At 46.9% G+C, this 144,179-nt stretch overlaps 2 protein-coding genes across 2 annotated transcripts in view; one reads left to right on the plus strand and one right to left on the minus strand.

Annotated features, from left to right (window-relative positions):
- Positions 1–59,576: 59,576 nt before the first annotated feature.
- GYS2 (glycogen synthase 2) lies at positions 59,577–116,082 on the plus strand. The gene is made up of 16 exons (XM_075602932.1): positions 59,577–59,974; positions 66,599–66,780; positions 68,717–68,908; positions 70,087–70,272; positions 75,445–75,589; positions 77,217–77,334; positions 80,459–80,579; positions 85,755–85,861; positions 85,947–86,006; positions 90,839–90,917; positions 93,880–93,993; positions 105,695–105,821; positions 107,121–107,216; positions 109,559–109,722; positions 111,546–111,626; positions 115,317–116,082. The coding sequence occupies exons 1-16, from the start codon at positions 59,854–59,856 to the stop codon at positions 115,545–115,547; spliced, it is 2,124 nt and encodes a 707-aa protein (XP_075459047.1). The 5' UTR covers positions 59,577–59,853; the 3' UTR covers positions 115,548–116,082.
- Positions 116,083–135,119: 19,037 nt separating this feature from the next.
- Positions 135,120–144,179, minus strand: part of SPX (spexin hormone) — a 9,583-nt gene continuing 523 nt past the window's right edge. Inside the window, exons 2-6 of the mRNA XM_075599051.1 lie at positions 140,352–140,432; positions 140,202–140,259; positions 139,085–139,147; positions 137,780–137,866; positions 135,120–135,565 (exon numbers count right to left, since the gene is read on the minus strand). Of these exons, the coding sequence (XP_075455166.1) occupies positions 135,507–135,565; positions 137,780–137,866; positions 139,085–139,147; positions 140,202–140,259; positions 140,352–140,432 (348 nt within the window). The 3' untranslated portion in view covers positions 135,120–135,506. The remainder of the gene's footprint in view (positions 135,566–137,779; positions 137,867–139,084; positions 139,148–140,201; positions 140,260–140,351; positions 140,433–144,179) is intronic.

Below are 144,179 nucleotides of genomic sequence, written 5' to 3' on the forward strand. Positions count from 1 at the left end.
AAATGAGGCTGTAATTAGTGTGTGTGCTGAACCCCACCCCCTCTGTTGAAGTGTATGCTGTGATGAGATATTAATTGCAGCTGCTTTAACACAATGGTAGATGAGCTAAGTAGTCATCTGCAGTGTTTAAGTTATGAAAACAATGACATAACATATGATACGTGTGCCTCATTATGCTGTCTGTATATGACATAAAGCAAAAATGGACCTTTTCTTAAGCAACTATAGATGTGTTAGTGCCAGTGATGTTTGTAGGCCGTTACATGCAATTTCTTTGATGCATGCTTAAAATAGGCAGTAATGTCATGTTTGTCGGAGTAAAATCAATAAAATACACAATAATATGATACATATTTCTGTTCTGTACCTGTAGCTACTAATAATTTCTCATGAACATGTGTTACACGTGTACTACCCTGTTGTTCCCCATCTTCGCCCACCATCAATTGCTTCCACTGCAGCTATGCATTTTGGGAATTCACATGTAAATGAGCACGCAATGGCACGTGCTATATTAGTTACTGCTTTTAGTAGGACTACTACATATATGTCTATTTTGAGATATATATATACAGAATCAGACATATACATATATAGATGCAGGTATGCTTATATTGTGAAGACAGTATAAAAAGCAGTGTAACTATGCAAAATAACTGTAAGCAACGACACGCCTAGTACAGTAATATTTATCACCTGCTGGAAATTGTGACGGATAAATTCCAATGTCACGGTCACCAGCCAAGCCTTCCACGACGACGGTAAGTAATTTTGGCCGAAGCAGCTCCTCCAATGGAGTCAATATGAGACGTTGTGGTGTGGGCCCACCTCCAGTGCCAGTAGCATGCACGCGTTGGTCTTGTATTTTCTTTTTCAATTTGGACCTAATATCATCAAATCTTTTCCGACAATGATACTTGTCCCTGACACGATTCCCACAGGCATTGACACCAATGACTATTGTGTCCCACATTTCTTTTTTGCTTGCTGCACTTGTCCGCCCTTGAAAAACATATAAAAGATATGAGGTAAATGAATAATAATATAAGCACCAGTTTCCTACACTGCTAGCTGTTCCAAGTGATAGCAAACATGCTGTTTTATGTGTAATATGTGCAGCACATGAGCATTCACTACTAAACCTATACATGTAAGCAAGCTTGCATTCATATTGTATGCAGTTATGGCAAATTGACCGCCTGTGTTTATTTGTCCTTGTAAGGCATGATAAAAAGCTGTGTTTCCACACTAATGAACATAGAAAGATATTGTGTACCCATATTTGCATATGAACAAAACTCAGATGACCTAGGATCACATGTATTTGAATAATAAATGTAAAGTTACACTTACCTACTAAATGTCCATATATACTGTCATAGTGCTCCAGAATGCCAGTGACAAGAGCCCTATTTTCCTGGTCATTGAAGCGAGGATTACGTGGCTTCTCCACACGTTTTTTCCGAGCAGGTTTAGGGTCAGAGCTTGGCTGGTGCTGACTGGACTCTCCTTCTTCCAATGGAAGAGCCTCCAAAAGCTGGCCACCAGCAAGCACGCCACCACCATCCACCCCATCAGCAACTGCGCCACCAGCAGCACTCCCAGCACCAGCACTCCCACTCCTAGCACCAGCACTCCCACTCCTAGCACCAGCACTCACACTCCTAGCACCAGCACTCACACTCCTAGCACCAGCACTCACACTCCTAGCACCAGCACTCCCACTCCCAGCAACAGCACTCCCACTCCCAGCAACAGCACTCCCACTCCCAGCAACAGCACTCCCACTCCCAGCAACAGCACTCCCATTCCCAGCAACAGCACTCCCATTCCCAGCAACAGCACTCCCATTCCCAGCAACAGCACTCCCACTCCCAGCAACAGCACTCCCACTCCCAGCAACACCACTCGGTGCACCAGCAACATCACTCCCCTGAACAGTACGTTCACTCCGACGCGTACTCCCACGAGTAGCACTCCCACTCCCACCAGCATCACTCTTCCCACGCTTTGCGGGCATACTTCCAGCACTCACAAAAAACAGACAAGAAATGTACAGGCAATCACACGACCCACTTCCACATATAAAACAAGACAAAGATGTAAACAAAACAACAATGGACAAAGCTCACCCAATACACAACAAGTCTCTCAGTCAATATGCAAATGTTCAATCGTCCAGCTCTGTGCGTCTCTCTCTCTCTCTCACTCCCAACAACACAGAGAATGATTAGCAGTACACGTTGCCTTTAAATATGGCGCGCAATCAAAAACATGCTTGTTTCGCCTGATTCAGCAAGATTTGTGATTGTGCAACCTAACAGCACCCCGCCACGCACGCCGATACACCTGTGTGTGATCGGCTCATCATCGTGAGAGTGGGCGGATTTGTTTTCGGGTTGATTTTGAATGTATTCGGCACTTACTGCATACGGAGAGGGAAAAACGCCAATAACATGACTAATCGATAAGCTTGCCGATTTCACATAATCGTCGCTTACTGCATGAGGCCCATAGTATCTTCCTGCACTATGCCATCTTTTTAACTGTTATAGGAATGCCAGATGTGTGAGTACTGCGGTTGTCTCAAGAGGCTAAATATTTCCTAGTGCATGTTATCACGTAAAAAATCTATTTTACCAGCCCAACAATTAATCCTTAACCTGTCCGGACTTTACATAAAAGCCCGAAGAATTGCATGAGTATTCCACAGCGAAGCACCATTTCTCTTCCATCCTCTGCAGCAGGGATATCCTGAAAAACTTGCCTGTTGGTGGCCCTTGAGGACTAAACTTGGCCAGTCGTTGACTGTGCTGAAGCAGGGATATCCTTAAAAACGGAGTTGTTGTTGGGGTGATGTCCAGCACCAAGATTGAATAAATATTGATTTTAATTTTGTCCGTGGCTGAGTTCCTACGCATGCAGTGACCGCCGAGATTTCTTCTATTTTGCCTATTCTCCTTCCTCGGTGTTTTTTTTAGAGGTGTTGCCAGTATATAGGGGTGGGGAAGGCAGGAGTCTGCACACCAGAGACTTTAATGTGTGGCTGAGGAAGTGGTGTGAAGAGGAGGGATTTGTATTTATTGAACACAGCTGTTCTGGTTGCAGGGATACGGATCGATATAAAAGAGATGCTTTGCATCCATCTCGGGAGGTAACCAGGACAGTCACCGAGCAGTTCAGGTGCTTTATTAACAAGTATTTAAACTAGCGAAATGAGTCAGGATAAATCCAACTGCCCCCCCCCCCCCCCTGCAAGAGGTAGCGATTGGGTGGGATATTAAACAGGACACCTATCCAGGGGAAGAGAAGTCAGCTTCAATAGGAAAAATATCAATGCAAGGTGGTGTACCCGGGACGCAGGAAGGATTAGGAAAAGCAGTAACAAAAACCTCCGGGCAGTGTGTACAAATGCTCGTAGTTTGGGAAATAAAATTGCAGAACTAATTACAATAATGACAAGGGACCACTTGGCTATTGTAGCGATTACTCAGACATGGTACAATAAAAAAAATCAGAACTGGGACATAGCTATACCAGGTTACACAAGGACAGGCTAGGAAGGGAGGGAGGAGTTGCGCTTTATGTGAAAACAAACATTAAAGCAGCAGACGAAGCTGCTGTTTTTTTTATTCTAGTTTGTTTTTTCCCCCTTTAATATGTGCATCAATACAATCCACACAATGATACGTAATTAGTCAAAGTTGCCGATCAATCTGTTCTCCTGTGATCGATCAGTAAAGATTTGGCTCGGGTTCACTAAAGGGCTGTCGGTGCAGCAGAAGAGGACCAAAGATGCAAAGTTCTGTGGGGAAGATCATGTGACCAGGCAGTCACTAGATACAATTGGTGCACTGCTAGAGAGGCAGGGTTCAAAATGGGGTTTGCCATTAAAGGAAGGGGATGTGACTTTGTAAATGGTTGCTATAGAAACAGAAAATGCATGTTAAATTATAATACATAAAAAATGTAATTCAGAGTTGTTTTAAAAACAAATGCTACAAGTATTTTGTCATAGTACAGAACTGATGTATTAAAAAAACCCACACATGTAGGATATTGCTTGGTCTGCAGCTTTAAGGCGACTTTTGTACAAGCTACTGGGGGAAAACTGAGGCACTTTGGGTAACCCTACAAACTGGTAAGAAGGTTTAGGAGGGTCTACAGACCCGCAGGACAAGAGGAGGAATTGGATAGCGTATTAATAGAAGGCACCATCAAGATGGCAATTAAAGGAGAGGTAATCATTGGGAGACTGTCGCAGGTTAATGCAGAAGCCGGGACCCGCTGGATTCCATGCCAGGCGTGTCTCCAGGCAATTGGTGAGACAGCCAACTCATAATAAAGCAATATCGGATGTGTGTGGTTTAGTATAAAGACAGAGGTGGAGTCATCATACCATACAAAAACAAAGGTTTGGGATTTTAGGAGGGCTGACTTTCCACATATGGAAGCTAAACACACAAGAGTCAAGATAAATGCAACCTGGAATGCCCCAACTCTATGGGAACAAGAGTAACAAACAGGAATAGTGGTGGGTGCTGCAAGCAGAAAAAACCTAGTCAGGGTAACTGCATGTAGAACAGAGGGGAAGCTGAGCCACCAAAAGAAATGCAATCATTTATAAAAAGTTCATTGTATTGACTGATGTCAGTAACAAACCATCCGACGTTTTGGTATACAAACTGATGAAGGTGTTTATACACCGAAGCGTCGGATGGTTTGTGACTGTAATCAGTCAATTAAATGAACTTTTTATAAATTATTGCATTTCTTATGGTGTGCTCAGCTTCCCTTCTGTTTCCAGATATGGAACCTTTTTTAAGGGATTCTTTGTCAGAGTGGGGGATATTTATTTGGCAGGGGGGGGTATTTATTTGGCAGGGTGGGGGTATTTATTTGGCAGGGTGGGGGATATTTATTTGGCAGGGTGAGGGTATTTATTTTTGCAGGGCGAGGGTATTTATTTGGCAGGGTGGGGGTATTTATTTTTGCAGGGTGAGGGTATTTATTTTTGCAGGGTGGGGGTATTCCAGTGAAATGCAGGAGCTGTGGAAAAAACTAGAAGATGCAATGCTAAGGGCAACAGATCTGTGTGTCAGGCAGCTTAGTAAAAATATAAGGAATATAAAAAAGCTGGTGTGGTTTTCTAAGAAGGTGGCAGGTATTGTAAAGGCTAAAAAGACAGCTTTTAGAAAATAGTCAGACTCAGGGGGAGGAGGAACTATATCAGGCAGGAGGAGGCTAAGCAAATAATCACATGTGCAAAGGCACAAGCAGAAGGGACAATCGCTCAGTCAGTAAAGAAGGGGACAACACGTTTGTAGGTATATACAGTAAGTGAAAGGAGAAACATGAAAGGAGGAATAATAAGACTAAAGACAGAAGGGAATAGACTTGTTGTGGGAGATAAAGGTATAGCAGACCACCTTAATAATTATGTTTGCTCAGTCTTCACAGCGGAAGGTGAAGGAGAGGGACTGCAGTCAGGTTACAAGAATATACATGAAAGGAGTCGGACACACATCCATTTACAGAGGAGAAAGTCCAACTGGAACTTTAAAAACTGAAAGTGGACAAGTCAGTGGGGCCAGATGGGGACACATCCAAGGATATCGAAAGAGTTTAGGAGTGTACAGGCAACACCATTACGGTCACTATTATTAAGTGTTGTTCCAGATAACTGAAGCAAGCATAGTCCCACTTCACAAAAGTGGAAGAAAGGAAGTGTCAGGTAACTACAGGCCAGTGAGTCTGACGCCTGCAGTGGGGAAAATCTAATTTTTGTTTTTACTGGGTGACTAAGGTAATAAATAGGTCAGGTGGAGCAGTGGATGTAGCTTACCTCGATTTGTGTAAGGTCTTTGTCACTGTCCCACATAGAAGACTGGCAAACACGTTGCAATACTTGGGATTGGACTTTGGGGCCAGATCCAGAGATCTCCATTAGGCTATTTCTTATAACATTAAACATTAAATTATCGTTACGATAATCCTAACACCTATCCACGAAAGACAATAACATAACAAAAACCTATAAAATAGTGTATCAATACATTTCTATGGGCATTACATATACTGATATGCAAATTCGGTGCTAATGAACGGTTAGCCGAACATCGCAGAACAATGAAACTCCGTTAATGTTAGCGTAGGGAACTAACGTTACGATAAATAGGTCACACCAAAAATGCCGTTAACCACAGACAATGATTAGCCTCACGTTATTTCTGTGAATTGCCTATAATAGCACAGGCATGTCTAAAGTGGTACCCAAATATAATATATTAGCACTTTCCATTCACATAGTTATGTGTCAGAGCACGATATATATTATGAATAATATAGTCACGAGCCGTTAAACACATCAACAGATGCATCTGATAAAGTGTAATTTAGTTCATGTTATAAACTGACATTTTTTGGGTTGCTTAAAGTGAAATGACAATATGTTTGTAAAATTTTCCATGATATAGTACAGGCATACCCCGCATTAACGTACGCAATGGGACCGGAGCATGTATGTAAAGTGAAAATGTACTTAAAGTGAAGCACTACCTTTTCCCCACTTATCGATGCATGTACTGTACTGCAATCGTCATATATGTGCATAACTGATGTAAATAACGCATGTGTAACAGGCTCTATAGTCTCCCTGCTTGCGCACAGCTTCGGTACAGGTAGGGAGCCGGTATTGCTGTTCAGGACGTGATGACAGGCACATGCGTGAGCTGCTGTTTGCCTATTGGGCGGTATGTACTTACTCGCGAGTGTACTTAATGCGGGGTATGCCTGTATGTTATATATTGTTCACTTACTAAGCTATGTTTGTAGAATTACATCACAGATATTTATTAGAATAATTACAAAGAAATAACGGAACATATAAGAAAATACATGTCACATGGACATCTGCAGAGAACATGCAACAAAAAGGTCGGCTCGTCATCTCTTTCTTCAAAGACAGGGACCAATCCGGGGCAGGATTTCCATGGGAGACCCGTCGGTCAGCTGGTTCCTGTCTGCGTCAAATTCTATGTTTCTATCAAACACAAAAAAGATATACTGTAGATAAACCCATAAATAGATAAAAATGTTTTTGTGATTTAGCAAAATACCCACGTTTCTGAAACATATATAAAATAGCCCCCTCTCTCCAACCATACCTGTGAACATAAGTTATATCTTTCTTGTTTAACGAAGAAATAGTTTTCTGGGCCATCTTAGTACATTTGTGACACAAAACAAATCTTATAATCAGGTACACATGCAAAGCATTTTATTATTGGGCCAGCTGTAGGGTAATAATTTCTTCACGTTATATGCAAAGCAAAACAACTTTAAAGACAGATATGTTCCTTTTTAGTAAGGTAGATTTGCTGTTTTTGTTGAATAATGTCAATACATTTCGTATGTCTGTGTGAGTTGTATTATAATAACAATTTTAACGGTTATAACAGGATATCAGCATGCTGCAGCGTGATGTTATTATAGAATGTTACAGCCCACATACTGTACTATCATGTGTTATTACAAGTTATTCTTCTTAACCAGGAAAAGGTCAGCTGTCTGTGTATACATACATCATATACATTTGTTCTAGCATTGAGCAATAATACCAATGCTTTCTAGGTATTTAAATAGCAAGCTCTTTGGAAATTAATTTCCCTATCATGATTTGACGTTTTAAATGTAATTTTCTATTTAATTAGTCCCTAAAGGTTCCCTGTGGGCGGAAGACTCTCCTTAAAGCAGCATTCCAAGCTGCCGTTTTTTATTTTATTTTTTTCCCTTTAATACAACCCACACAATGATAAGTGATTAGCTAAGTTGCCGATCGATCCGTTCTCCTGTTATAGATCGGCAAAGACTCGGCTCGGGAGTTCAATAAATGTCTGTCAGTGCAGCAGAAGAGAACCAAAGATGCAAAGTTCTGTGGGGAAGATCATGTGACCAGGCAGTCACTAGATACAATTGGTGCACTGATAGGTAGAGGGCGGGCTCAAAAAGGGGTGTACCAGAGCCTGTTTCAGAATAGGAAGGGGATGTGACTGTAAATGGTTGCTATAGAAACAAAAAATGCTTGTTACATTATAATACATAAAAAATTAAATTCAGAGTTGTTTAAAAAAAGTGCTACAAGTATTTTCTCATATTACAGAACTGATTTATTAAAAAACACACACATGTAGGATGTTGCTTCATCTGCAGCTTTAAGTAGCCTGGAATGTAACCTTTGCCAGTGGTAACAACTGCACGTTTTATGCGAGGGAAATGTCCCTGGAAGTTTGTTTTGCTTTTTTTTTAGCTGTTGAGCTCTATTTTCTGGGGAGGTCCTATCTTGCACGTGTCATGTCTTTTATTACATACATGGGTTACATGTCCTTAGTCCTAAAGGCCCCCGTGTAAATTGTGCGGGATTTTAGGTTTGTTTACCTGTTTTTCTTTAAATCCTACATAAAGGGACATGATAGCATTTCCTATTTGTTTCTATTTGCTGGAAATACAAATAATATTTTTTGAAGACATTAGCATGTATTTAATGTTTAATTGTATAATGTCTCATTGTTGTGGTTGGATAATTAGGGGTTGCTGTCTTTACTTAAATACATTTAGTGGGAATGCTTGGTGTGTTTGAGGTGCCTCTGTTGTGCCTTAAATAAACATTGACATATTTTAGACTCTCGATTGTAAGTGTAGCGTGTGCCACACAAATGTGTTATATAAATGCAAACTCCGTACTACCCACACGGGATATATGCTTTGTTTCTTTGTAAAGCAGAATCATATCACCTTTTCTTCTGCGCCGGTGACTCTCTCCTAGACCTCGTTGAGCTCCCACTGTCCAAGGATAGCAACAACCGCAACTGCAGCACCACCAGTTAGGTACTCAACAAGCGAAGCCTTCACCAGGGCCGGCAAAGAGGGTCCAGCGAAAGTGACATCATCGCAGGAGCACGATGCCCCCACCTAGAGTGGAGAGTCGGTGTTGCAGTAGAAAATGCTATATGATTATTCTTTACGTAAGAAGTATGGCGTTTGCATATACTGAATATAATACATTTGCGTTGCACATACTACACTTAGAGGATCTTTTTTGCGATGCTTGTTTTCTTTCTTGTGTAACGGGTTTTCCCCCACCCACTCGCAGATAATACTGTGGAGGTGTAGGAACATGCAAGGTTACGCAGGTGTGGTGCATTACCTGTTGGCTCACAGGAGGGCTGAGCTTCCGCCACGGGGAACCTGGGGTACATACATCTTATATATCTCTAGGTGCAACGCCTCCACCTGGGAGGGATCCCAACGGAGTGGGAGGAGGCCCTCACAGGAAACAACCACACAAATCGAACAAATATAAAACAGGACTGGCTTTACTGCATAACCAACTATATCTACATACATCAACACAACCGTCCTGCGCCACGGCGGACGCTAACCACTCTGGGCGTCACGGCGGACGCTACCACCTCTGGCGTCACGGCGGACGCTAATCACACTAGGCGTCACGGCGGACGCTACCACCTCAGGCGTCACGGCGGACGCTAATCACACTAGGCGTCACGGCGGACGCTACCACCTCAGGCGTCACGGCGGACGCTAATCTCCCATAGAGTGATCCCACCCTGTGTCCAGTAACCCCCACCCAAATGTCTCGCACCCCCAAAGTCAAATACCACTGTGCATGTGTATGTGTGACTGCGCAGCCACTATGTCTGGTGATAGGCCTGGTTGGTGCACGTGAGTTGCAGGTTACCTGCCCGGGCTCCAGCCACGGGTACCGCGATATCACCGGAGATCCGCCCGATCCGACGTTGTCCTCCACACCGCGTTGGGTGAATTCCAGCGCGGATAATATCACCTTAGTCCCAGGGTCTTTGATGGTGTTCTGAGCCCAGAACCCACCTCGCAGTGCCGCACGGCTGTAGCACTGTGTCCCTGACTAAGCTACCAATAAATGGGTCAGTGTCCCTATCTAGGGCCTGTCCCTATACTCCACAAGCTATAAGGTGGCTCAGGACCTAACTGGGGGCCTGGGGGCTGCTGGCCTAATGCAGAGGGTCACTGACCCCTGCATCCACCTCTTACCCCTAGCTGGTCGGGATCCTGACTGCCTGCGTGACTCAAAACCCCGCGAAATGTATCTAACTGGGAGCAGGGGAACCTGGCCTTCCGATTGGCTCCCTAGCGTCACGTGTCCCTGCCCCTGTGCACCCTGGGGGCTGTCCTTCCCGCCTTGCGTGTGCGCGAGCTGTTGGAGCCTCTCGCGCTAGCTGGCCTCCTGCGCATGCGCGAGCTGACTGTCAATGGCGGCGCCCTGCTCCGCTAGCCGCCGGGACCCTAACAACGCGACCGCGGCCTCGGCAACCGGCCCGATCGCGTCCCCGGCAACCGGCCCGCTCGCGTCCCCGGCAACCGGCCCGCTCGCGTCCCCGGCAACCGGCCCAACCGCTTCCCTAGCAACCAGCCGCAACTACACCACGCGCGGCAACGGGGAAGGAGGGGGTGAGTGCGCGAGGGGGACATGGCTACATCCTCCCCCTGGTGAAAAACCCCAACGACCTCGCTTGGGATAAATAACTCAAACCGTACAGAAATTATATAATGAAAATGCAGTAACTATATAACTTAGCACAGGTAACTCTAAACGAGATTGCATAATTCGTTGAGCATCACAATCACAGACTGTATCTTACTCTGAGAACACTGCTGAGCCTCATAATGGGGTGCCCCCATCTGATCATAGGTTACCCGAGTTGGAGGGTACCTGACCCTTTGGCTCCTACGGAGTTGTTCTTCAGCAACTCCCTCTGGGGAGTAATAAGTACAGTCCTGAGGCTCAGCCTCTTCCCTTGAGGGGAGAAATGTCTCTGAACAGTCTCTGTTAGGCACAAAGCACGGGCTCTGTGGATCCAAAGGCTGGCCTGTTGGTGCCACCTTAGTAGGCATTGGCCTACGGGGCCCCTTACCCGTAGCTCCTTCGGGAGATGCCCCTCCTGCGGGATGGTCCCTTTGAGAGGGTCCTTCCATAGGGTCTTCCGGAGTGTCAGAGTGGGTCTCGTTATTTACAGTCTCTTGACCCACCTCTGATAGATCGGACTCACCGTTGAGCGGTGTGGCCTGTATTTCTTCTTCTTCGTCTCCCACTTGGGGGATAGGGAGAAGGTGATTACGATGCCAAACCTTTACCCGGCCGTCTGTGTCTTTGATGCGATAGACCGGGAGGCCGGGCATCTGTGACTCTACCTCATATACGCCATCTCTCCACCGGTCGGCCAGTTTATGTTTTCCGGGGACTCCCAAATTATGAAGTAACACAGCGTCCCCAGGACGTAACTCTCGATACTTGACTTTGTTGTCGTATCGTCTCTTATTGCCAGCATTCAGTTTAGCTGTAGACTTCTCAGCCTGTTGGTAAGCTTGCTGCAAACTGTCCTTTAGCCGTTGCACATACTTGAAATGGGTAGCATTGTGTATCCCATCCGTTGAGACTCGAAGACGCACATCTACTGGAAGTCTGGCCTCCCGCCCAAACATGAGGAAGTACGGGGAGAACCCCGTGGACTCATGGCGAGTACAGTTATACGCGTGTACCAACGTTTCTACATGACGACTCCATTCTGCTTTCTGCGTTCCCTTCAGAGTTCCAAGCATGTCCAACAGGGTCCTGTTGAATCGTTCAGGTAAAGCATCTCGTTCGGGGTGGTACGGAGTCGTCCGGGATTTGGCGACGTTCAGCATTTTAAGTAATTCTCGGATCAGAGTACTCTCAAAATCTCGCCCTTGGTCGGAGTGGAGTCGGTTTGGAAGACCGTAATGAACGAAGAACTTTTCCCATAGAACTTTCGCGACCGTGATAGCCTTCTGGTCTTTTGTGGGGAAGGCCTGGGCATATCGGGTGTAATGGTCCGTGATGACCAGCACGTTACCGATACCTCGGCTATCCGGTTCGATACATAAAAAGTCCATACACACCAAGTCCATTGGACCAGAACTCTTCAGATGGGCCATGGGAGCTGCTCTGGTAGGCAACGTCTTGCGTTGAACGCACCGGGCACAACGGCGGCAGTGTTGTTCCACCACTTCCCGCATCTTGGGCCAGAAGAACCGGTCTCGGACTAGCCCAAAAGTCTTCTCTACACCGAGATGCCCGTGTTCATCGTGTAGGGACTTCAACACCAGGTATTGTAAGTTCTTAGGTAGGACTAGTTGTCTCCTATCCGGGTGGTTGTGGTATTGCACCACCCGATAGAGTAAGCCATTGTCTATTTCAAATTTGTCCCATTCTCGCATGAGCAAGGCCACCAAGTCATTGGGCGCACGTTTTAGAAGGGCTGGGTTCCTCTTTTCAACGGCGTGCCAGATGATACTAGCGACCGGATCTCGAATTTGGTAGTCTACCAGATCTTTCCACCGGAACACCTTGTCATGCGTGAGGGTGCATCCCTTTTGGGTCGCAGTAGGCGGCGGGGACAGCCTGCGACTGGCATCCCAAGGAGTCGGCCACTCGTAACTCGGAGAAGGCCACTTGGTCATTAACTATGGCTGCAGTTTTACACATAGCCCGCACTCCGGGACCGGGAAGTTCTTCCCATTCCTCGTCATCGGGGGTAGCGAGTAGTCCTGGCCTTCGGGAGAGGGCGTCCGCCCCAATATTCAATGGCCCCGGCTTATACTTCAAGGAGAAGCGGTAGTTACTGAGGGCGGCCTGCCATCTGTGGCCGGCTGCATCTAATTTGGCCGACGTATTGATGTACGTGAGGGGATTGTTATCCGTCCTTACCTCGAAGGTGACACCGTACAAGTAATCGTGGAGCTTCTCGGTGATCGCCCACTTGAGAGCCAGAAACTCCAACTTGTGGACGGGATATCTCTGCTCACTGGGTGTCAGACTGCGGCTGACGTAGGCTACAGGCCAAAGACCTACGGGGTGCTTCTGTTGCAGGACAGCACCCAGTCCATTAAGACTGGCATCCACATGCAGGACATACGGTTGTTCTGGGTCAGCATATGCAAGCACTGGTGCTTCAGTCAGACTTTTCTTCAAGTTCAGGAAGGCCCATTCACACTCCGGCGTCCACTTATCGCCAAACGGTTGACGGGCCGACGTGGCCTTTCTCCCAGTATCTTTGGGGTATATCTTCAGCAATTTATTCAGGGGTTTAGCTCGACTAGAGTACCCTTCCACGAACCGACGGTAATACCCACAGAAACCGAGGAAGGACCGCAGTTCCGTGACATTATCGGGACGCGGCCAGTTCACCACAGCTTCTACCTTGGCTGGATCAGTAGCAATCCCCTGGGCAGACACGATGTGTCCCACGTAGGTCACCGAGGTGTGACAAAACCTACACTTGTCGAGTGATAGCTTCAACCCTTCATGGCCAAGACGATCTATCACCTTCAACAGCCTCTCCTCGTGTTCCTCTAAGGTCTTCCCGAAGACAATGATGTCGTCCAGGTAAACCAGACACTCCCGGGGAATCATGTCTCCGATAGTCTTTTCCATCAACCTTTGGAACGTAGCAGGCGCCCCACATATACCTTGGGGCATACGGGTGAATTGATAGAATCCCAGGGGGCAGACGAAAGCCGTTTTCTCCTGGTCTTCCGGCGTCATGGGCACCTGATAGTACCCTGATCGGAGGTCAAGCACGCTAAACCAGTGACTCCCATTCAGCGCATTCAGGATCTCTTCAATGCGCGGAAGGTTGTATTGATCCGGTATCGTGCGATTGTTCAGTGTTCGGTAGTCGATACACAGTCGTACGGACCCGTTCTTTTTCCGCACCACCACTATGGGCGACGCGTAAGGTCCCCGTGATCCCGTCACAATCCCAGCGGTTTCCATATCTTGTATGGCGTTCCTCACATCGTCCACATCCCGAGGGGCAAGGCGACGAGAACGTTCCCGGAACGGAGTGGCATCGCTCATCCGAATGGTATGTTGGGCACTGCGGCTGCACCCCACATCCATCTCGCTCGTGGAGAACACATATCGTCGTTGCAGCAACTGGGTGGTCAACCGCTCTTTCCACTCTGTGGACAGCGTCGACTCGCCGAAATTGAAGTCCAGATCGACTATCCGCTCGTGCGCGGCCGCCGCCTTCACCTGAGGCGTGGCTCCCACCGGGCTGACCGGATATATGCATCCCAACTTCTGGTCAACATCAAACTCCATCGGAAAGGGGGAGAGATTCTGCACATACACGTGGGTTCGAATAGGGATCTTAGCCGTCCATTCCCTCACTTCGGGTAGTACTCTATACCCTCGCTGAACCTCTTCTTCTTCAGGCTCACTCTCCAGCGAGAACAGTTGGTCGTTCTGGTCTCGGTCAGGATAACAACACCAGACGGCCATCTTTTGCACTCCCCCTGGTAATATGGTTGTCAGTCCTCGTTGACGATTGTAGAGGTCCCCATGACGCTCCAAGGCATATACCCGATGGCACTCCTCTCGTAAGACGGGGTCTAGGAGCGAATCGGCCAGCGGCAGCTCGTTGGTCTCTTTCAAGTAAGCTCGGATTATAGCTTGCACTATGTCCGCATTGGTTCCCAAGATGATGGGGTATTTGCAATGGTCGTGGGGCTCCGGGCATACCATGGCCGCTACCTGCATAGGGTGCTTCTTGCCGGTGTTCAGTTGGAGTATGTCCAGCTGGACCCTTGCAATCCCATCGATGGGGTAGTCTTCATTACTCAATCCCCTAACCTTCATATGTTCGGCCGGCCTCAGAGGGCAGTGTTGAAGGTGCTGGTCATAGAACGTGCAATATATTATGGTCACTTGTGACCCGGTGTCCAATAGAGCCGAGGCGTATATCCCTTCTATTACCACGGGTACGATGGCCGCGGGGCCCACTTGACTGCAAGCTTCACCGGGTGAGGCGTCCTCACTGGGGCCAGCGTCAGCAGGGGAATCCCTGAGGGGTGTTCACAGCAGGCTCGACGGTCTGGGCGCGGCACACCATCGATCGGGCTGTGCTTCTTCTGTCGGGAGGTTTTTCTTCCGGTGGGTCCTCCTTCTCCGGACAATAGTACGAGATGTGGCCCTTCTTCCCGCAGTTGTAGCAAGATACCTCACGGCGGTCCGGACGACCCTTATACGTGGATGAGGACCGCTCAGAACTATGACTTTCCCGAACAGACGACTTGAGGGTCGCTTCCCCCTCTGGTGTGGCAGGTTTCTTACTCTTTGGGGCCAAGGGGACCACAGGGTCATTCTTGGGGGTAGTTTTGGGTTTCTTTGATTCATGGAAATGGCGCTGCACTTCATGGTCTCTTATGTAATCCATTAGTTCCCCGTATTTAGGGGATACTGCCGCGACCGGGGCGGCCCGCATCATTATAGCTATGTTGTGGTCAGGCAACGACCCCTTGAGTAGCTGTTTGAACCGGTATCGGTCCGCTTTGGCCGCGGAAATGATATGCTTGTCCAGGAGGGTGCCCAGGGACAGCTGTAGGTCACAAACGAAGGCAGATAAATCTTGTCCTTCACGTTGTCGTAGGGCTTTGAATTGGGCCAGTAGCTCATCTTCGTCGTCTTTTCTGGCAAAGGATTTAATTAGCATTTCCACTAGTTCCTGGGCAGTAACTTCTCCTTCTACGCTCCGGTGCGCCCGCACTAACCGAGCGGCGGGGCCTCGAAGGCACTCGACCAGTCTTTGTCTCTTGCTGGCTTCGGAACACGACCACTCCTCTATGATTTGAAGCGTATGGTCCCTCCATGCCTCGATCCCCTCTTCTCCCGTGGGCGTCGGCAGAATCCCAGAGAAGGCCTTGAGTTTCCGGTAGTTCTGTGCTTGCGTCGAAATGGTTACAGCTTCTACTAGTTGGGAGGCTATCGTGTTCACGTCAAGATTCCCACTAAGGGCCTGACTACTGCTCCCAGTTCCTACGCTAGACATGGTTGGGGTCCTGCCAGGCCGTTGATCAGGGTTGGGTGGGATGAGCGGGCTCCCTGCCCAGCTGGCGATACCTCCTAATCCGCTTGGGGTGAAAGAGACCCTAGGGGGGTCTACCCGGTGAGGCGTACTGGTCACTCGTTGGCTCGGGTGTAATCCAGTACTAGTGGACGCTTCTTCAGGAGATTGAGAGTCAGCGTAGATCATGCGGCAGTCCTCTGCGGAGGGCCCGGGTAGGTTTAATACATGGGGGGCCGTTTCGAAGCATATGTCACTCATGGTGAACAGGAGACAGGTGATCCCCCGGCCAGCAACATCCAGCTTATAGTCTATCACCCGGGCGGTGGCCAACCCCGGGCAACTTCTTACTTGCGTGCGCACTGTAGATAAGTCTGTATCCAGTGCTACCCCGGTCACTGCAACCGCACGTCTTGGGGATACTTGGTGCGCTAAGGCCCAGGCATGGACATCCTGCGGTGACGGCACAGACATGATAAAAATATGAATCGGGCAATTTTAGAAAAAAAATTGAACAGGGCACCCCAGGACTTGATCTCAGCAGCGCCTCCAAATGTAACAGGTTTTCCCCCACCCACTCGCAGATAATACTGTGGAGGTGTAGGAACATGCAAGGTTACGCAGGTGTGGTGCATTACCTGTTGGCTCACAGGAGGGCTGAGCTTCCGCCACGGGGAACCTGGGGTACATACATCTTATACATCTCTAGGTGCAACGCCTCCACCTGGGAGGGATCCAAATGGAGTGGGAGGAGGCCCTCACAGGAAACAACCACACAAAGCGAACGAATGTAAAACAGGACTGGCTTTACTGCATAACCAACTATATCTACATACATCAACACAACCGTCCTGCGCCACGGCGGACGCTAACCACTCTGGGCGTCACGGCGGATGCTACCACCTCTGGCGTCACGGCGGACGCTAATCACACTAGGCGTCACGGCGGACGCTACCACCTCAGGCGTCACGGCGGACGCTAATCACACTAGGCGTCACGGCGGACGCTACCACCTCAGGCGTCACGGCGGACGCTAATCTCCCATAGAGTGATCCCACCCTGTGTCCAGTAACCCCCACCCAAATGTCTCGCACCCCCAAAGTCAAATACCACTGTGCATGTGTATGTGTGACTGCGCAGCCACTATGTCTGGTGATAGGCCTGGTTGGTGCACGTGAGTTGCAGGTTACCTGCCCGGGCTCCAGCCACGGGTACCGCGATATCACCGGAGATCCGCCCGATCCGACGTTGTCCTCCACACCGCGTTGGGTGAATTACAGGGTGGATAATATCACCTTAGTCCCAGGGTCTTTGATGGTGTTCTGAGCCCAGAACCCACCTCGCAGTGCCGCACGGCTGTAGCACTGTGTTCCTGACTAAGCTACCAATAAATGGGTCAGTGTCCCTATCTAGGGCCTGTCCCTATACTCCACAAGCTATAAGGTGGCTCAGGACCTAACTGGGGGCCTGGGGGCTGCTGGCCTAATGCAGAGGGTCACTGACCCCTGCATCCACCTCTTACCCCTAGCTGGTCCGGATCCTGACTGCCTGCGTGACTCAAAACCCCGCGAAATGTATCTAACTGGGAGCAGGGGAACCTGGCCTTCCGATTGGCTCTCTAGCGTCACGTGTCCCTGCCCCTGTGCACCCTGGGGGCTGTCCTTCCCGCCTTGCGTGTGCGCGAGCTGTTGGAGCCTCTCGCGCTAGCTGGCCTCCTGCGCATGCGCGAGCTGACTGTCAATGGCGGCGCCCTGCTCCGCTAGCCGCCGGGACCCTAACAACGCGATCGCGGCCTCGGCAACCGGCCCGATCGCGTCCCCGGCAACCGGCCCGCTCGCGTCCCCGGCAACCGGCCCGACCGCTTCCCTAGCAACCAGCCGCAACTACACCACGCGCGGCAACGGGGAAGGAGGGGGTGAGTGCGCGAGGGGGACCTGGCTACACTTGCATATATCGCTGTGAGAGCGATCACCTCCACGGATGCAGCACAGGGACAGTTTCTTTTGTTGAATATTATTGAGCGACTTTTTAGGTTCAATAAGGACGTTCTTTATTCTCTAAGTAATGAATTTCACGCTCAACAACATTTATAGCTGACTTTTTCTATGATTAGCACATCAAGCGCACCCATTTTTGAATGCTATATATGTATTGGTAACTAGTACATGAACATGCTTTAGTGTACGCATATTTATATGTGTATTCTTTTTAAGTGTTTTATAAAAAATGTTTTAGCTTAGGCAGAAGCAGAAATGGCATTTCTGCTTTTGAGAAACGCCTGTGTGGCCGAAACATTAAGTCTATTGGCAATAAATTAGTTTATTGAGCAAATCCGTGGAGCCCTGATTTTCTTCTTTCGTTATACCCTGGATTGACACAGAGAATCCTGAACTGGGAGCACCGGTAGTTGTATCCCCTTTTTAATTTTGATATATTAGTTTGCAGCATTTATTATTTTTCTATTTAGCCTAGGCAGAACCACACCTTGAAGTCAGCATGAGCACGTAACATTGGCTATAGACATACAGAGCATTAGAAAAAGATACATAGTTATACCTAAGTTAATCATGAGCAGCTTATCGTCATTTAATCTTCGACACTTTTTATAAATTCATAGTCTCTGCTCTTTTCAGATAGGGTTTAGACCTGCTCTACTAGAGTGTTAGCTCAGTGGCTTACCTTTGATCTCAGGGTCTTCTCTCTTCATGGGTTCAGGCCTGGGCTGTAGCGGAGTGGATACGTGCAGAATAGAAAGGGTGCCAGGAATTTTTAAATTAGTGGTGGTCTTTGCTGTTGGTTCAGCATACCGGGCATTCCACCATAGAACAGATGTCAGCAGTAATCAGGATAGATTTTCAATGAACATGGCATCCACCTAGAACAGTAGCTTTTCCCCCTCCAGACAGAAGTTCCATGTAGTCAATGTAGAATTAGGAACTCACGCCTTTCATTGAACGTGGCGTTTGGATTCACCACCCCCCTCGCAAGAGTAGCCTCTCTTGGTCTCAATTCAAGTACCCTACATTTCAGGAAAGTCATCCCTGTCTGTTCCAACAAGAAGGAACACTGTCCCCTTTCTTCCTTAAAGAGATCCCCTATGCAGGGAACTCCTATGCGGTCCCTCTCCCCCTGGATAGTCAAGCTGGAACCGCTCATCCCAAGGGGTCTGGTCCCCCTGAGTAGAACTATGGACTCAGCCCCTTGGGGTAGGACTAGGACTCAATCTAATTAAGAGGGATCCCTATTTGTATACAGGAGGAGTGGCCATGAGTCTGCCCCCTATTATCTGGGCAGATCTTGCTGTAACAAGGGCCTCATCCTGTCAGGTGATCTAACTGCTCACCTACAGATATGTGCCTGGAAGTGGCAACATAAAAGTAACAAAGGGGAAACTATTTCACCTGCCCAGCCTGGTGACTAGTTAACCCTGGCACTGCCTGCAGCTTTACCAGGGCTGCATGCGGGCAGCGGGAAAGAATCTAGCAGGGTGCTACAGAGAGAAAGCCCTGGACCTGTAGGGGGAGGGCGGAGAGATGTCAGGCATGGGGGGGGGAGGGGGTTAAGAGAGGTAGGGGGAGGGATCCTACGATTGCGGTGAAGGTTGGCGGTGGAGAGACATGGATGCGCGGAGCTGCAGGAGGAGGCAAGGTGGCATGGGCCCGAGTGGCTGCTTGCTCATGTATATGGCAGTGAGTGAGGGATTTTGGCCAGAGCGCTCGTCCGACAGCGCAGAAGTAAAGCGGCAGAAGCAGGCAGCGGCGAATGGTAGAGAGGGGTGGATTTTATTTAGTGTTTTTCGATCCACCATGGATCGGGTAGTCCCTTGGTCACGTGGATCAGTCTCGGAATGGGTGCCTTGTTTTTGCCGAATTATGCTTGGCAGTCTGGATTGGTAAACCCGCCGGCGGGTTTTTTTCCGTGGCGTCCGCGGTTTGGATTTGATAGTCAGTACGGATTGAGCACGAGGATGAATTTATTAAATCCGCGCGGATTGAGTGTGCGGGTGAATTTTGGATTATGTTCAAGTGAGGGGTGTTTTTTTCTGGGGTAAATTTTGCTTTGATTGAGGGCGAGGATGAATTTTTGGTCCGAATCTGCATGGATTGGACGTAAGGGTGAATATTTGGTTGAAAGTCCACGCAGTTCAAGACTTGGACAAACCCGTCGACAAATTTCGCTCTGCAGATTGGATTTTGTATGACTGGTTTGTGAGGTTCCCGGAGGCGGATTTTGACGGTTTTAGACATCTCTAGAAGCAGGGCGGCCCCAGCGGCGGTGCAGGCCTAAGAGGAGGATTGGTGGGCCTGGGGCAGGGAGAGAGGTAAGGGGCGAGATGTTTCGAGCCTTGGGAGAGTTCTTCCTCCAGTGGGGCCGTAGAGGAGAGCAAGGAGAGGGTGAAGAGAGTGTAGGGTGGGAGGGGGTCAAGCGGTGGTTACATAGTTACATAGTAGATGAAGTTGAAAAAAGACATGCTCCATCAAGTTCAACCTATGCTAAATTTAGACGACAGATACTTTACCCTATATCCGTACTTACAGTATATTGATCCAGAATAGAGCAAACACAAAACCCCAGAGTCATATCATCCAATGATATCTCATAAGGGGGAAATAAAGTCCTTCCTGACTCCAAGAATTGGCAATCAGATTACTCCCTGGCAGAATAAGGGATAGTTTGGGGCTGGGGCTCCTTATGTGGGGGGGGGGGTGTCATCTCCATTAGTGGGGGGTCTTTACCGGTGGTGGTGGGACCCCGGGTGCTAGGAGGGGCAGCAGATGGAGGCATAGTGTGGGGGATTGGGGTGTAGGGTTAGCAGTTGGGTGAAGGAGAGGTTAGTAGGGTGGCTGTAGTGGTGGCACCAGCGGGGAACCTGAAAATGGTGTTGCGGAAACGAAGGACAAGAGGAAGGAAGAAGGGGTGCAGGATGCTAGTTTTAGGGATGCTTACTTTTGGTTAGCGGGCCCGCTGGGGATACACCTATCAGTGAGGTGAAAAAGAGGTTATGGAAGGATGATTTTTCCTAAATACGAAGCGCACTTGTTTAGTGTAGCTTTTTGCATGGCATTTTTTGGGCACCACAAAAAAGGTGTGACGTAGAGTGGGATGCCGGGTCAGTGCGGTTTAGGATCAGGAGGTCAAAACCAGACCAGGCAGGTAAAGGGAAATGGGTTCACCTGGAGGGGATAGCAGGCAGCGTGATCTGTCTGGTAAGGCAAGTGGGGGAGTACGGGCAGCGTAGGCCCCAGGGGGGTGCCCCTTCCTTTTTGATACATGAGGACGGGACTGCTGGGTCACGTTTCCAGTTTGTAAGGATTCTGAAGAAATGTGTGAAGCTGGTGGGTTTTGGGGACTTGATAATCAAGTCCCTCTCTTTAAGAATTGGGGTGGCATCTAAAGCCGCGAGGTTGGGCGTAGGGGAGGCAGCTATTAAAGAGTTGGGCAGATGGTCAAGGGGGCAATTTAAGGGTTATGTGTTTTGTTCAGGTCAAGCCCCGCTGGAGGTCTGGCTGTGCGGGGATTCCTATGTGCGCTGGGCAGGGAAACGACCGGAGCGTAGGCCAGGAGGAAGGCAGATGGGGATAAGGGCAGACTTTGCCATGTTGAGTGTTGGCAGGAGGGAAATGTGTTGGGACCAACTGTTTCTCGAGTTATTGCGTATGGACAGGGGTAGGACCCCTCCTGATATAATTTTGCTACATGTAGGGCGGATCAATTTGGCATCGGTCCAATCATTAGTTTTAATGAGGAAACCCTTAATGAAGGAACGATTTCCTGATTTTAGTGTGGCAACACGCGCTGGAAAAGGCAGTGAGGCTGGTGGTGGCTCGCAAGGCGAGTTTAAGGCTCGTTAAATGACCTTGCCGGTGGCAGAAGTAATGTTACTCTGGGACGGGGACTCAGTCAGTATTGGTTCCTGGAGAGAGGTCTCAGACCTTGCAAGTATTTAGTTGGGGAAGGTGATACCATTCCTGGCTGTTGTGGCTGGAATGGTGGTGACCTTCCATATGGAATTTCGGGGAAGGCTCAGTTGGTGTGCTTGTGACCTACCGATGGGGGTTCTGTGCCATTCAGACTAGGGTTCTGAATGCCTAGATGAGCACGAGCTGATTGTATCCCTTGAGCTTCGGTAGATGTGGACGGTGCAATCTGGCTGAGTCCCTGCATTATGCAGCGTTGGATATGGCTTTCGGCAGACACCGAGGACCACCTGTACATGTATTGCTTCCTCTCCTGACAAACCGACCTCGTTTACAGTTTTGCTGCGTCTTCATAACGATGTAAATGACAGGCACAGTAATATGGTCCGTTACCTTTATTTTATTCTCGGCTGTATTACATTTCACAGTGAAATCAAAGCACAAGCTGCAGAACATGATCACATTATTACCTTACACTGCTGCTTGTTTTGCTGAGTAACTGAAGTCATCATCACTCAGCTACAGTACACAATGCGTCTTATATAGAACCAAATGTAAAACAATGTATGGATGCTTACAATGGGCAGCCTTCCTAGGACCAACATTTATTGACCACAGTGACATGTTTTAGTTGGTAAATCTTGGTGATTGATGCCTTATTTGCCAAAAACTAACACCTACGTATAAGTATGTTTAAGTATTTTTTTAGTAATCATTGTTTTAGTTTAAACAGGAAGCCCCCCTCTCTCCAAAATCCAAGGCAGAGGTGCCGGTGCACTACAGATACAATGAGCAAAGCTGGAACGTAATGACCAAAAGTGTTATTGATGTTTAAAAAACATGAATAGCAGTACTGACACTAACGCGTTTCACACATAAGTGCTTTATCAAAGACCGTGTGAAATGCGTTGGTGTGTCACTATTATTTGCTCATTACATTCCAGCTTTGCTCATCGTATCGACAGTGCTCCGGCAACTCCGCCTTGGATTTGTTCTCTTACAATGTGGGGGGAACTAAAATTTTGTTTTAGATGTAAAACAGTATTGCCTAAAGCCTCCTGAATTACCATGTTTTAATACTACTGCTGTTACAGAGTAATAAAAGTAACAGTCTAATGTATTGCTGCTGGCAAATTACAATGATCCTGTCCTGAAGAAAGTGAAGATAAGCTTTCGAGCGAGAGTGACATCCTACAAAGCATTTCGCTACTGGGGCAGGACAGATAAACATTACAATGCACAGAATGCACAGGTGAACTTTCAGGCTGTGTAGCAGATATCTCTTTATGTACATGACTAATGCCAAGACAAAGGCACCTTTGTTTCTAGACAATTGCCTCCCACGCACCCTCGAAGGAGAGCGAGCGTATTTTATTGTTCTACCATTGGGAAATGCGAATAGATGCAACATACTTTTATTAAAAACACAACATTAAAAAAAAAAACACATCAACCTAGGTAAAAATAATAAAACATGTTCAATCAAAAAATGGTAAGTGTGCTCATGTCAAGTGTAGCATATTACAATATTACAATAGAGAGCAGACACAACCTTTTTGCATTTCAATGATGGTTGTGTTTTGCTCACAACAAGGTTGCCTCAGCCATATTGTACCTTTGCATTCAATTGAAAACAGTACAATTTAATTAAAAAAAATGTTAGCAGAAATAATAATAAAAAAAGAAAGGAAAACATTCAGCAGTTTTCGCTGGCCTCCTCCCCACACAGGGGCCCCTGGCTTTCTTTCAGTTTAAGCAGGTATGGGAGAAGCATGCTGGCGGTTATTGGGACGCTCTTTGCGATGGGATTGCTGTGCTCCCGCTTTCCAAAGCGAAGTCCAAATGGGTTAAAGTTAAACTTGCTCCTTGTAAAACGAAGTCTGCAGGAGATCTGACTCTCCCTCTTACTCTCCTGAACAAAGTAGCAGAGATTAGCGGGCTTGGGCCAGTTTGAGGCGTCAGCATTTTGGAGAACCTGGTAAGAATTTCTCTTATCCTGGATCTGACTGTCTGGATAGTCTGCATCTAGAGTGGATAAAAAGAAAAGAATGTAGCTATTAGAAACCTTGTTAATATTACAAACATATTCTAATGTTTTCTATATACTGTATGCAGAGACGGGCGAATTGTTTTTTTTTGCGAATTTGGATCTGCAGCGGATCGGCCGGTTCCGTTGGTCCGCGGATCAATGTCAAAAAGGGCGACTCGCGTGTTGTGGATTTTTACATTATTATTACCCATACACCCCGCGCATTCCGCAACCCGCGGGCGGATTTGTAGAGTTCAATCTGCGGATTCAGCAATCTGTGATACTTAAGAATACGCCAACGGATCGCTGAACCCGCGGATTGCGTTCTACAAATCCGTCCACGGCTGTATTCAATGGCGGTTTTTGTTGAATCCGTGCAGATGGACGCCACCCAAATCCATTTGTGGATTTTTTGCACCGTGAAACGGATTTTGGGGGTAACATAAGCGAAAATCCGGGAAACAGATTGGGCGTATTCATTCATCTCTAACTGTATGAAGAATGCGACATTTACGCTTTCGACAAAAATAAAGAACTTTGCGTTTTTTCTGCGCTTAATATTTGCGCTTTTATAGTAAAATAGCTGGTTTGGTTTTGAAACTCAAACATGGAGAAACATTGAAATATATCATGAGAAATACATTTGTGAAATATAAAAGCCTTACTGTAAAAAGCCGATTCTCAAATATTGCAGACTATACAACTCATACAGTACTGTTTCATGAATAAGCAGACGTAGAACGGAAGTCCCTATCAGACAGTAATTACATCCAGTTCTCCACCAAAGGTCTCGAAATGATTTGTATTTTTACACTATAGCATTATTCATTTTAGCCTCATTACATATTTCAATGTGAAATTCTCCTGTAGTCTTTGGTTTTGAAGAAATATTGATGTAAAAACATTTTCATTGCAGTGAACCTCAAAAATAGTTGCTGTCTTCTAATGACTAACTTAAAAATAAGACCTCATCCCACCAGCTTTGCCATCGATGGTACCATGTTAGCCTGTAGAGAAGACCAGTGGTGCTCAACTCCAGTCCTCCAGACCCCCTAACAGGTCAGGTTTTAAGGATATCTCAGCTTCAGCACAGGTGGCTCATTCAGTGGCTCCGTCTTCGACTGCATCACCTGTGCTGAAGCTGAGATATCCTTAAAACTGGCTCATTCAGTGGCTCCGTCTTCGACTGCATCACCTGTGCTGAAGCTGAGATATCCTTAAAACCTGGCCTGTTGGGAGGTCTTAAGGACTTGAGTTGAGCACCACTGGAATTGACGAATAAACGTAGGGTAGACATGATGTATTTAATGCTAACCTGTGGTTAAAACGAGTGCAAGCTCTATGGATCACAAAGGATCCTTCGACAGGCACCTAAAAAAAAAAGATCTAGTAATCCTTTTGTTCCTGGACAAATGCAGATTTAATACAGACTGTGGTCACTTGTGAGTTTTTCGTGCATGTAATGCACTATTAACATTATTAGACATTATTTTAAATATTTAGACATTAAATTGTATTGTGACGATATAATAATATGCTAATCTGAGATGTATTATATTCCTGCATTGAATAGTAAACTTTACATGTGATAGTCATTCTTTACCCTTTTAGAGTTTTTAAAACCTCACAACCTGGAGAAAATGGACATTTTTGCTGATCCATCAAACCATATCGCAGCCTGCCACATATCGTATGTGCATTACCATATCGCAGCCTGCCACATATCGTATGTGCATTACCATATCGCAGCCTGCCACATACAGTATGTGCATTACCATATCGCAGCCTGCCACATACCGTATGTGCATTACCATATCGCAGCCTGCCACATACCGTAAGTGCATTACCATATCGCAGCCTGCCACATACAGTATGTGCATTACCATATCGCAGCCTGCCACATACAGTATGTGCATTACCATATCGCAGCCTGCCACATACCGTATGTGCATTACCATATCGCAGCCTGCCACATATCATATGTGCATTACCATATCGCAGCCTGCCACATATCGTATGTGCATTACCATATCGCAGCCTGCCACATATCGTATGTGCATTACCATATCGCAGCCTGCCACATATCGTATGTGCATTACCATATCGCAGCCTGCCACATATCGTATGTGCATTACCATATCGCTGCCTGCCACATACCGTATGTGCATTACCATATCGCAGCCTGCCACATACAGTATGTGCATTACCATATCGCAGCCTGCCACATACCGTATGTGCATTACCATATCGCAGCCTGCCACATATCGTATGTGCATTACCATATCGCAGCCTGCCACATACCGTATGTGCATTACCATATCGCAGCCTGCCACATACAGTATGTGCATTACCATATCGCAGCCTGCCACATACAGTATGTGCATTACCATATCGCAGCCTGCCACATACAGTATGTGCATTACCATATCGCAGCCTGCCACATATCGTATGTGCATTACCATATCGCAGCCTGCCACATACCGTATGTGCATTACCATATCGCAGCCTGCCACATACCGTACGTGCATTACCATATCGCAGCCTGCCACATACAGTATGTGCATTACCATATCGCAGCCTGCCACATACAGTATGTGCATTACCATATCGCAGCCTGCCACATATCGTACACTGGCGACACACTTTATTCGAGCTCGGCTAGTCCCACGAATTCGGGTATACCCGGGTGTATTGAGGTTTGTGACTGTTTTCTGCCCGAGTGCATTGAGGTATTTTCTAGGCAGGGATTGAAGCATTTTATTCCCGCTGGCTGCAATACTGCACAGTATATATATATATACTGCATTACAATTCATGAATTTATGCCATCTGGTAGACACGCGAAGCATTGCAGCCTATTAAATCCTAATCATTATCATTTAACAGATCAGCCGCCCGTCAGCCAGGCATGAACCCAGGCTGGGAAGGCAAACGCAACGGGGCTTGTCAGAGGTGAGGAGCGGCGCATTCCAGGTATCTGCCAGGTACATACTGGGTATTTGCTCGAATAAAGTGTGTCGGTGCAGTATGTGCATTACCATATCGCAGCCTGCCACATATCGTATGTGCATTACCATATCGCAGCCTGCCACATACAGTAAGTGCATTACCATATCGCAGCCTGCCACATATCGTATGTGCATTACCATATCGCAGCCTGCCACATACAGTAAGTGCATTACCATATCGCAGCCTGCCACATACAGTATGTGCATTACCATATCGCAGCCTGCCACATACCGTATGTGCATTACCATATCGCAGCCTGCCACATACCGTATGTGCATTACCATATCGCAGCCTGCCACATACCGTATGTGCATTACCATATCGCAGCCTGCCACATACCGTATGTGCATTACCATATCGCAGCCTGCCACATACCGTATGTGCATTACCATATCGCAGCCTGCCACATACCGTATGTGCATTACCATATCGCAGCCTGCCACATACAGTATGTGCATTACCATATCACAGCCTGCCACATACAGTATGTGCATTACCATATCGCAGCCTGCCACATATCGTATGTGCATTACCATATCGCAGCCTGCCACATACAGTATGTGCATTACCATATCGCAGCCTGCCACATACCGTATGTGCATTACCATATCGCAGCCTGCCACATACAGTAAGTGCATTACCATATCGCAACCTGCCACATACCGTATGTGCATTACCATATCGCAGCCTGCCACATACAGTATGTGCATTACCATATCGCAGCCTGCCACATACCGTATGTGCATTACCATATCGCAGCCTGCCACATACAGTAAGTGCATTACCATATCGCAACCTGCCACATACCGTATGTGCATTACCATATCGCAGCCTGCCACATATCGTATGTGCATTACCATATCGCAGCCTGCCACATACCGTATGTGCATTACCATATCGCAGCCTGCCACATACCGTATGTGCATTACCATATCGCAGCCTGCCACATACCGTATGTGCATTACCATATCGCAGCCTGCCACATACAGTAAGTGCATTACCATATCGCAACCTGCCACATACCGTATGTGCATTACCATATCGCAGCCTGCCACATATCGTATGTGCATTACCATATCGCAGCCTGCCACATACCGTATGTGCATTACCATATCGCAGCCTGCCACATACCGTATGTGCATTACCATATCGCAGCCTGCCACATATCGTATGTGCATTACCATATCGCAGCCTGCCACATACAGTATGTGCATTACCATATCGCAGCCTGCCACATACCGTATGTGCATTACCATATCGCAGCCTGCCACATATCGTATGTGCATTACCATATCGCAGCTTGCCACATACAGTATGTGCATTACCATATCGCAGCCTGCCACATACAGTATGTGCATTACCATATCGCAGCCTGCCACATACCGTATGTGCATTACCACATCGCAGCCTGCCACATACCGTATGTGCATTACCATATCGCAGCCTGCCACATATCGTATGTGCATTACCATATCGCAGCCTGCCACATATCGTATGTGCATTACCATATCGCAGCCTGCCACATACCGTATGTGCATTACCATATCGCAGCCTGCCACATACCGTATGTGCATTACCATATCGCAGCCTGCCACATACCGTATGTGCATTACCATATCGCAGCCTGCCACATACAGTATGTGCATTACCATATCGCAGCCTGCCACATACAGTATGTGCATTACCATATCGCAGCCTGCCACATACCGTATGTGCATTACCATATCGCAGCCTGCCACATACAGTATGTGCATTACCATATCGCAGCCTGCCACATATCGTATGTGCATTACCATATCGCAGCCTGCCACATACCGTATGTGCATTACCATATCGCAGCCTGCCACATACCGTATGTGCATTACCATATCGCAGCCTGCCACATACCGTATGTGCATTACCATATCGCAGCCTGCCACATACAGTATGTGCATTACCATATCGCAGCCTGCCACATACCGTATGTGCATTACCATATCGCAGCCTGCCACATACCGTATGTGCATTACCATATCGCAGCCTGCCACATACCATATGTGCATTACCATATCGCAGCCTGCCACATACAGTATGTGCATTACCATATCGTAGCCTGCCACATACAGTATGTGCATTACCATATCGCAGCCTGCCACATATCGTATGTGCATTACCATATCGCAGCCTGCCACATACAGTATGTGCATTACCATATCGCAGCCTGCCACATACCGTATGTGCATTACCAAATCGCAGCCTGCCACATACCGTATGTGCATTACCATATCGCAGCCTGCCACATACAGTATGTGCATTACCATATCGCAGCCTGCCACATATCGTATGTGCATTACCATATCGCAGCCTGCCACATATCGTATGTGCATTACCATATCGCAGCCTGCCACATACAGTATGTGCATTACCATATCGCAGCCTGCCACATACCGTATGTGCATTACCATATCGCAGCCTGCCACATATCGTATGTGCCTTACCATATCGCAGCCTGCCACATACAGTATGTGCATTACCATATCGCAGCCTGCCACATACCGTATGTGCATTACCATATCGCAGCCTGCCACATACAGTATGTGCATTACCATATCGCAGCCTGCCACATACCGTAAGTGCATTACCATATCGCAGCCTGCCACATACCGTATGTGCATTACCATATCGCAGCCTGCCACATACCGTAAGTGCATTACCATATCGCAGCCTGCCACATACCGTATGTGCATTACCATATCGCAGCCTGCCACATATCGTATGTGCATTACCATATCGCAGCCTGCCACATACAGTATGTGCATTACCATATCGCAGCCTGCCACATACAGTATGTGCATTACCATATCGCAGCCTGCCACATACCGTATGTGCATTACCATATCGCAGCCTGCCACATACCGTATGTGCATTACCATATCGCAGCCTGCCACATATCGTATGTGCATTACCATATCGCAGCCTGCCACATACCGTATGTGCATTACCATATCGCAGCCTGCCACATATCGTATGTGCATTACCATATCGCAGCCTGCCACATACAGTATGTGCATTACCATATCGCAGCCTGCCACATACAGTATGTGCATTACCATATCGCAGCCTGCCACATACCGTATGTGCATTACCATATCGCAGCCTGGCACATATCGTATGTGCATTACCATATCGCAGCCTGCCACATACCGTATGTGCATTACCATATCGCAGCCTGCCACATATCGTATGTGCATTACCATATCGCAGCCTGCCACATACCGTATGTGCATTACCATATCGCAGCCTGCCACATATCGTATGTGCATTACCATATCGCAGCCTGCCACATACAGTATGTGCATTACCATATCGCAGCCTGCCACATACAGTATGTGCATTACCATATCGCAGCCTGCCACATACCGTATGTGCATTACCATATCGCAGCCTGCCACATATCGTATGTGCATTACCATATCGCAGCCTGCCACATACCATATGTGCATTACCATATCGCAGCCTGCCACATACCATATGTGCATTACCATATCGCAGCCTGCCACATACCGTATGTGCATTACCATATCGCAGCCTGCCACATACAGTATGTGCATTACCATATCGCAGCCTGCCACATATCGTATGTGCATTACCATATCGCAGCCTGCCACATACCGTATGTGCATTACCATATCGCAGCCTGCCACATACCGTATGTGCATTAGCATGCACGTTCCAAATGTCTTTTATTTATATAAATGTTTTACCAAGAAGTGATACATTGAGAGTTACCTCTAGTTTTCAAGTATGTCTTGGGCACAGAGATATGATGACAAGTACATGGTTACAAATACATGGTTACATTAAGTGATCAGGGTCATACATTATGTATAAAGACATTTCATGAACAGTTACAGATAATATATGTTATAGGCGTATGATGATGTTACATGTCTAAGTGCTTTCATTTTATAAATGTTGTTGCTAAGGGTAGCTGGACCTTCAGTAACATTTTAGTACTTCCTGTACACTGCTCGACTGTCCTTTTGTAAGATTAAATTGTACAGATAGGGATTAATACACAATTTATTACATGCCGGATGTGCAGCCTCATGCCATAGTTGGTATGTTAAACAATAAAGCATGTATTTCTGCGCTCCAACTCAGTATCTCAGCTTATTTGTGATGATGATGATGAGGAGGATGATGAAGGGCACGTTGATGTTAGGATAATGAAGGAGAAGTGACCTTGTGGTTAAGCAACTCTGATAAGTTGAAGACTTACAGCAGTGTAACCTACTGTATTCACTCTATTTACAGTACTTGTGCCTCACCAAAGAAACCCAGAAAGGTCTTTGGGTTCGGTGTCATATACAGTATCACCACCCTGGTGAAGGTCCCAAAGTGGACCGACAATTGGTCCCTAACTTCAATAAAGTAACCTTAGGTGTGCTGCATCTATTCTTCTGCACCTGTGGTTCGAGTGATGTATGATTTTATATACTATATATATATATATAAATAAAGAATAGACGATACCGTTCTGTGGCTAACGAAATGCTTTTATTCTTGCGAGCTTTCGAGATATACTGATCTCTTCTTCCGGCGATGTTACAATGATTGAAGCTAAAAAGGGTGTTAAAACTTAAAATCAGTGCATACAGGAATGTGATCTGTGATGGAAGACAATCCCTCACCCATGCAGTTTTATGGCTAGTTTCTTCTTTTTTGATTAAAGCTCGGCTAACATGGTACTGATACCTCTGCATCAATATATATATCTATATATATCTATATATTATATATATATAAATATCAATATATATATAAATATCAATATATATATATATATATGTTACACCTAAGGTTACTATATTGAAGTCATGAACCAATTTTCGGTCCACTATGGGACTGTCACCAGGGTGGTGATATATGACACCGAACCCAAAGACCTTTCTGTTATATAGTTAGAAGGGTCTGGAGAATGCAAAAACAAGCAAAATAAACCTCCGCAAACGTCCATGACAAATCCACAGCACTTGCTGTTCTTCAGTAGAATATAGAGTTGAATCCATCTGACACTCAGAAAATATATAAAACCGGGCGAGGTTTCAGACTTACATAGTCCTTTATCAGGTGCCTGGACGTTGCAGGTGCGAAAGATTGCCCGGTTTGATTTTTTTCCTGTGTGTCGGATGGATTAAAGTTGTTTCTATATTCTCATATATATATATATTTATATATGAGCCCAGAGACAGGGGTCTCACGTGGTAGTGGGTAGAGCTCTTTCTGGGCGCACACCATCCAAGTTTCGGCTCCCAACGGAGCTCCATAGGGAGCGGAAACATTGAGAATAAATATTCACCTGTTACATATTGGATGTGTGTGTGTGTGTGTGTGTGTGTGTGTGTGTGTGTGTGTGTGTGTGTGTGTGTGTGTGTGTGTGTGTGTGTGTGTGTGTGTGTGTGTGTGTGTGTGTGTGTGTGTGTGTGTGTGTGTGTGTGTGTGTATATATATATATATACACACACACACATATATACACATACACGATATGACACTAAAATTAAAGAAATTGTTTTGAAGCTTTGGTGTGCTAAATTTTCACCATACTGTAACTATTACTTTTGTTTAGTAGGTGTTTTGTTTTCTAAGAACAATTATACCAACAGATATGTCAATAAGAAATGGCTATGCACATGATGAAAATTTATAAAATAAAGAAAAAGGTATTTTACACCTTACCTGGAAGTTCCTCAAGTCCTGTGCTTGCTTGGTTCCCATCGAAAAGGTTTCCAAAAGTGCCATTTTGGTAAATAGCCAACGTGATTAATAAAAATAGCAATAACCTAGTCATGTCCTAACTCTATAGAAAGAGACGAGACAATAAATATAATAGTAATAAGCAATATTCTATCATTGTATGTGTGTGTGTGTGTGTGTGTGTGTGTGTGTGAGGCTAATGTACTTTCATGGAGAATGGGATGGGTTCCTCATATGAAATGTATCTAAACACATTTCTGGATTAATAAAGGGGAAGAATTGCAGGCTAATACTACATTTTGGGTCTGGATAAATGCAGTATTGTTACTTGTGGTCAAAGTGAGAGTATTTATGATTATAGACACTCATTCTTACTCCGTTATGGAGACTCCTCTTTCTCAAGGTTTGTGCAATATTTATACTTAATTGCAAAGTGGGGCTAACTCTTTTTTTAAATAAAAATCCTCCTTAGATTTAAAACATAAGTGAAAATATAGGTTTGTAATTTTAGAACTATCAAATGAGGCGTACACTATAGATACTACCATCACACAGGAGTATTTTTGCAGGTATGTTTCTTCCCCCACTAGCACTTCTTACAATATTATAACGTGCATAGGTATTGTATAAATTAGGTTAGCTTCTCAAAAGTGAAGTCTTTATAATCAATGCATTTGACTGTAGTTAAAAAGGTAAGAAAAATGTCTTACATCCAGTGGACCGCTGAGAAGTTACATTCCACCTGTACCTTTCCTTAGATCCAAAGTTTTTCTAACACAATTTTATGAGATGAGAACCATGTTCTAGGGCAGGGCTGAGTAACTCCAGTCCTCAGGGGCCACCAACAGGTAAGGTTTTAAGGATATCCCTGCTTTTCACAGGTAGCTAAATCAGTGGCACAGTCGAAGACTGCACCATCTGTGCTGAAGCAAGGATATCCTGAAAACCTGACCTGTTGGTGGCCCTTGAGGACTGGAGTTGCCCACCCTTGATATAGTGCATAATAACAAATTGCAAATTGCACTGTTTTAAGAGAAACATCGCTGGTCCTACATTTAGCATTTAAAGTATGAAATAGCCCAGTTTCCAAAATGAATATAGGCAATTCTCTGATTACCTGATTAATTGATTATACAAAAGCATGAGAACTTATTTTCCCAGCGTGTGTATTGGATGCTCTTTCCGTTTTTATACACCAAAATAAGTTAGCTACAGTGATTTAGTAAACTCCTTGAACGGCAAACGTAAACCTTTGCAAACACTTATAATAGATTTCTGTTTTAAAAAGAAAAAAAAAAAAACACCAAAGGGAAAAATAAAGGTGTGCAACAAGATATCTGCATCATTTTGAAGTGTGTCTTGTTTTCAAAGAAATTCACTATATAAGTTGCAAGTGATGTGCTGAGTAACACACATTTGCACACAATTATTGAAAATTCATTACATTTTTGTGCTCATTTATTTATGAGAAAATTATGTTTCAGCAACACCTGAACTTTGGGTCTACTTATACAAGTAAAACTAAAGCACAAAATGTTTTCTTTTAGAAAAGAAATATAACATTTGCAAAGAACATGTAAATATATTGCCCTTTTCCTAGGTTCTGTAAGTAATTAAATAATTTGTATTGATACTATAAATGTAGCCGTAGTGCTATAAAAATGAACCGTGTCGAAATGATTTTATTTCCCCCAAAAGTATATAGAAATTCTAAGTAACAGATGATTTCAGATGATGTATGTAATTGCACGTGACAAATGCATGCGTTTTCCTTCTGCAAGACAGAGTATAACTCACCTTGGTGCTGCTTGCCTGAGTAGAGCTCTCCTTGGTGCTGCTTGCCTGAGTGGAGCTCTCCTTGGTGCTGCTTGCCTGAGGGTCCTGTGCCTGTGTCTCAGTCTCCCTTATAAGCAGTGCTGCTCCACTCTATATGAGCATGCCAGGCTTGCAAACGCTCCCATGTCGCTGCCTTCGTGGGCTTTTATGAAATTACGTTTTTCATGAATCATGATTTAACAATAATAACAATAATAAAAAGCCCCTTTTGACTGCGACAAAACAAAACGGGAAAAGAAGAGCAAAATGTTAATGTCACTAGTGCCGCCTACTGCTCAATTTGCACAGTGCACTCGCAGGGTGAAGCTGCAATTACTTAATATAATATAATCTAAAAGTGTGACATGTGGAAAGGTAGACCCAAAATTGATCTCCCACATTTATTTTATTATTTCCCATATTTATTTTGTTTTCCAAGAAGAAAAGCACGTGACCATGAAATTATGTTCAATTTTTGCACCACGATTTATTTCATGTTAAACAATATAGTCTGTTAATATATATATATATATATATATATACAGTGGTTGACAAATCACCAAAAAATCTACTCGCCGAACAAAAAAATCTACTCGCCACCTAGTACCACACGTGTGCTGCTTGGGCCAATAGGAGCTCGCCACGATGTTAAATCCACTCGCCTGGGGCGTGCAAATGTATAGGTTTGTCGAACACTGTATATATATATAAAATCATAAACGAATAGACGATACCGTTCTGTGGCTAACGAAATGCTTTTATTTGTGCGCGCTTTCGAGATACACTGATCTCTTCTTCCGGTGGTGTTACAATGAATGAAGCCAAAAAAAGGGTTTTTACTTTAAAACAGTACATATTGGAATGTTATCTGTGATTTAAGCTTATCCCTTCCCCCTGTGCAGTATGCGTTTTATGACTTGAGGTGTTAAATGGTCCCTGAATGTAAGTGATGTGTGTGTGTGTGTGTGTGTATGTAAATATAAATTTGTAAAGCGCCCACAGAGTATGCAGCGCTTTACAAAAGGTGAGTGTGGAGTGGACGTGTATATAGTGGTGTGGGTAGGTGTAGAAATGTAAGAGAATGTTGCATTACTATAAGTGTGTGTAGATACTATGTGGTCCCTATTGGTCTATAGGGATGGAATTACATAGTGTATTTGTATGTGCAGGAGACAGCTGTGTGTGCATTCCTATAGCACAGTATGTATAGACATGGCCTTTAGCACTCATGGGAAGAGGGTTCACTTGTGTCAGTAATGACTCATGAAACTTCGGTCTCGGTTTAGGCCACCGTTAAGTGTTCCGAACAGTTGCATACATTTGTATTCATGCAACCGTCCCTCTTTCGGTGTTCTAAGATTACCTTTGAGTATGGCCACCTTCAGAGCGTTCATTTTATGGCCAGAGTCAGAGAAATGTTCGCTGACAGGACTGTCTTTTGTTCCGCGTCTGATGCTGTGGCGATGCAGGTTCATTCTCTTGTTTAGCCCCTGCCCTGTCTCACCTATGTAGTAGCAGCCCCCTGGGCATTTCATGCACATGATGAGGTACACGACATTGCTGGAGGAACAGGTGAACCTTCCTCTGATTTTGTACTCCAGATTCCTATGTGGTATATGTATTGTGCCCGCTGTGTGGAACATTGCGCAGGTTTTGCATCTTGCGTCCTGGCATGATCTATCCCGCATTCATTTGTACTGTTGGATACCTTACTTCTCACCATCATTTTCTTGAGATTATGAGGTTGTCTGTATGATAATAAGGGTGTTTCAGGGAAGACCTGTTGCAGTCTTTTTCTTCCTGGAGAATGGGTTGTAGTTCCGTGGCGATCTTGCGTAGGGCTTCCAGGTGTGGGTTATATGTGACCACCAAATGTACCCATATATATATACGCATTGCTAAGTAAATTCCAGTATAACTTAGTGCGAGTGGGTCATTATAGGAAAAATGACCCTAATGACTGAGTGAAAGATAATATCTAGACTGTGTACTGTATGTCTAAATGTAAATATATAATGTTGTGGGTCTGGTCTAATACTTATATAGCAGAGTCACCCCTGACTACTATTCTACCCAATGGGCTGGCAGTAAACCCTGGTACTATCAGGTTACCAGTAGTTGGTATGGGGTTTTCCCCCTCACCTTTGGTACTGCACTTGAGTGACAGCAGAGGTGGTACATCCTGTTGTAGCTGGGACAATGGGGTGCCCGCCTTCTGGTTGTACGTAAGGGCAGGACCACCCTAAAGTTAGGAGAGTTTCCTTCCCCACTTGAGGAAGGCAGGTCACACAACTTGGAGCCTGAGATTGGGGCCTTCCCATGTGCTCTTCCCTCCGAGGGAGAGTGCGTGTGGACCATACCTCAGTCTCCACTAGGGAGATGGGGAAGAGCTAGGACGGCTGCTGGTGCCATTGGCCTGAAGTGACGGTCCAGGGACCATCATTCAGTGAGAGCTGAGAGTACTGCATCGGGCAGAAGCCTGCCGTGTAACTGTGCTGTACCAGAGACAATAAACCATCCCTGTTGTTATATACCTCCTGCCTGGTGCGTGACCTTACTGGGGGAGAGGTAATAAGTTCTACCGTGGGAGATCACCTTCAGTTCCTGAAGTCCACGGCAGATGGAGGCGCTGCACTGTTAAGGAGATATGTGGGGTATGAACCCCAGAAGCCTGTTCCTGTGTCCCCACTAACATCGGCGGACGACTCAGCCCTCCTGTTACCAGCGGGTATATGCACCACACACTCTGTAACGGCCCCTGACTGCGATTGGGTGGGGCGAACACCGTTACACTTGGACGCAACAACATTGGACAAGATTCCTCCCTTACAAATCAGTTCAAATTCAACACACTGTCAGTGGATTTATGTGACCTTGTTAAGAGAGATTTGAGACACAGAGCGGTACATCAAACTGCCGTAACCTAAACATGCGGTATTACCGGGAGAAAATAATTGCCTTATTTTATTGTGGAAGACCGTACATATTACTGTGCTGGTCCCTATAGAAGTTTGTTGCTGGTAAAAAGATCGGCCTTACATATAGAAAAACAAAAATACAGATTCTTGCGCTCCTGCAAATCAGGCTAAAATACTGTATAATAATGATCTCATGAGTAAGGTTTATTTAGTTAAACCCTTTGGTCAAAGCGTTATAAGCCTGCAGCCACGTCAAGGCATAACCAGTATGCAGCCACGTCAAGGCATAACCAGTACGCAGCCACATCAAGGCATAACCAAATTTGCAGGAACCAACACTGAATATATGTAATTATTGTCCCATGTACTAGTGAAAAATGTGAGAAAGCCCTGAAGGGGTTGAATAAAGCATATGCTTTTGTGAGTAGTGCAATTAAAAGCTGTCCAAAGCCAGTATCATAGTTATCTTACTATATAGGTATACTATATATGTACACCTTATACTATATGTAGCCCCCTTTCCCCGTGACTAAGGGAAACTATCCGTGCTGCCGTTACCTGTGGCTCACAGGAGGCCTAAGCCTCCGCCACAGGGAGCCTGGGGTGCTCTCGCTCCTCTGATTGCAACACCTCCACCTGGTAGGGATCCTAGTGCAGCAGGATAACCCCTCACAGGAACCAATATAGCCAGTGAATACACACACAGGGTATATATATATATATATATATATATATATTTACTAACACACAATATAACACAGTATAACAGTACCACAGTACAACACAATAATGATAAAGGATATATCCCCCATCGTACTTAGGCACCAATATTGGCACCAATATCCCTGGTGTCCTTCCCCAGTTTCAATCCCACCCAAGTGTAGAAAGTAGCGCTACCCCTGTGGACCGTTGGTGCACTTTACCTCCCTGGGCACTCCTGTACCCAGGTACCGCTGAATGAACAGAAAAGATCCGTCTGATCCCACGATGTGGATTCTCCAGGCATCCTTCCACTCCTTGTGCATCCTTCCACTCCTTGTGCATCCTTCCTCTCCTTGTGCATCCTTCCACTCCTTGTGCATCCTTCCACTCCTTGTGCATCCTTCCACTCCTTGTGCATCCTTCCTCTCCTTGTGCATCCTTCCACTCCTTGTGCATCCTTCCACTCCTTGTGCATCCTTCCTCTCCTTGTGCATCCTTCCACTCCTTGTGCATCCTTCCACTCCTTGTGCATCCTTCCACTCCTTCTGCATCCTTCCACTCCTTCTGCATCCGTCCCACCTCTTGAGGGAGCTCCAGCTGGAGCGTCTCCTTTAATGTTTTTTAGGTGGCTTGTTGTCTGGTCCCAGACGGCAGGCCACAGATCGCCACGTGGCTCTAACGACTGGCGCAGTAACACTACAGAGCACACTAAAGGGTTGTACCCAGGACATACTGTACTTGAAAATGAGAGGTATATCTAAATGTATTTGCTCCACAAAAGTGTGATAAACTGTAGCATGTTGAAACAAACAGATATTGCGCTCATTAATGGTAAATAGGGATTAAGTGATATTGTGATCAAGATAAATACAACCTTGGTATAAGGAAGTTTTGTGCTGCTGCTCTTAGGGGATGGCTCAGCTATCCAGCTAATACAGAAAAAAGAAAAGGAAAACAGCGCAAAAAAACCTCATGGTGTAGTATTATAATAAATTTTATAAAGTAAAAAGGTGATTATTGCACGTACATCAATAAAAGCATATATCAGCAAGACATGTTTTGGACATGTTACCACTCGCGGGAACAGCTCAGTGCAGCCTGGTGTGTATCTGGATCGTCCTCCGGTCCTCAGTATACAGCTCAGCAAGGGGTTGCATGTCTCTTTGGAAATCCTCCCCGTGTGATGTTCTCCGGGCTCCGGCAAGCCGCTTGGCGGGAAACTCAAACCTCCTTGGGGGATCTCCCTGCAGCAGCCGTCAGCTCAGACATGGTATTCTCACAGGCAGTTCCGGATTGTCCGCAATAGCTCTGACGTCATCAGACGGCGCCCGTCTATCACTCGCGTCTCTCCGCATGCAGTGTTAGAAGGAGTGGAAGTCCCATAGACCATATGCAGGAAATATGCAGTAAAATAAGGCCGCAATGGGGTTCAGATAAGGAAAGTAATGGAACGCGCCCTCTCCTACGCGTTTCGTAATAGATACTTCTTCAGGGAAGCATGTGCCTGGGAGTAAAGGCGTTCTAACGATTGTGGATCGGGGACTCTGTTTTTTGTCCTGCTAAAATGTTCTCTTGGAGAAGGAGCGGCACAGTGAGTAAAGACACTGACTGGCACTGAGTTTGAAGCAGGGGAACCTTGGGCAAGTCACTTTATCTCCCTGTGCCTCAGGCACCAACAACATAGATTGTAAGCTCTGCAGGGCAGGGACCTGTGCCTGCAAAATGTCTCTGTAAAGCGCTACATAAAACTAGCAGCGCTATACAAGAACATGCTATTATTATTCTCAAAATAAAAAGATATGTTAAAACATTTCTGTTTTAGTCAAACCATATCTATCCAACTGTGCTTATATGTACCCACGTTCTGCGTGACTGTACTTGATTATATTATGACATTCTTCGCAGGATCATCAAGCAGACAGCCCTTGTCAGAGGTGGCAGATCCCTTGGAGGAAGACCAGAGTGAGAAGGCAGTCACCGTATTCCTCACCGAGGTTCCTCCAGAGGAGTATGCCGTGTCTCCTCCACCTGCTCCAGACGCAGCTCCAGCCACATTCAATCATCTGGCGCTGATGTAGATGCTGCGCCGTAGGTTCCACAGTATCACGGCCCAGCTGTGCAAGATTAAGGCCACTTCCAGGCGCAGGAGCTAGCAGGCCACCTCCACAACCGCATCAGCGTCCATGCCATGTGGCAGCACACACATACCATGCTCAATGGCATGACCCAGATTGCGGCAGCCCTCAATGGGCTAACGTGGGCGATGGAACGGGCTGGTGGGAATCCGACCACCCTCCATTGTGTCTACGCCCAGTGCTTCCAGTGACTCCTTAGCACCATCAGGCATGTCAATGTGGGGGCCAACTCCACTTCCTCCTCCATCCAGTGACTCCCCCACACCACCGACACTGCCAGTGCCAAGGCTGCGGTGTGGCAGACTGCGCACTAGGAGTCCAAGTGAGCTTGTCTGCGCGCATGCCAAGGGGACGCCACATGCACATATCCTATATTCCCTTTCATCATTAAAAACATAGTGTAGTTTATTACAAGAAAATATCAGCTGCATCTGTGGATGTGTTTCTGCCATTAATATGTTCCATCACATATATCTTTGTATGACACGTAATGTATGTATGTATGTATGCTTTACTTATATAGCGCCATTAGTGTACATAGCGCTTCACATACACGTGACAATCATATAAATAACAAATAATACAAATAACAGACCATGGGAATAAGTGCTTCAGTCATAAAAGTAACATTTCGGAAGAGGGGTCCCTGCTCCGAGGAGTGAAAGGGTTAAGTCCTATGCAGTTCAATTATTTGGGTAGCAGTTTAGACCCGCCCTTTTTCCTTGTAGACTATTTACAGAAATAACACCCTGATAACCATGGTCTGGGCGTGAGTAACGGCAGGTTTTGGGGTGACCTAAACATCTGAGCATTACCCCTTCCCATGCGCTAACATGAACGGAGGTCTGACTATCTGCATTGTTAGGTAAACTGCTCATTACCATATGATTTGCATATGAGTTCGCTATACATCTGTTGAAAGTTAGTGATCTGCTATTTTTCAGATGGACGCGAGGACATAGTAATACAGAGCACCTTTGGGGATATCCGATATGACTTAGCATCCCGTTTAGCGGATCGATAGATATTTAACGGACTCCTGTGGATCTGCCCCGATCAGCTGCGTAACGGAGTGTTGTTTTAAGAGGTAAATAAAGGCCGTTAGTGTTTCAGGTAACGTCACGTTATGAGCCCGGACTTAACGGAGCCGTGTGCATCTCGCCTGCAGAATATGACTGCTGACTGCGACCCTGTTTAATCTTTGTCTTTATTTGATATTTAGGATAGCCTGTTGTCTACTCCAAATATTTTTTTAATGTCCTTACTGTATTATAACTTAGCCTTGTATTAGCCTCAACCACCACAAGTCAACAGCCGTTTCCGTGATCAAGTCCTTCCTTACATTCCCACCCTCCGGCTCCAGAGTACGACCTATGGTTCTAGCACTTCTCTTTCCCTGAGATATGCTTCGCTCCTGTAGATACTGTATTGACGTCCTTTAGTCTTTCCTGACACGTTTTATGTGGTCGACAGTGCCCCATTTTTGTAGCTCTTCTCTGAGAAATCTTTAACTTATTAATGTCCTTTTGGATATATGATCTCCAGAACGGAATAAAGTACTCGACATGAGATCCTACAGATACTATTTAAAGTGGCATTGCCCTCGCTATCTCTTTCTGCTGCTAATACCGCTCCCTTGCTGGCTTTCCCCATTGCTTTCCTACTTTTGAGTCAGCAGAAATAGTGGCTCCCATGGACCATGTCTCGGTCCACGATAGTAGTGCATATTATAGTGCCATTCACCTCTCCCTCTACTGCAAATCCGCCATTTACCACAAATCTCTGCTGCTACGCTTCAAACAATGTCATATGCATTCAACTAACCTTAGAATAAGGAGGAGCAGGTTTGCAGGGTTTGAATGTGAAGTCCCCAAACGCAAAAATTTTGCTAAAGATTTAAAAAAAAGTTCCTGCTTTTTTTTAAATTTATTCTATTTAAAAAAAATCCAAAAGCAAAATAATATTCCAACAAAATCAAAACACAAACAATTTTAAGAACTAAAACTCTAGTTAACGAGCCCACCCTGAATAAAGTCACTATTAACTGCATTGTAGAAGCGAATCACTATAGTCAGTGGCGGACACCTTTTTGCCGCCTGTAGGTTCGGGGGTGGCCCTCCTCCGCAGCGTATGACTTCATGTCATCTTGGTACTCCATATTGTGATGGCAACGCTACATCACGGCGGCAAGTGACACCGCGTTGCTATGGCAAAGCAGTGTCGTCTGATGTTCCACTTTGGAAAAGGTAAGACACACAGACACAAATTACCTCGCAAGAAAATGGCCACCCCAAAAAAATTACCGCTCTAGGCCTATAGCTATAGGCTCTATAGCCTTCCCAGCCCTATGGGAAATCTGCCCCTGACTATATTAAGACACCTGAACTAACATTCATTGGTAAATAACCACACCTTCTGCGACTATGCTTATTCATGTAGTAATAAAGGAGGGAGATGGATGTGGGGGTATGGTACCTTTTATTAGTCCAAATAGTTGATCTGTTACAAGCTTTCGAACCTCTCAGGGTTCTTCATCAGCTAACCACCGTTCTTTGCGTATCCTTATTCATTCTCTCTGCTTACCTGAACACGTTTTCTATACTACTTCTCTAACCAACACATCATTCTTCTATTAATTGCAATAATAAGATATTTTTCGCTTCAGGAAAAGACAGACTGGGGTTATGCAGGGCACTGTGCTGAATCTCCGAGGGCATGGAAAGGGAGCAAGACAATTAAACTTTGCTCAACTTCCAAATGAAAGATGTGCATTGTGAAATCTGCCTATAAATCCCTCTGCCCCAGGAATGATTCATGACAATTAGGTATATATTAGGGGACTGTTGGTTTGTATATAGTTTAAAACATTTAACTAAGGACCAGTGGAGAAAATGTATTGGCTAACTAGGCTATCTATATTGTTTAACCCCCAGATGTTTTTTGGTTGGTTCAAAGTCTTTATTTGTATGTTTCATGATGATAAATACACTAGTCGTCTCCCATGCTGATTGCTTATAAAGCAATACGTGAGAAACACACAGAGGGGGAAGAGTTAAAAATAATGTTAAAAGCCATTTCCTTCTGCCTTTAAATAGCCTGAAACGAAAGCCAATTTCCCCGCAGTCATTTCATGCAAAACAATCTTAGCTACTTTGTGAAAGTGACTGGGGGTTGTAGATTTAACCGTAGGCTTCTAAAGTGGTCCTGCTTGTTCTCAGGCAGACATGCCTCGTGTGCGATGTGACAGGGAGGTGCAAGCATCTCCTTTTTGTACCCGCTGTGCTCCCACCTCTCGTGCTGATATGTCTACATCGGGATATTGACAGGAGAAACATTGCTCGCTGCAGTTTGGCTTGTTGGAGAATATATATACAGTAAGTTCTCTCAGCTCCAGCTGTAGTTCCATTCAATTCAGACTCCCCTTGCAGCTTCAGTGTGTTGGTGCACCTCCCCTAAAATCGCTCCTAAGAGGAACTCCCAAGGGAGACCCCTCGAGGCAAGAGAAAAGAAGATGCACACAAGCGCACCAGGGGTTACTAAATACCCAATATAAAGGTGCAACACTTGACACAAAAAAGAAATCCCAACGGGGAGAGTAATAAAATATATTTATTGATTAATAAAACGGTCTGCAGGACCCCACAATGACACAGAAAATTATATCCACATGCGGTAACAACGCTGCTATATTGCTGCTGTGTATGCTCACAGACCAGCACATACACATGAAATAGACATTTAAACCAACAGGTCACCAAATACCCTTCTGACTGTGTTACACCAGACATTAACCGCCCAGCAGAGAAGTGTGATAGGCTGATATGGGGGAGGCTGGTACTCACCGCAGAAGTGCGAGCTGGAGCCGCTCGCTAAGCGCTAAACTATCCGGACCACGCCAGCCGCGGATATCACATCGCAGCCTGAACTTCCTGGTTCCCGGCCTCAGCCAATCAGCAAGCGCGCAGAGTGACCACTATGCGTTTCGCAACAACGTGCTTCGTCAGGTTTACAAGGTTTAAATGTCTATTTCATGTGTATGTGCTGGTTAATTAGGTTACACAGGTATATATACTGTGTCAACCCTACAGTTTTTAGTTGTGCTTCTGATTCCACCTGGAATGTCAAGGGATTGCTGGAGAATTGCTAGCTGATACTTCTCCATCCCCCAACCCTAAGTAAGTGTTACCTTCTTGCCTGTTAATTGTACTATATTGCTGTGCTAACCTTTTTTAAGGAATAAATATATTTTATTATATCTAAGCCTCGTTCAGTTCAACCCAGATATTTGGTGTTCATTATATCTTGTCATAAGCTACCGTGACACTGACCTAGTGCAGGGGCAAAAGACGTCCTTCACATACAACTTACCCTATCTGTGTCCCAGCTCCGACTAACGTGGTCTCAGCGCGCAAAATGTATCTATTCCCTGCTAATACCACGCTATTAGCTGTGCTTGGCCTTTAACTCACAGCCCCCTGAGGCTGCTGGGAACTGTAGTTCCCTTACGAAGCCTGTCCCTTTAATGGCCGCCGCTCTGTGAGTTTCCTGCGCATGCGCATCCTCCCTGAATGGCTGTCGATGACCCCGAACACTCTGCGCATGCACGGCTATTGGTAATGGCGGCGCCCCTTACCGGAAGCTGTCGCGGATCTCCGGCGATCTGTTCACCATCTCGACACTCCGCCGTTCTCCCCGCACTCTCCCCAGAGGTATGGGGGCCCAAGGGGGGGTGGGGGGGGCGCACCTGGCTACATCTGTTATACATGGAAGGAATGTATAGTGTTTGCAGCACAGTAAGGTAAGGTAAGTCTAGTATTGCTCATATTGTGTAAGCCAGGGACATGCAAACTTACCCCCCTTACTTCGCGCGGTAGGGTCGTGTGTTGTCACGTAACCCGCTGCGTCAAATGACGCCGCGTTGCCACGGTCACGCGTCCCGAAGCCGACTGAACCTCAGTAAGTAGAGGTTGCAGAGGCCTCACGCGGTCCCCCAGCATTTAATTTAAATGCCTGGGGGTATAGCGCGGGCCCTCTGCAACCACCCGCGCCCCCCAAAAAAATCTCACGACCCCCAGTTTTCGCACCGCTGGTGTAAGCTATATTGTAAGAGATATTTCTGATAGAATGAGATAGTAATATGTATAACCTTATCAGGATGTGTTAGGTGGAAATGTCAGAAATTAATTTACTGTTTCAATATTCATTACTGTATTTTGTATATATGCAATGTTGGGGACAACATTGGGTTTAGTTAGTAGAGAGAGTAACCCCCCTCCCCCGCCACCCTTCTGATGGGGTTACTAAGGTCGTGCTTATAGCCCTGGCTACGGCGCCGCGACGTCAAAAGAAGTTAATGCAATCCGTTGCGTGCACCTAAAGTGTGCGCCACCGCGGCGGTGCGACGGAGCGGCACAGCGACCAAAATCGCTGACGTCAATGAAAAGTATTTTTTTGGCAACTGCCGCGTGACGTTAGAGGGCACGTGAGCGGTTCAGCCAAACCGCTCATGGCCACGCCCCCACCACACTCCCTGGTCGCCGTCCCTTGTCTCCAACACTATAGGCAGAAATCGCTATGACAGTGGAGACGGATGACGTCACGCAGTCGCGTCGCCGGGACTATAAGCTTATCTTAAAGCACACTAGAAGTTAATAGAGTAGAAGTTGAACGCCACCCAGTGGTGACACAGCATACTGTGTCATCAGAGGTATAAAGAAGAGGAGCATAGGATTCTGGGGGAGAGTTCCAGCATGGCAGCAGAAGCAAAGCTTAAGAGCTTAGAGGTAGGGAAGATGTTCCCCAAAGTATATCTTAGGTCAGGCACCCCCTTTTGTTATGAGGATGTGTGTGTGTTATTGTGCAGGGTGCAGGGGTAACAGATTGCAAAGGTAGGGAATGAGGTATGAGTTGGATGTGTGTGTGTGTTATTGTGCAGGGTGCAGGGGTAACAGGTTGCACAGGTAGGGAAAGAGGTATGAGGATGTGTGTGTTATTGTGCAGGGTGCAGGGGTAACAGGTTGCACAGGTAAGGAAAGAGGTATGAGGATGTGTGTGTGTGTGTGTGTGTGTGTGTGTGTGTGTGTGTGTGTGTGTGTGTGTGTGTGTGTGTGTGTGTGTGTGTGTGTGTGTGTGTGTGTGTGTGTGTGTGTGTGTGTGTTGTTATTGTGCAAGGTGCAGGGGTAACAGGTTGCACAGGTAGGGAATGAGGTATGAGGAGGATGTGTGTGTTATCGTGCAGGGTACAGGGGTAACTGTGTCGATCTCTCTCTCCCCCCCCCCCCCATTCCCTGTGTGTGTCTCTCTCCCCTATTCTCTGTCTCTCTCTCTCCCCCATTCTCTGTCTCTCTCTCCCCCATTCTCTGTCTCTCTCCCCCATTCTCTGTCTCTCTCTCTCCCCCATTCTCTGTCTCTCCCCCCAATTCTCTGGTGTGCCTCTCTCTCTCCCCCATTCTCTGTCTCTCTCTCTCCCATTATCTGTCTCTTTCTCTCCTCTATTCTCTCTCCTCCATTCTCTGTCTCTCCCCTATTCTATGTCTCTCCCCTATTCTCTGTCTCTCTCCTCCTCCCATTCTCTGTGTGTCTCTCTCCCCCATTCTCTGTCTCTCTCTCCCCCATTCTCTGTGTCTCTCTCTCCCCCATTCTCTGTGTCTCTCTCTCCCCCATTCTCTGTGTCTCTCTCTCCCCCATTCTCCCTGTCTCTCTCTCCCCCATTCTTTGTCTCTCTCTCCTCCATTCTTTGTCTCTCTCTCCCCCATTCTCTGTGTCTCTCTCTCTCCCCCATTCTCTCTATCTCTCTCTCCCCCATTCTTTGTCTCTCTCTCCCCCATTCTCTGTGTCTCTCTCTCCCCCATTCTCTGTCTCTCTCTCCCCCATTCTCTATGTCTCTCTCTCCCCTACACTCTCTGTGTCTCTCTACCCCCATGCTTGGTCTCTGTCTACCCATGCTGTACCTCTCTCCCCATGCTGTGCACCTGTTCCTCTCTCCCCATGCTGTGCCTCTCTCCCCATGCTGTACCTCTGTGCCTCTCTCCCCATGCTGTGCCTCTCTCCCCATGCTGTGCCTCTCTCCCCATGCTGTACCCCTGTGCCTCTCTCCCCATGCTGTACCTCTCTCTGCATGCTGTACCCCTGTGCCTCTCTCCCCATGCTGTGCCTCTCTCCCCATGCTGTGCCTCTCTCCCCATGCTGTGTCTCTCTCCCCATGCTGTACCTCTGTGTCTCTCTCCCCATGCTGTGCCTCTCTCCCCATGCTGTGCCTCTCTCCCCATGCTGTGCCTCTCTCCACATGCTGTACCTCTGTGCCTCTCTCCCATGCTATGTCTCTCTCCCCATGCTGTACCTCTGTGCCTCTCTCCCATGCTGTGTCTCTCTCCCCATGCTGTGCCTCTGTGTCTCTCCCCATGCTGTGCCTCTCTCCCCATGCTGTGCCTCTCTCCCCATGCTGTACCTCTGTGTCTCTTTCCCCATGCTGTGCCTCTCTCCCCATGCTGTGCCTCTCTCCCCATGCTGTGCCTCTCTCCCCACGCTGTGCCTCTCTCCCCATGCTGTACCTCTCTCCCCATGCTGTGCCTCTCTCCCCATGCTGTACCTCTGTGTCTCTCTCCCCATGCTGTACCTCTGTGCCTCTCTCCCCATGCTGTGCCTCTCTCCCCATGCTGTACCTCTGTGCCTCTCTCCCCATGCTGGACCTCTCTCCCCATGCTGTGCCTCTCTCCCCATGCTGTGCCTCTGTGTCTCTCTCCCCATGCTGTCCCTGTGTCTCCCCCCCCCCCATGCTGTGTCTCTACCTCTCTTTCCCCCCTCCCATTGTGTGAGTGAGTATGTTTCCCCCCATTCTGGACCATACCTGCATGGGTGGGGGAAGCCATCTTGAGCCCTGGCAGCAGACACCGGAAGTTCTCACTGACACTTCCGGGTCTCACTGCTGGGGCTCCGCTGCTCAGACCCTGCTCTCCTCCATGCATTCTCTGCTCTCTGCTGCCCCCCCTGCTCTGATGGTCAAAACCGGGACAGCCACAAAAAAACGGGACATTTTAAAGAATGTCGGGCAGTCGGAACAGACCTTAAAAAAACGGGACTGTCCCAGCTAAACCGGACATCTGGTCACCCTAACCACCAGGCTCCTCAGTACTGGTATCTCTCCTTATTTTGCTTCTGTGAGGGGGTTTACAAACCAATCACTTGCAAACCAGCAGTACTAACAAAGCTTTGTCAAGCAAGCTGCATAACTGCTGGAAAGTCCCCGGCTCAAAAGACAGGCAGCTAATTAAGGCAGAGGTAGGATGACCATTTGTTCCGGTTTTGCCGGGACAGTCCCAGTTTTTTCTGTCCTGTCCCGGTTTCAGATCCATCCCGGAAATGTCCCGGTTTTTGTCCCTGGTCCCGGTATTGCGGGGCAGCGGCGAGGAGAATGCGACGGCCGGTAAGTATTTTCTATGTGTGTGTATGAATGAATGCATGCTGCCGGGGGGATTGAATGAAGGAGAATGCCGGGGCGGGACTTAGAATGTTGGCCGGCCCGCAGGGGATTGGTCACAGGCATGTCAGAGGAAGCCGGGGGCGGGGCTTCCGCTTTGTGCAGAGCACACATGAGTGTGTTTGTCTTCCCGCTCCTGGCTCCTCTGTCGGCTGCGCGGTGAGTGTTCCCCTTCTGTCCCAGGTCCCAGCCAGGAGGGGGGGGGTAATAGGGGGTGGTAAGGGGGTGCGCCTGCCTTTGTACCACCTACCTTGTACCACCTTGTACCTTTGCCCCCCGGCGCTCCCACCTTTGCCCCCCGGCGCTCCCACCTTTGTTCCCCGGCGCTCCCACCTTTGTCCCCCAGCGCTCCCACCTTTGCTCCCCGGCGCTCCCACCTTTGCCCCCCAGCTCTCCCACCTTTGCCTCTCCTGGTGCTCACTTCCCCCCGTCCCCTTGGTGCGGGAGATGGGCTCGGGGGCGGGCAGTGGTGGCTGCCCTGCACTGGCGGGCAGAGCAGGCGGAGGCAGGGTGTATCAGTGTGTGTGTGTGTGTGTGTGTGTATATCAGTGTGTGTGTATATCACCCTCCCTGTCTCCCTCACCCTCCCTGTCTCCCTCACCCTCCCTGTCTCCCTCACCCTCCCTCTTCCTCCCTGTCTCCCCCTCCCTGTCTCCCTCTACCTCTCTGTCTCCCTCTCTGTCTCCCTCTCCCTCTCTGTCTCCTCTCTGTCTCCCTCTCTGTCTCCCTCTCCCTCTCTGTCTCCCTCTCTCTCCCTGTCTCCCTCTCTCTCCCTGTCTCCCTCTCTCTCCCTCTCCCTCCCTGTCTCCCTCCCTTTCTCCCTCTCCCTCCCTGTCTCCCTCTCCCTCCCTGTCTCCCTCTCCCTCCCTGTCCCCCTCTCCCTCCCTGTCCCCCTCTCCCTCTCTGTCTCTGTCTCCCTCTCTGTTTCCCTCTCTCCTCTCTGTCTCCCTCTCTTCTCCCTCTCCCTCTCTTCTCCTTCTCCCTCTATTCTCCCTCTCTGTCTCCCTCTCTGTCTCCCTCTCTGTCTCCCTCTCTGTCTCCCTCTCCCTCCCTGTCTCCCTCTCCCTCCCTGTCTCCTCACCCTCTATGTCATATCTTAACTGCCGTATACCTACACCGAAGTAACCTATCCTGCTTTCTTCCAGATCTGACTCAAGTTTCACGTGGGAGACATCGGAAGACAGGTAGGGAACACCTCCCCTCCAGTATAGTACCTTGAGGGACTGCGGATCAGGTAAGATCCCAGGTGGGATTGCTGCTTTAGAAATTGTGAAGAGGGGGCATCCTGACACTGGTTAATGGGTACAGAATCATTCACATCTGGCTTTTTTTGTTGTTCGATTAGTGAGGTCACCCGACACACACACACACACACACACACACACACACACACACACACACACACACACACACACACACACACACGTAACAAGGAATAATGGTAGTAAAGTATAAGTGTACTACAATAAATAAACTGTTATGTAAAAAAAAAAAATGTGTCCCGGTTTTTCATTTTCAAAATCGGGTCCCCCTAGGCGGAGGGCTAGCACCTGCAGCCAATCTCAGGGGCTATATAGTCAGGGCATAAGGACTAATTATTAAACAGACTAGGGGAAGTTTGTTACAGCTTGGATCTGGAACTCTGTCCTGTTTTAAATCCTCCACCCTTTCTCTATCTCCCCATTCCTCCTCCTGTGACCTCATTCATCGTACTCTCCAATGTTAGCAATCCTTTCCTGGGTCACAGTTATTGGCCGGACGCCGTGTCCATCATGTACTTCACTCTGTGGCGTGCAACGTAGATAAACTCCCTATATCCACCAGGGGGCAGCGTGTATACATAGCTGTATACACAAAGGGTGCTAAAATTGCATTTGCTTCTATTATTTCGGTAGCAGGAGGAATAATATGGTAAACTAGAGACCTTTGTCAGTTACAAAAATATGTCAATTTAAAATTTGAAGTTTGATCAAACTTTGAACAAAGAAAAATATAAAAAGGAAAACTAATTTTGAACAATCTGACCCGTTTTTCTAGAACTTTTGGCACCAAAAGTTAATATCAAAATTTTTCTGTGTATTTTGAGTTTGGAAGGTTTGATCAAAACAGCAGCAAAGCGATTCTCTGCAGGTATGCACAGCTCTAGTCAAATGGTACTTAGGGTTACCAGGTGTCCAGTATTGAACCGGATGTCCTGTATTTGGACCAGGGCCGCCAACAGAGGGGGACAGAAAGGACAAGCGTCCCGGGCCCACTGACTGTATGGGGCCCGGCGACCGGTGCTGCAATCTGGCCCGACCTCTGGCCAGGCCCGGCTGCCGGTCACGGCCGGGCCCCAGCTCTCCATCAGATGCAGTCTCTTCCTCGCTGTGTCCCCCGCCGAGTTTCCAAGTGTGCCGGCGCGCGCCGGGCCTCTGATGTCGGAAGTAAGCTGGGCCTCAGCTTCCGGTGCATGCTGACGTTGAAGCTCGGCATGGGACTCAGTGAGGAAGAGGCCTGCAGCTGATAGAGAGCCGGGACCCTGGGGCGGCCAAGAGCCGGGCCTGGCCAGCGGTCGTCCCCAACTTTCAGTGCCGGCCGCCGGACCCCTGCAATCACAGGCCCAGCCTGACCATACCCAAGGTAAGTCTACTTTTTTTTATATATATATATGTATTGGGGGTGGGGAGTCTTTTTATATGTATTGAGGGGAGTGGTGGTATTTTTATGTATTGGGGGGTTCTTTTATATGTATTGGTGGGGTGTTTTTTTAATATGTATTGGGGGGGTCTTTTATGTATATTGGGGGTTGGGGTCTTTTATATGTATTGGGGGGAGTGGGGGTCTTTTTTATATTTATTGGGGGGAGTGGGGGTCTTTTTATGTGTATTTTGTGGGGGGGATTGAGTGAGAGTGGGGTAATTGACGGAAGGTGGGGCGAGTGAGAGGAGAGAGGGGGTGAGGGAGGAAGTGAGTGAGGAAAAGAGGGAGTAAGAGTGAGACGGAGGGGAGAGAAATACATGGGAAGAGAAGGGAAATAGAGGGGGCTCGCGAGGTGCAAATGGTGGAGGGCTCGCAATCCCGCCGACACCGGGAGGGGAGTGGGGCCCAGATGTAACTCTAGTCCTGGCCCCCGGGAAATCTGTCTGCGGCCCTCATTTGGACACTGTCCAGTAAAATATTAGAGGTATGTATGTGTCCGTATCACCTCTCTGGACATGTATGTGTCCGTATTACCTCTCTGGACATGTATGTGTCTGGTATTATCTCTCTGGACATGTATGTGTCCTGTATTACCTCTCTGGACATGTATGTGTCTGGTATTACCTCTCTGGACATGTATGTGTCCGGTATTACCTCTCTGGACATGTATGTGTCCGGTATTACCTCTCTGGACATGTATGTGTCCGGTATTACCTCTCTGGACAAAGTGACCTGACCGGCTTGGGGGGCTGCGGTATTCCCCTGAGCAGGGCTGCTGCTAAGGCAGCTTTTTCCATCCTGATTACCTGCATTACCCAGCAGCCAATCAGGAGGGGGTGTCCTAAATGAGACCGTTCTCCAGGTTACTACTTCAGAATGGAATTCTCTATCCCAGTAACAGAAAACAATACTCTGCCATAACAATACTCTGCCATGACAATACTCTGCCATGCTAGCCATGTCACTGTCCCATTAGCGATTAGGAATGGGAAGACGACTAAGAGACTTGTTAAAGGATTTGGGGAAAGTTGGCCACACTTTAAAGAGACAATCCAGGCTGTTCTTTTTCTTCTCTCCATTTGTTAATACCGAATTGAAGCAGGGGGTCTCCTGAGCTGAAGCCTATTCATTTCATACCATGCAGCCTGTGTGATACTGTTGACAATGAGGTTAATATCCAAAGATATTGGTGGCCTTGGAGGACTGGCGTTTCCCGCCCCCGTTCTAAACCCCTCTCTTTCTCTGTTTATAACCCCCAGGCCTATTAATCGCTGAAGGTTAAGCCGGTTACGTACCAGTACTATAGTACTAAAAATACATCAAAAAGCTATATTAAACCCTTCCGAAAACCATATGTTTAATAATTAAAAAAGGACATCCTATAAGCAAAACATATCCACATATACTTATACGTTTTTATATATACTTCTGAATTTGAGAGAACAAAATAATGTATAATAATAATAATAATAATAGTAACAACAAGAGAGCATAACAATCTTTAGGAGAAGGTTATACATGATATAAAACGGAAATAGTCGTATTAGTCCAGTTGCAATAGTGCAGAATAAATGAGTTCTTCAGTATTAGCTGATACCTTATTTATTTGGGCTAACAATTTATGTCATAGGACAAGCTTTCGAGAGTTCTCCTCTCTTCCTCAGGTCAGCAATACTGGTTTACAAAGGAATCAATGGCTAAAACAGAGGTTAGGAGAACAGAAAAAAACACAGCAGAAACGTACTGTAGATAAGGTGGGGTGAGAAAGTGTTGAAGACATTAGAAGGGTAATACAACAGTGACAAGGAACAGCATGGAGGGGAAGGGGATGCTGCGGGGGAGGGAAAGTTGTGGATAAGAACATTGGCAGAGAGGCAGACGGGATACTGTAATTACAAACAATTGTGATAGTGTGTGAGAAACCCCATATCCCCATTAAGTCATTGAGTTCATATGTTTTCGTTCTTGGGTGCGTTTAAACATTCCATTGACGATTTTGATTTTAAATCATTTATGGAACGATCTGGCTGTGAGAAATGATGTCCCAGAGGTGAGCAGAATCTTCCTTCTTCGTGGTGGAGTATAGAATGTCTGTACATTATCCTGCCTGCCTCTCTGCCAACATTCTTACCCACACCTTTCCCCCCCTTCCTCGCTCCATAGCATCCCCTTACCCCTCCATGCTGTTCCTTGTCACCGTTCTATTACCCTTCCAATGTCTTCAAACACCACTTTCTCACCCTACCTTATCTACAGTACAACTCTGTTTTTTTTCTGCTTTCCTAACCTCTGTTTTAGCCATAGATTCCTTTGCTAATCAGTATGTGTATGTGTATGTGTATATAGCAGGGTTTCCCCTGGGCCCTCTTTCCTCTGGGAGTGTGCGGAGGCGACCGAGTCGCCGGTGGCTCCCTTTGCAGGGCGCCGCCATATATAGAGTGATCGCACATGCGCAGAGTAGGCGGCCATCCCAGGGAAGGTACCTGTGGGGACTACAGCCCCCAGCATGCCCAGGGGCAGAGACCATGTGAATCAGCACAGCCAATGGGGCTACAACCTTCCCCCTGCACACAGATAGAGACTATACGTGCACTTGGAGCACACCGGTCGGAGCTGGAACGAGAAGGGGTAGGGTGTGCATGTGCAGGATTCCGTGACCCCTGAACTAGCCAGAGACCCCATAGGCCCCAGCTAGGCCCGACTCCAACATAGATTATGGCTGCGCTAGGACTTGCCCCTAGATAGGAACATTACCCGCTTAGCATCTCAGTTAGGGTACAGTCAGGACGCGGCTGTGGACAGATGCTGCGTCGGTCTGGGACCAGGCCACCATACTGAGAGACACTATCCAAGGTGGGCCCCTCCTTCCAGACACCACCCAACGCGGGTGGCGGACTCGTCGCTGACGCCATGGGACCGAAGGCCTCTATCTACTGCCGGCTTTACCGGGTGTCAAAGCACCCGGCAGGTACAACAAGTGCACCAACTGTACACACATTAGTGGGGCAGCGCTGTCTCACACATTTGGGCGGGAGTTGCTTTTTTTGGACACCGGGGTGGTTGGGTGCCCAAGGACCCCTCAGGACTATGGAGGAAGGACTATATCGCCAGTGTGTGGACACCAGGTTGGGGGTTGTTGGAGGGCGCGGCCGTGCGTGACCTGGTGGGTCGAACTGTGTGTGTATATATATATATATATATATAATGTTCAGTATTCTTTTGCCTGCAGCAAAAATGTTATACGTACCAGCGTGTGTTTTATTGCGGGGGGTTCCTGTAACGGGGTTATCCCACATAGTGGGATCCCATACAGGTGGAGGCGCTACCAAGTGATTACTCAGGTACACCCCAGGCTCCCAGCAGCGGAGGCTCAGGCCTCCTGTAAGCCGCAGGTACAGCAGCACATATGCAGTAGCGCCATATCTCCCAAGGGTGCGTGTGCGTGTGTGTGCGCGCGTGTGTGTGTGTGTGTGTGTGCGTGCGTGTGTGCGTGCGCGCGCGTGTGTGCGTGCGTGTACATTTAGATATCTCTATAGAAGACTAAAGCTAAAGGGGGGAGGGGGGAGGAGTGGAGGAGGGGAGGAGTGGAGGGGGGGAGGGAGTGAGGGGGGGGGAGGGAGTGGAGGGGGGGGAGGAGTGGAGGGAGGGAGTGGAGGGGGAGAGGGAGTGGAGGGGGAGGGAGTGGAGGGGGGAGGGAGGTAGTGGAGGAGGGGGGGTGAAGGGGGGGAGGGAGTGGAGGGAGGAAGGGAGGGGGAGTGGAGGGGGGGGGTGGAGGTGGAGGGAGGGGGGGTTGGAGGTGGAGGGAGGGGGGCTGGAGGGGGAGGGAGTGGAGGGGGGAGGGAGGGGTGGAGGGGAGGGGGAGGGGGAGTGGAGGGGGGGTGGAGGGTGGGGGGGTGGAGGTTGAAGGAGGGGGGGTTGGAGGTGGATGGAGGGGGGGTTGGAGGTGGAGGGAGGGTGGAGGGGGGGTGGGAGGGGGAGGGAGTGGAGGGGGGGGGGAGGGGTGGAGGGGGGAGGGAGGGGGGAGGAGTGGAGGAGGGGGGAGGGAGTGGAGGGGGGAGGGAGTGGAGGGGGGGAGGGAGTGGAGGGGGGGAGTGGAGGGGGGAGGGGGGGAGTGGAGGAGGGGGGTGAAGGGGGTGGTGGAGGGAAGGGGGGTGGAGGGAAGGGGAGGGAGGGGGAGGGGGAGTGGAGGGGGGTGGAGGTGGAGGTAGGGGGGGTTGGAGGTGGAGGGAGGGGGAGGGGGAGGGAGTGGAGGGGGGGTGAAGGTGGGGGGGAAGGAGTGGAGGGGGGAAGGGAGTGGAGGGGGGGTGAAGGTGGAGGGGGGGAGGGAGTGGAGGGGGGTGAAGGTGGGGGGGGGGAAGGGAGTGGAAGGGGAGGAGCATGGGGCATATGTATTGTCATAATTTATGTATCCACGTGCCCCCCTCCCCCCCGTCCGGGCATCTGTTCCCCCGCAGGCTCGGCGGCTGGCCGCCCACCCTGCTTGTTCTGCGATGGCTCAGGCCTCTCCCTTCCCCCCCCCCGTTCCCCGATGTCTCGGCCGCTTCCCCCCCCCCCCGCCTGCCGCTTGGTCCCCCGATGGGTCATCCGGCCAATGGAGGCGCGTGCAGGCGGTGACAGGAAGCGCCATGTGTGGTCCTGGCCTGAGGTGCGAGGTAATGATGCGCTCCCCCGGCCGGCTACTCCGCCGCTTGTTCCTGGGCGGTTGAGGTGGGACGCGCAGGGGTGTTCTGCGGCAGGGGTTTAAGGTGTGAGGCAGGAGGGGTGTGAGGCGCAGGGTGTAAGGTGCAGGGTGTAAGGTGTGAGGCGACATGCCTGCGGGAGGGGTGTGAGGCTCAGGGTGTACTGTCTTACCTGGGCTGCTGCACATCGTGTGGTAGGCCATCTTGGAGAGGAGCACGCGGTGTGTGTGTGACCACACCGGCCAATGAGAGGTGTGCGGGGGCGGGCGGGCCAAGGGAGCCATCTCATTGGCCTGAGGCGGAGTGACGGGCCAAAGGTCCAATGCGATTGCCCCTAGACACAGGGAGACACAGGACAAACAGACACGCATACAACGGTTTGAGAAATATATATATAGATAGATGGGCAATGTAGGAGAATAAGAAAAAAACTGCTCTGTTAACGCAGATTTTATGACATCATCGAATGCCGTAAAGAATATATTAGAACATGAATATAATGGCTTTACTGTGGGACTGTGAGGCATTGTAAACTTAGCCTTTAACAACTAACATGGTTTTAAAATGTATATGTTGTGCCCTGTAAATACACTTAAAGGGAAAAGTAATTAAATATCTATTAAGTGTCATTATCTAGAATGATACTGCTCTCATATTTAATGCAATTCTATTATTCTATTTAATGCCTACATCATTTTAACATCCCTTCAGGGGAGAGTCAATAAAAATGAGTAGAATACATTTTAATTTGATTATACAGTATTCATCACTCTCTTTTAGCAGTACAATAAAATACTTCATATCTTGTTCAATGGGCACAGGTTAAGTATAAAAATGTTATGTAGTTTCCCAGTAAAGGATTACAATGTATACCTGAAGGGGGTGCACTTTCATGGGTGATTTTTGGTTCTTTAAAAAAAAACAAATGCGTTTTTGTTTTTTTACCAAAACTCGATTTGGTTTCTGAGTTTTTGAAACATAATGGTAAAAATTCCAAATAAGCTGCAATAGAGTAAAATAACAATAGGATGCTGGAATACAAAAAAAAAAAGCATACCATCATAAAAAGAATTAGGAAACGTCATAATTTAACTTTGAGGCCCAAAATATTATATGGAGTTACCCCCTCCCCCCCGACCCCCAACCAGTCGATGAGATTTCAATATAAGTTGCAATATGAAGAAGACTTATTACATAGAAGGAGTGCTAGAAAAAGACTATGGTTAAAGATAGATTATTTAATAAGGCATCAAACAAAAAATTCTGGAACAAAAGTTTTAGAGAAGGAGAGTGGGCGGAGCTATTTACACCTACCAAAAGCAACTTTAACCTACGGTACTCATTTTGGTTTGCTGTTTATACATTATACTAAGCAAACACCTGACTCCAGATTTGTACCCCAAATAATGACATGGGGTTACAGGCGTTCATCTTCCTATCATGGAACATAAAGGAACATTTGATTTTGGCAGTGGCCGGCACGGTAGTGTTTTGCATTCAAACAAAAGGAAGCTCTATATCAGGGCGGCCAACTCCAGTTCTCAAGGGCCACCAACAGGTCACGTTTTAAGGATATCCCTGCTTCAGCACAGGTGGCTCAATCAGTGGCTCAGTTTTCGAAGAACCTCTTTCAGTACTGGTGGATCAGTCCTTGATTGAACCACCTTTGCTGAAGGAAGCTCTTCTACTGAGCCACTGATTGAGCCACCTGTGCTGAAGCAGGGACATCCTTAAAACTTGACTTGGTGGTGGCCCTTGAGGACTGGAGTTTGCCACTTCTGCCCTAGAGCCTCTAGCACAAGGGCAGCATCAATTAGTTATGGTTAGGGGTAATATTTTATAGGTAACATGCACTGCAGCAACGTCAATATATATCATGGAGCAGGCTATTGGAGAGAAAATGGGATGTGAGGAAGTTAAATATTTTGCTTATCCTGGATCTGTGTAGTTGGTAACCATAACCCCTAACTATCGGCCCGTTAAATAATGGATTATCTCCCTTACCCTCCAGGTATTGTACTATACTAATGACATACTGCAACATTGTATGGATATGTATGTAACCTGTCATCTTCCCCCTAACCCCCACCCCGTTATGTTCTGTGCTCCCCACCCCGTTATGTTCTGTGCTCCCCACCCAGCCGTTCGTAACTATATGAAAAAGCCAATAAACTGAGTTCTAAAAAATAATAATGGATTCATTGTAAGTTAGGAAGTGGCAGTGTAAAGCTTTTATGGAATTTAGATTGTAAGCTCTCTGGGGCAGGGATTTCCTTTCCTATTGTCTGATTTTATTTGTTGCATTTATTGTATTACAATTCCCTGTACTGTGTTGTCTCTTTTGTACAACGCTGAGTACACTGTGGGTGCAATATAAATACAGATATACATACATACATGGAATGGCAAACCTATTGCAAACATGCTAACTCATTTTATATAGTGCGCCATTCAGGATAAATGGCCATTTTTAAATGTTTTAAATAATTACAAAAAATATCATTAAAAAAAAGAAGAAATTAAATGCTGGGTGTTTAAAAAAAACGTTGAAAAACATTTTTGTCGCAACAGAAGGCCCCTGCCAGCGAAATGCACTGAAAATCAGCCTGGCACTGGAGAATGGATTGTTAGCTCTGCTGCCACTTGGAGCACAAATATAATGGGGCACATCAGGAAAAATGAGAATTGGGGGGGGGGGGGGGGTGAGTGTCAGCTCATGTTGGAGTTTTAAGATCTCCGGGAGGGAAGTAATTTAAGTTGGGAGTGGTGTTCAGAGAGACTGTTTACAGACTAGAAGGGAAAAGTCTGGAGATGTTTTCATTGTCTGAAGGTTACAGTTTGGTAAGTGTTATAGGGCCGGTCATTAAATTTACTCCCACGCCAATATATGAAACTCGCCACTGACTGCATCCAAAACTATTCATTGAAATATTGCAAACTGCTGAAGAAGAAAAATGAACAAGCAAAGAATAGGAAAAGGGCGTCACTTTGGCACACGTCTTATTCAGCCATGGTGTTAGATCCAACACAATCTAGAAATATAGAGAACAGGGCACATCAGAAATATGAAACAAGCTTACATCTGTATTACTGGGCACAAACAAACAGACAATGTTTTGGCCTCTGTAGACATGTACGAGGGTGAGGGATGAGAACCCTGTACATTGTATCTTTAGTAAATCCAGTTGATTTAGCATTCCAGTTTCATGACATCTACACAGTAAATAGTTTGCAGCTGTTCTCTGTATCCGAGTACACACAGAGAGATGTTCTGCATTGTGTGAGGGGGGTGTGATTTTCCTGGAATATTTTACAAATGGCACACGTAAGGAGGTAAAGAAACACAACATTCAATTCGTTCATATAAAATACCCATTCTTAAATACGATTATCCATTGAAAAAACACCAATTTGAATTTAGAAATGTTATCCAAAAAATGATTGACGAAAAAGCAAAGTATGACCGGGAGTGTCTCTGGCTAATCATTTGTGGTTCGTACATGTCAAAGGTTTCTGGAATTGGCATCTGTCCCACTTAGGACCTAACACACAAACCTGGTGGACAACCAACCTGTGATCCGCTTGCAGTTTGGAGCTGTCAACTAAGCAAGTCCATGTGGGATTTAGTTGCGTCTATTTAATTCTTCGTGTCAGGCAGCAAACCACTAAGCTCCAGATTATCTAGTAAAACTGAGTCTGTCCCTTTCTCATTTACCAACACGCTGCACGTACCTGAAGGGAAGAGGGCTAGAGCATTAGCCAAACCAGAGGGACGCTGTTCCATATAACATTGGAACTCTTGACTTAAGGGTTGCAATTTACAGCAAAATGCCTCTGAGTAGATCTCTCTCTGTGACATCTCTCAATGGGCTTCCTCAGTGGGAAGATGAAGACCTTCCAGTGGAGGACTTATTGCTCTTTGAGATAGCTTGGGAAGTGACAAATAAAGGTTTGTAAATGTACTTTTGACCTGTAATTTTTGACATAATATTGTGGAAGATACAGTATATACTGTTTTGTAAACTTTCTTGACCTCATCATTTATGGGATTTTTGCATCATTGTAACTTTTTGAGTAGCATTGCTGTATTAATGAAAATGCAAACCAAAGAAACCATTTATGAGCAGGGAATATGTAAATATATATTAATCATAAGATTATGCATTTTCAGTTAATATTATCCCCTGATTTGTGACGGGTTGCAATGGAACGACCTTGCTATGGTAAATGAAAGTCAAAAACCAATAATCACAGAAAGAGACGCAGGGATCAGTTGCCAGTGGTTAATGATTGACTTGATATATCTCTATTTACAGAAATGTAGAAGAAGAAAACAAGAATAGTAAACGCTGATTGTAATACTCAACAGTTTAAACAGAATGAAAAGTGCAAGGTGCATGAGAGGAGTTGGGGGACATGAGGCCTCCAGGAGCTCCAGTTTTGTGAAGCTTAGGTCCTACTGGCCCAGAACTAAGACAAACAATTTCTTCAAATGGACAGAGATACAAAGTAGAGCTCTACTCACAAGTTCATAATGAAATTCTCCTTTAATGTGACAGCCAAGAACAGGGGAAAAACAGCGTTTTAGGTCCCACATGGACCTTTCATCAGGTGATGATTTTTATGTATGGTGTAGCGTGGTGTGGAATGGTATGGCATGGTTTGGTATGGTATGGTGTGGTATGGCAGTTTTTGGCATGGTATGGTAGACACACAAGGGGTATTGGAGCTTTGATTTTTTGGATAGAAGATTCTTCAGAAAATAAAAATCATCACCTGATGAAAGGTCCACAGGGGACCTGAAACGTGTTCTTTCCACTGTTCTTGGCTGTCACATTAATGGAGAACATTATGAACTTGTGAGTACAGCTCTCGTTGTTACTCTATCTTTGAGGAGACCGGCACTTTGAAGAAATTCTTTGTCTGTGTTGTGTGTGCACAAGCAGGTTTCCCCGTACTTTGGAATTGTACCAGAACTAAGACACCCGCTGTGAGAGTGATGTCAAATTCCAATGCATAGTAAACGATGACACAGCATTACGTTTATTGAATAATATGCCCACATTACAATTCTAGGGTTTTATGCAGCATATTGTTCTTATGGGACAGCTAGATGGCAGCAAAACACTAGTTTACGAAGAGTTTTCCAAGGGAGAAAATGTATGTATGTCTATTTATATAATGTCATCCATGTACACAGCACTTCACAGCAGTAATGCACGTGACATAATAACGTAACACATAGTGGGAATAAGCGCTTCAGACATAAAAGTAACATTAGGGAAAAGGAGTCCCTGCCCCCAAGAGCTTACAATCTAAGATGTCCATGTAACAGCTGTGCTTTTCCATAACTACAGTACTTATCCCACTAGCCTACTCTCATCACTACAGCCGTGGCAATATCTTCCTTCTCCTGGTGAAAAAATCTTGGGGAAATAACTTGAAACAGCTGAAATTTGCTATTTTATTCATGAAAATGAATTTGTCCAAAAAAATATCAAATATTTTGATGGTTTTATCTTATATAATGATGTGTTAAAGTGGCAGTCCCCTCTCCCCTCCTCTCCCCCTTCTCCCCTTGCTCTTTTTTGTACCAGGACGGGGAGCAGGGGACCGCGGAGCGGAAACGCACTAATTTCTATGTTCATATTAATGACACATGCCGGTAAAAGTAGCGTGTGTACTTCCTGGTATTTAAATATACGGAGGAGGTGCCGCTTCCTATGGGCTGTGTATTGCGGGAGATTTAAACGGCTATTCTGTTTTCCCTTAAGGGGAACGCTCTATTTTTACCGTATCTCGGGAACGAGGGGGTCCCCAGGGCTGAAATGAATGTGTTTTGGATACTGGGACCTCGTTTCCCAACTTGGTTAGAAAAAGGGAAGGGGCAGGGGGAGAAACTGCCGCTTTATAACATATTACTCATACAAAGTAAAACTATCACAATCTTTGAGGTTTTTGTTCTGTAAAATGAATTGTATGAATGTTTATTTGGAACATGCACTCACCTGTTCTACAAGACGTAGTTGTCTTTTGGTGCCCGGTCCCGTACCCCCACCGTTCGGCACAGAAAAATCGACAAGGAGTGTGTTCGACCGGCACTCCAAAAAAGTAAAATCAACAAGTAAATTTATGCACAAGTGATTAATTTAATCCAGTAATAATAAAAAAACATCTTCAGAAAAAAAAAGATACTAAATTCCTACAGCAGATGGCATAGCTACGCTGGCATACCAGGGCCCCTGGCGTAAGCCTGAGGAAAGGGCCACGGACCCAGGTGTAAGCCTGAGGAAAGGGCCACGGACCCTGGTATGAGCCTGAGGAAAGGGCCACGGACCCTGGTGTAAGCCTGAGGAAAGGGCCACGGACCCTGGTGTAAGCCTGAGGAAAGGGCCATGGACCCTGGTGTAAGCCTGAGGAAAGGGCCACGGACCCAGGTGTGAGCCTGAGGAAAGGGCCACGGACCACTGGTGTGAGCCTGAGGAAAGGGCCACGGACTGCTGGTGTGAGCCTGAGGAAAGGGCCAGGGACCCTGGGGTAAGCCTGAGGAAAGGGCCACGGACCCTGGTGTGAGCCTGAGGAAAGGGCCACGGACCCTGGTGTAAGCCTGAGGAAAGGGCCAGGGCCGCTGGTGTAAGCCTGAGGAAAGGGCCAGGGCTGCTGGTGTAAGCCTGAGGAAAGGGCCACGGACCCAGGAATGCCACCGTAGCTATGCCATCTGCTGTAGGAGTTTAGTGTCTTTTTCCTGATGATACTGTTTTTGTATAATTGGATTTAGATTAATCACTTTTGCATAAATGTACTTGTTGATTTTACTTCTGTGAGTGCCGGTCCAACATACTTCATGTCAAGGTAGGAGAACATAGTTCAGTAATAGTGCTCTAAAAACCTTAGATGTTGGACATGTAATAATGCATTGGTTTCTTGATAGAAGAACGGTAATAGGCTGGGTTAAGGTGTATAAGTGAGTAAATAAGGTATATATGGGTGAGCGTATATGTCTATGACCTGAATAAAATGTCCTGGTGAGTGTGGGTAATGGAGATATATGAGCCCCACCCCCTCACTGCCAATGTGGACTGGGTCTGACAAACGACTGTTAACACCAATAAAAATACCTCAAAGTACCAATTTAAAGTACCAACTCACGTGACCATGCCCATAGCGCCTTCCAAGATGCGTGCTTCTGCAGGTTGAGTAAAGGTCAGGTAGCCACGAATGCAGGGATGCAGCGCACAGCAAAGGAACAGGATTCCACGGGACAGCAGCGGTATGGTAAAAAAAGTCCTTTATTATAACATCATGGTGCAGACAGGAATGGGTGCAGAAAAACCTCCGTCTCTTACGCGTTTCACGCCTATGTGGCGCTTCGTCAGAGAGTACAGGTAGGTGTGCCATATTCGCCCTCTTATAGTGATGCCAATTTGCTGAATTTGCAAACAGCCGTGATGATCGAAAACCGGAAGTGACGCGGCCGTCTCACTAACCGGAAGTGACGTTGCGCAATGCGCGAGTCAGTGTTGTTTACACTCTGTCTCGGTAGTGATGCATATGTGATCTCACCAATGGAGATAAGCAATGGGGAAACCATTTAACCAAGTTACCATGAAAGAAATAGCAAATTTCAGCGATTTCAAGTGTCCCTGGTAAACAAGATATCGGCGGGACCTGCTTTCCTCCTAATTATTAGTCTGATACCCTAACAATATACCAACACGAAGCCCCCAACTCAATATGCTGTGAGGCTGAAGATTTCAGTTCCGTTCATTTAAATGAAGCTGAGCTCTTCAGCAGCGCGGGGACGTTGTTTTCACAGCTCACAGAATAAAGGGCCTAATGGTTTTACGTACGGAGACAACACGTTCGCCTTGATGCATTGCGTTTCCTGCTTGCGGGTGCATCAAAAACAGCCTGTAACCAATGAATTTGAAACCTCTGTACTTTGTTACCCAGTGCTTTCACATGTTAATTATTGAGCTTCCAGCTTCTGTGTAATGGCTTTAGGGAAGTCAAAGTGGCATTAAATTATCGTTAAGACCAGGTCGTTTCAGCCATGTACTTTTAACCTCTTTTGACTAGTGCGTAATTTCAGTTAAGAAGGGTTTAAGTATGACGGCTTCACTTATAACGGATGTATGAAATTCTGTCTCCAGTCTTTTCTTTGCATCAGAAAAGTTGTCCAGTTCTGATCTGGCATAAACCTCCTTAGTAGGGACTTTTCATTGCTAACAATATACAAAATCTGATTAATACAGTAGGATCATTATAACATCCGCTAACTTGCCTTGACCTTGATACATGGATCTTATAGTTGTTACATTCATTTTTGGTGCTACAGATGTATCAAGCCTTACTGTCTCCAGAGCCTGAGATAGATACCGCGGTCCCACTGCTGGGGGTCCATGCTTCCAAATTTGATCCCCCGCAGTGGTTTGCCCTGGCGCAGAGAAGAGTAAGTGTTGCTATATCTGTACCTTTTTGGGGCATACTCAGTCTGCATTTAGCTCTGCTTGACTAAAGTACAGGCATACCCCGGTTTAAGGACACTCACTTTAAGTACACCCGCGAGTAAGGACATATCGCCCAATAGGCAAAAGGGAGCTCGCGCATGCGCCTGTCAGCACGTCCTGAACTGCAATACCGGCTCCCTACCTGTACCGAAGCTGTGCGCAAGCGGGGAGACTATAGAGCCTGTTACAAATGCATTATTTACATCAGTTATGCACGTATATGACGATTGCAATACAGTACATGCTTTGATAAATGAAAAAAGTTAGTGCTTCACTTTAAGTAAATTTTTGCTTTACATACATGCTCAGGACCCATTGCGTATGTTAATGCGGGGTATGCCTGTACCTACTTGGTGTACCGAAGATTGGGCAACGACAATGCCAGACATTCACATAATATTTGATGAATAGGTCTTGAAAATCTATGAAGAGCTCTCAAGTTGGTACAATACATAGTTACAGTTACATAGTAGACGAGGTTGAAAAAAGACATGCACCCATAAAGTTCAACCTATGCTAAAATTTAGGGAACAGATTCTTTATCCTATATCCGTACTTACAGTATAGTGATCCAGAGGAAGGCTAATACAAAACCCCAGTGAGATATCATCCAATGCTATCTCATAAAGGGGAAAAATAAATTCCTTCCTGACTCCAAGAATTGGCAATAAGATTACTCCCTGGATCAACATCCTTCCCAGGTTACTTATTTGGTACGGCAGGGCCCCAGTCATGCGGCGGGTTCCGTTCTAAGGACCTGCCGGAAAGCAGATCCGGCGATTTTCGTTATGTGCGCATGTGCAGACCGGCAATGCGCCGTTCTATGCATGCGCAACATCGGCAAAACCCTCCATTCTGCGCATGCGCGACCCCGGACCGGACCGTTCTGCGCATGCGCGGACTTGGCGGCCCCCTTCTCGGTACAGCCGTATCGACGAAAAGCGGAGCGCCAAAAAGCGGGGCCTTGCTGTATATCCCTGTATACCTTTCCTTTCTAACCTTTTTTTGAACAAATCTACTGCATCTGCCATCACAGTCTCCATGGGTAATGAATCCCACACTGTAACTGCCCTTACTGTAAAGAACCCTTTCCTTTGTTGCTGGTGAAATCTCCTTTCCTCCAACCTTAAGGGATGGCCCCGAGTCCTTTGTACTGCCCTTGGGATGAATAGTTCTTTTGAAAGCTCCTTGTACTGTCCCCAAATATATTTGTATATAGTTATCATATCCCCTCTTAGACGCCTCTTTTCTAATGTAAATAAATCTAATTTATCTAGCTTCTCTTCATAAATTAGATTGTTGTCCCCTTTATTAATTTGGTGGCTCTTCTCTGCCCTCTCTCTAGTTCCATAATGTCTTTTCTGAGGAGTTGTGCCCAAATATTACTCCATATTCAAGGTGTGGTCTCACCAATGCTTTATAAAGGGGCATCATTATGTTTACTTCCCTTCCATCCATTGCCCGTTTAATGCCAGATAAGATCTTATCTGCTTTTGCAGCTAAAATGTATCACAGCCTATAACGTATCTACAATTTCCCAGGACACGGGCACCTACTATTACTGAACACTACGGATTTAAGGTTGTACATTTGTACTAAGGATGGAGGGCTGCATGTGGAAAATGAGATAATGAGGTGAAGATAGTTGCAATGGTCGAGAGCAGTAGGCATGAAAATGAATCTTCTAAAGACTAGGTGGGAAAAGAGGGTGGGTAGGTGTTTGACAACTACTGTAGCCAGCACTGGCACATTTATTAAGTTGGTCTTAACAATAGCATCAATAGTTATAGTGAGCCATTAAAGTTATGGCCTGTATACATTTCTTTAATAATCCCTATGGATCAACAGCTGTGAAATTCCATGTCGAGAAGCCAATGAACACAAGCATCGTGTTGTAAAGGTTTTTTGAGTGCACCTGTCGTCCCTTTCCTTTTGTCACCTGTTGCTGTGCAGAAATGTTGCATTGTGTATGTGAAGATAATTATAAATAACTTTTTATCATTATATTTTGTGCAGAGCTCCAATTCTATGAATATATCACTTTTTTTTTGTTTTTGCTCCAGTTGGCGGCATTTACACCGTGCTCCAAACAAAGGCTAAAATTACAGCGGACGAGTGGGGAGAGAATTATTTCATGGTTGGTCCGTATTATGAACATAACGTTAAAACTCAGGTGGAATTCTTCGAGTCTCCCAATGCTGCCATTAGAAAATCCATAGATGTGATGCAAGCGCATGGGTGTCAGGTAAAGGAAATCTGATTTCTATGGTAACTAATCTGTTTTACAGGAGATTACACAACGTCTTAACACTTCTGAGTCTTTTTTTCTTTTCTTCAATGGGCACATTAAATCATAGCAGGAGATCAAGACCTTTTGCAAAAGGCTATAAAGCAAAATCAGCAAATCCTATTAAAGTCTTTGCTGAGATTTATCTACTTGTGCCCGTAATGGGATTACATGTCCCTTTTCTGCTAAAGAGGTCAGCATCACTTTTCTCTTTAGTGACTAATACACAATAAATAGCTTCGGGATGAGGCTGCAATTAATTTAAGGAGATATTTTAATGCTTGTATATGATGACACCGTTCAATAAATAATGTACATATTAATAGTATTTTGGTCTATAACGTTTGTGATTTACAAAAAATCTCTAGTCATTTAAACCAGAATGTACTAGTCATTTATATCAGCGTGCCCTATTACATTAAATCAGAATGTATTTTATTATCTCTGTGGTTTCATTTGACTTTTAATTCAGTTTTTTACATTGCCAAGGTTTAATATCGCTGGAGCCCTAGTCAAAAGATCAATTTCCTACTGCAGAAAAATCGCTCTCGTCTAAATGTAATGTTTGAGCCCAAATATAGTAAACATTTGTTTACGAAAAAGTAATTCCGTATCAATTTTTTTTTATCTGAACAACGACCAGTTCCTTTGACCTTTTCGGTGACACTGTGTCCTGCTTTGTGTAACACTTTTTGAATGTATCACCATTTTTATAACAAAAACAACTGAATCTTTGGGTGATATTCTAGTAACTGTGAGTTTGTCAAACTGTGCAGGGTTTTAAGTAATAATAATAGTGTGTTCTTGTATTAGTATTACGTAGCGCTTTACAGAGGCATTTTGCAGGCACAGGTCCCTGCCCCGTGGAGCTTACAATCTATGTTTTTGGTGCCTGAAGCACAGGGAGATAAAGTGACTTGCCCAAAGTCACAAGGAGCCGACACCAGGATTTGAACCAGGCTCCCCTGCTTCAACCTCTCAGTGCCAGTCAGTGTCTTTACTCACTGAGCCGCTCCTTCTCCCAGGTTCCCCTGCCTCACACTCAGTGCCAGTCAGTGTCTTTACTCACTGAGCCGCTCCTTCTCCCAAGCGGGACAGCCCTTTATAACTAGCCGAATTCTGTATCACCAATCACATTGTTTACATCGCGGCCATTAAAATTGACATTGTACGCGGTTAAACAGCCATTCAGCACGGATTATACTTTGTTTTGGTTTGAAGCAGAATTAAACATAACTTTCACTATTGGAAATAACATGATTAAAGCAAATATTTCTGAAAATTATTTCAGTTTTTTATTATATTTAGCGAAAAAAGGTTAAAAAAAAAGTTTCACAAAATAAAGTGCTTTATATTGTGAGATAACAAATATGCTCAAAAAATCTCAATCACATTGCGTTCTTAAATGTGTAAAAAAAAAATCAACATGACAAACAAAGTGAAACAGGTCATTAAAGTAATTAGTTATTTGCACCCCATGGTCCCAAAATACAACATTACATTTTAATAAACAAGAAAGGTGTTTCCTTCACCAATAACATGAAATAACTTGTTTAACAGAATGGAATAGCGAGACTTTTTATCTCCCGTATGAACAGCGTCTGCAAATGGTTCATGGTGTACAAAGCTTCTTCATAGATGATTTGCAAACTGCAATATATATTTACTGTATACACATGTACGCTTCATAGTTTTACAAATTAATATTGCTCAATATATGTTTTAATAACATTCTTAGCTATAGAAATATGAAAGAATCCTAAAACTGGCATTATTATCCAAAGAGAGACCGTTCCCAATGTTGTTGCTAATCCATGTCCATTCATAATGTGTGATGCAGTCTATCGGAAAAGCACACCTGCCTGTTTTCACATCCTGTTTTATATATGCCCAGGTGTATTTTGGTAGATGGCTAATAGAAGGTAGCCCCTATGTAGTGCTATTCGACATCGGTTCTGCCGCCTGGAATCTGGACAAATGGAGAGGAGAATTCTGGGAGGCGTGCAATATCGGGATTCCATTCAACGACCGAGAAGCTAATGACGCTCTCATATTCGGGTCACTGACTGCATGGTTCCTAAAAGAGGTACATTGTGTTCATATGGATTTTACAGGCAACTTCAAAAGGAGGAGCGGGGTATTTGGTCATGTTGCTATTGGACAATGCAAATACAACACAAATGACACATATTAGTGTAAACGTATCATTGTTCTTTTTATGACATATTCACTAACAAGACTATACATGTTTTCTTAATAAAAAAGTAGTAATTATACTTTTGCATCATAACAAGTTTAATGATCATTTATGCTCACGGCAGTAAGTTACAATACAACTGAGCCTGGTGTCTGTTTCTTAAAATACATTATTTTCATTATATCTTCTATAACCGTGCTGAACAGTGATGTAATTAGAAAGCTGAAGTGGTGAGTGTAATGCATGGCAGCTTACTGTGGATCAGGGAGCCAGGTTGATTAGCAAACCTTTTTTATCTTAGATAATATTAGGTAATGTGACACCACTTACTGTAAATAATACACACATTTGTATCACTATATTTTATCAAAACTTCTTATGCCGTCTATAGTAATTATACCACTATTTTTTGTGTGGAGCACGCCAGACAACTTTGACTACTTCTATTTTGATAGGTTTGGGGGTAAAGTGCAGTGTAACCTCCTTGTCTCCTAATATCTTTTGCTGCCTAATTATTAAATCTGAAGCAGGGATATCCTGAAAACCTGACCTGTTGATGGCCCTTGAGGACTGGAGTAGCCCGCCCCTGAACTATGGGGACTATTTACTAAACTCTCCCGGCTCCAAAACGGACGCCGAACCCAAGCAGATGTCAGGACCGTGTTTATGAAAGAAAATAAATACTAGTGACACTGGAAGTTTTCCTTTTGATAAATATGGTGTAATTATATTCAACTTGTTTTGACAGTTTTACAGTCAGAAACTTTCGTAAATAGTTTTTTGAGACACCAGAAATAATCAGATTGATCAACAGTGACCATACTTAAAATGAGATATATAATAATTGTAGATCAATGCATTTCCTAACAGGAAACCTCTGGGAAAAATCAAACCGTGAAGAAAAAAGTGAAGAATACAATATGTAAATGTATGCAATGTATTTGACCTGAAATATACAGCAGACCCTTTATGAGGCATGTTAATGCATTATGAATACAATATATTGCATTGTACCGGAAGCGTGTGTCTGTACGTATTATGTAACTATGTTTCTCTGACTGTTTTAGCTGGCAGACCAGTTCCAGGACACACCCAATATCATTGCGCATTTCCATGAATGGCAGTCAGGAGCTGGGCTAATTCTCTCCAGATATCGGAAACTTCCTGTGGCTACAATATTCACCACACACGCCACTTTGCTCGGGAGGTACCTCTGTGCGGCCAATGTCGATTTCTACAACAAGCTGGACCAGGTACAGAGCCCTCGATAACTCTTATTATTATTTACTATCATATACTGCCAAGAACTTTCAGACAGATATGTAATGCAAAGCATTGTGGGAAGCGACTTTGGAAGCTCTAGCTTTAATTGATAGCAATAGCACCCATACTAAGGTGCAGTTTGGGGCCGTACTTAGGGCGCAGACCCCACACGGGTGCAGGTACCTACTAATCCATCATTACATATTTATTGGGACACCCTCACGAGCCCACCATGCATGGCATTATTAAATAAATCGGCACCAATATCCGACAACTGTACCCCATCAAACCTAAAAAAATGGCTTGTCACTGAATGGAAGACAGGTGAATCAGACCTCTCTCCCTGGGTACTGTCCTAGGGGTATAAAACACAGCAGGTGCTAGGAGGCGTATCATTAGAACACAGAGTTGACCCAAGTGGCGTCAAAAGATTCCCCACATGATTCACTCAATGTTAGGATCATTTATTTCAGACAACAGTGGCCCGTCAGATAATTTTTCTGTTGTTCAGTCTAGTGACCACTAGGGATCAGAATATTAGAACAAAAAATAATAAACATTTTATTACATGTTCACATGTAAATAATCACAAAGAAAGATTACAAATATATCTTAAAAATTCCCCATAGTGGAGTGGGAAGTAGAGGGTTAATCTTATTTTAGGTACACCTACATTATGTATAATGAACTCAGAAAAACCTCTACACTGACAGCCAATGTATATCTCCAAACACTTCTGCACATACATATAGTCACTGCAGATATAAAGTGTCAGACTGTGTATCTATGGTGCTCCTCTATAATGGCCATGAGCTGCAGCATAAAAGGATGTATACCTGACCAGATATAATAGGTATAACACTGTGTTACAAGTTATATAAACCTGAGGTCAGGCACATGAATGTATCACTGCATAACAGGATTTGGGTAATTGCCCAGTAAAGGGTACTTATTCCTTAGGCTTTAATTTCCTATGGTATGAATCATAGAGTGTTGATTTTGTCCCATTTGTGATTACATACATTGATCTATATAGCAGAAAGACATCAGATTTAATGACTCAATGTATAAGTAGGTGTCATAATACATATACTGTATGCAGTGAATAGCAAAAGTAGAAAGGCACACAGGTGTCTCATAGGGAATATCTCCAGATATAGGATCACCATTATTTTTGTGATTTTGCTTAGGGCTCAAGCCAGCTGTATTACAAAATGAAATACAATAATAATGAGATTTCCAGGGAAGAAGTACAAATACTGTAGAATACTACATGAGACAAGATTAATTGGGAAAGACAGTAAAACTATACTTTGTGAGCAAACACAGCAGAGTTTTTGCATAGTTTTTGAGGTTGTTTAAGGCATACATTGGGCAGCTTATATACAACGCATTGTTTTACAAATTCACCAAAAGAGTACTCTTCACATCTGAAAGGAAGCAACACTGAGACATGCCCTTTGTAGATTGCCTGCCTTTAAAGGTTAAACATTGGATAGTACAGCACAACAACTAACTTGTTGGGTCCATATTAGGCAAATCACTTGTTTGACCTTAGTAGCCTAATAGACAGCAGCTAGAATAGTCTCCTGAGGGCTGCATATCTTCTACATCACTCAATGAGTGTAAATCAGACCACGTGCTTCTTCTGCGACCTTTGGGCTTGGATGACCTTTCAGAAGCCAAAGAAGACCTCATTAGGACAGCTGATCTCCTTGTAAAAGTTAACATTTGTCAGAAAATGCTTCAACACAGAAAATATCCACAAAACATTGGAACAGCGTCCTGCCATCATTTATTGTATTACTACCCTTTAAATGTCAAGTTTCCCTGCTAGTGGGAGGCGTGCAAACTCATCCAGTCAGCTTGTATTGGTCATCAAGGTGCGTAGGAAGTTCAGCGTACACTGTGACATAAAGCAGAGGGGAATGTAATTGTGTTTGCATTTCAGAACAAAATATGTTTGTGCCCAGACACCCATAGCCATTATTAAACATTTTTGAAACATATGTTCCTTGTTGTTATCAAAGATACATATCATATTAATTCATACAACAGCAAAAAAATAATTCTTTAATTTAAAGCACACCGCTTGCTGGTCTTTTACAGTGATTTGGTGCCTCTTTTTCGCACGTTTTCCAGTTTTCCAGTTTTATAACGTTTTTATGGAGCTGTGCTGTCAAAACTGTATTCAAGGCATGGTCTTACAAAGAATTTAAACTGTGGCAAAATGATGCTGTCTTCCCTTCCATCCATACCCCGTTTTATGCATGATAATATCCTATTAGCCTCTGCAGCTACTGCCTGATATTGAGCACTATTGCTAAGCCTTCTGTCTACAAACTCTCCTAAATCCTTCTTCAGCACGAAATTACCTAATTTTAACCAAGTTAGTTTGTATGTAGCATGATTATTCTTGCTTCCCAAATCCATAAGGAACATTTATCTGCATTTCTATTGTTAACCTATTCATATGTCAAAGAATACGATTACTTTTGACCTTAAAACGGTTTAATGGAGGAAGAGAGAGTATTGCAACATGGGCAGAGAAGATTAGATATGGGGACATTTTTCACAAAAATGTGTAGTCGCTGGTTAAAGTGAAATGCAAAAAAAAATAAAAAAAAGAATAACTTTGAATCAGTGTTTCTTTTATTATTTGGATACTCAAAAATGTGAAAATCAGCAAAGGTTTGCAAACTCGCAAAAAGAACTGCCACATATTGTCAAAAGTTCGCAAACTTGCACACACAAAAAATTACACCCTATTCGTGATTTTGTAACTTTTTTTTCCCGAAATTAGAAAAACAAAATCTCTAGGGAGACCAGATGTTGATACTTTTAGGACTGAAGGTTTAGCGCAGCTTGATCCCATATACATACATAAAAGGTTCTCTTTACTGGTCTCCCTGCTGCAAAACTGTGTGTGGGGGGGGGGGGGGGGACCAGTGCATTAAACAGCACAGTATCTACTGTATGAAAGAAAAGCAAATAAATCCCACAATGAAACTGGAGTTTTTTCTGAAAAAAGCTGGTGCCATTTTTTTTTGCTGGTCTTGCAGTCAGTAAGTAGACTCTAATACAGGGGCGGCCAACTCCACTCCTCAAAGGTCATCAGCAGGTCAGGTTTTCAGGATATCCTTGCTTCAGCACAGTTGGTGCAGTCTTCCACCAGTGCTGAAGCAGAGCTATCCCTAATATTGTACCTGGCCTGTTGGTGTCCCTTGAAGACTGGCGTTGGCCACCCCTGTTCTAGTAAATAGTCCCCAAAGTCTTTAGCCTCATAATGGTATTTAAATGATGTATATTGCATCCTAACCAAATAAGAAAATACTGCATTTGTTTGCTAGGCATGTGACACTGAAAAGTCACCTTTTTTAGGTCTCTGATACAACTCCCTCAATGCTGCTCAATCCCCTATATTTTAAGTTCCAAGACTATTCACGGGACCTTTATCTTGAATGTGACTGGCGGGTAATATCTTCAGAACGGAAGTAAAATTGCTATTATTAGCACTAATAATATAATATAGCATATTATACTGTAGCATTATATTTTTCAGGGGTAGTTTCTCTTTATCTATCGGTTAGATTTATTGTGCAAATGTACTATTTATGTATTTATCTGGATAGGTTTTGTTGATCCTTTAAAGATTGTGATAACGGTGGACTGTTTTATAATAAAGGTTCATATGCTAAGAAAAGGCTAAAAGTACATATAATACATATTGCAAACTCCCAAGTTAGGTTCAACAAGAACAATAGGAACGGGATCATTTTAACATTAGACATATTTTCTCTAGCATTTTATTTTATAAACAAGCGTGGTAGGAAATAGAAAGGTTCAAATGAGGTGTTTTTCTATGGCTGCTCTGTCATGATTAAGAAACGATAAGACCCAGAGTACTATTTGCGGTCAGAAAACGTTCTCTTAGCAAAGCAAATAACAGGCTCAAAGGTCCTCATCCCTGGCTGGGACACAATGGGAATGTAATCGAATAATTTGTAACTATTTTACTAGAATATCATACATAAAGTGTTATGGCACCTGATTTTATATATATATATATATATATATATATATATATATATATATATATATATAAAAATACTCGATACCGTTCTGTATATATATATATATATATATAGTTATACGTTACCGTTCCAAGGATAGGTAAACAAGAGACAGCACTCAATGTTGAAAATCAAAGTGAGTTAGTGAAAGCAAAAATACATCCAGAAACCCAACGTTTCGGTCCTACAGAATGGGACCTTCCTCAGGGGTATCCCCCTGAGGAAGGTCCCATTCTGTAGGACCGAAACGTTGGGTTTCTGGATGTATTTTTGCTTTCACTAACTCACTTTGATTTTCAACATTGAGTGCTGTCTCTTGTTTACCTATCCTTGGAACGGTAACGTATAACTACATTCTCTATATGGGACGTGCACCTGTGGCTTACCAGCACCTATTGGAGTGCCAACTGCCTTATCTGACTATATATATATATATATATATATATATATATAGCAACTGTAAATATTACTGTATGTTCATTTGCATGTCTTATATATATATATATATATAATAAAAAAATAAATAGATGATACCGTTCTGTGGCTAACGAAATGCTTTTATTTGTGCGAGCTTTCGAGATACACTGATCTCTTCTTCCGGCGATGAGATCAGTGTATCTCGAAAGCTCGCACAAATAAAAGCATTTCGTTAGCCACAGAACGGTATCATCTATTTATTTTTTGATTATTGAAGTTCGGCTAACACGGTACTGATACCTCTACATGGATATATATATATGTGTGTATATATATATGTATATATATAAATAATGATATGGGACCCAGGACATACTTGAAAACGAGAGGTAACTCTCAATGTATTACTTCCTGGTAAAACATCGTATAAATAAATAAATAGAGCTTTCAATACTTTTATTATCCATTGGACATTTTAAACAGATTCTAAATCCTTGTTTTATTACAAGGGGAATATAAAACGAATACAATAAGTCAATTTCAATTTTTTACGCTTTGATGGTATTGAATGAATATATTGACTTTTGATAGAAACATGTTCACAGCTACGTTTGAGTTGAATATTTTTGCCCACACACTGCACATACAACCTGTTGTTTTTCTATTTCCCAGTTTGAGATAGACAGAGAAGCCGGAGAGAGGCAAATTTACCATCGCTATTGCATGGAGCGCGCGTCTGTGCACTGCGCGCATGTGTTCACCACCGTGTCCCAGATCACTGGCATTGAAGCAGAGCATATGCTCAAGAGAAAAGCAGGTGAGGCCGTTTCATGTAGAAGAAACTAAACCAAATGATTTATTTTTCAAAAGTGTATTGATATGCAGCTTGTTGTTTATGTAACATGTTGTCTGTAGGACGCACACAGACAAACATTTAACTGTAACTAAGCCCATTTTTCAAAAATGACATAAAAACAAGATTTTTATGTCAAACTTGAACCATGTTCAGTCTAGCACAATGATATCATTTGTTTGATGGGAAACAAAGAGAGGTGGAGGGCAGGGCACACGGATTTGAAAATAGAAAATATTTATTTAAGCTAACACAACGTTTCGACCACAATGGTCTTTATCAAGTGCAAAAAAATGAAGCCATTGTTTTGCAAATGAGAATGATCATTGTGGTCGAAACGTCGTGTTAGCTTAAATAAATATTTTCTATTTTCAAATCCGTGTGCCCTGTCCTCCACCTCTCTTTGTATGCCGTGGATTGGATGCAGCCTTTCGTTCATGGACGGAGCTCCGGTAACGGTGTCATCTTATTACTTTATTTGGTGCGCAGCGCTTATCCCCTTTCCCATTTGTTTGATGGGAACATAGTTGTCCACTAACAGCAGTATAGCAGGGCGATAACGCTGCGGGGCGATAACGCTGCGGGGCGATGACGCTGCGGGCGATGACGATGCGGGGCGATGACGATGCGGGGCGATAACGCTGCGGGGCGATAACGCTGCGGGGCGATAACAATGTGGGGCGATAACGATGCGGGGCGATAACGATGCGGGGCGATAACGCTGCGGGGTGATAACGCTGCGGGGCGATGACGCTGCGGGGCGATGACGATGCGGGGCGATAACGATGCGGGGTGATAACGATGCGGGGCGATAACGCTGCGGGGCGATAACGCTGCGGGGCATTCTTGAGATCTTTTTTTATTATAACAAAGTTGCTAACAGACCAGCAAATAAATATAACTTGCGAGCACATTCACACGTCTCAGACAGGTCTGCAGCCCTGCCGATCCCCATTATGTTCTGGTATACAATGCTTCCACTGCAGCTAGGGATTCTGGGTAGTGACATGCAAATGAGCACACTGTCACCTTTTACTTCATGTACTTTTTAACATGGGACCCCTGTAAGCTCATACCTGCCCTATTACACAGTTTATCAGCATCGCCTGGAGATGAGCAGAGCCAGTAACCCTGCTCACAGACGCTGTTTTGATCTTTTGGGTATCAGTAATACTGACTTTGCAGCAAACTCAAATACAAAACCAGGGCTGGATCATTACCATACTGTGGGCCAGAACTGTTAGTTGAAAGGTACAGTGCATGGAAGTTAAACCTCTGTCACAAACATTGCATGATACATACTGTACAAGTAACAGTAAAATGGCACATACTGGAAGGTTTTTGTATGTTTACTTATATAATCCTATACATCCTTAGAAGTGCGTATAAACCATCATCAATCAACAATGTCATTCTAATCCATAAGACTACCGTGCTGATTGCGGATGATAATGGTTAATGACGATTGTTGAAAAATGTTTACAAAAAATGTACCTGTAATTCTAAATATTTTAGATTTTTATAGATAAAGAGATAATTTCTGTTTGCTTTAAGAACTTTATTTACATCCTTTTTCTTTTCTTTTTTTTAGATGTAATTACTCCAAATGGCTTAAATATTAAGAAATTCTCAGCTATGCACGAGTTCCAGAATTTGCATGTCATGTATAAATCTAGAATCCAGGAATTTATCCGAGGCCATTTCTATGGGTATTTCTTTCTTTATTGTTCAATACTGATGTTGTTAATTTTGTTTTGGGGTTTTTACAATAGTGGGTACACAAATCAAATCAAATAAGCATGACGAAAGAACATTTCAGTATTACCAAAGCGTGAATAATAGGGGGTGGGGTACAATAATTACACAGTACATGAATAACAGGGTGTAGGGTATAATGGTTACACGGTACATGAATAACAGGGGGTAGGGTATAATGGCTACACAGTACATGAATAACAGGGGGTAGGGTATAATGGTTACACAGTACATGAATAACAGGGATAGGGTATAATGGTTACACAGTACATGAATAACGGGGTAGGGTATAATGGTTACACAGTACATGAATAATAGGGGGTAGGGTATAATGGTTACACAGTACATGAATAACAGGCGGTACGGTATAATGGTTACACAGTACATGAATAACAGGGTGAAGGATATAATGGTTACACAGTACATGAATTATAGGGGGTAGGGTATAATGATTACACGGTACATGAATAACAGGGGGTAGGGTATAATGGTTACACAGTACATGAATAATGGGGTAGGGTATAATGGTTACACGGTACATGAATAACAGGGTGACGGGTATAATGGTTACACAGTGCATGAATTATAGGGGGTAGGGTATAATGATTACACAGTACATGAATAACAGGGGGTAGGCTATAATAATTACACAGTACATGAATAACAGGGGGTAGGGTATAATGGTTACACAGTACATGAATAACAGGGGTAGGGTATAATGGTTACACAGTACATGAATAACAGTGGGTAGGGTATAATGGTTACACAGTACATGAATAACAGTGGGTACGGTATAATGGTTACACAGTACATGAATTATAGGGGGTAGGGTATAATGGTTACACAGTACATGAATAACAGGGGGTAGGTATAATGATTACACAGTACATGAATAACAGGGGGTAGGTATAATGGTTACACAGTACATGAATAACAGGGGTAGGGTATAATGGTTACACAGTACATGAATAACAGTGGGTAGGGTATAATGGTTACACAGTACATGAATAACAGTGGGTAGGGTATAATGGTTACACAGTACATGAATAACAGGGGGTAGGGTATAATGGTTACACAGTACATGAATAACAGGGGTAGGGTATAATGGTTACACAGTACATGAATAACAGTGGGTAGGGTATAATGGTTACACAGTACATGAATAACAGGGGGTAGGGTATAATGATTACACAGTACATGAATAACAGTGGGTACGGTATAATGGTTACACAGTACATGAATTATAGGGGGTAGGGTATAATGGTTACACAGTACATGAATAACAGTGGGTAGGGTATAATGGTTACACAGTACATGAATAACAGTGGGTAGGGTATAATGATTACACGGTACATGAATAACAGGGGGTAGGGTTTAATGATTACACATTACATGTATAACAGGGGGTAGGGTATAATGATTACACAGTACATGAATAACAGGGGGTAGGGTATAATGGTTACACAGTACATGCATAACAGGGGGTAGGGTATAATGATTACACAGTACATATATAACAGGGGGTAGGTATAATGATTACACGGTACATGAATAACAGGGGTAGGGTATAATGATTACACAGTACATGAATAACGGGGGTAGGGTATAATGATTACACAGTACATGAATAACAGGGGGTAGGGTATAATGATTACACAGTACAGTACATGAATAACAGGGGGTAGGGTATAATGATTACACAGTACATGAATAACAGGGGGTAGGGTATAATGATTACACAGTACATGAATAACAGGGTGAAGGGTATAATGGTTACACAGTACATGAATAACAGGGGGTAGGGTATAATGGTTACACAGTACATGAATAACAGGGGGTAGGGTATAATGGTTACACAGTACATGAATAACAGGGGGTAGGGTATAATGGTTACACAGTACATGAATAACAGTGGGTAGGGTATAATGATTACACGGTACATGAATAACAGGGGGTAGGGTATAATGATTACACAGTACAGTACATGTATAACAGGGGGTAGGGTATAATGATTACACAGTACATGAATAACAGGGGGTAGGGTATAATGGTTACACAGTACATGTATAACAGGGGATAGGGTATAATGATTACACAGTACATGTATAACAGGGGGTAGGTATAATGATTACACGGTACATGAATAACAGGGGTAGGGTATAATGATTACACAGTACATGAATAACAGGGGGTAGGGTATAATGATTACATAGTACATGAATAACAGGGGGTAGGGTATAATGATTACACAGTACATGAATAACAGGGTGAAGGGTATAATGGTTACACAGTACATGAATAACAGGGGGTAGGGTATAATGGTTACACAGTACATGAATAACAGGGGGTAGGGTATTATGGTTACACAGTACATGAATAACAGGGGGTAGGGTATTATGGTTACACAGTACATGAATAACAGGGGGTAGGTATAATGATTACACAGTACATGAATAACAGGGGGTAGGGTATAATGATTACACAGTACATGAATAACAGGGTGAAGGGTATAATGGTTACACAGTACATGAATAACAGGGGGTAGGGTATAATGGTTACACAGTACATGAATAACAGGGGGTAGGGTATAATGGTTACACAGTACACGAATAACAGGGGGTAGGGTATAATGGTTACACAGTACATGAATTATATGGGGTAGGGTATAATGGTTACACAGTACATGGGTAACAGTTTCACACAGGGGTGTGGGGGTTAGTGGGCGTCTCTCAGCCTGTGGCAGGGGCTGATATAGTGTGCAGCCAGTTCTGTTGGGGTTTCATCTTCTCCCAGGAGGATCGCTGTTTCTTGGGGGTTTTTTTTACACACTAAGTAAATATTTCTTACTGTAAGAATAACAATTTCTGGCTTTATTGGCCAGTGGTCATTCTGGGACGGGTGACCACACTTGTCCGTCATCCATCCGTTCTCTCAATATCTCTACTAGATTTCTGTGCTGAAGCAGCATTTTATTTTACGTGTGCAATGTTAGAGCATAATTTTAAAAACTCCTTACCAATATTTAAGCATGTAATATTATAATGTTGGGGTTTTATTATGCTCTAATTCCCCATTCAGCCACCTCGACTTCAGTCTGGAAAAGACGTTGTTTTTTTTCATCGCTGGAAGATATGAATACTCCAACAAAGGAGCAGATATATTCTTAGAGGCCTTATCCAGATTAAACTTCTTGCTCAGGGTAAGAAAATATTCCTCAATGCGCCTTTTACAAAATCGTTTGATATCCCAATGATGAAAATAAGAGTAGTGTTAATACAGGGCTCATAACGTCCGATATCTGAGAAATATACTCATTTGAATATGAAATGTATATTAAAATGTGGATGTTTTCCAGGTATGGACAGGATAGGGTGTGGACAGGAGTAACGCCACTTTTAGATATGACATGCGAATATAGCCAGCTTTACCTTACTTTCTTATAATGCAGAATATCAGTTATTGTCCCTCCCTTCTCCCTCTCACTCCGTCCCTCCCTTCTGTCTCTCACTGCCCCCACCTCACTGACCACACATACGCACACACGCGCACACACACACACACAGTTCCATGACCCACACACAATTATACTCTACACACAATACTAACACAATACCCCCAACACCACAATACCAACACGATACCCTCCCACACAATCCCCACAACACCACAATACTCACCACCAACACCACAATACTCACACAACATACATATTCACACAAACACTTACCTTGCGACTACTGGTCCTTTGCGCTTATGTGGAATTTGAGCCCGACTTCTGGCCCAATTTCTATTACAGCCTGGCGCGGGGGAGGACGGGGGTGGCCCACCTCAGCAGGAGCTGGGGTCATCTTGGTCCAAACTTCCAGCACTGGCTATGCCCCCTACATCCGCCAGGCCCGGGACAATTGTCCGGGCACTTCCCCCCTGGTGGTGAAGCTTAACATGACATTAACTGAGGTTAACATCACATTAAGTCCCTTAATGGACCTGGCTCTGCATTAAACATTAAGCTAATTGGCATGGGAGGGCCGGCCTAAGGCTGCGGTCAGGCAGGGAGCGCCCGCTCAGCGTCACCTTGGACGGCGGCTGCCTTGGGCCCCGCACTTCCTGCTCTCCCTCCTGTCTGTGTGCGGGTCCCGTCCCCTCCCCCTCTCTCCGGTTAGGAAGTTGGATCCCAGTGCCAACATGAGGGAGAGGAAGAAGCACGGGGGGTCAGGGGGCAGACAGGTGGCGGTGTGGGGTGGTTTTGTGTGTGTGTTCCCTCTTGCCTTCTCCGCAGCACGCCACGTCCTGCAGCGTCGTGTTGCAGTCACATGATGCTGCGACGCTGCCAGATGAGGGCTGCTGTCTAGTTAAGGCCTCGTTCTGGGTGCCAGAGGCAGGAGTTGGAGGGAGCGCGTTCGGGAGGGCGGGCGGCAGTCTGCTGGGCGATGTGTGTTCATCCCCAGCAGACGTTTTCAGGAGTTGAGGAGGCGGGGCTACAGACCTGAGGTTAGGGATCGAGGCTGCAGTCTTGAAATCATTCTCAAGAATGATTCCATTGGCTGCCGAGGTCCCAGTGACGCTGCTGCAGCTTCAAAAAAACGAATTTTTTGTTTAGTGAAACTGTAGCCAGCGTCAACTCCGGGCTTCGGAGACAGGGCAGCTGCTACCCTGACAACCAGTATTCAATGTGAATACTTTGTGTCCCACGGCAGCTCGCACGGCAGCACGCCCTCCCTCCGAAGCCTGCACCCTGAATGAGGCCTAAGTCCTCCCCCCTTTTTTTTTTACAAGAGGGCCCCCGCTGCTAGCGTGCTGACTTGGGCCCCCGCAAAGCCTATGGCCGGCCCTAAATTGCTTATCGTACTGCACTGTCAGAGCAAACCTCATATATACTGTGGGTGCATCAATGCCCAACTTTGTATTGAAAGATTAATCAAGATAAAACATTGTCTTACGAGCAACAATAATGTAGTTTGCACAGCAGCCGGACATACTGTATAAAAGGAGAAAGAGAGAAGAATAACCGTTACAGGACTATACATCTGCTAAGCACGAATGTAACATGCTTCCTAGCTATATATTTAATATTATATATGGTTACTCTAAAAATTCTACATAAACCAATAAACAACCATTTACTATTATAATACTGTAACTATGTTAGACTTCGGAAACAATGACATATATATTTCCCTCTGTGCACATTATTCTTCATTTAAAGTCGTGTTAGAACAGGGGAGCGCAAACTTTTTAAGCTGCGCCCCCCCCCCCCTCCCCCCCTGCCAGGCCACCCCCGGTCTTGTGCCCCCTCTCCCACCTTCTAGATGCGTCAAATGACGCGCCGGGGTCGCATGACTTCACGTGACCCGCGGCGTCATTTGACATCGGTGACGTCACATGACGCCGCTGCATCATTTGATGCCGCGTTGCCATGGAGACGCGTCTGATTCCAGGTAAGTTTCCTGTTGCAGGGGCCTCGGGCGATCCCCTGGCATTGATTTAAATGCCTGGGGGAAGAGCGCGGGGCCTCTGCAATGGCCCGCGCCCCCCCCCAGACAAATCTCCCACCCCCCCTGGGGAGCATGCTCCCCAGTTTTGAGCACTGCTGTGTTAGAATATTAGGGTACCAAAGCTAGGGTAACACGTTACCCCCACTCACTGCTGTGTGCAATGAGCGGCCCAACACCAAGACCGAAGAGGCTAAAATAAGAGATGTGCTTTGCAAGCAAGTTCAGATCAGACTTCGTGGGCACATCAGCTGGAGCAGGGGCGGCCAACTCCAGTCCTCAAGGGCCACCAACAGGTCCAGTTTCTAGGATATCCCTGCTTCAGCACAGATGGTGCAGTCGAAGTCTGAGCCACTGATTCAGCCACCTGTGCTGAAGCTGGGATATTCATAAAACCTGACCTGTTCGTGGCCCTTGAGGACTGGAGTTGGCCGTCCCTGAGCCAGACTAAATACTGTATATTTTTTCATCGCTTTTTTTAATCTCTAAAAATGGACAAAAATGAAATAACTCGAGCCCTGATGCTAACCAAACATAAAATACTATTTTGTAAAACAAAAAAACAAAAAATCTAAAAAAAGGAATTAGGAAATCATCTATTAGTATAAAAACGGAACGTGATTGATTTTGTTAGCAAATAACTTGAATGAGAACGTGTGTCGGAGAAGTTTCATGTTTCACAATGCGAGTTTATGGTAGGTTTTCATACCTTTTAGGGGAACAATGCAACAGTTCTTTATCGATGTTATAAATATCATGTTATTACAGACATTTCGAAACCTGATTTTGTTTCTTCTTCAAGTATTACAAAGTAGTTACAAAAGCCATGTAAACTTTAAATCAGTGTAATGTTTCTCTGTTAAAAAGTATCACAAGCGACAATATACAATTCTCCTGGTCCTGGAGTCCAGGAGGAATTCTGCTTACTGGAACTTTCAACTAAATCATATTTCACAGTCAGGAATTAATTTCCCAATCTCAGCAGAATTCAGCCACAAATGACCTTGTTACCAAGTCGCTTCTAGGAATGAATTCGAGTTTGCTAACTGTAACTGCAATCGTAACTCCAGCGCTAACCTTCATTTTCCCCAAAAAATTCGATATCATCAGAGCACTGTAAAATTCACAAGCAATTGCAGAAAATCAACTGATTCCGCAAACAATGTGGTCAATTATCAGAGTCAAAATCCATTATTCACATGGCAATACGTCACTAAATCGCAATTTTGTGCGGGGAAAAGTCATAATTGTTTGCACACAATGCTGATTAACTCACATATACCTCTGTATTTGTTATAATCTGTGGTGACCAAAATTACAAATAGAATTGTGAGGCAATCTCCGAGTAGCACCCTCTCTATCCACCTGTAAGACACACCTCCTTAACAAAGCATATGAGTAGCACCGTGGCTGATACTATACACCACATACATAAACCTTGGTCCCTTGCAGATGCGCTTGCCAGAACACCCTCTTACTGTCTCTGTACGTTCTTCCTACCTACCAATTAGATTGTAAGCTCTTCGGAGCAGGGACTCCTTTTCCTAAATGTCACTTTTATGTCTGAAAGCGCTTCTTCCCATTATGTGTTATTTGTATTACTTGTTATTTTTATGATTATCACATATATTACTGCTGTGACGCGCTATGTACATTAATGGCGCTATATAAATAAAGATATACATGCATACAAGCAAATATCTGCACCTCTGGTAACATCCAGCAGCCACTTATTAAAGTTCCCATATTAATAACAGTGAGTTTCTGAGTAACAGAAGAGTTTATCCATTTTAGATACAAATAAGCTTCAGAAAGAGTAGTCTTTATTTGCAATAAAAAAATACCTATGAAAATGTGCTTATTATGCTGTAGATTTCAGAGTTGTCCATCCTGGAAGCTTTGATTAGACCTCTGCCTGCAAGGTGTCCAATTACTCACCCTGGTACCTGAAGAAATCCTTTTCCTGGGATTGCACGTTTAGCTGAACGTGCCTTTAGGGTTCTATATCATTGCTATGTATACTGTTTGGCATGATGATCCAAAATATTGCTTTGTGGCAGAACATGCCCTGTATGGAAGTGATTGAATCCAAACTAAGAAATAGGCAGCAGCATTGAGCTTTGAGCAGTACTGTACTTGCCTTCTGAGAAAAATCTCTCTTCCTTTGTCATACTAATTTGTTCTATACTTAGCTCCAGTATTATCTTTATGACAGTCTTATTTGATCTGTTTAACAATAAAATAAATTGACACAAACACTTTTGCCCACGTCATGAACTAAATTCCATTATCTCTCTCTCCCTCTCCCTCTCTCTCCCTCTCTCCCCTGTAATTCATTTGCTTTGTTTTTGTGTAAAACATTTGTGAAGAAATTGTTCAACAGACCCAAACATTCTTGTTGATTTCTAATAAAGAGAAAAACTTTCTCCCAATTTTTTTCAGAAGAGTGACAGCAGTTGTAGAGGTATTATGTCAAGTGAGAAATAGGCACTTTTTAGAGATTAAAAAAAAAATGAAGTGAATTAAATGTTTATCATATTTTTGTTGTCAAATTGTCCTGAATTGGACTGGTTTATCTGTGCCAGTGATTGCACATGTAATGGTACTAAGTCCTACTCGCTACTCCAACAAATATAAAACAGACAAGGGGATACAGTTCAAATATTGTCATTTATTTTTTCATTTGTTTAATCTCACTTATTCAGAGCAACATAAATATTTTAAATGTATAAAACACATTGTATGTTAACCTGTTAATCAGTATTTGTACCTGTTCACAATTACAATATCGTGTGTTGCCTCCATTCCAGTTACCAGCAAATAAATATGTTCTGATGCAATTGTGCTTTTACAAGCTGTTGCTTTTTATTCCCTAAACACAGGTTCACAAAAGTGATGTGACAGTTGTGGTGTTTTTTATAATGCCAACAAAGACAAATAATTTCAACGTGGAGACCTTAAAAGGACAAGCCGTTAGAAAGCAGCTCTGGTGAGAGATTTGCTAAATTTGCAAAATTCAAGGAGACTTTGTAATAATGTGAAACTAGTGGCTTTCATTGTTATCCGCTTTTTAGGGACACTGCTCACTCGGTCAAAGAGAAGTTTGGAAAGAAGCTGTATGAGGCCTTACTGAAGTGAGTATTTCATCAACTCCCGACTGCAAATAACTCGTAGGCCGTGTCCATGGGGAAGGCCTGATCAAAATGCTGCGCCTTTATCGGGCAGACCGTAGAGCGCTCCATCGCGTGCGTGATGAGAAGCGCCGGTGCTCGCGATCCATGAGCAGACACATACATGTGTTTCTGTCGGGCAGCGGCCAGGTCACTGAACGGTTCATCAAGTGAGGGCAAACTAGCTCCGTGACATCACGGCCACGCCTCCGGTCGTGTCTACCCCATGGCCACAAATCACTCCAGCTACAGGCGTGCGTGATGCCACGAGCACGGTTGCGCGCGCTCACGCCCTTAGAATGTAATATTCACAGTATCTGTTTAGTTTGAACCTTTCCACCAATTTTACGTCTGTCTATCCATCTATGTACTGTATGCAGCCGTGTGTCATGTCTCGCTGTCTCATGTGGCATCAGGTACATTTCCCACTGCTGGGAGATCCTGCATCCTAAACAGGCTCCCACACATCATAACTCTGCCCCTAACATCAAATCAGGGCCGGCCATAGGGCAAGGCGAGCAAGACAGTTGCGTTGGGCCCTGTGCCTTCCGGGGGCCTCGCGCTCCCTCCTCCTGTCGGCACCAGGATCCATCTTCCATCCGACTGGAAGAGGGAGCTGGAGGCAGGAACGCAGGGCTCTCGAACTGACTGGACTGCCTCTCACCACGAGGTAAGTATATGCTCCTCACCCCAAATTGTGTGTATGGATGCGTGCGTTTTGAGGGGGGTCTCACCCTCTCTGGATTGGGCCACCTCCTGCAGCATTGCATTGTCATGGCGAACCGTCACATGGCGACACGTTGCCATGACAAAGTGACATCACATGTTGCCATGCGCCCCTGATTCATCATAATTAGGGATTCCGGTTTTAGGTTGTAAAATAACAAAGGAGGGAGTATGATACCTTTCATTGGACCAACAATTAGTTGATATGTTCCAATATTCCCAACCTCTCAGGGTCTTTCATCGTGTAACCCCAGTCCCACAAGATTCCCAACGTCTCGGGTCCTTCATCGTGTAACCCCAGTCCCACAAGATTCCCAACGTCTCGGGTCCTTCATCGTGTAACCTCAGTCCCACAAGATTCCCAACGTCTCGGGTCCTTCATCGTGTAACCCCAGTCCCACAAGATTCCCAACGTCTCGGGTCCTTCATCGTGTAACCCCAGTCCCACAAGATTCCCAACGTCTCAGGGTCCTTCATCGTGTAACCCCAGTCCCACAAGATTCCCAACGTCTCAGGGTCCTTCATCGTGTAACCCCAGTCCCACAAGATTCCCAACGTCTCTAGTCCTTCATCGTGTAACCCCAGTACCACAAGATTCCCAACGTCTCGAGTCCTTCATCGTGTAACCCCAGTCCCACAAGATTCCCAACGTCTCGGGTCCTTCATCGTGTAACCCCAGTCCCACAAGATTCCCAACGTCTCGGGTCCTTCATCGTGTAACCCCAGTACCACAAGATTCCCAACGTCTCAGGGTCCTTCATCGTGTAACCCCAGTCCCACAAGATTCCCAACCTCTCGGGTCCTTCATCGTGTAACCCCAGTACCACAAGATTCCCAACGTCTCAGGGTCCTTCATCGTGTAACCCCAGTCCCACAAGATTCCCAACCTCTCGGGTCCTTCATCGTGTAACCCCAGTCCCACAAGATTCCCAACGTCTCGGGTCCTTCATCGTGTAACCCCAGTACCACAAGATTCCCAACGTCTCGGGTCCTTCATCATGTAACCCCAGTGCCACAAGATTCCCAACGTCTCGGGTCCTTCATCGTGTAACCCCAGTACCACAAGATTCCCAAGGTCTCAGGGTCCTTCATCGTGTAACCCCAGTACCACAAGATTCCCAACGTCTCGGGTCCTTCATCGTGTAACCCCAGTACCACAAGATTCCCAACGTCTCGGGTCCTTCATCGTGTAACCCCAGTACCACAAGATTCCCAACGTCTCGGGTCCTTCATCGTGTAACCCCAGTACCACAAGATTCCCAACGTCTCGGGTCCTTCATCGTATAACCCCAGTGCCACAAGATTCCCAACGTCTCGGGTCCTTCATCGTGTAACCCCAGTACCACAAGATTCCCAAGGTCTCAGGGTCCTTCATCGTGTAACCCCAGTGCCACAAGATTCCCAACGTCTCGGGTCCTTCATCGTGTAACCCCAGTACCACAAGATTCCCAAGGTCTCAGGGTCCTTCATCGTGTAACCCCAGTACCACAAGATTCCCAACGTCTCGGGTCCTTCATCGTGTAACCCCAGTGCCACAAGATTCCCAACGTCTCAGGGTCCTTCATCGTGTAACCCCAGTCCCACAAGATTCCCAACGTCTCAGGGTCCTTCATCGTGTAACCCCAGTCCCACAAGATTCCCAACGTCTCGGGTCCTTCATCGTGTAACCCCAGTCCCACAAGGTTCCCAACGTCTCGGGTCCTTCATCGTGTAACCTCAGTCCCACAAGATTCCCAAGGTCTCAGGGTCCTTCATCGTGTAACCCCAGTCCCACAAGATTCCCAACGTCTCGGGTCCTTCATCGTGTAACCCCAGTACCACAAGATTCCCAACATCTCAGGGTCCTTCATCGTGTAACCCCAGTACCACAGGATTCCCAACGTCTCGGGTCCTTCATCGTGTAACCCCAATACCACAAGATTCCCAAGGTCTCAGGGTCCTTCATCGTGTAACCCCAGTACCACAAGATTCCCAAGGTCTCAGGGTCCTTCATCGTGTAACCCCAGTACCACAAGATTCCCAACGTCTCGGGTCCTTCATCGTGTAACCCCAGTACCCCAAGATTCCCAACGTCTCGGGTCCTTCATCGTGTAACCCCAGTACCACAAGATTCCCAACGTCTCGGGTCCTTCATCGTGTAACCCCAGTCCCACAAGATTCCCAACGTCTCAGGGTCCTTCATCGTGTAACGCCAGTCCCACAAGATTCCCAACGTCTCGGGTCCTTCATCGTGTAACCCCAGTCCCACAAGATTCCCAACGTCTCGGGTCCTTCATCGTGTAACCCCAGTCCCACAAGATTCCCAACGTCTCGGGTCCTTCGTCGTGTAACCCCAGTACCACAAGATTCCCAACCTCTCCGGTCCTTCATCGTGTAACCCCAGTACCACAAGATTCCAAACGTCTCAGGGTCCTTCATCGTGTAACCCCAGTACCACAAGATTCCCAACGTCTCGGGTCCTTCATCGTGTAACCCCAGTCCCACAAGATTCCCAACGTCTCAGGGTCCTTCATCGTGTAACCCCAGTCCCACAAGATTCCCAACGTCTCGGGTCCTTCATCGTGTAACCCCAGTCCCACAAGATTCCCAACGTCTCGGGTCCTTCATCGTGTAACCCCAGTACCACAAGGTTCCCAACGTCTCGGGTCCTTCATCGTGTAACCCCAGTCCCACAAGCTTCCCAACGTCTCGGGGTCCTTCATCGTGTAACCCCAGTACCACAAGATTCCCAACGTCTCGCGTCCTTCATCGTGTAACCCCAGTACCACAAGATTCCCAATCTCTCGGGTCCTTCATCGTGTAACCCCAGTACCACAGGATTCCCAATCTCTTGGGTCCTTCATCGTGTAACCCCAGTACCACAAGATTCCCAACGTCTCGGGTCCTTCATCGTGTAACCCCAGTACCACAAGATTCCCAACGTCTCGGGTCCTTCATCGTGTAACCCCAGTCCCACAAGATTCCCAACGTCTCAGGGTCCTTCATCGTGTAACGCCAGTCCCACAAGATTCCCAACGTCTCGGGTCCTTCATCGTGTAACCCCAGTCCCACAAGATTCCCAACGTCTCGGGTCCTTCATCGTGTAACCCCAGTCCCACAAGATTCCCAACGTCTCGGGTCCTTCGTCGTGTAACCCCAGTACCACAAGATTCCCAACCTCTCTGGTCCTTCATCGTGTAACCCCAGTACCACAAGATTCCAAACGTCTCAGGGTCCTTCATCGTGTAACCCCAGTCCCACAAGATTCCCAACGTCTCGGGTCCTTCATCGTGTAACCCCAGTCCCACAAGATTCCCAACGTCTCAGGGTCCTTCATCGTGTAACCCCAGTCCCACAAGATTCCCAACGTCTCGGGTCCTTCATCGTGTAACCCCAGTCCCACAAGATTCCCAACGTCTCGGGTCCTTCATCGTGTAACCCCAGTACCACAAGGTTCCCAACGTCTCGGGTCCTTCATCGTGTAACCCCAGTCCCACAAGCTTCCCAACATCTCGGGGTCCTTCATCGTGTAACCCCAGTACCACAAGATTCCCAACGTCTCGCGTCCTTCATCGTGTAACCCCAGTACCACAAGATTCCCAATCTCTCGGGTCCTTCATCGTGTAACCCCAGTACCACAGGATTCCCAATCTCTTGGGTCCTTCATCGTGTAACCCCAGTACCACAAGATTCCCAATGTCTCCGGTCCTTCATCGTGTAACCCCAGTACCACAAGATTCCCAACGTCTCGGGTCCTTCATCGTGTAACCCCAGTCCCACAAGATTCCCAATGTCTCCGGTCCTTCATCGTGTAACCCCAGTACCACAAGATTCCCAATCTCTTGGGTCCTTCATCGTGTAACCCCAGTACCACAAGATTCCCAATGTCTCCGGTCCTTCATCGTGTAACCCCAGTACCACAAGATTCCCAATGTCTCCGGTCCTTCATCGTGTAACCCCAGTACCACAAGATTCCCAATGTCTCCGGTCCTTCATCGTGTAACCCCAGTATCACAAGATTCCCAATGTCTCCGGTCCTTCCTGTCTTTGGAGATGGTTTATTGCTGATGACTTTTCTCATTTCTCATCAGAGGGGAAATTCCAGACTTAAACAAGATTCTGGATCGAGATGACCTAACAATTATGAAAAGGGCCATTTTCTCCACCCAGGTGAGACCTTACATCACAAGCAAAATATAAATACAACAAAAGCACATTGTGTCGGTATCAAGAAAGCTAGAGATGGGCGTCTCAACCCGTTTCTTGGCTTTCCCCGTCAAATCCAATTTGCCGAATTAACTTCGCCATCAGGGTTGGGCGATATCAAAATTCTCACCACGACAACGATATTAAGAAATTTGTTGCGATGACGATATATATCGCAATACATTTGTTAAAATACGTCTGAAAATGTTAGTAAATCGAAATAAAATATGTTTTCAAAATAAATAAATTTTCTTTAGATTAACTAGAACAAAGAGACCGTCATTCCCAAATCCTTTCCATGTCTGCACTTCACCTTTTCTCACCTAACATCACCCCGTATCCCATCACTCTCCCCCGAGATTCTCCCTCCATTTAATAATACTTTTCACTTTAATGTTAGAGATACAGGAAGAGGTTAAGTGGGGAGAGGAAGGTGTTATGGGGCCCACAGGGGAGAGAAGAAGGGGATAGGGTCTCAAGGGGGATAGAGTAAGGGGTGAAGTGTCCCATAAGTAGAGCGCGGAAAGGGTTAAATGCCCCAGGAGAAAGAGTTAAGAGTGCCAGGGGGAGAAAGGAAGAAATTAAGTGCCCCAGTGGGAAGGCGGGGAAGGGGTTAAGTGTCCCAGGGGGAGTGGAGGGGTTAACAAAAGGAAAGTGTGGAGTTCCTACCTTTCACTGCTGCCTCTGCTCCAAGGGAGGGAGAGGGGCTTGGGAAGAGTTAGGCACAGAGAAACAGCACGGCGGCAGATTCAATGCTGAACCTCTGACCACCGGCATCCCATAATATCACGATATCATGATATTTCGGTATATCGGTATATCGCCCAACCCTAGTCACAGGCAGCACGGATTTGAAAGAATCTGTCAACGGATTCAACTTAAATCTGAATCCGTGAACATGGAATCTGAAAACAGGGAATAGAAATACTTCCACTTCCTGCCTGCACACCCCTTCCGGGAAGGAATAGGGTGCACTGCTGGGGGTTGGGAAGGGAGAGGGTGCGCTGCTGGGGGAGGGAAGGGAGAAGGTGCGCCGCTGGGAGTTGGGAAAGGAGAGGGTGCGCCGCTGGAGGAAGGAAGAGAGAGGGTGCGCTGCTGGCGGTTGGGAAGGGAGAGGGTGCGCTGCTGGGGGAGGGAAGGTAGAAGGTGCGCCGCTGGGAGTTGGGGAGAGGGTGCGCTGCTGGGGGGTTTGGAAGGGAGAAGGTGCGCTGCTGGGGGTTTGGAAGGGAGAGGGGGCGCTGCTGGGGGAGGGAAGGGAGAGGGGGCACTGCTGGGAGTCGGGAAGGGAGAGGGTGTGCTGCTGGTGGAGGGAAGGGAGAAGGTGCACTGCTGGGGGTTGGGAATGGAGAGGGTGCACTGCTGGGGGTTGGAAGGGAGAGGGTGTGCTGCTGGGGGTTGGGAAGGGAGGGGGTGCGCTGCTGGGGGTTGGGAAGGGAGGGGGTGCGCTGCTGGAAGTTGAGAAGGGAGGGGGTGCGCTGCTGGGAGTTGGGAAGGGAGAGGGTGCGCTGTTGGGAGTTGGGAAGGGAGAGGGGGTGCTGTTGGGAGTTGGGAAGGGAGAGGGTGCGCTGTTGGGAGTTGGGAAGGGAGAGCGGGCGCTGTTGGGAGTTGGGAAGGGAGAGCGGGCGCTGTTGGGAGTTGGAAAGGGAGAGGGGCGCTGCTGGGAGTTGGGAAGGGAGAGGGGGCGCTGCTGGGAGTTGGGAAGGGAGAGGGGCGCTGCTGGGAGTTGGGAAGGGAGAGCGGGTGCTGCTGGGAGTTGGGAAGGGAGAGCGGGTGCTGTTGGGAGTTGGGAAGCGAGAGGGGGCGTTGCTGGGGGTTGGGAAGGGAGAGGGGGCGCTGCTGGGAGTTGGGAAGGGAGAGGAGGCGCTGCTGGGGGTTGGGAAGGGAGAGGGGGCGCTGCTGGTGGTTGGGAAGGGAGAGGGGGCGCTGTTGGGAGTTGGGAAGGGAGAGGGGGCGCTGCTGAGAGTTGGGAAGGGAGAGGTGGCGCTGCTGGGGGTTGGGAAGGGAGAGGGGGCGCTGCTGGGGGTTGGGAAGGGAGAGGGGGTGCTGCTTGGGGTTGGGAAGGAGAGGGGGCGCTGCTGGGGGTTGGGAAGGGAGAGGGGGCGCTGCTGGGGGTTGGGAAGGGAGAGGGGGCCCTGCTGGGGGTTGGGAAGGGAGAGGGTGCGCTGTTGGGAGTTGGGAAGGGAGAGGGGGCGCTGCTGGGGTTTGGGAAGGGAGAGGGGGCACTGCTGGGGGTTGGGAAGGGAGAGGGGGCGCTGTTGGGAGTTGGGAAGGGAGAGGGGGCGCTGCTGGGGGTTGGGAAGGGAGAGGGGGCGCTGCTGGGGACTTTTTTGTATTTTGTTTCCGTTTCAGATTCTGTTTCACAGATTCGGATTCCACTTGCTCATTCGAATTTAGTATCCGTTGGACAGATTTGTATTAATTGGGGGAAAATCTGCCTTTATGAGACTATGTGGAATTCCGCGGACAAAAGGCACTGGCTGGAATATTTTGCCCGTCTCTAATCACAACAACCTGGTTCTGTTATCTAAATTATACACCTTTTTTTTTTACTTTAATTTGGAAAACAGTAACTTAACCCTTTGGGTGCCCCAATATTTTGTCTCTACGCCATGGGATCTGGCACTCCCAGGGTTACGTCATACCCAAGGCATGCTATTTTTCCAGGTTAGATTGCGTCCTGTGCTCCCACGACGCACGCAGTGCAATCTGCAGTGATGGGACATGGAAGAAGAGTGACCCCGTTTCCGGGTTAAGGGCGTTCTCGAGGGGCCATGGCAACCCCTTCCACACTAAAAGGGTTAAATGAGGGAAATCTGTCTAAATGATTAAACATTAAAGAAAACATAATCAGACCCCATTGTCAGGAAGTGGAATCTGATGCTTCTGTTTCTTCCCTTAATCCTTTGGTGTCTCCGTTTCCTGGCAGCGCCAGTCTCTGCCTCCGGTTACAACGCATAACATGGTAGATGACTCTATGGACCCCATCCTCAATACAATAAGGCGTATCGGACTCTTCAACAACAGAGCAGACAGAGTCAAGGTCAGTTTGTATTCCGCAGCACCACTGCTTCTGACTTCTTACATGTTGGTTCAATGTACAGGAACAAGAGCCGAGCAACGCAAATCGCTAAAAAACATACGGTTAAGCCCCAGTCCTGGCAGCACATTAGAGAGACACTTGGCCATATTCACGAAGCCGCCCTACTCCATGAGGCACCTTCCAGCATGGCTTAGTAGTTATTACCCCTTACACCCTTTTCAAGTGAGCTGTAATGTGTCTTTACGTCTAGAAGGGATCTTATGGCGTAGCACCGCTTAGTAAATACAGCCCATCATAAAATAAAAACACATTCTCTTCCACCTGTGTTGGATTTAGTATCCAAGATTTGAGACAGTGGCAGGTGGGGCCAGCCACGTATTGTTATCAGGGCAGGTGGGGCCAGCCACGTATTGTTATCAGGGCAGGTGGGGCCAGCCACGTATTGTTATCAGGGCAGGTGGGGCCAGCCACGTATTGTTATCAGGGCAGGTGGGGCCAGCCATGTATTGTTATCAGGGCAGGTGGGGCCAGCCACGTATTGTTATCAGGGCAGATGGGGCCAGCCACGTATTATTATCAGGGCAGATGGGGCCAGCCACGTATTGTTATCAGGGCAGATGGGGCCAGCCACGTATTGTTATCAGGGCAGATGGGGCCAGCCACGTATTGTTATCAGGGCAGATGGGGACAGCCACGTATTGTTATCAGGGCAGATGGGGCCAGCCACGTACTGTTATCAGGGCAGGTGGGGCCAGCCACGTATTGTTATCAGGGCAGGTGGGGCCAGCCATGTATTGTTATCAGGGCAGGTGGGGCCAGCCACGTATTGTTATCAGGGCAGATGGGGCCAGCCACGTATTATTATCAGGGCAGATGGGGCCAGCCACGTATTGTTATCAGGGCAGATGGGGACAGCCACGTATTATTATCAGGGCAGATGGGGCCAGCCACGTATTGTTATCAGGGCAGATGGGGCCAGCCACGTATTGTTATCAGGGCAGATGGGGCCAGACACGTATTGTTATCAGGGTAGGTTTGGCCAGCCACGTATTGTTATCAGGGCAGATGGGGCCAGCCACGTATTGTTATCAGGGTAGGTTCGGCCAGCCACGTATTGTTATCAGGGCAGGTGGGGACAGCCAGAGCCATCTTAACAACATTAGGGTCCCCCGGGTAAAGCAGTGCACGGGGCCCGGCCTACACTGCCGCTCCCAGCCTCCCACGCGCCCACTAGCAGCAGCAGGCACCGGGAAGTGCTGCACTGCTAGGCTGCGAGCGGTTGTGACGCGAGCCGGGCGGGCGGAGAACGAGCAGAGCTGGGGAGCCGGGGCGGGGGGAGAGCGAGCGGGGCCGGGGTGCCACTTCCGGCCGTGGGAAAGCGAGCGGAGCCGGGGTGTCGGGCGGGGGGAGAGCGAGTAGGGTTGCCAGGTGGCTTGTCCAAAAATACTGGACACAATGGTGAAAGGTGCGACGCGCTCGGGAATCGTTGGTGGGGAAGAATGTTATTTATAAATGATCTGACTTTTATGTCATTTGTTCTAAATTTCACTCCAAGTATTCACCAATTTGGACCAATTTATATCCTATTTCGTAAAAAATCTGGGGAGGAGTCGTGGGAGGGAATGGGAGGGAATGGGTGGGAGTGAAATAGTGCAAATTGGTGCACGCTTGGAGTGAAATTTAGAACATATGACGTAATGGTCAGATCATTTATAAATAACTGACCTGCAGTCATACTGTACATGGCGAGCAATACTGATCTTACTGCTCCTCACACAAATTCCAAGATTGTTGCACCCCCTCCTCATCCTCTCTCTCTCCCCCCCCCATGTCCCATCACCCTCCCACCCCCCTTGTCCTCTCAACCCCCCCACCACCCTTTGTCCTATCAGCCCCTCCCTTCATCCTCTCTCATCCCCCATCCCCCCTCCCTTCATCCTCACTCCCCCCCTCCCTTCATCCTGTTAACCCATATCCCTTCATCCTCTCACCCCCCCCCCCTCCCTTCATCCTCTGCTACCCCACATCCCTTCATCCTCTCACCCCCTCCCCCTCCCTGTCATTATCAGTACAGTAGCTTTCAAATCTAGACTTCAAAATCCAGCATTACATTGCATATTGAATCATGCCAGTGAATAAGTAACCTGCTCTGCCTTCTTGGGGATGATCTGTATGGCTGCGGTCCCAGTCACTGCCACAGCGCACGGCTCGGCGTGCGCTGTGCATGTAAGCAGCGCCCCTCAATGGGGGAGGGCCCAGTACGCACCTTCCCGCTGAAGGTGCAGCCGCACCGTGCTGCAGTTTTTTTTTCAACTCAATAAAATTGAGTTCAAACCCTGCGATGGAGGCGTGGCCACGCCCCCACCGGCGGTTCACCCAATGAGGGCGAACTAGCCGCGTGACGTAATGGCCACACCCCCGCAAATCCCCGACCACGCCCCCTCCCGTTGCAAGCTCCCTCTCTCCCTGTCAGACCGCAGATCGCGGTTAGCGCTGTGCACGCGCTGCCCCCCCCCCCCCCCCCGCCGGGCGCGCGTGTCACAGACATTACTGTGAGTAAGGGTGCTGCAGAGATTGCAATGCTGCTGGGATGAGAGCTGAGATCTGTGAGTAAGGGTGCTGCAGAGATTGCAATGCTGCTGGGATGAGAGCTGAGATCTGTGAGTAAGGGTGCTGCAGAGATTGCAATGCTGCTGTGATGAGAGCTGAGATCTGTGAGTAAGGGTGCTGCAGAGATTGCAATGCTGCTGTGATGAGAGCTGAGATCAGTAAGTAAGGGTGCTGCAGAGATTGCAATGCTGCTGGGATGATCTGTGAGTAAGGGTGCTGCAGAGATTGCAATGCTGCTGGGATGAGAGCTGAGATCTGTGAGTAAGGGTGCTGCAGAGATTGCAATGCTGCTGGGATGAGGGCTGAGATCTGTGAGTAAGGGTGCTGCAGAGATTGCAATGCTGCTGTGATGAGAGCTGAGATCAGTAAGTAAGGGTGCTGCAGAGATTGCAATGCTGCTGGGATGAGAGCTGAGATCTGTGAGTACGGGTGCTGCAGAGATTGCAATGCTGCTGGGATGAGAGCTGAGATCTGTGAGTAAGGGTGCTGCAGAGATTGCAATGCTGCTGTGATGAGAGCTGAGATCAGTAAGTAAGGGTGCTGCAGAGATTGCAATGCTGCTGGGATGATCTGTGAGTAAGGGTGCTGCAGAGATTGCAATGCTGCTGGGATGAGAGCTGAGATCTGTGAGTAAGGGTGCTGCAGAGATTGCAATGCTGCTGGGATGAGGGCTGAGATCTGTGAGTAAGGGTGCTGCAGAGATTGCAATGCTGCTGTGATGAGAGCTGAGATCAGTAAGTAAGGGTGCTGCAGAGATTGCAATGCTGCTGGGATGAGAGCTGAGATCTGTGAGTAAGGGTGCTGCAGAGATTGCAATGCTGCTGGGATGAGAGCTGAGATCTGTGAGTAAGGGTGCTGCAGAGATTGCAATGCTGCTGGGATGATCAGTAAGTAAGAGTGCTGCAGAGATTGCAATGCTGCTGCGATGAGAGCTGAGATCTGTAAGTAAGAGTGCTGCAGAGATTGCAATGCTGCTGCGATGAGAGCTGAGATCTGTAAGTAAGGGTGCTGCAGAGATTGCAATGCTGCTGGGATGAGAGCTGAGATCTGTAAGTAAGAGTGCTGCAGAGATTGCAATGCTGCTGGGATGAGAGCTGAGATCTGTGAGTAAGGGTGCTGCAGAGATTGCAATGCTGCTGGGATGATCAGTAAGTAAGAGTGCTGCAGAGATTGCAATGCTGCTGGGATGAGGGCTGAGAGTAAGGGTGCTGCAGAGATTGCAATGCTGCTGGGATGAGGGCTGAGATCTGTAAGTAAGAAGGTGCTGCACAGATTGCAATGCTGCTGGGATGAGAGCTGAGATCTGTGAGTAAGGGTGCTGCAGAGATCCAATGCTGCTGTGATGAGAGCTGAGATCTGTGAGTAAGGGTGCTGCAGAGATTGCAATGCTGCTGTGATGAGGGCTGAGATCAGTAAGTAAGATTGCTGCAGAGATTGCAATGCTGCTGGGATGATCAGTAAGTAAGAGTGCTGCAGAGATTGCAATGCTGCTGGGATGAGGGCTGAGATCTGTAAGTAAGGGTGCTGCAGAGATTGCAATGCTGCTGGATGAGAGCTGAGATCTGTAAATAAGAGTGCTGCAGAGATTGCAATGCTGCTGGGATGAGAGCTGAGATCTGTGAGTAAGGGTGCTGCAGAGATTGCAATGCTGCTGGGATGAGAGCTGAGATCTGTGAGTAAGGGTGCTGCAGAGATTGCAATGCTGCTGTGATGAGAGCTGAGATCTGTGAGTAAGGGTGCTGCAGAGATTGCAATGCTGCTGGGATGAGAGCTGAGATCTGTAAGTAAGGGTGCTGCAGAGATTGCAATGCTGCTGGGATGAGAGCTGAGATCTGTGAGTAAGGGTGCTGCAGAGATTGCAATGCTGCTGGGATGAGGGCTGAGATCTGTAAGTAAGAGTGCTGCAGAGATTGCAATGCTGCTGGGATGAGAGCTGAGATCTGTAAGTAAGGGTGCTGCAGAGATTGCAATGCTGCTGGGATGAGAGCTGAGATCTGTGAGTAAGGGTGCTGCAGAGATTGCAATGCTGCTGGGATGAGGGCTGAGAGTAAGGGTGCTGCAGAGATTGCAATGCTGCTGGGATGAGGGCTGAGAGTAAGGGTGCTGCAGAGATTGCAATGCTGCTGGGATGAGGGCTGATATCTGTGAGTAAGGGTGCTGCAGAGATTGCAATGCTGCTGGGATGAGGGCTGAGATCTGTGAGTAAGGGTGCTGCAGAGATTGCAATGCTGCTGGGATGAGAGCTGAGATCTGTAAGTAAGGGTGCTGCAGAGATTGCAATGCTGCTGGGATGAGAGCTGAGATCTGTGAGTAAGGGTGCTGCAGAGATTGCAATGCTGCTGGGATGAGGGCTGAGAGTAAGGGTGCTGCAGAGATTGCAATGCTGCTGGGATGAGGGCTGAGAGTAAGGGTGCTGCAGAGATTGCAATGCTGCTGTGATGAGGGCCGAGTTATGGAGCCTTTCTGAGAATTTACAATGTGGTTATTGTTAATAGATCTTGAACATGGGAAGACTGTTAGTATAGTAAAATAAAAGTAAGGGTGAGTGAGCAATTAAACAAAGTTGCCAGTACTGTATGTACTGTCTGTCACCACACACACACACACACACACACACACACACACACACACACACACACACACACACACACACACACACACACACACACACACACACACACACACACACACACACACACACACACACACACACAGGACACAGACAGAAAGACAGACACACACATACAGGCTGGATACTGAGACACACACACAGGCTGGACACTGAGACACACACACAGGCAGGACACTGAGACACACACAGACACACACAGGCAGGACACTGAGACACACAGACAGGACACTGAGACACACAGACACACAGGCAGGACACTGAGACACACACACAGGCAGGACACTGAGACACAGGCAGGACACTGAGACACACACAGGCAGGACACTGAGACACACACACACACAGGCAGGACACTGAGACACACACACACACACACACACACACACAGGCAGGACACTGAGACACACACACAGGCAGGACACTGAGACACACAGACACACATACACACAGGCAGGACACTGAGAGACACACACACAGAGACAGACACACACAGGCAGGACATTGAGACACACACACACAGGCAGGACACTGAGACACACACACACACAGGCAGGACATTGAGACACACAGGCAGGACACTGACACACACACACACACAGGCAGGACACATACACACAGGCAGGACACTGAGACACACACAGACACACACAGGCAGGACATTGAGACACACAGGCAGGACACTGAGACACACACACACACACACAGACAGGACACTGAGACACACACACAGACAGGCAGAACACTGCGACACACAGACACACAGGCAGGACACTGAGACACACACACAGGCAGGACACTGAGACACACACAGGCAGGACACTGAGACACACACACACAGGCAGGACACTGAGACACACACAGGCAGGACACTGAGACACACACACCCAGGCAGGACACTGAGACACACACACCCAGGCAGGACACTGAGACACACACACAGGCAGGACACTGAGACACACACACACACACACACAGGCAGGACATTGAGACACACACACAGGCAGGACACACACACACACACACAGGCAGGACACTGAGACACACAGACACAGGCAGGACACTGAGACACACAGACACAGGCAGGACACTGAGACACACACACAGGCAGGACACTGAGACACACACACACACACACACAGGCAGGCAGGACACTGAGACACACACACAGACAGACACACACACACACAGGCAGGACACTGAGAGACACACACAGACAGACAGACAGACACACACACACACACACACAGGCAGGACACTGAGACACACGAGACACACACACAGACACACACAGGCAGGACACTGAGACACACAGGCAGGACACTGAGACACACAGGCAGGACACTGAGACACACACACACACACACAGGCAGGCAGGACACTGAGACACACACACAGACAGACACACACACACACAGGCAGGACACTGAGAGACACACACAGACACACACACACACACACACACACACACACACACACAGAGGCAGGACACTGAGACACACGAGACACACACACAGACACACACAGGCAGGACACTGGACACAGACAGAAAGACAGACACACACATACAGGCTGGATACTGAGACACACACACAGGCTGGACACTGAGACACACACACAGGCAGGACACTGAGACACACACAGACACACACAGGCAGGACACTGAGACACACAGACAGGACACTGAGACACACAGACACACAGGCAGGATACTGAGACACACACACAGGCAGGACACTGAGACACAGGCAGGACACTGAGACACACACAGGCAGGACACTGAGACACACACACACACACACAGGCAGGACACTGAGACACACACACACACACAGGCAGGACACTGAGACACACACACAGGCAGGACACTGAGACACACAGACACACATACACACAGGCAGGACACTGAGAGACACACACACAGAGACAGACACACACAGGCAGGACATTGAGACACACACACACAGGCAGGACACTGAGACACACACACACACACACACAGGCAGGACATTGAGACACACAGGCAGGACACTGACACACACACACACACAGGCAGGACACATACACACAGGCAGGACACTGAGACACACACAGACACACACAGGCAGGACATTGAGACACACAGGCAGGACACTGAGACACACACACACACACAGACAGGCAGAACACTGCGACACACAGACACACAGGCAGGACACTGAGACACACACACAGGCAGGACACTGAGACACACACAGGCAGGACACTGAGACACACACACACACAGGCAGGACACTGAGACACACACAGGCAGGACACTGAGACACACACACCCAGGCAGGACACTGAGACACACACACCCAGGCAGGACACTGAGACACACACACAGGCAGGACACTGAGACACACACACACACACACACACACACACACACAGGCAGGACATTGAGACACACACACAGGCAGGACACACACACACACACAGGCAGGACACTGAGACACACAGACACAGGCAGGACACTGAGACACACAGACACAGGCAGGACACTGAGACACACACACAGGCAGGACACTGAGACACACACACACACACACACACAGGCAGGCAGGACACTGAGACACACACACAGACAGACACACACACACACAGGCAGGACACTGAGAGACACACACAGACAGACAGACACACACACACACACACACACACACACACACACACACACACACAGGCAGGACACTGAGACACACACACAGACACACACAGGCAGGACACTGAGACACACAGGCAGGACACTGAGACACACAGGCAGGACACTGAGACACACACACACACACACAGGCAGGCAGGACACTGAGACACACACACAGACAGACACACACACACACAGGCAGGACACTGAGAGACACACAGACAGACAGACAGACACACACACACACACACACACACACAGGCAGGACACTGAGACACGAGACACACACACAGACACACACAGGCAGGACACTGAGACACACAGGCAGGACACTGAGACACACAGGCAGGACACACAGACACACAGGCAGGACACTGAGACACACACACAGACACACAGACACACAGACACACAGGCAGGACACTGAGACACACACACAGGCAGGACACTGAGACAGACACACAGACACACACAGGCAGGACACTGAGACACACAGGCAGGACACACAGACACACAGGCAGGACACTGAGACACACACACACACACACAGGCAGGACACACAGACAGGACACTGAGACACACAGGCAGGACACACAGACACACAGGCAGGACACTGAGACAGACACACAGACACACACAGGCAGGACACACAGACACACAGGCAGGACACTGAGACACACACACACAGGCAGGACACACAGACACACAGGCAGGACACACAGACCTCTCTGCTGCTCTTTGTCCCCCCCCCCCCAACCGGCTCCTGTCACCTCATGATTGGCTGAATTACACAGTAGCAACCAATCAGAAGCTGCCCAGCCCCCTAGCAGCAGCAGCAGCAGCAGCAGCAGCAGCCCTGCTCTATCCGATGTTCGGTATGGGGTGCCAGGCGGGAGGGGGGCGAGCAGAGCCGGGGGGAGAGCATTGGTGGGCACGCGTGGGGCCCCCCGGGCAACTGCCCAGCGTGCCCATACGTTAAGACGGCCCTGGGGGCAGCCACGTATTGTTATCAGGGCCACTGACATATGGGGGGGGGTTGTTTTCCAGGCTGTGGTAGCCGCGGCCGGCCTTCCTCTGCCCGCTGACAGAATGGGCCAGTCAGGTAATGGGCTTCGTGCCCAACACCTCTGCCAGATCTCTGCCCACCTCCCCTGCTGCCGCTCAGGAACCCCAACAACCCCCTCCCCCCGGGAAGCAACAATACTCCCCCCTCCCACTCAACAACTCCCCTCCCCCCGGGAAGCAACAATACTCCCCCCTCCCACTCAACAACTCCCCTCCCCCCGGGAAGCAACAATACTCCCCCCTCCCACTCAACAACTCCCCTCCCCCCGGGAAGCAACAATACTCCCCCCTCCCACTCAACAACTCCCCTCCCCCCGGGAAGCAACAATACTCCCCCCTCCCACTCAACAACCCCCCTCCCCCCGGGAAGCAACAATACTCCCTCCTCCCACTCAACAACCCCCCTCCCCCCGGGAAGCAACAATACTCCCTCCTCCCACTCAACAACCCCCCTCCCCCCGGGAAGCAACAATACTCCCCCCTCCCACTCAACAACCCCCCTCCCCCCGGGAAGCAACAATACTCCCCCCTCCCACTCAACAACCCCCCATCCTCCGGGGAAGCAACTCTAGTGGCAACAATACTCCCCCCTCCCACTCAACAATACTCCTCCCCCACTCAACAATACTCCCCACTCCCACTCAACAATACTCCTCTCCCACTCAACAATACTCCCCCCCCCCCCCCACTCAACAACACTCCCCCCCCCCCCCCCCCCACTCAACAACACCCCTCCTCCCGGGAAGCAACTCTAGTGGCAACAATACTCCCCCCCCCCCTCAGACTTTTCGGAGTACTAATGCATCAGCAGCCGTGTCCAAGTTGATTTTGATCAGGATGGGGTTTTCAAGCACTTTTTTTTTAGAAAGTATTAAAAGTGCAAGCATGTGATTTTGTTCCCCTTTGCTCAGCGATGCATTACTGTCCCCATCTAGCAGCAAAGGGGTTAACATTTGTGCCTGCAGAATATTAACCCTTCCTGACCCTACATGTTGGGGTATGTAAGATCTGTGTTTGTGTCCATCTTCCAGTTGCCCAACACTGATCTAATAAGTAAAAGATAAAATCATTACATCTCAGGAGAGGAAATAACTAAATCTAAAAAATAATACAAACAGATACTTCTGGATAGCAACAGCATTACTAGAAAATGCTAAAACCCGTCTCACTGACTGCCCCACACCTCTGGAATGCCCTTCCCCTCAATATCCGACTGGCACCCTCTCTACCCAACTTTAAGACCCATCTTAAAACCCACCTCTTTTATGAAGCATATGCGTAGCTCCGTGGCTGATACTTTACACCTCATACATCGACCTTGGCCCCTGCAGACGCACTTAGCACAACGCCCTCCTACGGTCTCTGTACGTTCCTCCTACTTACCACTTAGATTGTAAGCTCTTCGGGGCAGGGACTCCTTTTCCTAATGTTACTTTTTTGCCTGAAGCACTTCTCCACTGTATGTGATATATTATTATGGAACGTGTATTACTGCTGTGACGCGCAGTGTAGATACTGTAGATGGCGCTATATAAATACAGATATACATACATACATATCTGTATACGGTATGTCATTATGTAACAGGAAAAAAACATCTTAGTATCTAATACCATAGAATGTACGTTTAAGTTTAAGGCATGGATGGAAAAACCAAGCGCCTAAAATGTGCCATGTGGCACTTCTGCTGCGGCGCAGCTCTGACTAACCTTTCAGTCACCACTGCAACCGGCAACAATGCTAGCGAGATCGCAAGGCCGGATAGGGACTGACGGGTCAGCACCGCGTAGTCTGAGAGTGGGTAGGATCCAGGTGGGCGGAGAAGGGCAGAGCGCTCCGGGATAGTCCTCCCCGGCTCTTAATTCCAACTTCTGCCAGTGTAGCGGGGGGAAAGTTCTCACAGTGTGGAGAGTGGAGGAGCTGTGTGCGTGTCAGTGAGTGTGTGGGGGAGGGAGTCAGTGAGTGTGAGTGAGAGTCAGTGAGTGTGTGAGGGAGTCAGTGAGGGAGGAAGTCAGTGAGTGTGTGGGGGAGGGTGTCAGTGAGTGTGAGGGAGGAAGTCAGTGAGTGTGTGGAGGAGGGTGTCAGTGAGTGTGTGAGAGAGTCAGTGAGTGTGTGGGGGAGGGAGTGAGTGAGTGAGAGTCAGTGAGTGTGAGGGAGGGAGTCATTGAGTGTGTGGGGGAGGGTGTCAGTGAGTGTGTGGGGGAGGGTGTCAGTGAGGGAGGGAGTCATTGAGTGTGTGGGGGAGGGAGTCAGTGAGTGTGTCAGTGAGTGTGTGGGGGAGAGAATTAATGAATGTTTGCCGGGGAAGTGTTAGTGAATGTGTGTCAGTGAGTGTGTAAGTCTGTGTGTCAGAGGGTGTGGGTGTGTCACAGATACACACACACTGTGACTCCCCCTCCCCCCCCCCCTCCACCAACAGTCATCAAAACTCTGGCTCCTAAAAAAAATTGCGTGGCTCCTACGTTTTTATATTTTTGTCCACCTGTTTTAAGGATAAACAATATGCATTTATTTTTTTTAAATCAACCCATTAACCCTGCCACACATTTCTAACATTTAAATTGCAAGTACCTTCGGCGGTGAGTGCGCTCTTCATTTTGCTATAGACAGAGACAGTAGCAGTATTTTTATTCAGTGTATGTTTTGCAGTTTATTCGAACACTCACTCGTACTTATACCGGAATCATGGTAAATTCTCATCACGACGGGTACTTGTGATATGGTTTCAGGTTATTGTACATCCAGAGTTCCTCTCTTCAACAAGTCCTCTTCTGCCACTCGATTATGAAGAGTTTGTTCGAGGTTGTCACCTTGGCGTGTTTCCATCATACTATGAGCCCTGGGGATACACTCCCGGTAAGTCATCTTGCTCAGATATGATTGTTTTCAGAAATGAAATGGTCCTTTGATGACGTAAGCAGAACTCTTCACAATCTATATAACAGCATTTCAACCCGGCTTCACAATACATTGGATTTATTGCATTATTGACCAAGTCCACGTGCTGTAAATCAAATACTAGATATCATTTCAAATGAGGAAAACTATGCACCGCTGCTGCAATTTATTAGCCAGACAAAAGAGTTTTCTGGTAAATAAAACACCCAGATTATAATCAAAAGTGTCTCCTGTGAATAATTCATTTACATTAGCAAATTCATTCAATTCTCAATAATTAAATGTTGTAAACAAACAGCTGACTAGGTCAGTTCTAAGACGCACACAATGTTGTGTAATTTGACTTTTTGAGATATTATACATACATTAATATCACGTATATATATATATATATATATATATATATATATATATATATATATATATATAATATGATGTGTATTTGTGTATGAAACCACAAATGATACTAGGGAAGAGAGATTTGCAGAATGCAGATAGCTAGTCGTTTCATTTACAGTAACCTCCTTATTAATACTTTCCGTGTAAAACTTTACTACACAAATAGGGTTTACAATTCATGTCTCAATTGGAGATGAATGCAAAACTTTCCAGAATGCCATTGCAATCCTTTCAGTGTGTTTAGTTTTTACTGGTATCGTTTCTCGGGGAGCCGCTTCGCGGAACGTTTTAGTGTTTTTCAGAAATAACATTTTCACTGTTAATTAATTCCCCGTTTCGCAGATGAATTTCAGATCGGCCGCAATGTGACATTTTCTCTATTGTCATCATTAATTAAAATGTTTGGTGAATTGTGACCGTTCTCTAACTCAGGGCTGAGCAAACTTTTTGCCTGCGCCCCCCCCGCACCCTTTACCTTTTCTCCGTTGTTTTCTGACGTCATGGCAACGCGAGTGGTGTAAAATCTCACACAAGCAAACATTCAGGTAATGAGCTGCAACACCATATACCAGGGGAGGCCAAATTCAGTCCTCAGGGGCCAGCAACAGGTCAGGCTTTCAGGATATCCCTGCTTCAGCACAGGTAGCTCAATCAGTGGCTCACTCTTTGATGCACCACCCTTGCTGAAGCAGGGATATCCCTGATACCTGACCTGCTGGTGGCCCTTGAGGACCGGAGTTGGCCGTCCCTGACTTATACTATGGTCCTGAACGGGGCCCCCGGTTGTTTTCCAGCACGGAAGGATTACCGCGTTTGAGTGTATATGGCCCTGAATGCTCTGACATATTGTGTTTGCAGCGGAGTGCACGGTGATGGGCATCCCAAGTGTCACAACCAACCTATCTGGATTTGGCTGCTTCATGCAAGAACACGTTGCCGATCCGGCTGCCTACGGTGAGGATACAATACATGTGTGACCCTGCCTGCCGGGCTGCTATGGGGATTACATCGGAAGGTCTCTTATCGTGGCTTACTCCGTGTGTTACCTTGTCAGGGGGCTGGGTCTGTGCGGCTGGGCGATGAGGTAGACAGGATGGGCGCCAGGAACTGCGTAGTTATGAACAGTCTTTATTTACATGCCATGCCCGTGCAACATCTTCCCCAGGTGCGTTACTGCGTTACTACATTACTGCGTTACTACATTACTGCGTTACTACGTTACTGCGTTACTACGTTACTGCGTTACTACATTACTGCGTTACTACATTACTGCGTTACTGTATTCCGGGAGAGGCGTGTTCTGTACACTTGCAGTTGGTTACTTTAGCACCCTTCTTCTCTGTATTAGAGAGATCCCAGACACCCGACTTGCAGCGCCTTGGTGCTGATGTAGCAGGAGTTACTTCTCTAGATGGCGCTGCCCTTTATTCCCTCGGGATACTCACCCAGGTATTGGGCCACATGCTTTGGGTTACTCTAACTCGGGTTTAGTGCCACGGCCACCATTATGGTGACCCCTCAGGGACACAGGCCTCCCTTATGGGAGTCTGTACGTCTCTTCTTCTTCCATACTAAGGGGGCGGCCCCAGTCACTTCTACAGAGCACGCCTCGGCGTGCGCTGAGCATTCAAGCCCAGCCCCCCAGTCAGGCCGGTCCCAGTCCCTACCTCATCGCGCACCTTTCCCCTGCGGTGCGCGACAGGTTTTCAGGCAGGCAGGGAAATTTAAGAGCAAAGTTTGCGACGGAGGCGTGGCCACGCCCCCGCCGTCGGTTCAGCCAATGAGGGCGAACCAGCCACGGGACGTCATGGCCACGCCCCCGCCCCCGCAAACCCACCGCCATGCACCCTCCCGTCGCATACGTTCCCTCAGATCGCGGTGTAGCGCTGGGAACGGGCGCGTGTGCCACAGTGCTGACTGGGGACTCAGCCTAAGGAACCTGACTCAAAAAGGGCACTTCCCTACCTTCAAAACAAGGAAGAGGGACCCCTGCCCTATCATACCTACTGTATTTACATAGCTGTGTACTCACTATTTACAGGTGAGACCCCTCCTCTATCTCTCCTCCAGGGTTCTCAGGATCTAGAAGTGTCCCCTTTATTTATAGCCTAGCCTGATATCGCTGTCTCCAGGCAGGATGGGGTGCAGCCTAATTCCTGCTGGCTCACCGAAGCACCATGTGATAGGGAGGGGCCATCACTCTGTGCGAGCGCTTCACGGTTAACCCCTTATGGCCCTATTAATGTTACACATGCAACAAATAGGTTCTTTATTCTAACTAATCATACCATGTCTAGGCTTTATCAAAGTATTACAAATATGTGCACTCAGATTAGAATTGCCTAGATTCCCCTAATGGTCACATCAATTACACTGCAGATTGCTCATGGTACCGTAGGAATAATAATAATAATCATTTTATTTATATAGCGCTTTTCTCCCAGTGGGACTCAAAAGTTCACAGTTACAGAAAGGGAAAAAGCAGAAAACATTTATGGTTATAAGAGAGACCAAACACAAGAAAAGATACAGTACAGGTTGTGGTTCATTAATTAAATGCCTGGGTAAGCAGGTAGGTGTTGAGCCTGTTTTGATAGATTCCCAGAGAGGTCGGCTCTCGAACTGTGCGAGGCAGACTGTTCCAGAGAGTAGGAGCAGCGCGGCTAAAAACCCGGGCGCCAAAGGAAGTCACGGAGATCTGCAGATTAACGTGATATAAAACACATTGAAATGTCCCTCTTGATGCTATAAACAATGAATTTAAAGCAATGGCACCTTTTACACATTATATTAAAAAGAACAGAGAGAGTGTTCCCAGCACTCAATAGAAATTATCAATGTAAACGACACTGAATGCTATGCAAAAAAGTGTAAATTTTACTAATTGAACTAAATTGTACAAAATATGGCAAACCGTTTGTAATAGACAATGATACTGTTCTAGTCTATCAAGTATAACCACAAATAGTAATCGATCGCTTGCTCAGGGTTATTTAATTCAGTTCTTGCACAGCATTGTGGGAAATGTTTTCCTGGAATATGATTACTAGATACAATTGGTTCACTGCTAGAGAGAGGGCGGGATCAAGAGTCAGAGCCTATCAGAAGGGGAAGGGGCTGTCACTTTGGAAATGCTTCCTACATTAGAAACATTAAAAATGTCTTTAAAACATTTTTATTTTTTTAATGCTACAAGTATTTTCTCATAGTACAGAACTGATTTATTAACCACACATGTAGGATATTGCTTGAACTGCTGCTTTAATTTCTTCTCTGCCACACCTTATCTCCTTTAGGAATTTACATAACAGATAGAAGGTTCCGTTCTCCTGATGAGTCTTGTACTCAGCTGACCCAGTTCTTGTATGGGTTCTGCCAGCAATCTCGCCGCCAGAGAATCATCCAAAGAAACCGAACTGAACGGCTCTCTGACCTATTGGATTGGAGATACTTAGGCCGGGTGAGTCATCCTTATTCTCACGTGCTGAGCCATCTTTACTCACGTGCTGAGCCATCCTTACTCACGTGCTGAGCCATCCTTACTCACGTGCTGAGCCATCCTTACTCACGTGCTGAGCCATCCTTACTCACGTGCTGAGCCATCCTTACTCACGTGCTGAGCCATCCTTACTCACGTGCTGAGCCATCCTTACTCACGTGCTGAGCCATCCTTACTCACGTGCTGAGCCATCCTTACTCACGTGATGAGCCATCCTTACTCACGTGATGAGCCATCCTTACTCACGTGATGAGCCATCCTTACTCACGTGATGAGCCATCCTTACTCACGTGATGAGCCATCCTTACTCACGTGATGAGCCATCCTTACTCACGTGATGAGCTTTACACTGTGCAACAACATTTTGACACATGGTAGAAAGACATTTAAAACACAGTCGTCATCCAAAATAAATCCAACCTTTGGTTATTAACACCCGACGTGTTTGGAGGTTGGCCGTGGTGATCGCAGGAGGGAAGAGAGCAGAAAGAAGGAGGATTCATATTTAAAATGTTTGAGGAAGAGTATGGCGTGTTGAATAGCTTGTGGTATTTATAGAGAAGACACCTTTGCAAATACTAAAAATATAAGGTGTCAATTATCAATGGCACAGCCAATGGTAAAGAAAAAGACGTGGTTACGGCCATCGGCTCCCTGGTTTTCCGTAACCATGGCATAACCCAGATTTGGAGAAGAGATGAACTCTTGGACACAATGCTCTCATTTGTAGAGATGTGCAAAGTGACTTCAAGTCTCATTACTGATTTTGTCCATGAATTCTTGGTGATTGTGGCAAACGGGCAACTTGATTTGAATTTGATCGATATTTTCAAATAAATCTCTTTTACAAATCCTGTAATCCGGTAAACATAGCGCTGATTTCAGAAAAAGTCCAGGAAAAGCACCGGAAATGGCCTGAAAATCACCAGAATTCTGACATTTCTGCAAAGTAAAAATCCATTCATTTTCCATTTAATTTATGTAATGAAATCGGAAAGCATTGAAAAGAATTTTGCTAAACCGATCAGAAGCGATTTCCATCATCTGTACAATAAAGCGGGTTGGCAGTGAATGAGTTAAACTGGAATGCAAATGAAACGCTCAAACGCAAGAAGTGACTACAGTGCAGGGGCGGCCAACTCCAAGCCTCAAGGGCCACCAACAGGCCAAGTATTAGGGATATTCCTGCTTCAGCACAGGTGGCTCAATCCGTGGCTCAGTCTGATTGAGCCACCTGTGCTGAAGCAGGGATATTCTTAAAACCTGACCTGCTGTTAGCCCTTGAGAACTGGAGTTGGCCGCCGCTTCTATAACATGAACAGGAAATGAATATTGCGTGTTATGTTTTCCTTTAGGGAGACTGCTGCATACAATTTCTATTTCACTATTCACTAATTGCAAAAGTAACATTGTCATTTTTCTCTGATGTTATATTAACAGGAGAATAACATTTTCAGTTAAACAAAGAGAGGGCAATCTGACACTCATTTAAACCTTTGAAGTCCATAAGGAGTTGTTGAGGTGCCAAGACATTTCATAGACAGTACATATTTTTATCATTCCATTTACCTGGTTATTCAAAATAAACACTTGTGTTAAGCTTCGACATCAGAGCTGACGGCTCAGCATCCAGTTTTAAATCTCCAGATAAATTAAACTTTCCCCAGGGTGTGTGTCTTTCAGAACAGGCATCCTCAATATATTGCACTTTGCATTCCATGATTCTTTGTTGACTTTATAAAATGTTTTGCCAGCCACACATTTCCAATCTTTCGTTTTGCTAGTTTTACATGCATGCCCGGCACCTGGCTCTCAGCAAGATGTTTCCAGAGAAGTTTGAGATGGAACCAAATGCCCCACCAAAGGTGAAATATGTTATTTTCTAAAAACAGTAACTCATTCGTACTTATGTTTGTACTTGTAGAGTCGCAGCAAAGTAGCATGAAATATACAAGAACGTTCCATTGGAAAACCTACTAAGATCTCAGTGGCCAAACAACCAAAGAAAATTGTTTATACCCCTTTTCCACCTATTGGTTTTTGATGATTGCTGGCTGTAGGGAAAAGAGGGAACATTGTCATTTCAACCGCTTCTCAATATACAGTTCTGTGGTTTATGTGGGTGGGGGAATAATCAAAAGCACACCAAAAAAGGAAAAAGTTAAAAGGGTCACGTGAACGTCATTGTATTGACGAAGAAGTCTTAGCAGCATCCAATGTTTCGGTGCATAAAAGCACATTCATCAGGGCTACAGCTACAGCACAAAATGACAGGTATATATAGCAAACTTAATTACCACCCAACCCCTCCCTCCAGAAGCACCCATTTTTACTATCCTTGAGTTTTTAGACCATTTTTTGGGGCCATCTCAAGTTGCTGGCATCTGGGTACTTTTTTGCTTCTACCTGATGAGGATGAGGACTGAGGAAATGGAACCAACGTCTTGTGAACCAGTGAAGTTTTATTCAGTATTTAGACTTGCCGTCTATTCCAAACATGCCATGGTGTACAACGGGTGACACTACTGACCACAATGTCACCATACAGTTAACTTTGGATCGTGTAAAAACATTGTTAACACCCAGACCTCCCTCAGGATTTTTGTGGGCAGATTTTGAACATGATAGCTCAATGTTTCCTTGGGCAAGCAATTGTGGGGACTTCGTGTCTTCCCTCCTTCTCTATCCCTCAAAGCACGCTACCAGCAACATGATGCTCCTCCAGGCCTTACAGAGAGGTAGTGTTTTACAGAACATCCGATCACAGACCATCCTGTTTACAATTTTTTTAGGATTTTCATCTAGTGGAATGACTGCATTGTCTATGGAGCCTATTCTTGTAGTTCCGAAGTGTGACAAACCGCTTCTAAAGTGCCCTTTAGAAGCAGATCGGCATGCTTTGCTGCAAGCCATTCTGGCGTGTCCAATCCGTGCCAAACCAATCAGTTTGTCTAAAAAGCCTCCAACTCACATTTATTTTTTAACTAAAACTGCTATTCTCGTCGCTCCGTTATGCAAATTGCTTCTAAAAACTCGCATTTCTTTCATGCCTGAAATATGGGATTGGCTGAGAGCAAACCCCATAAATCAGACCGGGGATGGAGTTAGCGCCAACTCAGGTTATTCCGCTTCTAAAGCGCGTACAATCCGGGTAGTTTGGCTGTTTATCAGCGCGGTTTGGCACTGACAACTTCAGAGCTACGAGCATAGGCCCCAATATCCTCTCTTTGCAAGAGATTTGCAGGCGTTTCTCACTTCATAAAATAATTTAAACAAAATTCAGCTGTGTGCCAGAGAAAACTCAACTCGTGCGGTCAAAACGTGAGGAATTATTGTTAATGTTTAATGGCAATTGTGGCAAAACTCGTTATTTTTATCTCAAAACAATCACTAAATTTGGGGCCAAGTAAAATATTTGCGGATGGCAGTTTTGGTAAAGTTTTATATATGACCGCAATTTGCCACATTAACAAGCTTGTGCAAAAGGTCAGCCCCTGATAGATGGAAATCACCACAATACTCTCTTACCCATGGAATAGAACCGATAAAAAATATATTCCATCCTTCTATAACACACTGTTTTATGAATATTCCAAATGTATAACTACAGAAGTGCACCCTTTGAAGGTATGATAATTGATATAAACTTTAGTTGCTGGGAAAATCTAAGTCCTTAAGCCAGGGGTTTCCAACTCCAGACCCCCCCAACTGGTCAGGTTTTCAGGATATCCCTGCTTCAGCACAGGTGGCTCAATCAGTGGCTCAGTCAAAGACTGCACTACCTGTGCTGAAGCAGGAAGCCCCTGATTGAGCCACCTGCGCTGAAGCTGGGATATCCTTAAACCTGACCTGTTGGGGGGTCGTGAGGACTGAGGATGAGAACCTCTGCCTTAAGCATTTAGGAACTGAACTTGGACAGTTCTGAACTTCACAAATCTGGCCCCTATTCATCATGCGTCTTCCCTTTACATAGGGTGGCCAGGCGGCTTCACCCAAAATACTGGACACACTGGTGAAAGGTGTGACACACTCGAGACACACACACCCCTCTCACCGCTCCCTGCGGTTTCCTCCTCTCCTTGACCCCACACCCAGGCATCTGACATCTCCTCCTGATTGGTTGCATTACCCAGCAGCAGCCAATAAGGATGGAGGAAGCTGCCCAGCCCCCTGGTAACAGCGCTGCTCTCTCCGCGCTCAGGGAACTCCCACGTCACCCCAAGCCGGTCAGGTCACTATGTACAAAGAACTAATACCAGACACATACATGTCCAGTATGACCTCTCGTTTTTTACTGGACTGTGTCCAAATACAGGACAGTCCGGTTCAATACTGGAAAAACTATCTTCAATTCAAATGAAACAAATGGAGCTTAAATGTTCTAATTAAGGGGAAGGCCGCTCCCCCAACATATTGAATAGAGACCAGAGAGTGCGCAGAGAGTGCGCAGGTGAATTGAAAGAAGCAGCCAAAGTTGCGGTCTAATAAATAAAGAAAATGAATTCTTCTCTTACTTTATTTCAACACTTACCTCCGGTCCACAAAAGAATATAAATTCTGCTATTACTTTTCTCTAGATAACATAAAACACTTTATTATCTCCAGATCAATATTGCCATAAAATTGCTTGGCAAGTGCTGATATCAATTTGTGCAGAAACAGATGGTAATACGGTGAAAACAAAAGTGGGAATAAATTACAATTAAATCCAGTCCGAAGCGATAAAAGTAATGGATGAAGCTGCTGGGTTTTTTAACTTGTGTTCCAAGTACATAGCAGTGACGCTCAACTCCAGACCTCAAGCCCGCCCAACAAGTCAGGTTTTCAGGTTATCCCAGCTTCAGCACAGGGGGCTCAGTCAGTCCCTGCTTCAGCACGGGTGGCTGATTGAGCCACCTGTGCTGAAGCTGGGATATCCTGAAAACCTGAAGTGTTAGTGGGGGGGAGGACTTGAGGACGGAGTTGAGCGTCCCTGGTAGATAGGATGGCTAAGCTCGGGTTCTGAAAAACCAAAATAAAATTGTAAAGGATTCTGTACTTCCTATTTAGGCTGAAAACCACTGTTTTGGAGAACGGTGTTTAGCACGGGCGACAGCAGGGGCATTTGCCCTGTTTCCTGTGAAAAAAAACTCCAAAGAAGAAGGGTCTCCGAAAATATTCCGAGTCTGATTGCGTTTTCTTGTATCACGCATCTGCCCCTTTACGTTATTAGGTCACCTTGGTCCTAAGTGAACTGACAGTAATTCATTAAAACTGTCCCCTGCTTAACTTTATTTAGTAGTTGTGGGGCGAAAGCGGCATAATAAGCGTTGTAGTGATTTGGTGATGCTGAGTGGGGAGAATCGAACAGGCCATATAATCGCAGCACTCTTTAATACGCCTCTCTACACTCACTAAAGATAGTAGGAAGAACGTTTAATAGGTTAAAGGTCAGTCCCATGTCGTGTTAAAGAGACCAAATGACATGGAAGGGGTTAAAGCGGGCTTTCTTAGTGGTGCTCGGATTTGTAGCTGGGATGCTGCCGCAGTATAACGTGTTTCCTGTTTCCCTGTAGACGGATGGATTCCGATTTCCGCGTCCATCCTCCGTACCGCCTTCTCCATCCGTCTCCCTGCATTCCAGTCCTCACCATAGCGAAGAGGACGATGATGACGAGGACGAAGACGGGGAAAGGTACAACGAGGAGGAAGAAGCACACAATGATCGGCAGAACATCAAGCCAACGGTTTCTCCCAGGCCGGTGTCACGGGGGAAAAAGAAGAAACACGGAGAATGGAGAAACTGAATGTGGACAGCACATGCATGCAATAAACCTCTTTGCTGCCAGAGAAGCCTGCAAAAAACTGGCACACAATGCACTGCAAGAACCTCTGGCAGGGAAGGGGTTACCTTTATTATCATGGCGCTGAGTGATGTTTTGGGTGTGTCTCCTTTTAAAACTAGTCTCGTTTTACGTTACACTAATGCTTTGCTCAGACTGCGGTCCATTCTCTGCATGGCTGCTGAATTAGATGTTCAACTCATTATAGTTTCATTATGAATATGAAGGAGTTGGTGTTAGAAATACAGGATCATATTGTTCCCTAGTAGAGAAGGAAGGTAACATTGTGACAACGCTGACACTTTACTCTGTAGGACTGGTAAACACCCCACTGATTGGTTAGGAACCTTGAAAGCCTTAGTAATAGTACTAGGTTATTTCAAAGCAATACAATTAAAATAGAGCCTTGTAATAGGTGAAGTAAGTTGCTTAATATAGAGTATTACAAAATTTTATTTTTGTCTTGTTATTAGACATTTTAAACCTCTAAATCACTGTCTCTATCTTGTTTTGTCTTTTTGTGTTTCTTCATCACATGATCTTTAGCCGTTATCTTTATTTAGTATGAATAGGGTTGCCACCAGACTACGTATGCCACATATGCCACCATGTGGCCACATATCTCCGGGCTATGGGTTTACCTTGTTAATCTCCGGGTGGCGTGTGGCGGCGTCTCCCCCCGCAATGCCCGCCAAAATGGCTGCGCAGCGTCAAATGGCGCCACGTTGCCATGAGAATAGGACTCTACGTGACAACACATGGCCTCAAATTGCCATGACAACGGGATAATATGTGATGGTACGCTGTGTCACGTTGCCATGACAGTGTGGTGTCAAATGATGCTTCAGTGCCATAAACCGTCTCGTTGTCATGGCAACTTGACGCCGCGTAAAGTCGTGATGTCACGTAGCGTCCCATTGTCATGGCCGCTCAGCCATGTTGACTGGAGTTAAAGGGGAGATGCCGGGTGGATGCTGAGGAGACGCAGCTGCCGCCGGTAAGAGATAAAAAAAATGTGACACTTATCTCTGGGTTAGCCTTCAGTGGAACGTGGCAACCCTGAGTACGAACTGTTGCCGTTACACTTACTACTGTTTCCTATTTTGACAATTTCAACACATTTCTGATTTCCTAAAGTAGTCACTTAAAGTCAAGTCTCAATGTTTTATTTCACAAATTACAAACCAAGGAGGTTCCCTGCGGACATTTAAACAATGCCAGGTTTGGGGAGACTCTTATTTGCTTCCACTGCTGACACTTGGTTTTCCGCTGTCTCACTTTCCTACAATACACAGCGCAGCCCTCCAGAAAAACGCCAATGCTATGTACACTAAAATATTTCATTCAAAGAAATATATACTGTAGTTAATAAAATACTCAACATTAAGAAATGTAAACAGTACGTGTTTTAGATTTTCCACCTCTGCATTCCTTATCTCCCTTATCTCCCTTTTCATTCATTTTTCTTTCTGGATCCCGTTTATTATCTTTCAAGAAGAAGCTTAATAAATCGTTAAAATAAACACTTAGGGCTAGAAGACGCTAAGCTCTGTTAGTCAATTTAACATGAAGCTAACCTAAAGTAAGTAATGTAAAGTTTACCTGGTTTAACTCCTGTAAAAAACATATTGTTATTTATAACGGGCGTTAGTGTAAATAATAAACAAAACAGCCTAAATGATATACATATCAAATTCATTAAGCTTGTTTAGGGTTAAAGTTAGGAAATAAGGTAACATTATTTAAGTCATATCTAAACCTACTGTTACTCTCATTCAGTCCCTGAAATAGTCCCCACACTGTGCTTACAAAAGAGGCTAGAAAGGCACTATTTGAGAAATCCCACGGATCTTTCCCCAGGTTGTCCAACCACCCTCCCCAGGGGATCCTATCCCAATCATCCAACCCCCACTTACCTTGCGCCATCCCAAAACGCCTATCAACCCCCTCTCTATAAGCAACTTGACTACCAAGGCTGTAGGCCATTCTACAACTAAAAATATGTATATAAACACACACACAGATCTCAAACAATCCAGGAGGAGCATATATGGGATAAAGAGAAGAATACACAATTTAAGTGCAGATGTATGAACAATAAGGTCTAATTAAAGATGCAATCTTGGCTCGGATGTCCAGCCTACTCACAAGATATAGATGAATAAAGTGCAGTTAGCAAATAGGGTTGCTGCCCGTATGGAATGAATGTTGTTTGGATCTCCCTCACAGGCGTATTCCCCAATCAAATCGTATACGTATAAAAGAGAAGAGAAAGCACTACATAGCGCGATCAGGCTGATACATATAAACTTTATAAAATAACGATATAAAAGTGCGCACTTACAATGTGCAAGGTTAAAATAAGCATTTGTCACATATATGTGAGTACTGAAGGGTCACCGCAGATCTCACCGCCTCCCCTGGAGTCTCCAAGTTCTTGCCTGCAGTCTGGTGTCGGAGCTCGTCTCGCTGCGTCCGCAATGGCGTGTGACGTCACGGCTTGTCTGGCTTGAGAACTACGGATCGCCTTCTGGTCCAAGAAGCAACACTCTACGCGTTTTGCCAAGTCTCGATAGACTGCATCCGGCTTCGTCAGGACCTGATTGGGGAATACGCCTGTGAGGGAGATCCAAACAACATTCATTCCATACGGGCAGCAACCCTATTTGCCAACTGCACTTTATTCATCTATATCTTGTGAGTAGGCTGGACATCCGAGCCAAGATTGCATCTTTAATTAGACCTTATTGTTCATACATCTGCACTTAAATTGTGTATTCTTCTCTTTATCCCATATATGCTCCTCCTGGATTGTTTGAGATCTGTCATACTTCTTGGAACCCGTGAAACAGGTCCCACCAGAGGGTTTGAGCAGGGTTATTTTATTACATTGGCACTTATTGATATTGCACAAAAAGTATATATTTATCACATTTATTATATTTGCACATTATAGCTGTTTGCGCCTTTTCTTTCACATATTTTCACAATATATACACACACATACATAAATATATATTGGTCATTAATCCCCAGTGTCAGTCTTCTCAGAGAGAGCCATAGGTAGCCTCATTGGCACCAAAGGTGTTGGTGATAAAGTAAAACCACATATGCCATCTATGGTGTGCTCCCACCCCCCTCCCCCCTGACCTTCACGGTTTATGGCTCCCAGCAAAAATGCCACTGTGGTAATCCAAAGGACCGATTCTCAACAATAAAAGAAAATAATACTAGCATGTTAAAAAATTATTCGGTTTCCGCCACTTGGCTGTTCAAAGAAAAAGAGACTGGGAACAAAAACCGTGACAAAAATAAAAAAAACATCTCTAATGAAGTCTATCCCAGGACCTGATGGCCTTTTGTGAGCCACCACCATCCATGTCCCTAGATGACCAATTCTCTATGTTAAATGACGAATAATGAAGGAATCTTTGAACCTGTTCTTCTTTATTTTCAATCTTCATATCAGACACTCTCTCACACGTTCCCTCTTGGCCGTTGACTGAGCTGATATGTGACCTGTTGCGGTCACATACCACATGGTAGGCACGGATTGGTAAATCAACCAATCAGATTGGTTAATTTACCACATGTTAACTGTTCTTACTGATGACATCACATGGGAAAAACTATCCAACAACATCTAACATCATTGGTTGATTTATCACAATAACCACTGAGACAATCAGATTGGTTGATTCATCATGTGGTCACCTAACATTGCTGCATGAGTCTACAGTGGGTGCTCCGTTCTCCTACCAAATTATCAAACCGGATCTTCAAACAACAAAACAAAAGACAGCGCACCAGACGTAAATGGCAGATAATTGTAATAAAAATACACAAAACGGAAATAGCCATGTTAGTCCAGTTGCGATAGCGCAAAATAATAAATGAGTACGGCTATTTCCGTTTTATTCATGATGGAAGTTACCGCATATAGCCTACCGAAACGTTGACCAGTGACGTCACTGCAGCTGCAGTTCTGTCAGCCGGCAGCACCGAGCCTTCCAACTACCCTCATCTTATACAGATAACCTTATTGCATTTCGCACATTGAGCGTCCATGCGTCATCATTTGTAGACGCCAGCCAGCAGATCAGCTGTGTAGCCTCCACAGATCCAGTGCTGAGAGCTCAGAGTTCGGGGAGCTGGTGCACCAGGTTCTAGCAGAATGACATCAGCGGACCTTCTCAGCTCTTACTGGGAAATCTATTTTAATTGTAAGCCCATGCTATATGTTTGTGTATTTTTATTACAATTATCTGTCATTTACGTCTGGTGCACATCAGGAAACCCCGACAGGCCAATTATAACAGGTATGGATACACACTGAAAAAATATCCGGCTTAGTGGAGAATATCCTCAAACCACCAGTGGGATTCAGCCGGTTCGTGCGAACCTGTACCTAAAATTTCCTCCGTTCGCAGAATCGGTGCGAGAAGGGAGAGAGCAGAGCTTCTGCTAAGGGGCTGGGCAGCTTGCTCCATCCTGATTGGCTGCATTACACAGCAGCAGCCAATCAGGAAGAGGTGGCAGGAGCCTGGGGGCGGGGCTAATGAGCAGCGAAAAAGCGTGCAGCAGAGAGGGGTGAGTCTGTCTCCTGTGTGTCTCCTGCCTGTGTCCTGTGTGTCTCCTGCCTGTGTCTGTGTCTGTGTCCTGTGTGTCTCCTGCCTGTGTCTGTGTCTGTGTCCTGTGTGTCTCCTGCCTGTGTCTGTGTCTGTGTCCTGTGTGTCTCCTGCCTGTGTCCTGTGTGTCTCCTGCCTGTGTCTGTGTCTGTGTCCTGTGTGTCTCCTGCCTGTGTCTGTGTCTGTGTCCTGTGTGTCTCCTGCCTGTGTCTGTGTCTGTGTCCTGTGTGTCTCCTGCCTGTGTCTGTGTCCTGTGTGTCTCCTGCCTGTGTCTGTGTCCTGTGTGTCTCCTGCCTGTGTCCTGTGTCCTGTGTGTCTCCGTCCTGTTTGTGTCCTGTGTGTCTCCTGCCTGTGTCTGTGTCCTGTGTGTCTCCTGCCTGTGTCCTGTGTGTCTCCTGCCTGGGCCTGTGTCCTGTGTGTCTCCTGCCTGTGTCCTGTGTGTCTCTTGCCTGTGTCTGTGTCCTGTGTGTCTCCTGCCTGTGTCCTGTGTGTCTCATGCCTGGGCCTGTGTCCTGTGTGTCTCCTGCCTGTGTCTGTGTCCTGTGTGTCCCCTGCCTGTGTCTGTGTCCTGTGTGTCTCCTGCCTGTGTCTGTGTCCTGTGTGTCTCCTGCCTGTGTCTGTGTCCTGTGTGTCTCCTGCCTGTGTCCTGTGTGTCTCCTGCCTGTGTCTGTGTCCTGTGTGTCTCCTGCCTGTGTCCTGTGTCCTGTGTGTCTCCGTCCTGTTTGTGTCCTGTGTGTCTCCTGCCTGTGTCTGTGTCCTGTGTGTCTCCTGCCTGTGTCCTGTGTGTCTCCTGCCTGGGCCTGTGTCCTGTGTGTCTCCTGCCTGTGTCCTGTGTCCTGTGTGTCTCTTGCCTGTGTCTGTGTCCTGTGTGTCTCCTGCCTGTGTCTGTGTCCTGTGTGTCTCCTGCCTGTGTCCTGTGTGTCTCATGCCTGGGCCTGTGTCCTGTGTGTCTCCTGCCTGTGCCTGTGTCCTCTGTGTCTCCTGCCTGTGCCTGTGTCCTCTGTGTCTCCTGCCTGTGTCTGTGTCCTGTGTGTCTCCTGCCTGTGCCTGTGTCCTGTGTGTCTCCTGCCTGTGTCCTGTGTGTCTCCTGCCTGTGTCCTGTGTGTCTCCCGCCTGGGCCTGTGTCCTGTGTGTCTCCTGCCTGTGTCCTGTGTCCTGTGTGTCTCTTGCCTGTGTCTGTGTCCTGTGTGTCTCCTGCCTGTGTCTGTGTCCTGTGTGTCTCCTGCCTGTGTCTGTGTCCTGTGTGTCTCCTGCCTGTGTCTGTGTCCTGTGTGTCTCCTGCCTGGGCCTGTGTCCTGTGTGTCCCCTGCCTGTGCCTGTGTCCTGTGTGTCTCCTGCCTGTGTCTGTGTCCTGTGTGTCTCCTGCCTGGGCCTGTGTCCTGTGTGTCTCCTGCCTGTGTCTGTGTCCTGTGTGTCTCCTGCCTGGGCCTGTGTCCTGTGTGTCTCCTGCCTGTGTCTGTGTCCTGTGTGTCTCCTGCCTGTGCCTGTGTCCTGTGTGTCTCCTGCCTGTGTCTGTGTCCTGTGTGTCTCCTGCCTGTGTCCTGTGTGTCTCCTGCCTGTGTCCTGTGTGTCTCCTGCCTGTGCCTGTGTGTCTCCTGCCTGTGTCCTGTGTGTCTCCTGCCTGTGTCTGTATCCTGTGTGTCTCCTGCCTGTGCCTGTGTCCTGTGTGTCTCCTGCCTGTGTCTGTGTCCTGTGTCTCCTGCCTGTGTCTGTGTCCTGTGTGTCTCCTGCCTGTGTCTGTGTCTGTGTCCTGTGTGTCTCCTGCCTGTGTCCTGTGTCCTGTGTGTCTCTTGCCTGTGTCTGTGTCCTGTGTGTCTCCTGCCTGTGTCTGTGTCCTGTGTGTCTCCTGCCTGTGTCCTGTGTGTCTCCTGCCTGTGTCTGTGTCCTGTGTGTCTCCTGCCTGTGCCTGTGTCCTGTGTGTCTCCTGCCTGTGCCTGTGTCCTGTGTGTCTCCTGCCTGGGCCTGTGTCCTGTGTGTCTCCTGCCTGTGTCTGTGTCCTGTGTGTCTCCTGCCTGTGTCTGTGTCCTGTGTGTCTCCTGCCTGTGTCTGTTTCCTGTGTGTCTCCTGCCTGTGCCTGTGTCCTGTGTGTCTCCTGCCTGTGTCTGTGTCCTGTGTCTCCTGCCTGTGTCTGTGTCCTGTGTCTCCTGCCTGTGTCTGTCTCCTGTGTGTCTCCTGCCTGTGTCTGTGTCTGTGTCCTGTGTGTCTCCTGCCTGTGCCTGTGTCCTGTGTGTCTCCTGCCTGTGCCTGTGTCCTGTGTGTCTCCTGCCTGGGCCTGTGTCCTGTGTGTCTCCTGCCTGTGTCTGTGTCCTGTGTGTCTCCTGCCTGTGTCTGTGTCCTGTGTGTCTCCTGCCTGTGTCTGTTTCCTGTGTGTCTCCTGCCTGTGCCTGTGTCCTGTGTGTCTCCTGCCTGTGTCTGTGTCCTGTGTCTCCTGCCTGTGTCTGTGTCCTGTGTCTCCTGCCTGTGTCTGTCTCCTGTGTGTCTCCTGCCTGTGTCCTGTGTCCTGTGTGTCTCTTGCCTGTGTCTGTGTCCTGTGTGTCTCCTGCCTGTGTCTGTGTCCTGTGTGTCTCCTGCCTGTGTCCTGTGTGTCTCCTGCCTGTGTCTGTGTCCTGTGTGTCTCCTGCCTGTGCCTGTGTCCTGTGTGTCTCCTGCCTGTGCCTGTGTCCTGTGTGTCTCCTGCCTGGGCCTGTGTCCTGTGTGTCTCCTGCCTGTGTCTGTGTCCTGTGTGTCTCCTGCCTGTGTCTGTGTCCTGTGTGTCTCCTGCCTGTGTCTGTTTCCTGTGTGTCTCCTGCCTGGGCATGTGTCCTGTGTGTCTCCTGCCTGTGTCTGTGACCTGTGTCTGTTTCCTGTGTGTCTCCTGCCTGGGCCTGTGTCCTGTGTGTCTCCTGCCTGTGTCTGTGACCTGTGTGTGTCTCCTGACGGTGTCCTGTTTGCACTGGTTGCAGGCTGCACTTATTTGCACTGTTTCCCCCTGGTCTCTCTACCCCCCCACCCCCTGGCCTATCTGCTCCCCCCTCTTTTTCTCACCCCTGTGAGATGTGAGGGGGGTCAGGGAGAGATGTGAGGGGGGTCAGGGAGAGATGTGTCTGTGTCCTGTGCAGTTTGCCTGCTTGTGTCCTGTGTAGTTTGCCTGCTTGTGTCCTGTATAGTTTGCATGTGTCCATTTGTATTTGCACTGGTTGCAGGCTGCACTTATTTGCACTGGTTCCCCCTGGTCTCTCCCCCCCCATCTCTCTAACCCCCCCCCCCACCCCTGGTGTCTCTCTCCCCGTCTCTCTCTCTCTCCCCGTCTCTATCTCTCTCCGTCTCTCTCTCTCTCCCCCGTCTCTCTCTCTCCCGTCTCTCTCTCTCCCCTCGTCTCTCTCTCAGAAATACAGCGCTGATGTAATTGCCAAACTGATAGAATACTTCCTCACACACAACTACTTCAGCTTCAACAAGGAAATGTACCTACAACTAATGGGGACTGCAATGGGTACCAAGATGGTACCTCAATATGCCAATCTTTTAATGGCAAATCTTGAACAAAGATTCCTAACTACATGTCCCCACAAACCCTACAAATATAACAGATACAACGATGACCTGTTTATAATATGGCCAGAATGTATTATTCAGCAAACCTAGTAAACTTTCTAGATACAACAGTAACACTGAAAGATGGCAAACTACACACATCTGTATACAAGAAACCAACAGACAGACGCAGTTACCTCCACAACTCCAGCTTCCATCCCACTCATACAAAACAAGGTATCATACACAGCCAGGCTATAAGATACCACCGCATATGCTCTGACACTGAAGACAGAAACAGGCATCTCACAACCCTGACCGAATCATTCAGACAGAAGGGATACAAACCAAAGACCATTGCCAAAACTATTACATCTGCACTAAAAGCCCCATGAGAACACCTGCTACAATACAGACAGAAAGAACCTACCACACGCATACTGTTAGTGGCCACATACAACCCTACCCTAGAGGGAATACGAAAAATAATCAAAGATCTGCAACCCATGCTGGCAGAGGATGCGACATTAAAATAAATCTTCCCGACACCTCCCATTCTTGAAAAATCAAAATCCTCAATGGAATGTTTAAACGCACCCAAGAACGGAAACATTTGATCTCAGAATGATAAGACTCTGACACCAGGAGAATGCAAGCTAGGAGCTGGCCCTGCCCAGGAGAATGCAAGCTAGGAGCCGGCCCTGCCCAGGAGAATACAAGCTAGGAGCCGGCCCTGCCCAGGAGAATGCAAGCTAGGAGCCGGCCCTGCCCAGGAGAATGCAAGCTAGGAGCCGGCCCTGCCCAGGAGAATGCAAGCTAGGAGCCTGCCCTGCCCAGGAGAATACAAGCTAGGAGCCGGCCCTGCCCAGGAGAATACAAGCTAGGAGGCGGCCCTGCCCAGGAGAATGTAAGCTAGGAGCCGGCCCTGCCCAGGAGAATGCAAGCTAGGAGCCGGCCCTGCCCAGGAGAATGCAAGCTAGGAGCCGGCCCTGCCCAGGAGAAAGTAAGCTAGGAGCCGGCCCTGCCCAGGAGAATGCAAGCTAGGAGCCGGCCCTGCCCAGGAGTATGCAAGCTAGGAGCCGGCCCTGCCCAGGAGAATGCAAGCTATGAGCCGGCCCTGCCCAGGAGAATGCAAGCTAGGAGCCGGCCCTGCCCAGGAGAATGTAAGCTAGGAGCCGGCCCTGCCCAGGAGAATGCAAGCTAGGAGCCGGCCCTGCCCAGGAGTATGCAAGCTAGGAGCCGGCCCTGCCCAGGAGAATGCAAGCTATGAGCCGGCCCTGCCCAGGAGAATGCAAGCTAGGAGCCGGCCCTGCCCAGGAGAATGCAAGCTAGGAGGCGGCCCTGCCCAGGAAAATGCAAGCTAGGAGCCGGCCCTGCACAGGAGAATGCAAGCTAGGAGGCTGCCCTGCCCAGGAGAATATAAGCTAGGAGCCGGCCCTGCCCAGGAGAATGCAAGCTAGGAGCCGGCCCTGCCCAGGAGAATGCAAGCTAGGAGCCGGCCCTGCAAAGGAGAATGCAAGCTAGGAGGCTGCCCTGCCCAGGAGAATGTAAGCTAGGAGGCGGTCCTGCTCAGGAGAATGCAAGCTAGGAGCCGGCCCTGCCCAGGAGAATGCAAGCTAGGAACCGGCCCTGCCCAGGAGAATACAAGCTAGGAGCCGGCCCTGCCCGGGAGAATGTAAGCTAGGAGTCGGCCCTGCCCAGGAGAATGCAAGCTAGGAGCCGGCCCTGCCCAGGAGAATGCAAGCTAGGAGCCAGCCCTGCCCAGGAGAATGCAAGCTAGGAGCCGGCCCTGCCCAGGAGAATGCAAGCTAGGAGCCGGCCCTGCCCAGGAGAATGCAAGCTAGGAGCCGGCCCTGCCCAGGAGAATGTAAGCTAAGAGCCGGCCCTGCCCAGGAGAATGCAAGCTAGGAGGCGGCCCTGCCCAGGAGGAGAATGTAAGCTAGGAGCCGGCCCTGCCCAGGAGGAGAATGCAAGCTAGGAGCTGGCCCTGCCCAGGAGGAGAATGCAAGCTAGGAGCCGGCCCTGCCCAGGAGAATGCAAGCTAGGAGCCGGCCCTGCCCAGGAGAATGTAAGCTAGGAGCCGGCCCTGCCCAGGAGAATGCAAGCTAGGAGGCGGCCCTGCCCAGGAGAATGCAAGCTAGGAGCCAGCCCTGCCCAGGAGAATGCAAGCTAGGAGCCGGCCCTGCCCAGGAGAATGCAAGCTAGGAGGCGGTCCTGCCCAGGAGAATGCAAGCTAGGAGGCGACCCTGCCCAGGAGAATGCAAGCTAGGAGCTAGCCCTGCCAAGGAGAATGCAAGCTAGGAGCCGGCCCTGCCCAGGAGAATGCAAGCTAGGAGCCGGCCCTGCCCAGGAGAATGTAAGCTAGGAGCCGGCCCTGCCCAGGAGAATGCAAGCTAGGAGGCGGCCCTGCCCAGGAGAATGCAAGCTAGGAGCCGGCCCTGCCCAGGAGAATGCAAGCTAGGAGCCGGCCCTGCCCAGGAGAATGCAAGCTAGGAGGCGGCCCTGCCCAGGAGAATGCAAGCTAGGAGCCAGCCCTGCCAAGGAGAATGCAAGCTAGGAGCCGGCCCTGCCCGGGAGAATGCAAGCTAGGAGGCGGCCCTGCCCAGGAGAATGCAAGCTAGGAGCCGGCCCTGCACAGGAGAATGCAAGCTGGGAGCCGGCCCTGCCCAGGAGAATGCAAGCTAGGAGCCAGCCCTGCCCAGGAGAATGCAAGCTAGGAGGCGGCCCTGCCCAGGAGAATGCAAGCTAGGAGCCGGCCCTGCCCAGGAGAATGCAAGCTAGGAGCCGGCCCTGCCCAGGAGAATGCAAGCTAGGAGGCGGCCCTGCCCAGGAGAATGCAAGCTAGGAGCCAGCCCTGCCAAGGAGAATGCAAGCTAGGAGCCGGCCCTGCCCGGGAGAATGCAAGCTAGGAGGCGGCCCTGCCCAGGAGAATGCAAGATATGAGCCGGCCCTGCACAGGAGAATGCAAGCTGGGAGCCGGCCCTGCCCAGGAGAATGCAGGACTGTGTCCTGTTTGCACTGGTTGCAGGCTGCACTTATTTGCACTGTTTCCCCCTGGTCTCTCTACCCCCCCACCCCCTGGCCTATCTGCTCCCCCCTCTTTCTCTCACCCCTGTGAGATGTGAGGGGGGTCAGGGAGAGATGTGAGGGGGGTCAGGGAGAGATGTGTCTGTGTCCTGTGCAGTTTGCCTGCTTGTGTCCTGTGTAGTTTGCCTGCTTGTGTCCTGTATAGTTTGCATGTGTCCATTTGTATTTGCACTGGTTGCAGGCTGCACTTATTTGCACTGGTTCCCCCTGGTCTCTCCCCCCCCATCTCTCTAACCCCCCCCCCCCCCCACCCCTGGTGTCTCTCTCCCCGTCTCTCTCTCTCTCCCCGTCTCTATCTCTCTCCGTCTCTCTCTCTCTCCCCCGTCTCTCTCTCTCCCCTCGTCTCTCTCTCAGAAATACAGCGCTGATGTAATTGCCAAACTGATAGAATACTTCCTCACACACAACTACTTCAGCTTCAACAAGGAAATGTACCTACAACTAATGGGGACTGCAATGGGTACCAAGATGGTACCTCAATATGCCAATCTTTTAATGGCAAATCTTGAACAAAGATTCCTAACTACATGTCCCCACAAACCCTACAAATATAACAGATACAACGATGACCTGTTTATAATATGGCCAGAATGTATTATTCAGCAAACCTAGTAAACTTTCTAGATACAACAGTAACACTGAAAGATGGCAAACTACACACATCTGTATACAAGAAACCAACAGACAGACGCAGTTACCTCCACAACTCCAGCTTCCATCCCACTCATACAAAACAAGGTATCATACACAGCCAGGCTATAAGATACCACCGCATATGCTCTGACACTGAAGACAGAAACAGGCATCTCACAACCCTGACCGAATCATTCAGACAGAAGGGATACAAACCAAAGACCATTGCCAAAACTATTACATCTGCACTAAAAGCCCCATGAGAACACCTGCTACAATACAGACAGAAAGAACCTACCACACGCATACTGTTAGTGGCCACATACAACCCTACCCTAGAGGGAATACGAAAAATAATCAAAGATCTGCAACCCATGCTGGCAGAGGATGCGACATTAAAATAAATCTTCCCGACACCTCCCATTCTTGAAAAATCAAAATCCTCAATGGAATGTTTAAACGCACCCAAGAACGGAAACATTTGATCTCAGAATGATAAGACTCTGACACCAGGAGAATGCAAGCTAGGAGCTGGCCCTGCCCAGGAGAATGCAAGCTAGGAGCCGGCCCTGCCCAGGAGAATACAAGCTAGGAGCCGGCCCTGCCCAGGAGAATGCAAGCTAGGAGCCGGCCCTGCCCAGGAGAATGCAAGCTAGGAGCCGGCCCTGCCCAGGAGAATGCAAGCTAGGAGCCTGCCCTGCCCAGGAGAATACAAGATAGGAGCCGGCCCTGCCCAGGAGAATACAAGCTAGGAGGCGGCCCTGCCCAGGAGAATGTAAGCTAGGAGCCGGCCCTGCCCAGGAGAATGCAAGCTAGGAGCCGGCCCTGCCCAGGAGAATGCAAGCTAGGAGCCGGCCCTGCCCAGGAGAAAGTAAGCTAGGAGCCGGCCCTGCCCAGGAGAATGCAAGCTAGGAGCCGGCCCTGCCCAGGAGTATGCAAGCTAGGAGCCGGCCCTGCCCAGGAGAATGCAAGCTATGAGCCGGCCCTGCCCAGGAGAATGCAAGCTAGGAGCCGGCCCTGCCCAGGAGAATGCAAGCTAGGAGCCGGCCCTGCCCAGGAGAATGTAAGCTAGGAGCCGGCCATGCCCAGGAGAATGCAAGCTAGGAGCCGGCCCTGCCCAGGAGTATGCAAGCTAGGAGCCGGCCCTGCCCAGGAGAATGCAAGCTAGGAGGCGGCCCTGCCCAGGAGAATGCAAGCTAGGAACCGGCCCTGCCCAGGAAAATACAAGCTAGGAGCCGGCCCTGCCCGGGAGAATGTAAGCTAGGAGTCGGCCCTGCCCAGGAGAATATAAGCTAGGAGCCGGCCCTGCCCAGGAGAATGCAAGCTAGGAGCCGGCCCTGCCCAGGAGAATGCAAGCTAGGAGCCGGCCCTGCCCAGGAGAATGCAAGCTAGGAGCCGGCCCTGCCCAGGAGAATGCAAGCTAGGAGCCGGCCCTGCCCAGGAGAATGCAAGCTAGGATCCGGCCCTGCCCAGGAGAATGCAAGCTAGGAGCCGGCCCTGCCCAGGAGAATGCAAGCTAGGAGCCGGCCCTGCCCAGGAGGAGAATGCAAGCTAGGAGCCGGCCCTGCCCAGGAGAATGTAAGCTAAGAGCCGGCCCTGCCCAGGAGAATGCAAGTTAGGAGGCGGCCCTGCCCAGGAGGAGAATGTAAGCTATGAGCCGGCCCTGCCCAGAAGGAGAATGCAAGCTAGGAGTCGGCCCTGCCCAGGAGGAGAATGCAAGCTAGGAGCCGGCCCTGCCCAGGAGAATGCAAGCTTGGAGCCGGCCCTGCCCAGGAGAATGTAAGCTAGGAGCCGGCCCTGCCCAGGAGAATGCAAGCTAGGAGGCGGCCCTGCCCAGGAGAATGCAAGCTAGGAGCCGGCCCTGCCCAGGAGAATGCAAGCTAGGAGCCGGCCCTGCCCAGGAGAATGCAAGCTAGGAGGCGGTCCTGCCAAGGAGAATGCAAGCTAGGAGGCGGCCCTGCCCAGGAGAATGCAAGCTAGGAGCCAGCCCTGCCAAGGAGAATGCAAGCTAGGAGCCGGCCCTGCCCAGGAGAATGCAAGCTAGGAGCCGGCCCTGCCCAGGAGAATGTAAGCTAGGAGCCGGCCCTGCCCAGGAGAATGCAAGCTAGGAGGCGGCCCTGCCCAGGAGAATGCAAGCTAGGAGCCGGCCCTGCCCAGGAGAATGCAAGCTAGGAGCCGGCCCTGCCCAGGAGAATGCAAGCTAGGAGGCGGTCCTGCCCAGGAGAATGCAAGCTAGGAGGCGGCCCTGCCCAGGAGAATGCAAGCTAGGAGCCAGCCCTGCCAAGGAGAATGCAAGCTAGGAGCCGGCCCTGCCCGGGAGAATGCAAGCTAGGAGGCGGCCCTGCCCAGGAGAATGCAAGATATGAGCCGGCCCTGCACAGGAGAATGCAAGCTGGGAGCCAGCCCTGCCCAGGAGAATGCAAGCTAGGAGCCAGCCCTGCCCAGGAGAATGCAAGCTAGGAGCCGGCCCTGCCCAGGAGAATGCAAGCTGGGAGCCGGCCCTGCCCAGGAGGAGAATGCAAGCTAGGAGCCGGCCCTGCCCGGGAGAATGCAAGCTAGGAGCCGGCCCTGCCCAGGAGAATGCAAGCTAGGAGCCGGCCCTGCCCAGGAGAATGCAAGCTAGGAGCCGGCCCTGCCCAGGAGAATGCAAGCTAGGAGCCGGCCCTGCCCAGGAGAATGCAAGCTAGGAGCCGGCCCTGCCCAGGAGAATGCAAGCTAGGAGGCGGCCCTGCCCAGGAGAATGGAAGCTAGGAGGCGGCCCTGCCCAGGAGAAAGCAAGCTAAGAGCCGGCCCTGCCCAGGAGAATGCAAGCTAGGAGCCGGCCCTGCCCAGGAGTATGCAAGCTAGGAGGCGGCCCTGCACGGGAGAATGCAAGCTTGGAGCCGGCCCTGCCCAGGAGAATGTAAGCTAGGAGCCGGCCCAGCCCAGGAGAATGCAAGCTAGGAGGCGGCCCTGCACGGGAGAATGCAAGCTAGGAGCCGGCCCTGCCCAGGAGAATGTAAGCTAGGAGCCAGCCCTGCCCAGGAGAATGCAAGCTAGGAGGCGGCCCTGCCCAGGAGAATGTAAGCTAGGAGCCGGCCCTGCCCGGGAGAATGCAAGCTAGGAGGCGGCCCTGCCCAGGAGAATGCAAGCTAGGAGCCGGCCCTGCCCAGGAGGAGAATGCAAGCTAGGAGCCGGCCCTGCAAAGGAGAATGCAAGCTAGGAGCCGGCCCTGCCCAGGAGAATGCAAGCTAGGAGGCGGCCCTGCCCAGGAGAATGCAAGCTAGGAGCCGGCCCTGCCCAGGAGAATGCAAGCTAGGAGCCGGCCCTGCCCAGGAGAATGCAAGCTAGGAGCCGGCCCTGCCCAGGAGAATGCAAGCTAGGAGCCGGCCCTGCCCAGGAGAATGCAAGCTAGGAGCAGGCCCTGCCCAGGAGAATGCAAGCTAGGAGGCGGCCCTGCCCAGGAGAATGCAAGCTAGGAGCCGGCCCTGCCCAGGAGAATGCAAGCTAGGAGCCGGCCCTGCCCAGGAGAATGCAAGCTAGGAGGCGGCCCTGCCCAGGAGAATGCAAGCTAGGAGGCGGCCCTGCCCAGGAGAATGCAAGCTAGGAGGCGGCCCTGCCCGGGTGTATGCAAGCTATATTGTGGATGTTAGGATAGTGCCTGGATGTTGTTATGGAGGTTTCCTTTCACTGTATTCTCAAATTGGAGAAAAGAAAAAGTAGTCATCATGCAGTTACCTAGAGTTATGTATCGAAGATTGAATCAGCTGTCTGTAATTAGGGTTACTGGCTAGGCATTTCTTTACCCCCGGCTGTACTGAAAAGCTGTGTAATGCGGCTGGCATACGCTTATAGGGGATCCATGTTAAAATGGACATGAAGTAAAAGGTGACACTGTGTGCTCATTTGCATATTATTTCCCAGAATCCCTAGCTGCAGTGGAAGCACTGTATGCTAGGAGATAACGGGGAAGGGCAGGGCTGCAGACCTGTCTGAGACATGTGAAGGTGCTCGCATGATATTTTTATTTGCTGTACAGTTATGAATAAAATGAATTTGAACACTTTGTATTTACCACTGAATGTGGCATGACTGCACAATGTTGTGAAGAAGTATACAGTAATAGTTGCTAATGTAGCCCTTTTTCTGAACCGTCCCAAAGGAACTACTGGTCACTGTACGACACCTGCGGCTCCAGGAGATCTGAGCCTCCGCTAGCTGGGAGCCTGGGGTAACACTTATACATATACTTAGCGCAGCGCCTCCACTTACCCAGGATCCCTGTGACGTAAGATTCCCCTGGGCAAGAAACATACAACACCTTATGATTGTAACTGGTTTTTACTGTAATAATGCAACGTAGCAATAACACATAACATGTACTTATACTCTAACGCTCATATAACCTTAGTGGCTGCCCACTCATCAGGAGCAACGTCTCCGTCCCCTCACCGCGTGCCCCACACACCGTGTCCATGTATAGTATATTGTATAGGCTCAGTTCTTTAACCACTCGCTCAGTGTTCCTAAAGAGTTTAGCCTAAGGCGGGATCAGCGCCTGTTGACCGGTGTTGGTGCACTTGTTGTTATAGTACCTTCCGGTCACGGCGGTGACCGGTACCTCTTCGCAAAGGGTCAGATGAATTAGCGGTCTGCCTCCTGGTTCTCAATGTCTAGCCGTCTGGTCCCAGACGACTCGCCAGCAAGCCTGCTCCGCACGCTCGTCCCTTTGTCCCTAGCTGTCTACACAGTAAGGGTGATGCTTGCTACCACTATGGCCGTCCCTGCAGCACCGCAACCTTTGGTGACTTGAGGGAACACTCCTAGGGGCCTACGGGGTAGCCTGCCCTATGCAGGTGGGTCACTGACCCCCTGCACCCACACTACCTCTCCCTTCACCTCCCGGATCCCCTCTCACTAACTCAGCCTAACACCTGCAGTAAACACACTGCACTCACACAGTACCTGCAGCAACCGCACTGCACTCAACCGCACTGCCTGCAGCAACCGCACTGCACTCAACCGGTACCTGCAGCAACCCACTGCACTCAACCGTACCTGCAGCAACCCACTGCACTCACACCGTACCTGCAGCAACCCACTGCACTCACACGGATACCTGCAGCTACACTGCACACACACGCTGTGCCTACTTGTCAGCGCTCACATCACTGCCAGCCGTGACACTGACAAGACTGCACACTCACACCTAAGGGCAGGGTCCCTAACCTAGGGGCCGTCCCCCAGTACTTACCCCCTACCCTGGTGGGGATTGGGGCCTGCCTGGGATCTGGGGATGCCTCACCTGGTGTAGGAGCCACTTGCTCCCTACACCCTTCCTCCCCCTTCCTGCTCCCAGCTCCAACTGCCGTTCCTAAGCCCGCGAATTGTATCTCTTTCTCCCTGCCTGAGAATCCTGGCCTCTCATTGGTTCTTCACATCAGGTGACTGCCCAAGAGCTCATGGGAGTTGTAGTTTCTCCACTGAGCCTCTCTGACTTAGGCCTCGTTCAGGGTGCCGGAGACAGGAGTTGGAGGGAGGGCGGCAGTCTGCTGGGCGATGTGTGTTCATCCCCAGCAGACGTTTTCAGGAGGCGGGGAGGGGGCGGGGCTACAGACCTGAGGTTAGGGATCCAAGTTGCAGTCTTGAAATCATTCTCAAGAATGATTTCATTGGCTGCCGAGGTCCCAGTGACGCTGCTGCAGCTTCAAAAAACGATTTTTTTGTTTATTGAAACTGTAGCCAGCGTCAACTCCTGGCTTCGGAGACAGGGCAGCTGCTACCCTGACAACCAGTATTCAATTTTAATACTTTGTGTCCCACGGCAGCACGCACGGCAGCACGCACGGCAGCACGCCCTCCCTCCGAAGCCTGCACCCTGAACGAGGCTTTAATCTGCATAGACACACAGCTATTGCATCAGCCACTGCCTGTCTCACTCTGCTCTGGCACACTGCAACACTGTTGCAGACACTCCACATGCCTCTCACTGAACAGAATCAAACACCAACTGAACACACACTGAACACACATATGAGGTTCCTACCACATCCTTACACTAATATGAGACAATTAAGTACAATTAGAGTTAGTTCACAGTACATTTTCTGAGCATTAGTGGATTGTTACTATACCACAGATAAACATTGTTAATTATTCCAGCTGCCTTACAAAAATGAACACTGTTACTTATGATATAGCACTGTATCGTCCCTCCATTGTGTTCTTGTATTACAAAGGCAATGAACAAGTATTATGTAAATGATTAGAGATCTGAAGTCATGAATCCATAACTGTTCAGCTGCAATTTATTGGCTGCAAACTCTTAACCTAACACTTCATAACCACTAATTATTTTGTTGTCTTTTCCTGAAAAATTGAGATTAAAAGAAAATTATTTTTCACTTCTTGGTCTCACATTTTTTTTAACTTTGGGCTGTAAAATGAAGGAAGAATAAGGAAATTGTTCTAATTTCTATAATTAATTATGTATCGTTGCATCGCTGCTCAGTCTCCATAGAATTTGGCTGCAGAAAATGTTACGTCTTCTGTCCTTTGCTTGTATTAATATTTTCTTGTGCATTTTATATATTTAATATCTTTGCTTTAACCATGTCTCCTGGGGGGTTATAGGGGGTGTTCTATGCCTGATGCTCGCTCATATTTCCTCTATCCACCCCTTCCCGGTTTAGAGCTGGAATCCTATGGAGAATTCTATTCTATTCCTTCACTGTTGAGATTTAAAAGACTCCACTGTTTCTTCCACATCGTACCCCCCGAGACCTTTTCTTGGGGTGAGATTATTTTAGTATTTAATGCAACATTTTCTGTGAGATATTATTTTCTTGCACTATCTGCTGTGAAGCGCTATGTACACTAATGGCGCTATATAAATAAAGACATACATACCTCTCACATTTTAATTGCACCTCTTCTGAAGTTCTAGCTGTGCAACTTTTTTGTTTTACAAAGTTAATCATAGCGTGTTTGGTGGAAGGAGTGTCTCTGTGAACCTGCCACTGATGCTAAAGTGGTAAAACCAGTTAAAAGCCGGGAGTCAGCTCCAGAAAACCTCGGGGAGTCACCTTACTTTTCTGTACCTCAGTGAGCAAACATTAGATTTTAGCTCTGGTGGTGAGAATGATACCCACATTGAGACTTTACATTTCTGTGCATGGCACTGTATATATTATATAACCTGTATTGGTATTACTCATTTGTAATTAGGACCGTAGGGTACCCTCTCCTGTACCACTACCCTCTGCCCATGGCATGATTTGTAAAGCCTACACAATGGGCATAGGATGATTACCTCGTTTGACTAAGTTTTTTCTCTAATAACGATTTGAAAATCAGAGACACATTGTTCTGAGTTGAGCATTCACTTGTGGGTAGCATTAGATTTTACATTTACTTTTCATAAAAGGCTTTTACACTAAACTTTTCAGAACTTGGCCAAACATTTTAATTTTCCGGTGGATGTCTACCAAATGGACAACCCAAAGCAGAACACATATCTCCAAGGATATAGTCCACGTGTTCATGGCTTCAGTAAACCATTGCCTATTCCATATGATATTGTTTGAAAGGACTGTGATCGGTGTATACAATGATAACACGTTACCCGTAAGGTATTTGGAAAAACAAGAAGACTCTCGGAACTACAAATGCAGCAACTAATAATCTGATACCCAAATATAAACCAAAATACCTCATATTAGCTTTATTTATCATATATCCTGGAAAATAAAATAAATATTGTATCTTTTACATTATCCCCATCATTTTGATGCTGTAGATTTTAATGAAGTGTCAGAATGATTGACCATATGGGTTGGAAACACTGCACCGATTTATATAAAATGTACAAATTGGAATACTGTGTCAAAGAAAGGCTTAATTACAGTGTCTAAGCTTTATTCTACTGCTATATAACATTCCAAAAATGTCATGGAATGTACCCTATGTTACATTGAAATACATACTGTGTATGGGAGGTATGAAATATAGAACATTTGTATTTCACATAAACCATGTTGCTAGGAATGTATGATTACAAGCGATAATGTTTCTTGAACTGATTTCACCAGTTGAATAAAGTCTCTGGCAGATACCCAGGCTGGTCAACAGTTTCATCTCCAGCTGCAAGACAGGGACACACACATTAAGTATGACATGATGCACATATTATTACTGCATTATTATTATTATCACAAGAGCGGCCATCAGATTGCCACAGACACTTGTAGTTAGTGCTCTGTCTTGAGAACTATTCAACTGAAAAAGGAAAAATGACAAAAACCCTACAAGAAGTGTAGCGTGTGAATTTGTTACTGCAGAGTTTGTTTGCTTGTTTGTTGCAGTAGAAAAGATGATCGAATTATTTAGGTGAAAGAAAACGGCAAAAAAGTCATCGTTTAAGAGGAAAATCTCGCGGCTGTTATGTCTTTGTTACACTGACTTTTTATGGCTTATCTGTGCTGTTTTGTACGTTTGTAAGAAAACAATCTTTAGCAGACAGGGAAATGTTTGCCGTGATCATTCGCTTTAGTGTAGCTGTGATGTTTATTGAGATTAGAGACGGGTGACCCCGCTGAGATTCACTTTACTGCTATTTTCCATCAAACTTTCCAAAGAGCCTGAAACATCTGTGAATATTTTGGTCAAACTTTTGGCACCAAAAGTTTTATCAAAATTGCCCAAATTGTTCAAAATTTGCTATTTAACTTTTTTAGAGGATTAAAATAGCAGTGAATTTTACAAGCGAATGTAAAAGAAAAGGATTAACGTGCAATGCCCATTAACTGTTCAGTGTTAATTTATTTAATTTATTTATTTATAAAATGTGTTACCAGGAAGTAATACATTGAGAGTTACCTCTCGTTTTCAAGTATGTCCTGGGCAAAGTTAAGCAAAGTTGCTGCAACTTTAGGATCAAATCAAACTTTTTTCTGAACCTAAAAGGGTAAAATTCCCAAAGGTCAATCAGGATAACCATGACAGGAAAGTCCAACTTTGCATACATTTACTAATTTTACTGATAACTACAGCTTTAAGTTCATGTTAATATCTGCTATTCTTGGGCATCGCTTTTCAATCTCTCCTACCAATAAAACATATGTCTGAGGATGATTCAGAAACATGGGCTAGGTTCATTGGTTATATTTCTGCGCATTAAACAGACAGTCCAAACAACATTTTCTTTTTAATAAGTTTGAAGCAGGAGTGCACGGGTGAGGCATTACCCAGAATCCCCGCTACACAAATTTCAACCTAACCCATAAGATCAAGGTAACCATCACGCACTTTGCCACATAGGTTTACTATTCTAAATACACTGCTGCTGTAAGGGGAATAGCTTTTAGGGGCGGTAAACAGGAATAATGACTGAACATTTACATCATTCAGGACTGTTTGCAAACACCATAACTGGCAGCGAACTCCTAATAATCCTTATTTACCCAACAACGCTATTCTATAAAAACAGATTCCTGAATTGGTAGACTCCTTAGTGCAGGGGTTCTCAACTCCAGTCCTCAAGACCCCCCAGCAGGTCAGGTTTTCAGGATATCCCTGCTTCAGCACAGGTGGCTCAATCAGTGGCTCAGGCGAAGAGCCACCTGTACCTGAAGCAGGGATATCCTTAAAACAGGACTTGCTGGGAGGGTCTTGAGGACTGGATTTGAGAACCGCTGGCTTATGGGCCTTTAAAGTGAATATACCATAATGTTTCTTACGGCACTGGATGGTGTCTTACTGCAGGGGTGCGCAAACCGGGGGGGCAGGAGATTTTTCAGGGGGGCGCAGCGGTTGCAGATGCACTGCGCTCTTCACCAACGCATTTAAATGAAATGCCGGGGGATCGTGTGAGGCCTCTGCAACTCTCAACTTACCGTGATTCAGACGGCTGTGTGACGCTTCGCCATGGCAACGCCGTGGGGTCATGTGACGTCACCCACGTCAAATGACGCTGCAGATCACGTGATGTCACATGTCCCCACAGCGTCATTTGACGCAGCTCGAAGGTAGGGGCGGGGCGCGACACCGGGGCAGGCAAGACAGGGGAGGCAGCAGCAAAGGTTTGCGCGTCCCTGTCTTACTGCATGGTGCTACTTACTAAACATGGCCCTATATGCACCACAACTGTCCTAATCCAGGGACACAAGCAAGAGAAATGTGCAGGTTGTGGTCCAAATAGCATTGCACATCTAGCGCAACAAATACTACATTTTATTTCAGTGCCTTACACTGAATAGAGACCGCCCAGCCTCCTGTTTCGCTAGGTTACAGTATGTCTGCTGTGCGTGTATTCTGGCATGGACACACTATCCTGCGCTAACCGTGCGCTACTCATACCTTCTTCCTGAGCGTTCCGTAAGGAGCTGAGGAACATGGCTGCCGCCTCCGACATAGTAATAGGGCTCGTGTTTCGGCTGCGGGTCTCTGGAAATGAAAAACAGAAGAAGAAGCAAAACTTTCAATACATTCAATACCTTTGTCAGTTGTAACGAAGCAGATTATCAAATGAGCATGCGCAGTTCCACTCTGATTGTGGCTTGGCATTGGTTCTGTATTGATACAAACATCAACACAGACAGTCACTGTAATGTTTCCCAATGGCTGCTCAGGAGGGCCGCCATGTGTCCAGTAAAATCACATTCAAAGAGAAGAGTGAAGCACAGGATGGACTAATACCTCCTGCTATAATGTTAGCAATCATATGCTAAGTCAGATATAAACCTGAGTGTGTTCAAATCTTCCTTTAATACAATAGCAGACATGCACATGGTTAGGGTCGCCAGGTATCCAGTATTGACCCCGACTGTCCTGTATTTGCACACTCTGTCCAGTAAAAAATGAGAGGTGTACTGGACATGTATGTGTCCGATATTACCTCTCTGGACATGTATGTGTCTGGTATTACCTCTCTGGACATGTATGTGTCTGGTATTACCTCTCTGGACATGTATGTGTCTGGTATTACCTCTCTGGACATGTATGTGTCTGGTATTACCTCTCTGGACATGTATGTGTCTGGTATTACCTCTCTGGACATGTATGTGTCTGGTATTACCTCTCTGGACATGTATGTGTCTGGTATTACCTCTCCGGACATGTATGTGTCTGGTATTACCTCTCTGGACATGTATGTGTCCGGTATTACCTCTCTGGACATGTATGTGTCCGGTATTACCTCTCTGGACATGTGACACAAACACAAACACGGACACACACACACAGACACACAGACACACAGACAAACACTGGACACACACGGGGACAGACACACACTGACACACACACACACTCACACACACCTATTACCTGTTTTATTGCTGTAGGAATGCCAACATTTGGGAGTAAATAAATAGAAATATCCCCCAAAAATGGAAATGTGAAATACAAAAATATCTCACATATGACAGAAAATTAAAGGTATTAACCTTTCACATGTTTGAATGAATGCTACTGCAAATGTTTGGAGGGTTAAAGCGGTTTCTTATCAAGCTGTTTACGGGTCAGCGTATCTGTAACGGAGCTAACTCCCATTCAAGTCAGTTGGAGATAACACCTGTTTGGGGGAATTTTCTCAGAGGCGCGCAATGAATTTGGGGGCCAGTGGCTGTGAGATGTAATATGTGGCGTTAGCACCCGCATTACCTAGCTGCAGTCTGTCATACAGATCTTTTCTTTGACTTTCGTCTGAGATAAAGCGGCGTCCCTCTGCAAGATAAAATCATAGTCCATTTAACTGCTGCGGCCGTCCCATGTTTTATTGGGTACAAATGATAGTTACTTGCCTTAGTTTACACAGTGTATACACCTACTGCACTCAGCTGAAGGACATTTACCCACGTGGGAAATCCCCGTGTGTGTTTTTGCATGTATGACTATATTCAGTGCATTCAGGAGTATGTTAGTGTGCAAAATCATCATTTTCTTAATCTCTAGTTTCTGGTAATCTGCACTGAGCTCCGAGGAGAGCTCCATTTTATCCTCCCGGGCACTTAATAATTCAAATGCTTATATATCCTGAACGGAGCATTATATTTTACAAATGATAATCGTGTTGGAAAGGACAAGAAGAAGTGAAACAAATGTATATTGTGATCAGCTCACACTGTGCTTTACAGGTCATTCTAATTTACATTGGTATATGGGAATGGCCCTATGGCATGCTGAAATACTGAATTTAAAATGAACAAAGTGGCATGTACTTTGCATAGCACATTATAGCTTTATACAAACATAGTAATACATTGTGTGCTATTTGGCGTATTTCGGCGTACACTGAACTACATCACAGTCAAATAGGTTCGATTACCATTTAATATACATTAGCACAAGTAAAACCAATGATGTCACAGAGAATAGGGTGCATCGTGGACAGGAAGAAGGGGGTCCCCTAAGCTGAACTATGTTAATGTCAGCTCTGGTGAACCCTGGTTCCCAAGGTACCAACTGCTAAAATTAGTGCGGGCCTAGAGGAAGGCACAATGGGGGACGTGGCGGCTCCCTGCTGACCCCCGTAATGTGGAAGATTTAAACTGCCATTTTGTAACCCCATGGGGGGGACTGGAAAGAGCTGCTTTCACTGATAACTACGTCGGGAGCCGAGAGAGGGGAGGAGGGGGAGAGGGGGGAGGGGGGAGGAGGTGGCCGGAGAAGCTTAGTGCCAGGGACACCTGGCTTCCCACCCTGGTTAAAGAAATTGTGGGGTTAAAAACGATCCGGCTTTAACACTAAAATGCAAATGAGAAGAAATGTTTCAACTTACGTGCTCCCTTCAGGTAGAGCATAGCCTGTGGGGTCCAGTTTCTTCTCTGGAAATGACTCTTCCCAAAATGAAAAGAAATATTCAGTGATTACAATACTGCAACTGGGCATTGTCAGCGCGTGTGTAAAGGTTATATAACGCAGTCCTTACCTGAGGCATACTCCCTGAGTGAGAGACCGCAGAGGCGCTCAGAAGCAGGATCATGGCGTAGGCCGCCTGGCTGCCAGATTCCTGGTAATCACACGGACCATACAAACAGAAAAGTACGAGTCTCAATTGGGTGTAGTTGATAAGGTCACCCAGCTGTGAAACTGGATCAGAACCAGTGTGCAAATCAGCACCAGATTTATCAAAGAAAAGGCATCGTATTGAGAGCAATTGGAGTTTTCCTTTGCTATATTTGGTGCTATGTTTTCTGCACTGGTTATTACCCCTGTTCTGCAGCCAGGAGACTTATCTACACCAAAAAACATCTGGAATGTCGTCAGTGGACACACTGTTTATTCATTTCAATCAAAGAACATTTAAATCTACCTCTAAAACATAGACATGGCCCATTGCTAGTGTCATTTGTCACTGCCCCATCTCAAGGATGGCAAAGAGTCTCTTCCCCTTTCTATGTTACTGGAGGCTTCACAAGAGCTCCAGTGCGGCACTATAGTTAGATGACATATATATATATATATACACATACATACTTGTTATGGTGGGTAAAAAAAGTGACAAAACCCTCCACAAGACATGCAAATGAGCGTACAGTAATATTTCCATTTGTATGTGTGTGTGTGTGTGTGTGTGTGTGTGTGTGTGTGTGTGTGTGTGTGTACACTGGCGACACACTTTATTCGAGCTCGGCTAGTCCCACGAATTCGGGTATACCCGGGTGTATTGAGGTTTGTGACTGTTTTCTGCCCGAGTGCATTGAGGTATTTTCCAGGCAGGGATTGAAGCATTTTATTCCCGCTGGCTGCAATACTGCACAGTATATATATATATACTGCATTACAATTCATGAATTTATGCCATCTGGTAGACATGCGAAGCATTGCAGCCTATTAAATCCTAATCATTATCATTTAACAGATCAGCCGCCCGTCAGCCAGGCATGAACCCAGGCTGGGAAGGCAAACGCAACGGGGCTTGTCAGAGGTGAGGAGCGGCGCATTCCAGGTATCTGCCAGGTACATACTGGGTATTTGCTCGAATAAAGTGTGTCGGTGCAGTATGTATATATATATATATATATATAACAAACAAAAAAAAGTGATCAGCCCTTTGAGAAAGTTACCGGTCAGGTGACGAAACGCGTTAGGGTACTGAGAGCGTGATTACGTCATCACGACGACGCCGCGCACGCGCAGAAGCCTACACCAAGCGCGGGAATACAATCGGCGGCCATTGGAAGTGAGAGCTGGAGTTTGGACTACACACAGACAGCGAACGGAGCCTTATACATCTGGTTCCTGGTGATCGTGTCTGGCAGCCCTGAAGGAGTCCACGGAGACGTGTTCCAGTATCCAGAACCGGATGGTGGTGATATATTCACAAACTGCTTTTTAACTATTTGCATTTTGTAAGTGCGATTCCTACCCCCCCCCCCCCCCACACCCCCCACCTCCTTTTCCTGTTTTAATAAATTTTATGCAGTATTATGCTATGGGGCGTGCGCTCTCTCTCTTTTTATGTATATATATATATACATATTGTCCCTCATATAGATAGATAGATAGATAGATAGATAGATAGATAGATAGATAGATAGATAGATAGATAGACAAACACTGTGCTATGTGCTTTATCTATACGATCATTTTAAATTGGATTCCGTCTGTTTGTTTGTATGTCTGAAGCATCGAAATCTCAGAAAGGCACCACGTAGCACAACAAAACTTTCACTGGACACTCTTCTGCTGATTTGTTGGTCATCGCAACTATTTAGAGCTTCCAATTGAACTCACCTCCCAAATTATGGGCATTCCCTCTGCTGTCCAGCAAATCTGTTAGAGCAGGAGTGGGGGCGTGGCTACTAAATGAGGGAGCGTGTTCTTGCCTGGATCGGGGCTGTGTGTGTGTCTGTGTGTCTGTGTCTCTGTGTCTCTTTGTGTGTGTGTGATGTGAGATGTGGGGGGGGGATGTGCCAGATAGCGGGGGGGAGATATGTCAGCTACCGGCGGGAGATACGCCAGCTAGCGGGGGAGATGTACCAGCGGGGTGGGGGGGACATGTGCCGGCAGCGGGGGGAGATGTACCAAGGGGGGGGGGGGGTGTGCCGGAAAAATGTGCCGCCAGCGAGGGGAGATGTACCAACTGGGGGGGGGGGGGGGGGCAGGGAGATGTATTCAATATTACATTCCCCGGGCGAAGCCGGTCACAATAGCTAGTTATTATATAAAAGAAAGTGATGCAAAGTTGATGTCCATTTTTCCATGGAGCACACACAGCTCTTGTAAAATGTGATATTAATGTTTATATACTTTATTTTAGAAAAAGATCAGATTAAAAGTGCAAAAAAAACTCAACTGTGGCAAAGAAATGTCGCAATTCCCTGTCGTGTTAAATAAGAAACCACAAGCAAAACAATGAAACTCACATAAGCCGTATAGATGGAAGTGGGGTTTGTCATTGTTTTACTTGGGCAAAAAGAAATTAAAATTCATAACTGAAAACATCTCAAATGAAGAAACCGATCATGTTTTGCAGTAAACATAGCTTTAATTTATACAAAAATATAAATGTTCTTTATTTTCTATGGCTTAACTTTAATTCAATTGAATGACAATATTCAAGATTTTTTAAAGCTACCTTACTACATGATATGCTTTTTAGACACCTTGGAAGGGTGTATGAGTATGACCTCATAACTGGAGCATCATAGGACATGTAAGACCTCATACTGTAACTTGAGCATCATTGGACAAGTATTATCTTATACTGTAACTTGAGCATCATTGGACAAGTATGATTTCATACTGTAACTTGAGCATCATTGGACAAGTATGATTTCATACTGTAACTTGAGCATCATTGGACAAGTATGACCTCATAACGTGAGCATCATAGCACAAACATGAGCCACGATGTCTCAAAAAATATTATAGCTTCTGTGCTTTTTTGAATAGCTTTTTAATCTAACTTCATAGTAGAAACACTCTTGTAGTTATGTTTTCGATGTGCTGTGGAGAGCCTAATTTATTGGTGATGTATTGCAGACCGCCCAGTGTAACTGTCACTACCTTTAGTGTGGGATTTATCAAAGGTCTACTACAGAGTTATTAAAGTTCAATTATGAGCTGAGGGGTCTATTTCTACAAGTGAACAAATACAATAAAACGTGATCAATCACCATGTAGTTTATGGACTTTGTGATGATTAGAATAAAAGTAATAATATTAACATTAATGATTATTATTAATGGAACTATACATTTCACAACTTGCATAATGTTAGACACAGAATTTTGTATTTACAGAATTTTTACCACGCTAAGATTCACTCGATTTACGTTTCAACCCATCCAAAAAAAGAAAAAAGCCTTATCTGTAAGAATGTTACAAAACCTCTAATTTTACCTAAAGGTTACCCGGCCAGTTACACCTGTGACTCTGAGCATGGTGGTACATTTAGGGTAGGGCAAGCTAACTATACCCATTAAAGTGTTTGCAGTCCACAAAATGTAATCTAATACAGGAAAACCCCAATATGATATCAAGCAATTTACACTAAATGATACAAATGATTTGCAGAATGCATTCCATCTGTACAGTTGTCAGACACACTTTCTGTCTAATGAACACTCCTATGTGTGTTGGCATAGTTACAAAACTACGAACTTACAATGCTAAGGGTGGTTACCATGAAAAGTGGAATTTTCCCAAACTAATCTCTAATGTTATTAGCAGTAAACAATATTGAAATATTATATTCATTGCTAAAAAGATTTCTTAGTCAACCAGTTTAGAATGAGCAATCAAATTAAAT

The sequence above is a fragment of the Ascaphus truei genome, chromosome 5 (genome assembly GCF_040206685.1).
Source record: "Ascaphus truei isolate aAscTru1 chromosome 5, aAscTru1.hap1, whole genome shotgun sequence".
Classification (NCBI taxonomy): Eukaryota; Metazoa; Chordata; class Amphibia; order Anura; family Ascaphidae; genus Ascaphus; species Ascaphus truei.

Bases quoted from the DNA above. Each gene is read 5' to 3' on its own strand.
- GYS2 (XM_075602932.1), top strand. From the start codon at position 59,854: ATGCCTCTGAGTAGATCTCTCTCTGTGACATCTCTCAATGGGCTTCCT. The intron at 68,909-70,086 runs GTACATTGTGTT...TGACTGTTTTAG, and splicing joins CTGCATGGTTCCTAAAAGAG to CTGGCAGACCAGTTCCAGGA. The intron at 70,273-75,444 runs GTACAGAGCCCT...TCTATTTCCCAG, and splicing joins TCTACAACAAGCTGGACCAG to TTTGAGATAGACAGAGAAGC.